We start from the raw sequence: 144,179 nt of genomic DNA on the forward strand, positions 1-144,179 counted from the left end.
AGGATCTCTATCTCATTAACACTGGGCGTTGGGTAAATAGTGTTGAACATGGTTATGTTCAAGAAAACTTATGATTTTAGTTTATTAGGTGATGAAATTATGTTGAGTAGAATAGCTTTTTACACAATGCATGATGATGATTTAATCTAGTTCATTATGTATTGATTTATAATGATATATGATGATGTTTTAAGTTGATAAAGTTGAAAGTTGATTAAAAGTTGAAGTTGTATGAAGTAGAGTTGTATGATGATAAGTTGTATATTATTGAATGAAGTTGTGTTGTGAATTCTTGATCCATGTAGTTGTGTTGTGTGTTGTTGACTTAGGATTAAAGGACATATGTTATTTTAAAAGATGAAATATCTCATTATGTGAATATGTGTTATGGTGCTCTAAGAGCATAGTAGTTGAAAAATCCTTATAAAGTATAGTTATCTCTTGAAGTGAAATTTTAATTCTCCTCTAGGTTCTTAGTGGATATTGAATGGGAGTCAGGTTGAGTCATACTAGTTTTGAAGCAAACAATCGAGTAAGGTACAAGGTTGGGGGCCAAAGTCTCTAATTAAGTACTAGAAAGATGTGTAATATTTGGAAGGTAGTCAACAAACTATTTCCATATAGGCTTGGTAATGCGTGTTAAGATTATGATAGACTCACACCCAAGTTGTTCTATTCTTGATAAGGATATTGGATTTCCTAGTCTAAGTGGCGAAATCCAGGAAATCATGGTGTATTGTGGGTTGATATATATTCAAATTCGTTGTTAATCTAGTAAGCCCAAAAAAATAGTGTTGTTAAGTTGGTTCGGTAAGGTCAAACCACTTAGATTGCTTACCTTGTTGTAAAAGATCTCTTAGTTTGAAATGTGTGATGACGCATTGAGTTGATGTGTTGTTTAAGTTAATATGTTGTTAAGTTGTATTATGTTGTAAGCTAGTATGTTCAATTACTATGTGGCTGAGTTGTTGACAAGATGTGTTGTTTATATATTGAGTTGATATGCATGTTGAAAGTTGTGAAGTTAAAGAGTTGTGATGAATGTTGATTTATGTTGTTATTGTATATTGTTGATGGAGTTGTTTTATATAGTTCACTTAGTTGCTTCTATATTATGTCATTTCTTGATTTCAAGCTTACCCTTATTTTTTCCTTGTTGTTAGACTATGATAATCATATTATTATGGGAGCAAGGCAAAATTAAGCTAAAGGACTAGTTGATTGAGTATCATGTAGGAGATTGCATTCTTTTGTTGGAGGTTATTCTGATGTAGCTTACATAGAGTATATGTTTGATTGACATTAGGGTTTATGTTTTCAGTATCTTATACTAGATGTATATTTGTATTATGTACACGATTTTATTGTAACAACATAAAAAGCCTTATGTTTTTAGGTTAAATTCCCAATAATTATTTTATGATTTTTCACCATATACATATGTTTATGGCATGAATCGATGTCTATATATTATTGCATGATAATCTTAGTGTAGTTGATTTAATTATTTATTTTCATTGCTTGGATGTTGAGTTGTAAAATATAGTAATATGTCAATTACATTAATTATCTAGTCATATTCAATTATAATTATTTTTTTTAATAAAATATAATTATCTCTTTTATCCTAATTAATATAATTGTTTTAAAGTATGAAATTTGAGGTGTTCATTTGTCTTAACTTACTAACCTAGCACATATTTAAATGGACTTTTATTAGATTCAAGTTTAACAAATTAGATGTGGTGTATTTTAAGGATGAGTTCAAATTATATTATTGTACCAATCTAGTCTAATGTCATGTATTTAATATTTTTTTAAAAATAATTATGTATAAATAATAAATTTTTGACACAATAAATAATATTTTGTTTAATATAATATTATATTTATATTAATATTATTTATCTTAAAATATATTTTTTAAAAATATTTTTGTATTTTTAATGTTAAAATTAATAATACATTATTGATTATATCGGCAAATTGAGTTGATTAGTATTTAGATCTTATTCAATATTTTATCAGTTGGTCGGATTTGAATTCATGAAAATAAATTTATCAAACTTTCAGACTGGGAGTATTAATTGGACTTGACTCTATCAATATGATTAAAATGTATCAATAAATAATAATTTGTTCAATTGATAAAATCAAGAAACATTAAAACATAGATCTTTTATGGATAGAAGAAGAAAAAAATACTTACTATGAGAAGTTGAAGATATTTTTAGGAAAGGCAAACGATCCAAAGAGTTGACATTTATGTGGCCAAGAATTCAAACGTTACTCCCTCCGTTTTTTTTTCCTAGTCGTTTTGTCAGAATTTGTCGTTTTTTTTTTTCATTGTCATATTACTAAAATCAATGAGTTATTAATTTTTTTCTTCCATTCTTACCCTTGATAATTAATACATGTTTATTGAACAATGTGTGTATTTATTTTTAATGTCTACCTATTTTTTCACTAACTACCCATATAACCATTAATTCATGACAGATATAACTAAATATAGTAGGTAACAGTTTAAGTGTAATCAATGCATTAATAATTAATAGGGTAGATTGCAGTTCAACAGTCTCAAAAATGTAAAAGAAAATAAAGGGTAAAATAGGAAAGTAAGTAATAAATATTTTTGAAAACTAAAATATCAATGATTTCCTTAATTCCCGTGCAAAACCTTAAACGACTAGGAAAAAAAACGGAGGGAGTAACATTTATTTATCAAAGTTTAATAACCTTACCATAACTCATCGGGATTTCCAACGCTAGATTCAATCTCGGAGTACTACAAAAGGTTGACTTTTGTTTAACATAAAGTGTAGGTGTGAGTAAGACGTTTCGAACCGACCGTTCCGTGGTTAATTTTTTAGTTCGGTTGGTTATTTTTGGATTTTTTGGTTTTGCGGGTTGTTTGACTCGGTTTGAATGGGTTTTGTTGGTCAGGTTCGGGTTAAAATATTTGAATCCGTCGGTATCCATACCCAACCGACAGATAACGATTAAAAGGTATGTTATTTCTTATGCGAGAAACTGAAACCTTAAGCGCCGCGCAACCTTCTGCATATAGTTGAAAATGGAAGGTAGCATTTTGCGGGTTGTTGGATTCTGTAATGGCAAATCTGATTCCTCGACCCACCCGTGTTAATATTCTATACTTTTATTTAAATTGGGTTATTTAAATTGGGTGCATGAGATAAAATGCGGGTAATGGATATTTGAGAGGGGCAGAAGAAACGAAAAGAATGGGAAGGGAAACTGAAAAAGGAAAGCTGAAAAGATATGAATTCAAATAAGAACAGGAACACTAGAAAGGTAAGGTGGCCTAACGCTCCTTTTCTGCTCTTGCATTTACTTCCTCTTTCTTATTTCCTTTCTCTCTATGTTGTGTTGAAGTGAAAATGGAGTAGTATGAGATTCTAGAACAGATTGGAAGAGGCTCCTTCGCTTCTGCTTTGCTCGTCAGACATAGACACGAAAACAAGGCCCCATAATCCCCTAATCCGACTAATCCGATCCAATTAACCCGATACCCGACAAACCCGAACCTGACAAATCCGAAACACTTATACGATCGAAAATGGGTTAATTTTTTGGTCGGTTTGGATTGGACTAAATATTGTTTACCCAAACCCGCACCGTGCTCAGGCCTAATAAAGTGAATATTTAATCAAGATTTCTTTTTAAGCATATTGTTCATTCAAGAATATTTAGAAAAGTAAACAAAAATTATGGTTATCTGTTAAGATTAGTATAATGGTGGCGTAAAATAACATGCATAATATTTTTAATTTAAATTTATTATTATTATAATTTTTTATAAAAAAAATAAAAATAGTCATTTTTAATGTAAAAATGATAAATAATGTAAATTAACGGAGATATACTTTTTCATCCTAAATATGACAAATGAATTGTAGCATAATATTGTCAATTGTAGTTTTTCTTTTAATCTCAATATTTAAATATTTTATGTTGAAGTGATGTTTTAATGTTTTAGAATTATAAGGATCAATGAATTATTAAGAATTTAGTTGTTTGAGATTGTTTTGCATTAAGGTTTGAATTGATCAAATTTCCTGACAGCCTTAGCCTGATTGGTAATTGTTAATTAACAATATCATGAGGGACAGGGTTCAAATGTTGGTATGGAAAAAGAGTTGATCAAATTTGAGAAAAGCTATATAAGATTTTTTTTAAGACTTGAATTTCATAATTTCATTTTTTAAGAGTTTTAGAAAGATAAACTATAGAGTCGAAGGAGATCTTTCTTTCTTTTAACTTTATTGAAGTGCATCAATCCCTCCCTAGAGCAAAGATTGTAGCAGCTAAGTAGATATTCAAAGATAAAGAGTTGAGAATCAGATGGAGAAGTCATCGCATGAGAGTTCAAGGTTCTCAAAATTTTCTTCTTCCTTCCTTATTTTTGAAGGATTTGAGGAAAAGGTAGCTTGTAGGTTAATGTTTGTATGTTGTATTCAATGATTTACATGTTGATTTGCCCACTTGATAATGCATTGAGAAATATAAAACCTTGGTTGTTTTAAGTTTTTGGTTATTATGGTATGTACTTTGAATGAGAAATGATGATCCAAGATCTTATTGATGCATGTGGTTTATTTTTGATGAATATGAGTTGTTTATGATGTATAAATGTTAATCAAAAGTTGCATGTTGTGTTGATATGGATCAATGGGTGAAATTATTGAGGGGAGTTGGACTTTGTGGGTGAAAATCTTATTCTCCCTCAGTGCGAGTTTATGGTGCCATTCAAGAATAGATGAACATCTGTCCAGAATCATATTCTCGCTCAACAACATATATGTTGATGCAAGACCCTTAACCAAAGGACCTATTACTCGAGCTATGACAAGGAGGATTCATAAAGGATGGGCCAACATGGAGGATGGTGGCCCAAGCTTTTATTTACTTGGGTGACTTCTTAGGATTTTACTTTTGAATAATGTTTGGATACATATTTTGGTCTTGTATTTTGAACTCTTAGGATTTGTGGCTGTTGGGCCTATCTTGTGGGCTTGGTGGGCTTAGGGTATTATATAGTCAATATTAGGCTTGTTAGCTTTGTCTTTTTATTTTAGGAATTATTGTATAGGTATTTTTGGCTTTGTATATAGAAGCCATGTAGTATAGGACCTAGAAGGGTTTAAGAGAGATTCATGTACTTAAAATTTAATTTAAGGCACATTTAGGGTGAGCTAGGAGACCATGTGTGCATGGAACACATGGGACGCCTAATGCAACCTAAATGCACCTTAAATCAAATTTAAGTGCATGCATGTGGAAGGCTTGGACGTATACTTGTTAAGGAACCAACCAAAGTAATTTGAATTTGAAATTCAAATTAAAATTGTGGCGCCAACATCCCTAGTAAGTTATAGGTCACTTAGTTTTTTATATAAACCCTTAATTGTAAGTTCTATGATTTTCTAATACATCAATTATAGAAAATTAAAGGATCTTTGAAATTCATGATACTCACATAATAATAAGAAAGTGTGTACCTTTCTCCATAATAAAATCTCTTTTGATCCTTAGAATGTTTTGATCTTCTTGAGAAGAGAATCAAGATTTCACTCCCTTTGACTTTTATTTCTACTTTCTCTATCTTTCGTGATGACTAGGGTTTGAGAGAATACTTTCTGTTAGGAGTGTGGACCTTGTCTCACATTAGTGGATATTTATAACCCCTAAAGATTGTTATTCCCATCAAATAACAATTATTCTCATAACTGCTCCATTAAACCCATTTATGATTTAGTCTTTAATTAATTATTTATTTATTAGTCCCTTTATATATCACATATTTCTCACATGAGACATAATTATCTTACATTAATCCCCCATTTTGTAGTTACTTTTGAGATTTATGAGAGCATAACTTCAGTTTAAATTCTTTCTTCCAAAAGTCCTTTGGTTATTTGGAGAACTTTCTCCATGAAAGCTTCAACAAGGAAACCTTCCCTATGGAGTTTGATCACCTTAGCTTGATTCAATTCAATCTGAGAAGTTCTTAGGTCATGCCAATCACCTTCTAATTCTTCTTGTTTGGTTCGAATTGTCCATCAAAGTGAAGCAAGGAACGTATCAACTTGGGCATGTGATTCTTGAGGAGGATCATCAATCATTCTCTCCAAGGATTGCATCATATATCACCCAAGGGGAGAACAATTATGTGGCTAAGCTCGCCAACAAGATATGCTCGCCCAACGAGAATATCCATACACGAGGCAGAGTGCTCAAGAAGCTCTTGATCGTCCAGTGATAAACTCCAAAGGAGTTTGGTCACCTGACTAGCCAAAAGCTAGCTCAACAAGGAAAGTGGTAGAGTGTTTCCCTTACTAAGTGAGAGTAGTGTCACCCGATGAGGAGCTCCAAAGAGCTCAACTCACCTAGCGAGAGCCTTGTTTTGGCAACTTTTATCTTTAATGCTATTATATGATGTGTTGAGATGATATGTTGAACCATTGTGGAGTTGTATGGTAATTATTATTATGATTGATGAATCATATAGTAGAAAGTTGAAAATAAAAGTATGTCAAGTTGTTTAAGTTGAAATCAATATTTTAAAAATTGGATTGTTTATAAAATCGATTAGAGTATTGATCGATTAGAGTATTGATCGATTAGAGTATTGAGTCAATGTGTTAGGGGTCGAATCAGTGGGTCACTAATTGAAACATATGACCCGGTCTTTATTAAGCTTTTTTTTATTTATAAATATTGTATGTCATATATATATATATATATATATATATATATATATATATATATATATTCAAAAAAAATTATATAATGTATTAAATAAGTTTCAAAAAAAATTGTAATAAATGTAATACATATATTTTGTATATATTTTGTATATACCAGATTATAGTACATATACGGTTATATACTTGTATGATTAGTTTAGTTTACACGTATATATACATACTATAGCTAGTATACATATCCAAGTACTGTGAGTATATAATCCTAGATTTTTTTTAGTTGTTTCGTTGTTGAGTTAATGATCACACTAAGTATAATGGACATGATAAATCATTACAAAAATTATTAAATTTTTTAAAAAAATTTGATTATATATAACACTTGCGGTTATCAAATTATTAAATTTTAGTGAATATATTTACTGTAAATATATGTATCATGAATATAATGTTTATAGTGATAATGGAATTTTATGATACTTTATATATGCTAATATAATCATTGATAATTGAATTTATGGACATGCATTATATTTATTAGAGGATGGATCTTTTTACTCTAGGAGTAAGTCTACCTAGACTTACTCCGTTTAATAATTCATGTTCTACATCAAATTTTAACGATCTAATTGTTCAATTTATAGTTCTTAATGCATAGATCAAATCTGTAAATTTTTAGAAAATTTAAAAATTATTTGATACTTTATTTTATTAATAATTAAAATTTGTCATATATATATATATATATATGAAAGTCTAGTAACTTTTATAATAGTTATTTAAAAGTCATTTATCTTTTAATTAAGATACTTCTAATAATAATATATTCACACTTTAACATTTTAATATATTAATGCATTTCTTAAAAATTTTGTAATTTTGTAATTATTTAAAAAAATATATAATTAATTGTTTTATCTTTTATAATTTTTTTTATTAAACCCCTAAATTAATGATGTTTTTCATATCATTGTAATAAGAAGTATGCATAGATTGTGGAGAGAGTGTCTACTAAACTAATTGATGGAATCATACTTGGGAATGCAAGAGGTGACACACTCAAAGATCCAAGAGGAGTGGGCTAGAATGGAAGATTAGGCCAGTCAAGGCCCAATGGGCCCTATGGGCTTGGAAGGCCTAAAACAAGTTTCAACATGGGCCTATCTTGTTATTAACATTCTTATTATAATTTTGTTAGCATAGTTTGAATATACTTTGGTCTTGTATTTTGGACCACATAGAGTAGCATTTTAGGTTTTAGGCTAGTTGGGCCTAGTTTTGGGCTCCATGGGCCTTTGGGCTTTTAGTACTCAATATTGGGCTCATTTTCATTCTTGTAATTTTTCCTTTCCATTGTATTTGTTTGACCAATGTATTTAGGTCATTAGATTAGGAAAATACAAGGAATACTAAAGTAGGCTAATTAGGTTAAATTAGGTTTAATTTGGAAGCCATTTAAGTTAATTTGAGTCACATGTTTTGCACCATTGGTGGCTGAACATGTGACACTCAAATTAACCCTAAATGACCTCCAAATCAGACCTAAATGCACCTTATAACCAACACTCGCGGCCATGTACTTGTGAGCCAAAATTTGAATTCAAATTTCATGTTTGAATTCAAATTTTAGGCGCCACAAGTAGCTTTGTGTTTAGGCGCCAAAAGTGCATTTCCGTAGAGCTTACTTAAGTGTTCCTTCTAGTCATTTGTAGACACTTTTGAATCATATCTGAAATTTGAGAGCCAAGTGCCGAGTTTCCCCTTTAAAAGTCTTGAGAGAATTCACTCAAAACCCTAGGAAGAACACCTTCTTCCTCCTCTTTGAAGTGAGTACTCCATTGGTCCTTGAGCTTGGATGCTTCCATCCAAGGCTTGAGCCTTCATCTTGTTTCGAGAATCCTCCTTATAGTGTCAATCAATTTCGGATTGCATTTCCTTGAAGAAGATCCGTGCATAAGGAGAGCTAAGGAGAAGTTATCTTCCACTCCTCCTAATCTCTTCTCCATCAATTTTGGTATCAAGAGCAAGGTTCTTCAAGGAGATAAGTGCTTCATCTTTTGTGTCCGAAATTTGTGTTCAATGTGTTCTTCTTGTCTTGTTTGAGTTTTTCAATTCGGATCTATATGCTTTGAATCATATATTGTTCCATAGATCCATTGTTTGATTGTTTTGAATTTCTTCCACAATCAACATGTTTAGGAACTATTTGCTTGTGCTCTTTTGATTTTATTTTGAGTCTCTCCATTCCTTGTATGTGTCCGTGATTGGACCTCATGCATATGCATTAGATTTTGTTTTTGAATCTTTGTTTTGTCTTAGAAGTTTATGTTTAGTCCTTATATGTTGCAAATTCCTTGAATAGCATGTTTAACCTAGTTTTATTTTGAATTGTGTGTCTACATTTTGCTCTCGGTTTGCTCTCATTCTTGCCTACCTATATGTGCTTTTCCTTTTACATTTTTGAGTTCATAATTTGCTATTAGTTCTAGCAAATTTCTTTAGAGTTAGGTTTCCATTGTGTACTTAAGTTTTCAATTTACTTTCCATTGAAAAATCTTATAAAAATTTGTGTTACCTAAAAATTTCAAGTGCTTAACCCTATTTCTAGTGCACTAATTTTGTGGATTCAAATTTAAAAAAAAAAAAAAAAGAGTTAAGAGACTGAAAAACAGAGGCAAAAAACAGAGCCTAAGGTTCAAAAAGTTCAAAAAGAAAGAATACAATAGGAATCCAAATACAAAACCTAAAACTAGTGCACTAGCTTCATCATTTTCACTTGAATTTTTGGTTAACTTGTAGTCTCGGTTTCTATAGCTTGGAATCATAGAAAAATTTGAAACAAAAGGCAATTACCTTCTCTGGAATCTTAATTTGAATCTAGAAAAAGAAAGAATAAAAAAAATTATATAAAACAAATTAAAAGGAAAAAGCCGAGAGGTGTACAATCTGAAAAAGCTACTTGATTCCTTGTTATTGTTTTGACTACTATTTGTTCTATACTTATCCAATTGCTTTCAAATTTTTTTTGTTTTGTTCATCTACTCTAGTACCTATCTAGGAACCTTCCTAATTGTGTGCTAGCTTTATTTGGAGTCTTAATTTTTAGTTTTACTTGTTGAACCTCTTTGAGTCTTGTCATATACACCTATTACTCTTCATTTTTGGTATAAGCTTTTCAAATTGTGCTTTGTTGCTTGTCTAGTTTTCTTTCATTAAATTCCCTGTGCTGGAAGTGGCCTAAAATCCATGCTTAAGGATCAAGCATTTCTCAACAAAGAGTAGGAAAAGTTTGGACACTAATATCACAAAATTTGACCTAATTTAGTGACCTAGCTTCTCCTAAATTTCCTTCACTTGAGTGATCATTCCTTTCACCTTGTGAGGCAGCCATCATTAATCTCTTTTGTTGTGTTTATTGTGCAGGTCCAGGCATCTCATTTGAAGGATTAGTGGCGGATTAAACACTTAAATAAGTGTTAGAAAAGTTCAACAACAAATCCGTCACTAATTGGTCTCCAAAACCGCCATTTATTGCTTTCTAGGCTAGTTTAAATTTTGCAATCTCTCTTGTATTTTTAAACCAATTTGTAAAGCTTGGAGGGAGTATTAAGAAGCTGGTCAGGTATATCTAACTCCTTTGGTAGCTACTCACGTGTAGTACTAGTGGAAGTGGCTTGGAAATTTCATATGTTTCAAGCTTCCACTTAGGATATCCGACTAGTTGCTTATCTTGTTTCCTTTAAGTTTCTTGTCCTTAATTGTTTTATTTTGCTGCCTTGAAACGTCTAGAATTGTGTAGTTTTATTTGCTCACGTTTAGCTAGTTTCAAAAACAAACAAATTGTGAAAAGCATACAAAATTTTTGTGAAAATTTTTGGGGAATTGGAAGTACCACAAAGGAGTTTGGTTATTTCCACTTGAAAAGGCTTGGTTATTAAGTGACTCTTTGTAGCTCACCTCCCTTGATAGTGCAACTTGTACACTTAGACTCCCAAGTGCTATTTTCATTCCTAGAAAATTACCAAAAACATTTTATATCTTTTGTATAGCATATAAATTCTTATTGCTTAATCATGAGTCATCATTCTCAAAGTAGTAGTGACTTTGAATCTCCTAAAAGTTTTAAAAGAATTGTTAAGGAGGTTGAAGCATTAAAACTTTGGAAGCATGAAGAGGTACTTCAAAAACAAAAGGAAAAGATTGAAAGAGAAGTACAACTTCTTGCTTTAGAAGAGGAGATACAAAAGATTAAGCAACAAGAAGCAAAACTTTTAAAAAAAATACATAAAAACAAAAGTCCAAAAAGTTCTTCAAAAAGTTCCACTAAGAGTTCCAATGACTCTCAAAGCTAAGAGTATGATGGTAGTTTGAATATGGATGCATACTACCAACCTAGACCTAGGAAAGTCATTAAGGAACCCAAAGTGAGGGAATCAAGGGTTGATCTCCCTTACTTTCATGGAAAAGAAAATGTGGATGCCTACTTGGATTGGGAGATGAAAGTGGAGCAAATCTTCACTTGTCATCAAGTAGGTGAGGAAAGAAAAGTTCCTTTGGCCACCCTAGCTTTCCAAGGACAAGCCATGTATTGGTGGACATCCTTGGAAAGAGAGAGAAGACTTCACAATGATCCTCCCATCACTTATTGGAATGAATTGAGGAATGCTATGAGAAGAAGGCACATTCCTTCTTATTATAGTAGGGAGCTTATGGATAAGCTCCAAAGACTCCAACAAAAGAACATGAGTGTAGAGGAATATAGACAAAAAATGGAGTTGTATCTCATGAGGGCTGGGATAAGGGAAGAAGAAAGATTGACCATTGCTAGATTTCTAAGTGGTCTCAATTTTGACATAAGAGATAGGGTTGAGTTACTCCCTTATAGGGACCTTGATGATTTGGTCCAACTTTGTATAAGGGTGGAACAACAAAATTTGAGGAAAAATTCTTTTAAAGGAAAAACTCAAGCTAACTCTTATATCAAGAAAGACTACAAAAGGGAGGGTCAATATGACTCTTCTAAAAACTCTAGTAAGGATCAAGAAAAAGAAATAGAAAAAGAAAAAGATAAAAATAAAAATGTTGTCACTTCAAGTAGTAAAACTAGTGACATCAAATGCTTTAAATGTCTTGGGAGAGGCCATATAGCTTCTCAATGTCCAACTAAAAAGGTCATGATTTTGAGAGGACAAGACATTTATAGTAGTCTTGATGAATCTAGCTCTACCACTTCAAGTGATAGTGAGACTAGTAAGGAAGATCATCAAATTGAAAAGCTATATCCTATTGATGGTGATCTTCTCATGATCAAAAGGCTTCTTGGAAGCCAACCTTGTCCCACATCACTATCACAAAGAGAGAACATCTTTCACACAAGATGTCTAGTTTCTAAAAGATCTTGTTCTCTCATTGTTGATAGTGGTTCTTGTTCTAATTGTTGTAGCACAAGGTTGGTTAAAAAGTTAGCCCTTACCACCATTCCTCATCCTCAACCTTATAAACTTCATTGGCTCAATGAAGGTGAGGAATTGGAGGTAAATCAACAAGTGAAGGTCAAGTTTTCTATAGGGGATTATAAAGACAAAGTTTTATGTGATGTGATCCCTATGGAAGCTTGTCATATTTTGCTTGGTAGGCCATGGCAATTTGATAAACACACTACACATGATGGCCTCACTAACAAAATAACCTTCACTCATAAAAATAAAGAAATTGTTTTTAATCCTTTAACACCACCCCCAAGTGTTTGAGGATCAAAAACAAATGAAAAGAAAAATAAATAAAGAAAGAAAGAAAAAAAGGAAAGAGTGTGGATGAAGGGGACTCTACTAAAACCTTTGTGACCAAGGAGAGTTATTTTATTACCAAACAAGCCTTGAAAAGAACTCTCTTTATTCATAAAAGTTTTGACTCTTATCCTAATGCTGCCACTAATCTTAAAGTTGAGAATGAGGAACAAAATAAATTTCAAGCAAAGAATTCTCCTCAACTTCGAGATATAGTGAAGAAGGAGTGGACTATTTCTAGTGTTACTCCTTATACTACATCCTTGAAGGTGCACAAGGAAGGAAGTATTTCTTTAGATTTAATAAAGCACCCAATTTTCGGTTTACATTGTTTAGTAGATACAACTTGTAATAATCTATATTCTATGTTTGATCTTATGGGAAGTTCTTACTCTTTTGAACTTAATATGTTTTCTTCCCTACAAGATAAATATAGCTTATATGATTATGAGTATCTAGTAAACAATCAAATCCAAAATTGTTTAGAGCGTTTTCTAGTAGTTTTTTCTTTATATTTTAGGAAAAGCCTAGGTTACCATTTAGGGTACTTTAGGCAAGATATTGTAGTGTTTAAAAATCAATCTTTTCGTTGTCTTAGTCATAGTGTTATCACATTTTTAGGTTTTACTTCTAGGTTATGCTTAGGAGAGGAGCCTATTTCTATTTCTAGAGAGTCTAATATTTTATCTTTCTTTGTTAGGTTAGATAGTAGGACTCCTCTTAGGATCCATGATCTTTTCTCTTACCATGTCACTTCTTATTCCTTGCATGTTTTACATGTAGGTGCTAATTTTTCTTCCATGCATCCTCTAGATTTGAGGACAAATCCTTTTCAAGAGGGAGGGGATGATGGAATCATACTTGGGAATGCAAGAGGTGACACACTCAAGGATCCAAGAAGAGTGGGCTAGACATGGAAGATTGGGCCAGTCAAGGCCCAATGGGCCCTATGGGCTTGGAAGGCCTAAAAAAGTTTCAACATGGGCCTATCTTGTTATTAACATTCTTATTATAATTTTGTTAGCATAGTTTGAATATATTTTGGTCTTGTATTTTGGACCACATAGAGTAGCATTTTAGGTTTTAGGCTAGTTGGGCCTAGTTTTGGGCTCCATGGGCCTTTGGGCTTTTGGTACTCAATATTGGGCTCATTTTCATTCTTGTAATTTTTCCTTTCCATTGTATTTGTTTGACCAATGTATTTAGGTCATTAGATTAGGAAAATACAAGGAATACTAAAGTAGGCTAATTAGGTTTAATTAGGTTTAATTTGGAAGCCATTTAAGTTACATTTGAGTCACATGTTTTGCACCATTGGTGGCTGAACATGTGACACTCAAATTAACCCTAAATGACCTCCAAATCAGACCTAAATGCACCTTATAACCAAGACTCACGGCCATGTACTTGTGAGCCAAAATTTGAATTCAAATTTCAAGTTTGAATTCAAATTTTAGGCGCCACAAGTAGCTTTGTGTTTAGGCGCCAAAAGTGCATTTCCGTAGAGCTTACTTAAGTGTTCCTTCTAGTCATTTGTAGACACTTTTGAATCATATCTGAAATTTGAGAGCCAAGTGCCGAGTTTCCCCTTCAAAAGTCTTGAGAGAATTCACTCAAAACCCTAGGAAGAACACCTTCTTCCTCCTCTTTGAAGTGAGTACTCCATTGGTCCTTGAGCTTGGATGCTTCCATCCAAGGCTTGAGCTTTCATCTTGTTCCGAGAATCCTCCTTATAGTGTCAATCAATTTCGGATTGCATTTCCTTGAAGAAGATCCGTGCATAAGGAGAGCTAAGGAGAAGTTATCTTCCACTCCTCCTAACCTCTTCTCCATCACTAACATCATGAAAGGGGAAGATTTTGAACAAGCCAAGGAGGGTAACTATGGTAAATAGGATGTTGACTTCAATACCATCGTACCAAATGCAAATTAACTGGTTACCAAAATACTTATATGATTATTTGGATAGACTTGGTAGAAGCTTTGTTTGGAAGGGTTGCAGTGATCGAGGGCTACATTTAGTTAGGTGGAAGCATGTTACAAAATCGCGTAAATTGTGGGGTTTGGGTAGGGGTGGGCAACGAGCGGGTTCGGGTGAAAAATGTTCAACTCATTGTAAACCGATTTTGGAAAAATGTGACCCATATCCGACCGACTGAGCTTCCGGTTTGAGGCAGTTCGGGTTGCAACGGATTCGGATTTGTGCGGGTGGGTACAATCGGGTTTGAGATTTTTTGTGGACCAAGTTATTTTAACGAAGGTGAAGCTTAAAACGGTAAAAATTTATTTTTAAAACAGTGTACAAAAATAGAATGAAGGTAACAATAGATGATGTAAGTAGATTCGTAGATGAAACATTTACAAACTAAAGAAGCAAAAACAAAAGATAACAAAATCCATAGTTGTTACATGCAAAAGAAATCTAAAGTTAGATTACAAAATCTATAAGAAACTACTGTCGCACAAGTTATACTCAAAATAGAGATAGGAAGATGGAAAAGAAAGATAAAGAAAGAAAGAAAAAGAAAAATCTAAAAATAGACTAGTGTGTTGAGAAATTGAATGAGGAAGGAGAAGAAAAAAGAAATATCTAGGTTATGAAAAAAAGAAAAAAAAAAGTTACAAATTGATGGCTATATTATACTTGAAATAAAGACTTTTGAATTTGGACCATTGTTGTTTAGTTATACAAAAGTAATAAAAATCTAAATTTATCTCATTTTCGGTTGGGTTCGATTTTTAGCGGGTTTAAAAATTTAAAACCGAACCCGCCCAATATAACTCGTATAAAATCAAAATTTTAACCCGATTTACCCGTAAAACCCGCCCGAACCCACCCAAAAGTAATATTTTTTATCGGGTTTTTCGGGTTCGGTTCGGGTCTCGGTTTTATGCTCACCCCTAGGTTTGGGTATAAGAATTGCTCGATATCAGAATGTGGCAATGTTGGGGAAGCTGGTACAGGAAATCTTGCAAGGTAGTGATAAGTTATCGCTCAAGGTGCTCTCCATAAATATATTAAATCTAGTAACTTGTTTCATGCCTGTGAAAAACCAGGATTACTAGTGTGGAATTCACTTCAAATGGCAATGCCTTGGCTTGAGGATAGTCTGTGCTTGAGATTGGGGAATAGGGAATGTAGTTTGTGGTTATCTAAAGAACCATTTGGTTTAAGAGTTCCATGGATTCATATTAGTGATACTAATCTGATAGTGGTTGAGGTGTGTGTAAATGGAGTTTGGAAGTTGGATGATATTGCCACATGGATACTCGATATCCACATGGAGATTTTAGCTTGTTCACCAATCTTGGTTGGAAATGTACCGAATATTTGGACTTGGTCATAGGAACTGTCATGTGTATTTTCAATTAAGAATGCATATTCTTAGCTTTGTCAGCCTAATGATGACATGCTTGAGATAAGAGAATGGAAGTGGATTTGTAATTCTTCTCTACCTGCAAATATTTAATTTTTTCTTTGGCAGATCTATTATGATTCTTTACTAACACGAGACCTTTTGTTTCTTTTGTGTAAACGCCACATCACGCAGATAAACTCCTATTTAGTATGTGTTTATCCAACATAAACAATATTTCATTGTTTCGTGCATTGTCCACAAGTGAGTGCCTTATGGAGGGCTTTCGGATTTCTCTATCCTCCACTGCAATTAGATCAAAAACTACAAAGGAATGGTTGAAGAAAGTGGTAGGGTTAGCACCACCCAATTCTCTTGTGGATGGCATGGCGAGCAAGAAATAAGGTAGTATTCAAAGGAAAGTTGGAATGCATTTGAATCTTGAAGACATTAGTTATGGCCTGAAACATGCATATTACTAAAACATATGGGCATGCAACTAGTATAGGAGGGCAGCATGATTGTACTATTCATATGGTAAGCTACGGGCCTTCGCCAATCCTTTGGGTAACCTTGAATATTGATGGAAGTGCTTTAACTAATCTAGGAGATGTAGGGTACGGTGGTTCGGTACGGGATCATTAAGGGAGGTTCATTTTGGGATTTTATAGAAGTATTGGGGTGAGTAATAACATTCATGTTGAGATAATGGCTTTGTTGAAGGGTTTGGAAATTTGTTGGGCTTAAGGTTTCAACCTATGTTAAGTGTCAATCCAACTGCCTATACGTGGTTTAACTTATTAAAGGAACTACATCGTATCATCATATTTATGCAGTATTATTGACGCGTATTTAGGAAATGATGGAGAGACAATGGACTTGTAGTCTGTTCTGGTCAAAGGATAACGGTCGGAGAAACCCTAGTAATACGAACTCTAAGAAAACCTAGCCGTCGTCCTAACCTAGAACATTTGATGAGTGTAACCTACCATAAGTCCACTGTCATCGTTAGGGTCACCGCATCTGAGGTATTGTCCGCTTTGCACTTGTTGGGCCGTTACAGTTTTGTCCTTTAAAAGGCGCCTCAGTGGGTTAAGGAGGGAGGGTGTTTATAAACTACCCTTAGCCTCGACTCCTAAGCAATGTGGGACTTTTAGGCATACCAGAACAAGCCCCCCAGTCTATGCTAAGGGGCAAGAGTGGCCTAGGTCCTCCCTCTAGCGCCAAATGTTCCTACCGTAAGTTCGCTATCATCGTTAGGGTCACCGCATTGTCCGCTTTGGCACTCATTGGGCCGTTACAGTTTTGTCATTTAAAAGGCGCATCGGTGGGTTAAGGAAGGAGGGTATTTATAAACTACCCTTAACCTCAACTCCTAAGCGATGTGGGACTTTTAGGCATATCGGAACATAGTCTAATCAATGTCTTGTGCGAGGGTAATTCTTATGCAAATTTTCTCGTAAGAAAATAAGTTGTAGTGTTAGCTAGATGCTTTAGATGACATAAGTTTTTTTTTTTTTTGTTTTTAACAGATGTTGTAGGCATGTTGGTGCCGCGTTTTTAGTTTAGTTGGCACTTGGTCATTGGTTCTTTTTTCTTTATTTTTTCCTTTTCCTACTTTTTCCTCTCATGTAACCAAAAAAAATAAAGTCCCTAAATTTATAAAATCCATATTACTTTTGTAACAATTTCAAACTGTCATAAAATTAACTCAACTATGAAATTTGTAGATAGTCAACATCTCAATTATAATTTTCTTGTCAAATTTAAATAACTAATTAAAAATTTAGAAAAAATTCAAGCAACTTACTAATATATTAAGAGTTTGTTTAAATAAATTTTTTTGTAAATATTTTGGAAGAATAATGTAACGATCCACCTTGACCGTCACACTGTGAAATAACACAACACCCTAATGAAATATATACTAAAATAGTATCATAAGAATATTTACAACACAAGTTGCTAAGCAAGCAACAAAAAAAAATCAATTATACATAACCAATTATGCTACCATAAGGTAGCCTACAAAAGAAACATCCACTCCAAACATCTCCTATTGCCTCTAGCAGTTATCTCCTAGCATATCCCTGCCCTGCTCCCATACATCGTATGATCATCGCAGTCCAAATCGCATAGAAACATGCAAGGGTAAGCTAGAGTAAATAAACAACTCATAACAATAGTCACCATATTCAACACAACAATAAGCAACACATGTATTACATACCTCTCAACAACACATATATTTATAAACAACTTACAACACTGGTAATCTAACAATGTTATCATCATTATCATACTTGTTCAACATACAACACACAACACATAAACAACACATATATAGTAAAACAACTTACAACACTAGCAACTTAACATCATTATCATCATCAAATAGTTCAACACACAACATATGCAACTTAGCATCACTGTCATCATTTTCATCAACTTGTTCAACATACAATATATAATAATAAAACATCATATGAATGTAAAAGCAACTTGCAACACAACGCCACTACCAATAATAACAGCTTATTCATCGTGCAACACACAACACATAGACAACATACATCTCAACAACACCTTCACAACATGTCAACACATACAACTCATATCATCACAATATCAACTCATCAACAAATATGCGACGTCACACATTTCAACTCGAAGATCTCCTACAACATAGGGTGAGTAGCTTAAGTGGCTAGGTCCTACCAAACCGACAACACAAAACCTTTTTAGGTTTGCTAGGTAAACAACAAATTTGGATAAAAATCCACAACATGATAACAGTTTCTCAGACTTTGCCACTTAAACAAGGTAATATAATACTATGTCAGGATAGGACAACTAGGCTTAGGCCTACCACGACATTAGCTAGCTCAACTAAGCCACATATGAGATTAACCTACTGACTATCCTCCAAATACTACAACCCTCTAATACTCGATTAAGAATTAAGTTTTCAACTTCGTATTTTACTCAAATTGGTCACTTGTAATCGGTATAACTCGAACTGGCCCCTATACCGGGGTCACTTCATACACGTGTACCTCGACCTTGCCCACACATGGGATCAACCAAGTCCTAGAGAAGAATAACACATCATCCACTCCAAGGAACAACTTCCTAAGGAGGGTTTTTTAACAAATTGGGCTTTTAGAGCACCACAACACTCTCAATCCACACAATGAGATGAGAAACTTTGAAAACATCTCCCCTAGTCCTAATGATCAACAACTCATCATCACAACACAAAAATACAATTATCATCTCATCATCTCAACTATCAACTCATTTCAACTTTAAATAACACAGTCAACTCAATAGCTTAAAAGCTCAACTCACAATTTACAACTCAACCATCATAAAGTAATATCTTTTCAACACATAGTACAACATACAACTTTATAACAACATACAACTCTCATCTAACGACTTAGCAACACAGTCTACTAATAACTTTTGTATAAATCTCAACACATCTACACACTTCACATCATGCTTCTAACAACTCATAACATTTTCATCATGCACTTCACAACTCTCAACTATATCATCTCATCATATTTCACAACATATAAATAGTTCACACATAACATAAAACAACTTTAACAACATACCACATATTCAACACATTTCTATTTAGAACAACAACTCACTCAACGTATAACTCTTCAACTCATTTAGCACCTATACACAACTACACAACTTCACAACTCAATTACAACATGCATCTCACATCTCACTACTAAGTATCCTCATCATGCTACACAACATCATCTTTCAACACAACACACGTCAACCCATGCTATGCAATCATCTCTAACTACTTACAACATTCGCAACACAACATCGCTACTCATACATCTCGTTTACATCCCATCATCACCACAAAAGCATCACCCACCATATCATTATTCAATATTTTATCAACAATTATCAACACACAACATTTTCACCACATAATACAACTCACACTACATGTTCACAACTCATCTATCATGCCAACTTACACACACAAACAACATAAAACAACCTAAGCACTTAAAACAACTTTTAACTTAACCAAATTACTTATTGTGAAATGACAACCTTCACATAAAACAACATGTATGAAGTTATAATACTCCTATAATTCTCATCCTTACCTCATATGAAAGATAAGAAGATTTCCTAAAACTCTCATGAAGACACCAAGTCCTAATTCCATCATCTACCTTGTTAAAAATTTTAAAAACCGCAACAGCTACAACCAATGCTGAAAACTTAATCCCTGTTCACTAAAACAGCCATATCTGGAGTTATACTACTCCTATCATGCTCATCCTTATCTCATATGAAATATAAGAATATTTCATACAACTCTTATGAAGATATAAAGTCCTAATTATATCATCTACTTTGTTAAAAAGTTTAAAAACCGCAACAGCTACAACCAATGCTGACAGCTTAACCCCTGTTCACTAAAACAACCATATTTGGAGTTATACTACTCCTATCATGCTCATACTTATCTCATATGAAAGATAAGAAGATTTACTACAACTATTATGAAGATATAGAGTCTTAATTCTATCATATACTTTATTAAAAATTTTAAAAACTGCAACAGCTACAATCAATGTTGACAGCTTAACTCCTGTTCACTAAAACAACCATATCTGGAGTTCCAAACCTCCTTTTTGGGTGATTCCGGTGCCATTGGAAATCTAACATCCAAGGCTACAACTTTCATGAAGACTCTAAGACCAAATTCTGTCATCTATCTCCATTACTGCAACACTCAATTCAGCACTCCAGATTAAACTTTCTGCCCTTCCATGGCTTTCCACATGTTTTTCACCCAAAATCCATCAAAACTTATAACCTGAAGGGACCCAACACTTGCACTTGCAAGGAAACAGTCCTGTCATCAACATGCAACTCAGCAAACATCACAAACCCCACGTGCAACAAGAAATTCGACCCAATCTATCACATTCTTCAAACATCTCAAAATCACTCTTTCTAATTCTACACACTCCAATTTAATCAGCATAAAACCAACAAGTTGTTGCAACAATACAACATTTTGTCTCAAAATCAACAAATTATAGCTTCCCTTACCTTGGAGGGAGAAGAATTTCGATTCCGAGCTCTCGAGGAAGAGAAGAAGAAGAAGAGAAATGAAATTGCTTCGGGGAGGAAGACTAGCTTTGCTACTCTTCTTGATTCTCAATAGCTCCACCTTTCAAATCAAACACTGACACCTAAGTTTTAGCCAAGAAAAGGAATGAGAATATAGTAATGGAAGGAAGAAAGGGAAAAAATGAGAAAGAAAGGGTTTGTGGGTGCGGAGGGTGCGAGTCTTACAGATAAAATAAAAATAAAAAATGAAATAATTTTTTCATAAATTAAAACTAACGTATAAATTTATAACTTTTCAATTGATTATTTATAATTTATAAATTTTAAATTAATTCATAAATTAATTTTATCACACACACCTTAAAAGTGTAAATTAAATAATTTGTACTTTCTTGTCCCAGTCTAACAACTTATCAAATAATAACCATCAAACTCTTAGAATATTAAAAATAAATAAATTCCTATCTATTAAATATAGACCTCTTATACAAAAATATTTTTAGGATTTTTTTTCAATGAGAAAATTTATAAAAATTTATAATTTAATCTTTATTTATTATAATTATTTATAAATTAAATATTAATATTTTAAAATAAATTATTAATAAATAAAATAATTTTTTTATCATAATCCACATTATTTATCATAAATTTAAAATATAATTTATATATTTAAAAATATTTATATATACTAATTTTAAATATACTTTATATATTTAAACATAATATATAATTTATTATAAATTTTAATTATATAATAATATTTATGTTTATTATACAAATGAAAACATAAACAAAATTGACGTGTATTTTCTCCACTCTATTTTATGAAAAAATTAATCATTAAAAATAAAGTAGAATAATATGGTAGCGCCTGCAACGTTTACCAAGAATAAGAACACGTGGGTTTAGTGGCCCATGTCGGAAACAAAGACATTACTGTCTGCACGCCCCTTTCCCTTGCACACGCTTTCGTCTTCCTTTTCTCACATACTTCCATTTTCTTTTTCCCCAAACATTTTGACCATTACTATTTCTTTCTTTCCATTCAACCCCATCTTCTAGTTCTTAATAATTTTATGTTTGACTCTTTTAAAATAGTAAGAATGCATTTCAATTTTTTTTCTTCTCAATCTCTTATATCTTCAAATACATTTTTCATATTCATTTCTAAATTGAATTTCAACCTCTTTTAAAGAAATTATCGGTTGTGAAAAATAATAATCATGTGTCTCAATATAAATTCTTTGTTATACCGTAATTTTTCTCAATCTCCATTCAAAATGTCTCAAATGTCATATATTGAATATGCAAAGGAATTGACTATAATATCATCGAAATGGATGAGCTATAATGAGCTCATAGTGTAGCAAATGACTCTCTTGTAGCCATGGTTTCAAGTATGAGATCATGTCAAATAGCAAACATTTTTTTTATTATTAAATTATAATGATAGTATTTTGAATTTAAAATTCTGCTTAAAACTAGAAAAGTGAGGCAACTAACTCGTCCTAATATGCATTAAGTCTCTATATTCAAGTCATCCTATATTTTTGATAGGAAAAAGCTATTTAGTACAAAATCTATTTTTTACAATAAAACGAAAATTTTAGTTATAAAAAAACACTTTATATGTTTTTAAATTTGAATATAGCTCCCATACAAGTCGAGGAGGAACGGTTGCATCCTTACTCTAAACAACTGTCCTTGAAGATGTTTACTATTAATAACGTAATTTTTTTTTTTTTTAGTAAAGATAGGAAAGATTACAAAAATGATTATAATGAGAATTGAACCTAAATTTTCATGTTGATTAATAGTTGCAAGAAATATTCTAGTATGATAAATTTGAAATTATAAGATGTTAAGAAAACTTTTCTTTTATATAAAATAATTATTAAAGAAATCTTAAAAACACTCATATTGAATAATAGTTGCAAGAAATATTCTAGTTTAATAATGTTATTAGAATATATATATATATATATATATATATATATATATATATATAAATATAAAAAGAGAGAAATAGAAAAAGAATAAAGAAAAATGGATAATATTGAAAAAATTATATTGTATATTTTTATTTTATTGAATAATTTATTTCAAAAAATTTTAAATTAAATATAAAAATGAAAAATTAAAAATATTAGTAAAAAAATCTTTAGAATATTCTTATCAGAAAACTCTCGATAAAAAAAATAAAAATAAGTATTATAAATATTTTAATTTAAAATAATTATTATCATTCGTAAAGAAAAGATAAATAAAAATATAATTTTATATATTTAAAATAATTAAACACATAATTATTTTAAAAATTTACTTAATAATTTATAAGTCATGTTAGAATATACATCAAATTTTAATGAAATAATAGTTAGATCAAATTTTTTATTAAATATATCAAATCTATTTTTTTCATAAAATTTTAAAATTATTTAATATTTTATTGATAAACACAAATTAACATAAAACATATTTTTACGAATATATGTTAATTTTAGTTTATATAATAAAATGTCAAATAATTTTTGAACTTTCTAAAAACTTGTAAAGCAAATGCATTCGATAAGGATTTTTTATCTTACCAATCAAATCATCAAAATTTAAATACATATCACGGGTTATTAATTAAAGTAATTATAAGAAAATTATTCTTAAAATGAAATTGATGCTCTTCCATTCAAAATGTGTATTTAGTTTTAGTATAAATTTTAAATATATAAAAAAAAAATTCTTTACCAATCTAAAAACGCTAGTTAAATAGTATTATTTAAGGAAAAGATACTAGTTATTAATTATCAATTAATTATAATAACAAAAAGAAAAGGAAATCTGTTCAAGATTTTCCTGTGTTTCCCTCTCCCACTTGGCGAGAATGTAGGAAAAAAGAAAAAAGGTGTCATTAATTTTTTTTTTATCTTTTTACAATCTTAAATACACTTGATCAAGATCATCTCTCCACAGGATCGTCCACGTGTCTGAATCTGCACCGTTGGATGAAATCCGAATAGGACCCACAGTGTTTGGCACTTGCACCGAACCCATGATGATGATGATGATGAAAATGAACGAGGCTTCACCAGCTCGACTCAACGACGATGCTTTGCTGGTGAGGTGACCTATCCCATCCCATACCCATTCATTCTCCCAACACCCTCTTCCCAAAAGCACCGATTTTTGCGCAGAGCAACGCGAATCACGAAGAGGGTCGCACCCAAAAATAGACACAAAAAAATGGGTGTTTGTGGGTCGAGGCCCAGAGTCTCCGAGGAGAAGAAGAAGAATAATCACCGAAGCAGCAGGAGAAGAAGGAGAATCCTCCGAAGACGCGTCTCTTCTAGAAAGATCGAAGCTAACAACGTTGCTCACTCCAACTCCGCTCTGCAAGCTTCTAATCGCGCTTCAGGTTTTTCTTTTCACTCCTTTTTGGTCTTGTTTTGTTTAATTTAATTGTTGCAGTTTCTTTTTTTGGGGTTTTAATGAACGCTGTTGTTTAATTATTGGGATGTACTTGGTGTAAGTTGATTCTAAAATATAAAAAAAAAAAAAAAAAAAAAAAAAAAAAAAAAAAAAAAATTAATGGGTATTTGATGATTAACATTGAAGTGAAGATCCTTATTTTGTTTTCTGGTTTTAGATGCTGCATGGTTTGATTCTACATCGGCGTTGGATTCTGAATGTGATGACGAGTTCTACAGTGTCTTTGATGGTATGTTAGCTTTTTTTTTTTTTTTTTCTTTTCATCTATAAATTTTGAGTATCAAATTCAAGGTTTTAAATTGGGTTCATGGTTGCTGTTTGGATGTAATCCTTGATATTGTGGGAAATTGTGGGCAACTATGGCTGCAATTCTAGTCATGTGTGGGAAATTGCTGAAAATGTGGCTGAATTGGATGCAATTGCAGTCATGTGGTGGTCCAAGAGACTCAAATTCAAGGTTTTAATTGGGGACACAGGGCACAGAGACTGAAATGCAAGGTTTTAAATTGGGGACGTGGTCACGGTTTTGTCATAATCCCTGGTAAAGCAGGAAATTGCATAAATGGTGTTGTGGTTGTGGAGATTCAAAAACCTTGAGGGTGAGACTGAAATCGTGGTGGCGAACTGTATTTTAAAACCTTGATCAAATTGCTAGTTTACTTTTATTTAGTATGTTATAGTCAGCATGGTTATATTTTTTTTTACATTCAATGTTTGGTAGATGGGGTGTCTATGAATGAGGGTGAAATCAGGTCAAGGCCAATTGATTCATCTCCTAGAGGAGTTGATTATGTGTCTGTTGATCACCAACAACAGTAAAAAAGAGTGCACCCGTATAATTATTCTTGTAGCAATTCTTCTTTGAAGATTGCTAAGAATCAAACCAAACCAAAAGATTGTACATTGAAATCAGATGGCCCTCAAGCTGAGTTAGACTCTGTTTCGACAGGAGAAGTGTCCACAGGTCATGCAGATGAGATTGGAGAGGACAGAAAGCTGGCCCCCGATCATTGGGGGATTCTGCCAAATACCTGTTTGCCTTGCCTTTCTTCCAATGCACTTGCTGTTGAAAAGAGAAGGCCATTGAGTCCTGATACACCAACTTCGCGGAGAAAATCACTTTCTAAACTCTCCTTTAAATGGAGAGAAGGGTCTTCAGATATGACATTACGTGAGTGTTCTACATATTTTTTCACTTGGAATAATTGCTTTGTGTTTTGGTTCTGCTGTATTTTCCAGTTTTGTGCAATTGGAATAAGTAGTATGTTTTTCTTGAGAAAATGTTTTCTGTTTTTGTTTCCTATGTTCATAAATCATTACGACTATACCTCCCTGTTGTCACTTTATTTTGTGTACAATTCTTTGAAAATAGGAAACAAAGTGAAAATAAGTTGACAATTTTGTAATTATAAATGAAAACAATATATTTTTCTCAAATCAAATAGACTCTTAGGACAAGTGTGAAAGTTATGATAGCATGTTACCATATGAGATTGAACTTCTTTTATTTCTATTGCCATGCTTATGGAAAAGTAAAAATGAAGGAATAATGCATTAGTTATTTCTTTTATTTGCTCTTCATGTATCATGCACTTTCCCATTTTTAGATATTTGCTGCTAGTTTTTGTTATGTCTTTTCTTGTTACTAATTCATGGCTTATCTTTTATTGCAGTTTCCCCTAAGGCATTTAAACAAAAACCATTGGCAGGTTCTTTGATTCCATTCTCTCCAATAGAGAAGCAAACCCCTTGTTCTTGGTCACCAATTGAGCCAAGTTCCTTCAGAGTCAGAGGAAAAAACTACCTGAGGTAGCAATCAAATGCATATTTTGGACTAGACATTCTTCTGGTGATTGAACCTGTTCTTAGGATTGTCCTCTGTCCCTCATATAGAAGTCATTCCTCATGTTAACAATCAAGATCTGTTTCATTCTTGATAATTCTATTTTCATTTGTTCCATGGTTGGCAGGGATAAGAAGAAAGAATTTGCTCCAGGCAGTGCTGCTTTCTATCCTCTGGGTGCTGACCTCTTTTTGTCTTCACGAAAAATTGATCATATTGCTCGCTTTGTACAAATTCCTGCAATAAACATACCTGGGGATGTTCCTTCTATTCTTATTGTAAATATTCAGGTAACAGCATGTTTCCTTTTTTTAGATTGAACTTAAATTGATATTTCTCGTGATCTAATCCTTATTACTGAGGTGTGAAATTTATGTTAGGCTCCTAAAGTACAGAGTTTCTTCTCATTGTGTATTTGGATGGGAATTTTATTAATAATTTCATTTCATGTGTACTTAAAAATGTCGTTGGAATACATGTTCTTCACAATGTGGACTTTTACCCTCAAAGATTGTAACATACTTATGCTCTTTGAAATGCAGATACCATTGTATCCTGCCACTATCTTCCAAAGTGAAAATGATGGTGAAGGAATGAATGTGGTTTTGTACTTTAAATTATCTGAAAAATACTCTAAAGAACTTCCAGACCAATTCCGCGAAAATATCAGTGTAAGGGGGATATGCTCTGTCCTTTCTTACTGCCATTGTGCCTCATGTTACAGAAGATGTTACCTCTGTAACAGTGTCTATAGTTTTTAGACACTTATTAATAAGTGTGAGTGTTCTTTTGTTCCTTGACAGAAATTGATCAACGACGAAGTGGAGAGAGTTAAAGGCTTCCCTCTAGATGCAATTGTACCCTTTAGGGAAAGATTAAAAATTTTAGGCAGGGTGGCAAATGTGGAGAATCTTTCTTTAAGCACAACTGAAAAGAAGCTTATGAATGCTTACAATGAAAAACCAGTCCTCTCGCGTCCACAACATGAATTTTACTTGGTAATATACGCATATTCTAGTCACAAATTTAACATGCTTCGATAAATTCTTCGTGGAACATTTAATCTTGCATTGGACTGATAATTGTTTAGTTTTCAGTAGATCATTATTGGGAATCATATTATATTTATATCTCTTTATTTATGTTGTAGCATTTTAGAAGCTCACATGGACATTGGTTTCATTTTCATTTGTCTCGCTATTTGGCATCATTTTCACATGCAAATTTGATGGCATATTAATGCGCATATGTTATTCCATTCCATCTCTAAGAAGCTTGAGTTATATTGAAAATTCTTTTGAGCTGTCAAACTGTCGAAGGTTTCCTAATTTGGTGCTATTTCTTTCACAGGGAGAAAACTATCTTGAGATAGATTTGGATGTACACAGATTTAGCTATATTGCAAGAAAAGGATTTGAAGGCTTCATTGAAAGACTGAAGCTATGTAATCTGGATTTCGCTCTGACAATTCAGGTAATTTTCATACCATTTTATTGGCGACAAAAACTTTCTTCTATATTAACTAAGTGTTAAGCTTACTCCATGTGTATTCCAAGTTTGAATTATATGTAAAAATAAATAAATTATATTGTCAACTAATTAGAAATTATTATTGATATAACTTTAAAATAATTATTGTAAAAAGTTAATACATTTATCATACATGACGATTTTTGATTGACTGTAAGTATATATATAAAAAAAAAATTACACTAGGGTCCATACACTATTTGTTCATTCTCCTTTTCTCATACCATTTGGCTTACTATAGGACGATTCACAAGTATTGGTATGTGATATGCTTTCTGTTGTCTTCATGATGTAGGGAAACAAGACTGAAGACTTGCCGGAGCATTTATTATGCGCAATACGGTTGAATAAAATTGACTACAACAACTTCAACCACATTGGCATTTAAGTTTAAAGCTTCAACATAAAGAATTTTAACCTCAAATATATTGCATAACGATTAAATCTGTGATCTGTCATTCAAGTTGTTTTTAAGAGAGATTCTGTAGCTAACCGCGATGGATCTTTAAATTTCATGATTCATTGATATAAAAGTTGTAGAATGTACAGTAGAATAATCAGATTGGAAATCATCAGAGTAATTTATCTTTCTCAAAGATACAAGCAGTCCCTGTAGCCTTGTTAATCGTTATCACTTTTGAATTCAGATCACTGCTCATATTTCCCAAGTTGCAAGATTACATGAACATCATGGCAAAATACTGATTAAATCATTAATTTTATCCTTGATGTTTTGCTTTCATGTATTATCTTCTCTCCCAAGTGGCTTTCCAAGTAATAAAAAATGTTTTAGTAGTTCAAGAAGTATTAAAAGTATACTAAGTAGTCTCTTAAATATTAAATAAAATTTCAAATAATTCCATGAGTTTTATTGAAATATATCAATTTGGAGACTGAAGTGATAAATATTTAATACTCAAGGAATTATTCAAATAGTTTTAATACTTTAGGGATTATTTAGGAGAGTAATAATTTGATGATGAAATTAGTAGTTTATTCAAAAACAAGGTATATACATCATTATTTCTCTCAAATGTTTAAAAAAGATAAATTATCATATTTTCTCTGAATAATCATCCACAATTATCTAATATTTTATTTGTATAACTATTAAATGCCTTAAATGTCTCGACTCTTGTAGTATTTATAAAACACAATACAATGCCACATCATTAACAAATAACATTAAAAAAAAATGGGATAAGTACTACTAAGCAGTTATAACTTATAACTGTTTTCCTATACGTCAAAAGTTGTAAATTTATATTTATATGTCATTAAACAAAGTCCTAATAATAATTGGGTTTCATTGTAATCCTCTTGGTCCGTGGGACTGGGCTGTGTTGCTATCTTCAATCAATTCAACCCGTTTGGTTTTTTGTACATCTTAGATTGTGTTATATAATTACATAACTCATAAATTGTGATAGGGATGAGATGAGAAAATTTATAAGAAAAAAAATCCCCTAATTTCAAGGTCCCAAAGTCACATTTCAAATTCTCATTATTCTACAATCCTTATTCTCATTCACATTTTAACCCCTCTTATCCTTTCGCATTCTGTGTTTTTAATTTTTTTATTTAATTTATATTTTTAATTTCTCATTCACATTTATATTTTTATTTAACTTTTAATTATAAACTAACTGAATGAATTGACTTTAGAAATCAACAATGGCTAACCTATCTAACCCATTTTACATCGGTGAATACATTCATTTTTTAAGTCTAAACTACAGGCATTTTCTATAAAAGATAATTTTGTTTGAGCTAGAATTTTACACACTGGAAGAGTTAATTATCTATGTGAAATTTATTTTATGCATAAGACTTATACCTTACTTTAGAAAAAAAATATTTGAGTTCAAGTCTTATAAATAAATAAAAAATGTGATTAAGAGAATAAACTTTAATACAATAGTCAGTTATATTTTTTTAAGAAAAGCAGTCATTAGCAAAACTTTTTTTTTTAACCAATAACATGATTAAAAAACATATCACTTTAATTGATCACTTCTTAGTTAGATATTATTACTCTAATCTCAACCTCAATTGTTAATCTTTACCTAAATTCAATAAAAAAAATTCTGATAAATAAATTTGTACATTATTCATAATAGAATTCATGAATAATTGGTTGACTTTTAATCTTTCTTCATTCTCTTGCATTTATCTTTTTATTTACTACTCAAACTCCATTTTCTTTTCACTTTTCCATTATCCTTATTTTATGATGAATAATGTTAATAACATTTTTTTTTATTAATCAACAAGATCTAACACAATTTTCATATAATTATGTATACGAAAATTATGTCTCTCTTAAAGAGGGTGTTTTGCAAAACTAAAAAAGGTGTACCTTTTTTATGTTCTAAAGGAGATCCTTGCTACATTTATTAAAAAAAAAAAAAAAAAAAAAAAGAAACCGGTCCACTCTCTTTTTAATAGGACCACCAAAATTTACCAATTAATAAATAGCAGAAAAAGTATGTTGTTGGTTGTTAGCACCTATCTTTTATTCCCACATGCATGACAATATTTCTTTAATTTAATTTATTCCCTCTTACATTGAATTTCCGGGACGACTTAAAAATATTTGTAGTTTTCACATTAACTATTGATATTGTGACTATTGATAGTTTCCATTGGCTTGATGAGTTTTCATACACAGTGAGAATCAAACACATGTTTCTACTAGATAGATTCTCTTAACATATGAATGAAAAGTATCTAACCACAATAAGATCATTTGTTTACTTATTTTCTTTGTTATTGATAAAATATTGATTTTTTTATATTGCTAAAACATAAGCATAACAACAACGAGATCATTGAAGACAAAAAAACTTCTCAACATTAACTAAAAAATGTTCATTGAGAATAAGATGAAGACATATTTGCATAACATGAAAAGCCAAAAAAATGGCACAAAAAAAACCTCAAATAGTTGTAGGAAATAATCCTGATCAATCACGACTTGTTGGAGAACTCATACATCGTCCAAAAATGGAAAAGAAAAAACCTCTATGTACCTTATTTTGACGAGATTTAGATGAAGAATGTGAACGTTTGGAACCTTGGCTACCATGCAACCTTCTTTCCATAATGTTTTCTTCCATTTGTGACACATTATTTTCTTCCTTGTACTTTTTGTTCTTCCCCGATGCCGATGTTGTAGCATTGCCTTTTGAATCCACAAATTGCATGTGATCTTGCCATATTCGACCTGAAGATCCTTGTCTTCGAAATGAAAATGATGATCTCTGCAACGTGTTCATGATGAAATCAGGGTTTCCACTATTGTTGTGTTCTTTTCTTTGTTTTTCTGATGATCTATATAATTATGAAATACCCCTTCTCTCAAATTTTAAGTGCTTTTTAACTGATCACATAATTGTATTTTAGTCGGAGAGAGAAGATTAGGCAAGTGGTGGATAAAGCACTTTTTGTTTGGTTAAAAGGATATTGTTGTGATTCATTTAGCATGTAAAATGTAAATATAGTAAATGGCCTTCCATATGTTTTTCTCTTATCCACACAATTCTGACTAATTCACTCAGTCAGTTGCTATATTTGGAGGCTAACAAGTGTTTTTATCTACTTTTGGAGATGCTACATTTTAGGGATTACACAATAATAAAACGACTGGTGTATATTGCTCCTTTTCTGGTCTTGTTTTTCATTTTTGGACTAATATATAAATGCTACATTAATATTTACTAATGTAATTTGAGTTTGTTAAAATAATTATGGGTAACAAAGGTTTGAATTCCTTCAAGATTTTAAATTGTATTTCAAAATTTTAAGGTTTAAACTCAAGATATCTTATTTAGTATAATCTCTTATTGGTTAATTTGTGCTTTCCCTTCATGATTTTAATACAATTGTATTTTAAATTTTTAAGGATTTAAACTCAAGGTATCTATTTAGCATAATCTCTTATAGGTAAGACAATTTATGCACTACATGATAACTCTTGCTTTTATTATTTATATTTTCTTCTTTGTTTATTTAAATAAATTTTTTTGCAATGATATCCTCAATATTAGTACTTTGGATATTATATATATTATTTAAAATGTCTACTTATAGATCGACTATAGTGATTTAACTAAACATATGTTTTAACACTAAAGTAAATGAAAAGAAAAATCAACATTTCTTTATAGAAAAATGTATTTTTTTTATTGATCCTTAATATAAAAAAATATTTCATACAAATATTCATTCACATTAAGAATTTCCTAATACATAGGAGGTCCTTATGTTAATAAGAAGGTAAAAGGATATAAGCCAAGTTGATCCAAATATTAAAATTCATTAGAGCTATATGAATTGAAAGCATTATAGAAGTAAGGAATTATTCTTAACTAGATTTAGATCCGTTTGTTACAACAATTAAGTATATTTTAATTTTAATTTATTACATATTAATTTAAAAAATTAAAATAAATAATATAACAAGTCTTTGAAAAAGAGTGTTTTTTTTTTTGTAAAATTTCAAATATTTCTATAATATTATTAAAGAAATCAACATTTGTGAAAATATTTATCGAGGCAAATTTTACTTTGTAATAATTGCAAGAATAATTATGTAAAAGCAACTTATTATTTTGATAACTAATATTTATTTTGTATAACTTAATTGATGAAATCATTTGAGGATTAAAAAGAATTGAATCGATGTGGGTTACAACATAATAATAAAAAATGTTGACATTGCAAGAAATAATTTTCTTACCGCTAGTTATTATCACAATTTGTGCTTCAAGATTATATATTATAAATAAATTATATAACTACACATTAATAATAATACTCAAGATTTAGTATATGTTTAGAAACATTTTTTTTAAAATAAACCATTTATTTTCAAAAACAAAAAAATGATATGTATTTAGAATTAGAAGTTAAACTTAGAACAATCAATCTATCAGAATAAAAATTCTACTATTCAAAGGCATTTTTCTAAAGAGGATAAATCACAGTAAAATCTGCAACTAGAAAAACATGAGTGGTTTAACTTTGAGTCTAATGTGAAAGTCTTGTACTTAATTATCCTAATAATCATCAATAGCCAGAAGAAGAAAAAATGCAATACAAGAACTTAGTAGTCAAAAGAAGCATCCAAAAGTTCAGGGAATGCTGCTCTTATCTCACTATCCCTGTCCAAAATACCATCCACAAATGAATGGCCTTCACACTGTTTGTTAATTTGGTGTTGCATGCTTGTACCACAAGCAACAACCCCAGAACCCTGATTACTAGTTCCTTGTTTGTCATGGCCATTATTGCTTTTGGTATTGTTGGAAAGTTCAGCTTCACTTTGCAATATTAGACCTGAGGGGTTCAAAGACCACACAAATGAGTCACTTTGGAGAAACTCACTCCAATCAAAGGAGGAACAATTAAGAGGGGCAACATGAGCCTGAGTGGTTTGGCAAGAGTAGGACTTTGGTGAGCCTAAGTGTGTGAGGTTAGAGGAAGATGAGGATGAGGTTGAGGATGCAACTTCACTCAAGACATTTTCTGAGTTGATGATTTGGTAAGGAACCTGGTGTTCCCCCCATGAGGGAACTTGATCCTCTTGTGTGTGCTCCAACATGGACTTGTTGGAACCTGATGGTTCAGTTTTTGTTGGTAACATGTTACTCATCAAGTCCTTGTTCACAAAAGCCATTTGGTTGGAGGTGTTTGGGAGGCCACTAATACTTCCCAAGTCAGAGAGGACTTGTGATACTGGCTTATGAGTCACTGGATCAATTCCCATCTTCATAAGCTTCTTCCTTAGCTTTGTGTTCCAGTAGTTCTTGACATCATTGTCTGTTCTTCCAGGTAGTCTTTTTGCAATTAAAGACCATCTATTTAAAAAAAAAAAAACAATGTTTGTGATTAGCTGTCACAGATAAGGTGATGAGATTTTTGTGTTTGAAAAAAAAGGTTTAAAGGAAGGGAAAAAAAAATGGGTTCATACAGTTGGCACATTTGTGATGCATGTCAACGTTTATGGTTAGTTCATTCCCTCAATAAACCAAGACAATACAGTTAATGTTTTCCTCATGTAACATGAACCAACAAGTGCATAAAGTTTTGTCATGCTATTTTTGCTTACTTTGAGAAAACAAACAGAATTTAATTAACTGCACCAGTACACTGTGATCAAATGGCTTGAAATTAATTATAAGCACTTTAGAAATTAAATTCCCTTTCCAAATTAAGGCTTATAGGTGAATGAAATTTGTAGTTAAAATACAAATATGATGTAAGATAAGCCTTTTCTTATAGAGGTGGTAAATTTTACGAAAAGATTTTGATCTTACTTTGAACTTTAAATTCAATCTGATTATGTACTTTGATGCGTGCCACCTTTCATATTGGTTTCATACATTGACTAAGACTATACAAGATTATTTTCCAAATATAAATAGTAGAACATACCTGCTTCCTATGGCTCCATGAAGGTTAATAATGAGCTCTTCTTCTTGGGCAGTAAAACTATCATGCTTGAGATCAGGTCTTAGGTAGTTGGTCCATCTTAGCCTGCAGCTTTTACCACACCTGTTCAACCCTGCAAACAAATTCAAGAAAAGAGAGTGAAGTTGCACCATTTGAAATTATGAGTCTGCTTGAATACAGGTTAGAAACACTTTTGAAAATTTTTCTACCAAGAGTTTTTTTGGTAGAGAAATTCTTAAAATGTGCTTCTAAACTTATATCCAAACAGGCTCTATGTCTCTTAATTCCTATTTTACTTTTTTATGAAGGAAAGTGTTGAAGAAACCTGCTTTCTTTGGAACCAATGTCCAGTTTCCAGTTCCATGATTGGATACATAGGCAAGTATTTTAGCATCTTCCTCAGGTGTCCAAAGACCCCTCTTCACATTGGATTTGTCACAGCAAGGAGGCCTTCCCATTTTTGAATGAGAGAAGTAAGGGAAGGACAGAGTGAGTTATGTAATGGTGATGCAATATGCATTGAAGGGTAACTTTAAAGTGGTGAAAAGGCCTAATGTTTAAGATATGAAGAGGCAAGAAAAGCATGCAAATATTGGCTCCTAATAACAACAATTGCATGATTATATTCATCTTTCTGTAAACAAAATAAAAAACCAAAACCATTTGTATGACATCAGAAACATAATGCAAGTGCCTTCCCATTCCTTCTCTCTCTCATATGCCTCCCCATCAAAAGCAATATCTATTTCAGGTACAATTCGAATGACCTATTTGGTTAAAACTGATTTTCATTATGCAATCAAAATTCTTTCATCTTTTGTGTAGCTTGGTCTCTTTAGCAGCACAATGCCAACTGCCAAGTCCCAATTGAACACATATATGCCTACAAAATATTAAAGAAAACGTTCACATAGACCCTTGTCACAAGATAGATTCAAACTGATTGAGCCTATGTAAGCATTTTATCAGTAATTTATTAATAATGAATTATAGTATCTGTCATCATTTTCTTACTTTATTTCTCCTTTTGGCAGAGGAAAGCTTAAGGAGTGGAAATTGTACTGTGCAATTTACAGTGGTGCTTGCATCAAACCAACTATTAATTGTCTGTTACTATATTGTATAAAGACCAGAGCATAGGTCATAGTACTTCCATATTAATTGAGTTTAATTTATACATATTATCGATTTGAAATATTTTGCACAGTTTATAACGATTTACCTGGTTATCACTTCATATTAATCTATAATCCATAACATATATAAAAGCTATAACTTAATTTGGTGTAGATATTTTTTTTTAGACGATTTTACCCTTAAATTTTTAAATAATAAAAAATAATATTAAAAATTAATCATTCTTATAAATAAATTCATATTCAGTATCTTGAAGTTTAATGACCAAATGCAACATCAGATAATCTAATAAATATTGATAAGTTTTAAAAACTTTTATTAAATAAAATATAGAGGTACTTAGGGAGGTGTATTAGATTAGGATTTTAAAGGACTTTTTTAGTTAAAAAAAATCTTGCGAATTTTAAAAGACTTTGCAGGATTTTCATGACTTTTAAGATTTTGCAGGATTCTACAAGGCTTAAAATTAGGATTTTAATGGATTCTGCAAGACTTTTAAATTAGGATTTTAATGGATTCTATGGGATTTTGTAGAATTTTCGTGGATTTTTAACATTTGATAAGATTTCAAAAAAAAAATCATACATTCAAATTTAAAAAGATTCAAAGACAAAAATAATAAAAAATAACAATGTCTAGATAAATAATAATAATAATAATAATAATAATAATAATAATTCTCCATAATATCCTATCTTCTTAAATAACATTCACCCACATATTCATATTTATACTAGTCCTCCAAGCATTAGCGTTTTCTCGCTCTTACTCCTGGATTTGAATAATAGGCTCAAAAGTATGATTTTCATTAACCGGTAACGTTGAAGATGAAGGTTCATTCACTAGTTCAATTGGAAATTCATCAGAACGACATTCTTTATGTAGAAAGTTATGTAGTGTTGCACATACTAACACAAGTTCTACTTGTGTCTTAAATAAAAATGGAGGTACTGACTTAAAAGTTGTGAACCTTGACTTAAAAATACCAAATATTCTCTTGATCACATTCCTTAAAGACGCATGACGAAAATTGAATAATTCTTTTTCATTTTCAGGTTCATTACCCTGACCTGTAAAATCTTGTAGATGATATCTTATACCTCGAAATGGAGCTAAAAATTGGCGTTGATTAGGAAATTCACAATCCACCAAAAAATATTTACCTAATTACATATGCAATATATATAATATTAGATATTGCAATGTCTTGTGTTAATTTTTTTTAAAATATAAAAAAATCATAATTTCACAATATAAAAATAAAAAGAAAAATTCATAGTAAAAAAAATATTATAGATTATGATATCAATTTCATCTTTCACCTTATCCTTTTCTTGACGTGTGTTATAAAAAAAATTATCACTTAAAAGTTGAAATTTCAAGCACTTTTTTGTGTTATATAAAGGAAAAAATTCAACTACATAGAATAAAATAAAGCAAGTCAATTAAAGAGAACAAACAGAAAAATAGAGCAAGTCAATGACACTATCATTTACATATCGGAGTTTCATAAAATAGGGGAATGGAATGAAAACAGTACTATAATATTATATATGAGCAATGAACAATAGTGCAGTATTATTAACAGAGAAAAAATGGAGAAGACAGGAGCATAGAAGAAGAAAAAAAGATGAAAAACTCACTTGAAAATTCTTGAAACACTTGAAAAGTCACTTCAAACAATCCTTCAAAATCCGATGGGTTTGGATGAGATTATTTTATGAATTTGATATTTATAGATAACACTAGAAAGTCCTTCAAAATCTCTCTCACACAACAATCCTTTAAAATTCTTATATTTTTTAATACCAATAGATTGTTTTTAAGTTGTAAAAAATCTCAAATGAATACTAATGGATTTTAATGGACTTTTTAAAAAATCTTGAAAATCCAGATTGAATATCACTGAATTGTTTTTAAGTGACATAAAATCCTTATTAAATACCAATGGACTTTTTTATTAAAAAAAAGGTTTTTTTTAGATAATTTTATCTTTTAATATTTAAATAATAAAAAATAATATTAAAAATTAATTATTCTTATAAACACAAGAATCGAACCTAGGACTGTGAGGTTTGAGAACCAAATGTAATACCAGTTAATTTATCAAAAATTAATTTTGAAACATTTTTAATATATAAAATATAAAAACACGAAATGTTTTAACTCTACTAATAGATAGAATGACAATGATAAAATGATTAAATCTAATTTGATATAAGTGTAAAGATATTTTATATTTGGTATATACAAATTCTCCTCAAACATGTATTTTCATTATTAAATTATATTTAAAAGCACAGAAGGATCTTCATAATTTTTTCTAATATTTTACCATTTTTCTTTAAATCTTTATTTGAAAGAGGTTTATTATTCATTTAATGTGTATATATTTATTATAGTGTCTATTTTTTATGATTGGCCATTTCCCCCTCCCATCTAAGGCTAACTCCGTCCCTGTCAAATAATGTCAAATACCATTTATCATTGACCACATATTTATTTATTGAGTTAATCATTCATACACTGTTAACTAAAAGTTTTTTTACGTTGACAACCAATTATATTTTTTAAATTATTTTATTTTATTTTTATTTGATTAAATAAGAAAATGACATGACACTATTAAAAAATATAATTGATTGTCAGTGCAAAATAATTTTATACTAAGAATGTATGGGTATTTAACTCTTATTTATTTACCTACCTAAATGCTTTCGCTTATAATGGTAAGTTTCTTGATTCATACGGCTCAACGGTCAATTCTTTTAGTGTTAAATTATGGCAGAGTTAAAGGGATAAGAAAAGTTAATTACATGAGTTTCAAACTTGTTAATTACACGAGTTTCAAACTTGATTTTGATTGAAAAATCAATTTTATCCTCTTTATGTTAGATCTTTTTTCCTAGTCTTTGTTTAGCATGTATGCATTGGCAAGAGTTAATACCATCACCATTTAATCATACAAACAATTTTTTCTTACATCACATCACTTTCTGGAATAAGAGATTGGTCCCGCACAGGATCATCAGCGCATTTGGAGGGCAACAGATTTTAAACATAACAATTAACAACAATCCCTTTAGATGGAATACAACGATGTAAGCTTTCAACGACTGTATATCATATGCAGTTAAGACTTAATTTAACGATCCCATTTTCATTAAAATTTAATATTAAAAAATTGTAACCTCATTCAACTTGACACAAGAATTAGTATATTTCTTATACTGTTCATTCATAATTCATTTGTATTTAATGATGCATCCTTACCAAGCTGAAAATCCGTTCAAAATCACAATAAGAATAACCCAAGAATAAGAGAAGTACAAAAGGGTTTTAAATCAGTTATAGTTTTATCTCGCTTCTTGATGTTGCAAAAAAATCGGACAGTGATCCTAAAATCCTTGACCTTGCAGCCAGAATCACGGTCACGAACCGTTTTCTAAAATCTTGGCACAAAGTGTAAAAAACAAAAATGAGAGCAACAGTAACTATGTGCGTGTTCGGGTAACATTCTTCAAAAACACTGATAAAAATACAAAATAAAAAGAATAAAACTAACATAAGTATAAACTATTTTGTAAATGTTCTTTTCTATCGACTTCTCCAAAATCTTATTAAAAACTCAATAACGGAAAAAATTATTTTAATTTTCCTAAGAGTGCTCTTAGATAAGTTTATCCAACCTTATGAAAAATGATAGCAACCAATACAATCTTTAAGAGCGAGGCAACACCACTTCACTTACCTGATGTACATCCAGTTCATGATGGTCATTGGAATATGGTTAAAATCCTTGTGCTTTTAGAAAACAGTATCAAAAACAGCTAAGAAATGTATTGGCATAGTTCCATGTTGAAGTTCAACAAAAATGAATGTTATATACAATATATTTGTCAATGTATTATAACTCTACATGCATTTGAGAGCAAAGAAAGGTATAGACTTCCTAAGAAGAGCAGACATTGCAACTTTTCATACAGTTTCCTCTGACTCCATCACCACCAACCATATAAAGTGGATTCTTCTCACATTCACCTATTTTAGCCCACCTAGGGCAATTATCATTCTCATCAACACAGCCTCCACTACCCACTTGCCTGACTGGTTTTTCAAAGTCACTCACGTGAATCCACTTAGTCGCAGACCACTTCTCACCCTCAATGACTGGGCAGCTTCCATGCAAGCTCTTAGTATCCGTAGTTGCATCCAGATGAAGACTGAAGAACAACAATGCATCACCCTTCTGAGGTTTTACTGAAATCACAGAAACAGATAAGGTTAGAACTTAAATCCTCTGCCATAAAATAAGAAAGGAAAATGGGTGGTTAGATTACACAAGTATGCAAGAGATTAAAACAATGGTAACTGTGAAACATCAAGGAAAAGATTGATTTGCTTCATTTAGTACCAGAAAAATCAATGAATGCTTAGTGCATTGTAACTTATAAGATCAATATTAACAATCACATTACAAAAATTTTGGCAGGAGAAAGATGTCTCAACAAAAAAAACCTATATAACCAATATGGTTTCAACCAATTTAGTAAATACCAAATTAAGCAGCTAAGGAAAAAGAAGAAAATTACAATAATTGGTAAAATATTCATTTGGCCCACCTAACTCAATTTTAACTGAGAAAGGGGACACAAATAAGATTTTATATATGTTGAAATTATAGGGTTCAGGTAGAGAAAAAGGAAAGAAGTATGAATAAATAAGATATATTAATGTGATGTACTAGAACAACTGATCCAATGTTCCTATTTAAACTAATAACCAAGTCATGTACTAATGTACTACTGTCACAAGTAAAAGCCCAAGGCCCACAGAAGGTGTTTGGGTAAAACAACTTGATTAAAACGGTTATTCAATAAATTTTTATCATGAAACTCGAGAGAGCAAGTGTTGATAAAGCTTATATTCAAATAAGCTAAAAATATATCATAAGCCCGTATAGATTCTAAATTCTAAATAAGTTACTTCAATGTTCAAATACCCCCTATTAAATGAAGAAGTGAATCAGGAAACATGGTAGAATTAAGAAGCAAGAAAAGGAGAAAATCCTAAAAATGTTCTAGGAATCTGTTCTCCAGTTCTTTCATTTTTGCAGGCTTATAATTATCTAACGTAATGGAAACTCTATAAATAAATGGAACCACTTTATTATTACATCCCAATCTCTCTTCACAACTTCATGCACTTGAGTGGGTTAGTGATGGGGACCAAAGTGACCAAATGGGCACATTGTTAAATCAAATGAGTCATGGGCCTAGGATACGGGGAAAGTATATAATAGGAAGAAAAAGGGGACATGTAGGAAGAGGAGCAGGGGAGTTAGTTGATGACTTGGAACTTGGAAGAGTGACAAAGGGTAGAGCTAGAGAGAAGTCAATTATAGAGAGGGAGTGATGATACTTTTGGGACAAATTTTGGCCCTGTGGCTTGGACTCTCAATTCTGGGAATCGAGAGACACATTTCTACCATTTTTGCCCACTCTACTTCTTGTATTTATCCTCCAAGCATCAAGAGAAGCTCACTGATAGTGAGCCTTCCTCCATATTCATAAACAAAGAAACATTGTAGAAGTCATGGGGTGTTCAACAAATGGGCTTGTATTTGAAATCCAGAGAATTTGAAATTTTTGGAATTTAAATTATCTTTATTTCAATTTCTACCATTCATTAAATTCTTTGTTTGGATAAATTAATTCAAATTTATTAAATTTTAAATACTTAGCTTGGATAGGGCAATTTAATTTCCACTATAAGCAAAATTGATTCTACAAATGGATATTGGATATATATATAAATATGTATATATATATTCATATTGAAATTTTAAGATTAAACTTCATAAAAATAAATATTAACCAATTTTAAAATATTTAATAAATTAAAAAATTAATATTAGACATTATTTAAAAATAAATTTAAATATTCAATAGTTAAAAAAAATTGATATTTTTATATCAACATTAAAAGAGAGGAGAGAGAGGTATGAGAAAAAAGAGAGAGAAGAAAGAGAAGAAAGAGGAGAGAAGAGAAAAGAAAGAGGGATAGATGGAGAGAGAAAAAGAAAGAGGAGAGAAAGATATGAGAGAGACGGAGAGAAAGGGAGAAAGGAGAGAGAGAGAGAGAAGAAAGAGGGATAGATGGAGAGAGAAAAAGAAAGAGGAGAGAAAGATATGAGAGAGACGGAGAGAAAGGAGAGAGAGAGAGAGAAGAGATAAAAATTATAGAGAGAAGAAAGAAGAGAGAGGAAAAAAGGGAAAGAGAATAAATAAGAGAGAGAGAGAGAGGAGAAAGGCAAGAGAGAGACAAGATGGAAAATAAAAGATAGGGGAGAGAGAGACAGGATAGAGAGATAAAAGCTACTATAAGTGAGACACGAAAGAAAATTGTGATTGTGACTAAGACTATCTATGCGTAATGTCAGAATTTATACAATCTGTCAAAATCTAAGAAGACAGGGCTTGGCTTAGTACAAATATTGATGTCATGAGCATCTGCAGATGTTTTGTAACATCCTCTTACCTAGAAGGCAAAATTATGCGCACTGTAAAATATTATGCACTAGAAACTAGAAGGTATGTTTCTTTGATATATGTCGTGTTTGGTTTCACGTCCGCCACACTTAATTCACGTTAAAAACGTGAAAATAAGAAGTAAAAATTTCTTATTTCTGCGTTAACGTGGTTTTTAAACGTGGAGACACACTAATAGTTCAAAATAAACAATAACCTCAATTCAATATATCAAAAACTACTAATAGTCTGTAAAAGCATTCAGAAATAGTTATACCTGCATATCCGTTGTGAGCACATTCAGACCAACTCTCATCTTTTGGCTGCAACAACTTTGCCTGAAAAGGCAAACAAATTAATAATGATTTCATTTTTTCTTTTTTATTGAGGAGAGGGAGTTAGGTGTCTTTATTAGAAGGAAACATCAGAGAATCAAAGCCATGAGAAAATCTTTACCTCAGAGTTGGGAAAAATTGTTTCCCCGCCCTTCTCAACATTAGATAAATACATCAATACAGTGGCAACACGATGGCCACCCAAAACTTGATTAGCTTTGTCATGGAAGTAATCAAAATGTGGTTCATACTTCTCACCATTCTCATAGTGCAACACTTGCATCGACTCACCATTCTCTGATGCAATTCAGACACATTTAAATTGAAGCGAAGAAAAGCAAAAAACTGAAATGGATCAAAGAATTATTTTGTCTACTAACCTACAGGAAGGAATGTCCATGCAGAAATTCGGGCTTCAATATCAGTAACTATTTCATCCTTAAAGATTAAAAATAGAAGAAAGAGGATATCAATAATTAAAAGCACATTTCTAATAATAAAATTTCAGCTCATGAAAGCATGGTTACAGTGTCAAAAACATTTCTAAGAAATTTTGCCTAATTTTCCCAACAGCCAGAGGAGTAGATGATTATGAGAGGAGAGGTATTACTGATGACCATTAGATTCATTATTCATATAGGCATCATGGATATAAATGCTAAGTTTAAAAATATATGAGCCATCTCAAGCCTTGACCTATTTTTTTTTTCCTTTAAAACAACTCATGGGCTCTGTGCCTCTCTACAATTTTCTTGGTAGTCTTTTTTAAAATCACTGTTCCCTCTGAATCTGAATCTCATGATTTGTGCTCAGTAACTTCAAAATGAATATTTGGACATGAGAAAGAATTATTTATTCTTTTCTATTTTGTGCCCGGACAAAGTAAACCATTAACCTTTAGCTAGCAGTGCACTGTAGTACTGACAGTGTCTTCCCTCCATACATGCACACATTTGAATGCAAGATTCACTCCTTGGCACAACAGCAATGATTCTCACTAACTGTTGGATAGAAGCGGGTTTTAATTGCTTAAAGCCACCCTTATAATTTTTTAATAAAATTTTGTATAGTGAAGGTTGGGTAGAATAGCAGTTCCCCAATGCATAAAAGAAACTTTTTACTAAACAGGTGATGAGATAATGATACAGAAAAATAATTATGAAGAAATAAATATTTATTTGTCCAAGAGTCATCATTCTACACATTTATGAGTCTTAAACTACTTAGTCCAGTGTATTTGATAAGTTAAATATAGCAAAGTCCAATCTAGTAATTGGAATATTGATAGTAGTGCATAATAAATCAATCATGAACTTTCAAGGTATCAAAAGATAATTGGAATATTGAAGATCATTATATAAGGAGCATAGGAAATACATGGAATATCTTATCAATTAGAATAAAATGAAAAATAGCTAAAATAATAATTAGATTACAGGTAAAAAAAACTATGTTTCAAATCAAAGTACCAAATTGAAAAAATAAAAATAAAAAATCCTAGGCCTTATCAAATAAACTTACAGGTAAAATATTTCAAGCACAAAAGGTGTGCAGACTATATGTACTTTATTGATTTTTGAATATGTCACCAGAAATCAAAAGATTGTGCTACAGATGAAAGTAAAGAATAGTTTACTTCCGACTGATTGAAACAACTATGAAATGAATCATAATAATCTATAACAAGCCAAAACATACATGGAGAGCATTCACCACCTCATTTTCATAAAGAAGTAACTTCACATAAGTCAGGTGGATGTGCAAGTACATGAAACAGATTATTAAACACATGATTAACTTTACAAGTTCTTTTCAATATTTGGAGAGAGGAAAAAAAAAAAAAAAACAAGACAGAGGTTCAATGCTGTCATTTGGGATGGGCTCTCATCATGGGTCCAGACATTATATTATACTTATACCATTGAGTCCAATACTTTCATCTGAGATTGATTATTCAAAGCGTCAAGAATCAAGACCTACAAGCACCACCAGCTAAGGCAGTGAACACCTCACAGCCAATGGTGTCAGATAAATAATTGTGTATTTTGTTTCATTCTTGGATGAACATAACATTTTGTAGTAAATGAAAGAATTAATAAGTTGAGGAATACATGTATTCAATAACTATAACAATTGAAGCAAGGATAAAGGAAAAGTCAACAAAGTGACCAATTCTAATTCTAGCATACAAATGGAATTCACTCATCATTCTATAGCAAGAGCAAGAGAGAGAGAGTGAAACAGGCCCCTGGATCAAAGGACGAGCTGCTTCAGCTTCAATTGGCTGAAGGGAGGTCCTTGAGACTAATGTTGTATCTTCTTGGATTCTAAGTCTCTGTAAAGAAAATTAAACAAGGTTGATGGTACCCTGTTCCTGTACATCCTACCCAGTTACCCTTCTTCTCTCCAAAAAGTACAAAGCAAATAAGAGAAGAACTATCCTGAATTCAAGGATTCTTTGACCGCTTCAGTTCAGAATATGTGGCACAAGAAGGAAAAACATATGATCATCTCCTTATTTACCTACTAATATTTTATTTGGCACATCTTCACTTTATTGCTAATTATAAATCAATCCACATTTTGCATACAGTTTCATTCAACTTACTCAAATCACTCATCTATCTCTACTTATTTTCCCAGGATTAATAAAACTCACAAAATCATTGAAACTCCAGACTAATTTGTTATACATTTCTCATCACCAAGAATAATCGACAAACATACCTATATGGGGAAGATAACAAGAACCAGGTGTTCCAATAAAAGAACAAGCCAAAAATTGAAAATAAAAACATTGCCAACTATACTTCTCTATATGCTACATAATTAATCAGAATCACGTGAAGAACTTAAAGGTTTTCACATAAACATAAAATAAATCATCTTTGATTCATCATACCTGTGCCTTGTTGAGGAACATCCCAGAACTTGTTCTGACTTCACTCATTATACTTTTACCAGACTCATTGTCTGCCACCATAGACTTCTCCAGCTTATCCTTTGCCTAACATCACAAACATTCAGGCATGGAATGGAACACAATACAACTCACACCTCCATAAAAGATCTAACTTAAACTCATAAAATTACTGTACGGTCTGAGACCACCACATGGTTTCTGTAATCTACACAACTAGGGTTTTATTAACTCTTTTTTGTAAATTGAAACCTCAGCAACTTGTCGCATTAAAATTAAGAACATAGACCCTTGGTGGTCCTTAAACCCGATGCTAATATCAATCATAAACATCAAACATCAAAAAGAAAAAGAAAAAAAAAACGCATTCAATTTACATATGACGCGTACCCAAGTTTTATTAACTCTTGGTGGTCCTAAATTCATTCAGCTACTTGTTACATGGAAATTGAGACCATAGACCCTTGATGGTCCTCAACTATACAATAATTTCTCCCTAAATCCAATGCTAATATCAATCATAAACATCAAACATTAAAAAGAAAAGAAAAGAAAAACTCATTCAATTTCAATCTAGACATGACACGTAACCAAGTTTTATTACCTCTTTCTTTTAAAATGAAAGCTCAGCTATGTGTCCTGTAGGATTACAGAGACCATAGAGGCGTGGTAATCTTGGACCATCCCATAATTTCTCCTTAAACCCAATGCTAATACCAATCATAAACAACAAACATTATAAAAAAAATTTTAAAAAAAACCTAACCAGATTTATCAAATGATCGCATTCTTTCTCAGATAAAAACCCCTTGTATAGAAAAGCCCTGCAACCATAATTCACAAAATTTAAAAAAATTTAAAAAAGCATTTGTCTAACCGAGGAAAAGGGCAAACCTGGGACTCCACGAGAGCTGAGTGACCCGCGTGGGATCAAACTTCACTGAAGACACTCCTCTCTTCAACCTAAGCACCGATCCATGCCTGAAAAAAACCAATTGAAAATGAAGAAGAGGTCAATTTTCAACGGCATTGACCATTCACCGACAGAGAGAGGGAAAAAAAAAGTGTGCATTATTATTACGTGGCTTTGGATTCCTGGTCCAAACCGGGCAATCGAATCGAAGAAACGAAGATCTGAAAAGAGAGGAGACAGAGGAAGAGCGAAAGGAAACGAAGGGAAACCATAGCGAAAGGTCTTCTCATCTCTGGTACAATGAGGAGAGTGTTGCAACGTTTATGTAATCGGAGAGCTGAAAGCGAAAGAGCGTGAAAGAAAATGGGAGCTCAGCGTTTTTTAATTTTGATTGTCGTTTTCGGACCGATTATTCAACGAACCAAACGAAACGCCCACTGGTTTTCATTTGCATTTTCTACTGCCTCTGTCTGTTTCTGATGTGCGCTTAAACCCGCCTTCTCGAACCTTCATTTACATCAAACATGGAAACAAAAAACAATAAGTGATTCCTCTGTTTTTCTACCAATCTCTCACTCCAACAACCACCAATTAATACTTTTTTAACATTAATTAAGATTAATGAATGTTAAGAGTTAATGAAAATTATAAATTTTGTTTATATTATTTAATGAATTTTTTATCCATCAAAATTACCATTATAGTATCATGTTCGAATTAAGAAATTATGACTATTGTGATTTATTTAACGAGTCTCTTAATTTAATAGCAAAATTCACCAAATATATAATTTTTAAGCCAATAACAAATATTTTCTCCATCTCATACTAATCGTAATTTAAAGTTTATTGAAGTTTAAAGTTTTTACAAATATGTAATGATAATAATAAATATATCATATTTTGATAGAATTTTACTAAAATAGTTTATTCTCTCAATAAATCTATTAGTTTTAATTGTGATGATTGAATAATTTATGAAGGAATAAATTAGAGGAAAAAAGTTAATTAATATTAGTACATTGAAAAGTAAGAATATTATTTATTTTGAGACATTTTTCAAATGTTAAAATTACAGTAATTGTGGGATGGAGAGTAAAATAAGTATGACTTGTATTTATGATATTTTTTACTCCCTCAATCACATAATAAATGGTTTTTTAGATTATTTTACATAAACCAATAAAACTAGTATAATAGTAGGGTTAGGTTGAGGACTTATTGAATCCCCATCAAAGACGGTTTAAATATATACACCAAAAGCATGATAAGATTACTTATCTTAAAAGAGCAGAGGTAATGTTAAATCAAAAGATAAATTTGGATCATTGAACTTAGAGTTTTAATGCTAACAAATAAAATATTTTTATAAAGAAAAAATGTCTTAAAAAATGTCTTTGAAAAATATCTTTAAAAATATTTATCATAAGATGTAAATTGTTTGCAAGACATTATAAATTAGACAAAACATACAGTCTATCTTATATATATATATATATATATATATATATATATATATATATATATATATATATATATATTAAATGTTTATTATTTATTGAGATTAACAATAAAAGCTTTTTGAATGTTTTATTCCTTGACAAATCAAATTAAAAGATTATCTTGAAGCTCACAAATTTATTAAAGAGAACAAGATTATATTTTTCATCAAGACCAAGGACAAAGATCCCTAAAATCACATAAAGAAGCAGATAAAGTCATTGTTGTTACTGGAATGCACTACCATTGCTTATGCAAGCTCCATTTGGTATGAAAAGATGATAAGTAGCCTCTTTGATCAGATAAGAGATATCATTTGGTGAAATATATTTAATGCTTGCATTAAATAAGCCAACGGTTATTTATTATTACAAGGAAAGACAATGAAGATAAACAAAACAAGCTTATGAGCTGGACTCAAAGTGTTACAACAATCATCTTCTTTGAAGTATTGTATAAGAAGATTGAAAGCTCAATAAAGATAGAATATACATAATAAAGAGAACAGACATATAGATACATCTTTGTATAGAAAACATACTCTTTGTAAATCTATTCTTTCTTGTAAACATTCATTGATTTGTATTGATTGTATAACGTCTAAGTGAAACGAACACAACACTTGTGTAACCTTCATGATCATTATTATAAGGTTAAAACTGAAGAGACTTGTAAAAGAATATTTGGTTATTAAGCTTGGAGAGACTTGTTGTTAAAAGAATTCTTGGGTAGTTGCATGAAGAGGCAAGTCAAAAAATATTTAGGGTTGAGTCAAAAGTGGCTTGTTGAAAGAATATTTGTATCTTTGTTTAAAGATAGTGAAATTCAATCTGGTTAGATTGAGAACTGATATAGTCTTAGTGGTTGAAATGAACCAATATAAAAATATTCAATGTTCCATCTAACTACTCTTTGTATTTCATCTTACTAGAATTACTACTTCACTATGACAAAAAGTGCAAGTTTTGATACACATTATTCAACCCTTCTTCTAGTGTTTATCTTTTCTCCATGAGTAACTAGAATATACTTTGGGTCTCACATTTAGACTCAGACCCAATAACAATATAGTATAAATAATTATGTTTTATATAAAACCCTCTACCTCGCATATGTAGATAAATTTAATACTTCGTTATAAGGATATAAAAATCTTCAAATGGCTTGCATAAATAATCAAAGTGAAATCTCTAACATGAGATAGAGTCTCACATTACAAGCACTTAAACAAAACTCCATACTAATACGAAAATATAACACTAAACATACATCTTGTACTAGAAATTAAGCAAAAACATCCCTAATCTAAACCCTAATGTCATGTATCTTATCAGAGCACTTTCAAGACAAGAATTAAGCCTCATCATCAAGATCCTGATGATCATTACTTGCAATAACATACATATAGTCAAGACATGAAAACAAAGGGGAGTGAGAAAACTTCTCACTCTAGCTCATTGCATGAAATAAAAGATAAATAATCAAACACAATGTATACATTATTAATACAATAACATGACATTAAAAAATATTTGTCATTATCAAATAATTCATACATCACCATCACACACTCACTCATTCATGACACATTAATCATAAATAATTCATTTGCATGCAAATATGGAATATAATAAACACGGACTCTTGATTTGCATGCATGTGGTACTAATCTCAATATATACGCAGTGCATATGAAACAATTTGTCGATTTGTGTGTATATGATATATGTCACGTTGACTCTTTCATATTATGAATTCAATATATATATATATATATATATATGCTCAACGATTTGTCACTCAACAATTTGTCACACATATGATTTGTCATGCTCATAATTGTTATTATTCATACATACACTTTACCACATGCACAATTTGCCATACAGGGAGTCAAGTATCCCATTCAAATAATTTATCAAACATACATAGTCATTTCACATTCATTAACATTCAAATTACTCATCACATCATCTACACCCGGTGCAACTCATCTAGAGAGCACTCATAGCTAGGGATGGCAAAAATACCTGCACCTGTGGGTATCTGCGGGTAAAATCCGTTACGGATAATAAATGGATAAACTAATTGGGTACCCGCGGATAATGGGGACGGATAAATTTTTACCCGTTTATAAACGGGGCGGGGGCGGGTATGATGATATCCATACCCGCGAGTACCCGTTTAATAATATTTCTTAAATATCATAATTATACTTGTACCACATAACCCTAAAACTACACTCTCTCATCTTATTTTCCTACAAAAGTGAGGTTGATGAAGTTACCAACATGTGTTAAGCATGTTATAGAATTATGTTGGATGTAATTTGATTAATTTTCTAGCTTTGATTAGACCAATAAAATTTATATATTTTAAGTTGTTTACTTTCATTTGGAATTATGAGATTGAATTATTGTAGCTTTGTGATGAGACTTTAACTTACTTGTGAAATTGATGTATTTTACGTTATTGATTATCTTGCATTTTTATTATTATTTCAACAAAATTAACGTTAAATACAAATTCAAAATTAACATAGAATTTTTATTTTTAATATTTCAATGACATTAAAAATAAATTTAAAATTATTTGTAATATATTTTTTTTTTAATTTCTTAAAAATTTATAGATGTGACACCCTCTACCCCAACATAAATATGAAATCATGATAAAAAGAACGTCTTATTGAGTTAAAAATGTTTAAAATTAAAACAACCATTCTAATAACGTGAGAGTAGAGAATTCACATTCATCAACTTAAAACATTATCAAATGCGGAAAAGATAAAACATAAGTTTTTCCAAACAAAATACATTAATGAAATCCTAACTATGCCTAGCTATACCCCGATGTCACATATCCTATCAGAGCATGCCCAACTGAAGTGTAGAAATAATAGTTAGGCAACACACATAGTTCATACAATCACAGTCATAGTCACACATTATTTAGGTACAAATTTAAATTATACATATAACAATAACACATGCATAATCATTCATCATGCAATGATCTCATGGACTCGACTCATAAATGCATGTGGCGCCAGTCACGTGTCTCATAATCACATTTCTCATCAGTTCATCACTGGTGACCCAAGGTACACCTTGTTAGCTTGTTACATCACTTGGTGACACAATGTACACCTATTAGTTGGTTACGTCACTTGGTGACCAAAAGGTACACATGATTAGCTGGTTACATCACTTGGTGACCAAAGGGTACACCTAGTTAGCTTGTTACATCACTTGGTGACCAAAAGGTACACCTGATTAGCTGGTTACATCACTTGGTGACCAAAAGGTACACCTGATTAGCTGGTTACATCACTTGGTGACCAAAAGGTACACCTGATTAGCTCATAAATGCAAATGATGCATGTCACACATTCACAATTTCATGGACTCTCACATTTCACATTCATCACATCTGACATTCTCATAGTTATAACTTATCTCATTTCATCACATTTCACAATATCATGTCTAATGTCATTTGTCCCTATTTCACATAATCATACTTATAATTATTCCTCATAGGGTTTCTCACGGAATCTACAGAGCACTCTAATTCATATTAGAACTAATCTAATTTCAAAATCAAATACATATTTACACTATACATCACACAAGGAACGTAACAGAACATTCAAAAAGAAAAACAGAAAACACTCATAGAGTTTCCCGTAGGAACCCACAAAGTACTATAATTCATATCAAAACTTATCTATTTTCAAAATTAATCACATATTCATACATCTCATTCAATAAGGAGTACAACAGAAGAATCAGAAATCAAAACAGAAAACATTTATATTTTGCCTGTTCCTAGGAGCATGCATCAGGCAAGGGATTGGGGGTCAATCCGATTACCCAACAATTATTCCCACATCCCGAGCGAGGTTTCTCACTCGCCCCTTACCCGGATAAGTAGAAGAAGATGCTAAAACTAGATCTTGCTGGTCTCTTCCTCTAGGCTCCCCTTGCTCTTCAGAGAGTGTAAAAGAAAAGAAGTCAGAAAATGAAAAGTGTGCTTTTTGGGAGTGGCAGAGAGCTCAATTTATAGGCAGAAAATGAAAAGGGATATCGTTTCTTGAATACGGGTCTGTCCATAGAAGAGGATGAAGTTTGGAAGAAGCTCTGGAAGTTAAGGCTCCCTGAGAAGGTAAAGTTCTTCCTGTGGCAATGTTTTCACTCAGCCCTTCCAACGAATTAGGTTCGGGCTAATAGGAGGTTGGCAGAGTCTGGTGCGTGTCCGCGTTGCTCTTGCCCTCAAGAGACTATTTTACATGCACTTCGGGATTGCCCGTACTCGAGGGAGGTGCTGATGTCTGGTGGGGTCAGTGTGGGCTGGTCTTTCTCTGTAATGGACTGTTCCTAGTGGCTGAAAGGGATTATTCTGCATTCGGATGCTATTAAGCTCTCCATTACCTTGTGGTGGGTCTGGCGGTTCAGGAATAACATGGTGTTTAACGACGAGCTTTGGTCGGTCTCGGCAGTCCGTCGGAAGGTGATAATGTCTACGGTGGAGAATAGTGTGTACAACGCTCAGAGGCGTTTATGGGTGGAGCAATCTCTTTGGAGGCCTCCGGAGCATCCATGGGTCAAACTAAACACGGACGGGAGTTGGTTGAGTGAGAACTCTGCTATGGGGATGGGTGGAGTAATTCGAGATTCGGCCGGTATGTGGAGGGGAGGATTCTCGCGGGGAGTTCGTCATGGGGATGCGTTACGAGCGGAGCTGTTGGCCTTGGAGGAGGGTTTATCATTTTGTTGGGAAGGTGGGTTTCGGAAGGTGAGTTGCGAATGTGATTGCCTGGGAGTAGTTACGCTATTTCAAGACCGATCAATGGAGAGGGATCATCTGCATAAGCACTATGATGTTATTCGTCGTATTAAGTGCATGTTAGCTAGGGACTAGGGAGTTTATGTAAGTCATATCCCTAGAGACGTGAATTCAGTAGCTCATACGCTGGCTAGTTGGGGTGTAAGGAACGTAGGTTCCAATGTATTTTGGAGGAGTCCTCCTGATTTTATTTTGTTACCGTTAGGTCGAGACTTTATGTCTTGAGTTGTTTGCTGTTTAATTTCATTCTTTACCAAAAAAAAAAGATAAGAGATCAAGATTCAAGAAGGGTTCATGATATATACACTTCCTTTTTTCTATAAGTACACCTCTTTTTTTAAAAAATATTAAATTTTAAAAATATTCTTATTTATTTTTTTATTTTTTAGTTTTATATTTATAACATTTTATTTAGTACTTTATTTCACACATCTTTCCTCTTTTTCTTTTCTTCAATTTTTACATGTACTCTCTTACTTTTCCTTCACCTCACATATTTTAGTAGCATGTAAAAATTGAAAGAGAAAAAAAAAGTGTGAAAAAAAAAGAAAGTAACAAATTAAAAGTTGAAGGTGTAAAATTAAAAAAATAAAATAAAAATTACAATATTTTATAATTTTTAAAAAAATAAAGGAGGTGCACTTATAAAAAGGCTAATGATATATATACCTCCTTTATTTTTTAAGTACACCTCCTTTATTTTTTTATAAAAATTATAAAAATATTGTAGTTTTTTTTAGTTTTCTAATTTTACACCTTCAATTTTCAATTTACTATTTTCTTCTTCTTTTTTACACACTTTTTTTTTTCTCTTTTAGTTGTCATATGCTACCAAAATAGGTGGGGTGAAGGAAAGGTAAGGGGGATGCATGTAAAAATTGAAGAAAAAAAGGAAGATGTGTGAAAAAAAATACTAAATTAAATATTATAGATATAAAATTAAAAAATTAAAATTTTAATTATTTTTTTATAGAAAGAGATATACTTATAGAAAAAAAGAAGTGTATATATCATGAACCTTCAAGAAGCGTTATTGAAAACTAGACAAAGAGGCCCAAATAGACAAGGACCCGGCCCATTTCCCACCTCCATTTCAAATTTAGGGTTTCCACATTCTAGATGGTTCACCGTTCAATTGTGCTTCCCTATAAATAACAGCGGCAAGTGTTTCTCTCACTGTATCCCTCTCTCGCTAACCTCCTTCGGTATCTCAGGTTTTCAATTTCCATGAGGATGTGGATCTACTGGCTTGAGTTTTTCATTCATTAGGTTCTTTCTCTGTTATCTTGTTCGGAATTTTACGTTTTCTTGTGTGTCTGTTTTCTTCTGGTATCGATCATCTGATGAGAAAAAAACTGCAACAATATGATTGGATTCATTCCATGATTCCTAGTATTTAAGTCTCTGATGATTAGTTTCTCTTTTTCTTTCTTCTTTATGGTTCTTCAATTTGAATTTCCCTTTCTTTCTCTGTTGCTTTTGTTCTTGAGAATGTCTGTTGCTTTCGTTCTCTGTTTTTATTTTTAAATTAGATTCGGTTGAATTCAAAGGCGAAGAGGTGTGATGAGTTTTACATTGGTCCGTGTTTCTGAATCACCGTGACCGACAACTTTTACCAATTTCTGATCTCCAATCGCAGATAAATTTGTTCCTTCTATGATTTATTTAATCGATTTTTCTTCCGAGTTTTACATTTTAATTCTGTTTCTTTGATTTCTTGATCTTTTAGGTTATTCTTGTGTTGGCGTGGCTCAGTGATTTTCTGCCTTAGTTGCAGTATACGCTATTCCGATTCATAATGTGAGCTGATATATTTTCTTATGAGAGCCTGTGCTATGTATGCTTTTCGAAATTTGTTTTCATAATTTTAGATGTAGATATATAGAACCATTTTCTAGTTATTTCTATAGGTATTTGCAGTTCTGCAGTGATGATTTAAGAATCAAATTCACATGTCAGACTTCAGAGATTTTTCAAATCCATGAGAATGACAATTCTGTTACTGAGCAGAATGTGTAATTTATTTAATTATTTATATTTTAATTTATAACTGTGTTATTTAAAAGTATTTTATTCCCACTTGATTATTATGTTTTTAATTAAGTTATATTGACGGGGGATTTCTCCGAAGGAGTCTCGTACTATTTAGAGAGCAAACAAATTGTGTTTGTATATTTCTCCAGTGACCGTCATAGATTAATGCTCACCGGCGTCGACGGCGCCGCCCTCACGGGTGGCATCTCCGCCGGAGCAGTCTCATATTCCATCGCCTTGTGGAGCGGCGTCGCTGCTTTTACCATTTGGGACTGGCCATGAGACGAACATTTCATGGTTGTATTTTGTTAAGTTTTGTTATCGAGTTTTTATCTTTAATACCTCGTTCCGGATTATTCTTTTTTTTTTTTGGGTCTACGTCATTGTTTTTCTCTATTATTGGTCAATTGATGAGATACTAACTGCAACGATATGATTGGATCTTATTCCATGATTCATTGTATTTAAGTCTCTGATGATCAGTTTTTCTCTATTCTTTATATTTTTTGAGATTCTTGTTTTTCTGTAGTTATTGAGATTAATGTTAGCCATTCCTTTTGAACTTTTTTATTTATTGAAATTACCTTTCCTTTAAATTCAAAGGTGAAGAGATATGATGAGTTCTACATTGGTCCGTGTTTCTGAATCACCGTGACCGACAACTTCTTCCAATTTCTGATCTCTAATCGCGCCTAATCGCGTATTACTTTATTTATTATGTAGTCTTATTTGATTTTTTTAATCTCTTAAATTGATTTTTACATTTATAGCCATGATTCAAGAATTTATTATCTGATCAGAGTTTGTTTATATTTTTTTGCTTAAATAGTAGATACCATCTTTTAAAACCAACCATCTAGCAGATCTAATTTATGATTTATCCGACTTATTTAAGTTAAATTGACGGGGGATTTCTCCGAAGGAGTCTCGTACTATCCAGAGAGCAAACTAACAGTGTTTGTATATTTCTCATGTAACCGTCATAAATCAACGCTTACTGGTGTTGACGGCGCTGCCCTCAGGGGTGGCATCTCCGCTGGAGCGTCTCATATTCCATTGCCTTGTGGAGCGGCGTTGCTGCCTTTATCATTTGGGACTGGCCATGAGACGAACATTTCATGCTTTACAGATGAATATATACATTGTGTTTATGCTTTTATTGTATTGAATTGCACACGACGTTGTATGACTAGGTGGAGCTGGTGACTATCATGTGGTGGGTGTGGAGGTTGAGAAGTAACATGATGTTCAATAAATGGAATTGGAATATTGAACAATCTGTTGCAGTATAGTTAGTTCAGTAGCTGGGAATAGTTTTACACTTTAAGGAGCTTCTTTTGATGGAAAGGCCTCTCTTTTGGTGCACCCCATTGTTCGGTTGATTTAAACTAAACGTAGATGGAAGCTGGATGAGAGGCACATTGGTTGCTATTTAGACATTTTAGATATATAAATATCGAAAATTATGTATAAGTATGGAGTTAGAAGTTATTTTTTTTTTTTAATTTTATTTCTATAGTTTTTCCAATTTAGTTTGTGATATATTAAATATCGAGTTTAAATGTTTTTAATTTTTCAAATTTAAAGTAAATTTATTTTGGTTCTTTAAATTTAAAATTATTATTTTTAATTCCTGTTATTTTTAAAAATTTTATTTTAATCTTTTAGGTCAATAATAATATCTTTAAAAATGATTAATTATGATAATTATCTAATATTAATTAAATTTAATGTAATATTTTTATTAATAATAAATAAATTTTATATAATTATGTATGATAAATGTTTTAATAAAATTTAAATATAAAGATTAATATATTTTCTTTAAAATTATAAAGACTAAAAATAATATTTTTAAATTTAAAAGATTAAAAATTGATTATTGTTTATAATATAAAAGTTATTTTAAATCTTTGGATGACATATTATCGAGGTTTGGATGAAATAGTTGAACAACATAAGATATATTAGTTGAACAACATAAGATATATTTCGATGAGACTAAGACTTTTAAAACAAATTATTCTCATCGACAGATTTTTAAGTTTTTATATAAAGGGATCTCTTCTTAGGCATTGTATTTTATGTATATTGTCCATGTCAAATTAATTTTATACATGACAATTTACATGAACTCATTAATTTATATATCATACATATTAATATATTAAGCCTTTCATTAATATCCTGAAATCATATTTATATATATATAGAGATTTATCTATGTCTTAACTTCATAACACAAGAATAACATCATGAAATCTAAGGAATCTCAAACAAAAATCCTAAATGGAATGGAATCTCGCAATAGACATTGGGTTTTTGTTTAAATTGCACCCAAATAAAAACACAACATGGAATCCTTGGAGTGTCAATGAGTGAGAGGTCCTGCGAATAAACTTCACTCTTCTTGATGATGCCCAATGTTATATCGGAAACTACACAAATTACACATATTGTAGAATCGTGAAATTGTTAACATATCAAAACCAAATTTTCACATTCCAATTGGTAAAAGTATTTTAAACACGCAATTCATACAATTACATATTTTTAATTTTCTAATACAATCACTAATACGTTCCATTAGGATTTCCCACAGAAACGAGTAGTGGCAACAAAACATACATTTTTTAGCCAAGCTAAAAAATTACCAATATATATGTATATTATTTATATCAATTAAAACATACAATGAGACATAAAGAAGATAAAGTCACATTTAGGAAAAACATAAAATATTATGTTGGAGTTTATGTTTGAATAATTATGGCTGAATTTTATTATTTTTGTATCCGTTGTTTTCCAAAATATAAGTTATACATGTATGTAACGTGTGATAGAAGGTGTCACAACTAGAAGATGGATGGGGAGTGGAGTGAGTCAAATGAAAATACCAATTGATAAGAAGCTAAAAACTATCCTACTATAAAGTACTTTATAGACACCATGAGAACTATGAAAAAGATAAAGATTACAATAAGAATAATGTAACGACTCGCCATGGTCTCTACACTTAGTGGAATCGCACTACTACTAGTGAACTAAGGAAAATATTAAATTGGATAACTCATACATACAGGTATAGATAAGAATAAAAATAACCAAATTCTTTAAATACAAAATAAAATGCCATGTATGTACAGTCATCCCAAAAATAATATTCCCTAGTGCCGGTCAAACAGACAAGAATCGCTACCCAAAATGGTAACCCTAACACGAGGATCAAACTCCCCGTCTCGCAGCGGTCACCTCGACTCCAAGCTAGCCCTGATCTGCTCCCATACCAAGTATGATCATCGCAGTTCCACCACATGGAAACATAAGGGTAAGCTAGAATTCACAAATGAATCATAATAATCTATACTACACAATCGTATTCATAGAGTCACACCATACACTCTATCCAATACTACTAATGCATAAAATATAATCCACCAGTCATGAAGTCAAACACCACACTTCATCATATTAATAATCATGCAATAAATGCATCTCATGACAGATATCAATTCATATCAATCATCTAATGCGTCGTCACGCATACACCTAGGAGATCTCCATAACAATAGAGCTGTATAAGTGACATTCCATCCTACCGAAACCATCCCAACCGTTTTCACGCCCAAAGCGCCCGCTCGGTCACAGCTAAACAGGATATAATCCTCCCTCGGGTTTACTCGGATGATGTCACTTACACACTTGGAAGTCCAGATCCACCGTCAGGTATAGCACAGCTGGGTACGGGCTTACCACGACCTTGGCATGCATTAACCAAGTCAATTGTGGAGTTCGCCCACCGACTATCCGCAAGGATCCACGCACCTTCCCGAGTACTTGGTTAAGAGAATAACCCTCAACCTCATACCCCGCTCCAACACTAGCTAAGGACTTAGAGGAGACTCACCCAACCCAGTGGCCTATCTGAGCACCACTCTTCCAAATCCAGTGGCCTCCCAGAGCACCACTCTCATATATCAGTGGTCTATCCAAACACCACTCTCAAGAGACTCTATGTGAGCTCTTCCAGTTCGAAAATATTTTTCCTCACCTCAAGTCCTAGGCTAGACTCATGCCATAGGCATCACATGCAATCATGCATCATACATCATAATGGTCTGCCCACCATCATGATCAACAATCATACACATGTCATAAGACATCACATGCAATAATGCATCATACATCATAATGGTCTGCCCACCATTATGATCAACAATCATACTCATATGAACATATACGCATGTCATATCATATTCAAACATTCATACGTATCATCACAAAGCATACATATGAATCACACCTCACCATACATCATATATCATACATACATGATCTAAAACTTTAACTTTAAACATGCATAAGCATCAATTCATTCATAAACTTATTCACCTCGGCGTAGCCTGAGCTCGCCCAGCCTAATCCCAGCCTGAGAGTCCCAAGACTCATCCACGCCTAGCGCATTCAACCTGCGCCCATCTGATGCATCAAATTCACCAGAACCCCCATTTTTTTTCCAAGACTTTGAACAATTAGCGAATTCTCCGATCCAGCCATGGATCCTCAACTTTCATGCATCAATTGAGTTTCTAAACTCACATGCAACTTAAATAACAAACATTCTAGCTTCCCTTACCTGAAGATTGGCTCAGATAGCCAAAGACTGAACAAAAGTAGAATTTCCCCTCGAGGCTCAACTCGGAACTTCAGTCTTCCCAAAACAAGCTTTCTGATCTGAATTTCAAGAAAAGTCAGAAGGAGTTAGTGATCTAGAGGAGAAAAGGAGTCAAACAGAGAAATTTGGGAGAGAAAGGAGCTCACTGACCTAGAGACCTTCTCTCTAAAACTTCTCTCTAAGAACTCCGAAACTCCTGAAGGCCCCCAACCCCCTATTTATAGACTTTCGGATTGGCCCAGAACGGCCCGTTCCGAACTCCCAAATCACGCACAAAATTAACGCCCAGAACGGCCGGTTCTGAAATCAGAACGGCCCGTTCCGGGACTCAACCGGAACGGCCCGTTCTCCCGGTCCGTTCTCCCTCCAGAACGGTCCGTTCTCCTTCCCAGAACGGCCCGTTCTCAACTACAATATGTAGTTCAATTCAGTAGCTTGGAACGACCCGTTTCAATTTGGGAACGGCCCGTTCTGGGCTACTGAATCAGCTTTTTTTTTTTTTTATTTTTTTATTTTTTTTATTTTAACAATGTTACAAATAATATTCAGATTTTTCCTTCATGCCTCTAAAGGCTAAGGAATACATCTTTATAACTTAATATCTTTATAACTTAATAGTTATAAAGGATGATTATACAAATGTCATCATCGTAAATATAAAATAACTTAAAATTAAATATAACAATACACCAATATTCTAAGTTAATCTAATGTAATCTTTCAACCATATGATTTTCTTTCTTTTGGGCTTAAAGTCCATCCTAACAACATTAAAAACTAATTCGATCATTTAAGTCTCCTTGCAAGACTTACAAGGTACAAAGGCTATATTTTACGTATAAAACATGAGACTCATCTTTTAACTCACATGCTTAGTTAATCATATATAGAAAAATCACGTAAATACTAAAGTACATTCATATAAATAATTTTAGATAACAAAACACAACTTATACCCAAACTCGATTCTCTTAATGTAATCAATTAAAAACATAATTAATGCCTAAACTACATTTTTATACAATCAAATAATTAAATGCATAAATTAATTTCACAAAAATCTCTCAATTTCATCAATCAACATCCTATGGGAACAACGAGATCTCATAGATTCACAATTAACTTAAATAATTCACAATTCACAATGCATATAACTCAAAGATTAACCACATATCGCATATCCCAACATACATATACAATAATTATGAAAACATATTCTTGGAGTAAATAAAATCTTTCATAGTTGATAACATCTTTCATGGATAAAACAAGTGTCTCAAATATCATAAGGTAGAAGATTCACATTCACAACTCAAACATAACTCCAATGTAGAAATTACAAAAGAAAAGAAACTAAGGTTTTCAAAACAGTTTAATGGAAACAACATCCTCGGCTAGTCCTAACTACACCCCGATGTCACATGTCCTATTAGAGCACGCCTAACTGAAGTCTAAACTTTATCACCAACATCCTCATGCTGATGGTCACCTACAACACAATAAAATACATACATAGAGCAAACGGGGGAGTGATAAACATCTCACTCAAGTTAAGGTGTAAAAATAACGGCAGGCAACACACACAAATCATAACAAAGCACAACACAAAGCACACATTAATTAAACATAACTCAAGTCATACATGTATTAGTAGCACATACACAAGTCACTCATTATGCAATGATGCCATGGACTCAACTCACAAATGCATGCATGTGGCACCCGTCACATATCACATATCACTAGTGTGCTACCTAAGCAACACACCTAAGGTAGTCTAGGATTACTTGTTGGGAGCTACCCATACTCTCAACTAGAAGGATGTATTGCTAGGGGCTGGTCGGGATAGCGAAGCTGCGCAAGTTACGTCTCGTGCTCACAAACGGGCAAAATCGAGACATCCAAACCGCACTATCCCCTAGGACTCTTCCAAGTTGTTACACAAGGAGGGTCTTCCCTAATGATGTACTCCACATTGTACCCATCACATTGATGCACATGATGCATGTCATGCACTCACACTTCATTGACTTATCATTTCGCTTGTCATAGTTACTCATATATCATGCCTCATTGTCACATATCATCATGTCTCATTTACTTTTCACATTGTCTCATCATATTCACATAATCTACACAGAGCGCTCTAATTCATATCAAAACATATCTATTTTCGAAATTAAACACATATTTACACTCAGCAAACGTCAAGGAACACAACAAAAAATTCAGAAGGCAAAACAAAAAATATTCAAAATTTACATGTTTCTCATAGGTTGTCAATGGAACCCATAGAACACTTTAATTCACATCAAAACTTGTCTATTTTTAAAATTAAACACATATTTACATTCAGTAAACATCAAGGAACACAACAGAAAACTTAAAAGGCAAAATAGAAAACATTCAAAATTTGTCAGTTTTTCATAGGGTTTCGTGTAAGAACCCATAGAGCAATCTAGTCCATATTAAAACATATCTATTCTTGAAATTAAACACATATTTACACTCAGAATCACACAAGGAACGCAACAAAACAATCAAAAAGAAAAATAAAAACTTTCATAATGTATCTGTTTCTCGTAGGGATTCCCATAGGAACCCATATAACACTCTAATCCATATCAAAACATATCTATTCTTGAAATTGAATGCATATTCACACTCAGAATCACATAAGGAACGTAACAAAACAATCAAAAAGTAAAACAGAAAACTTTCATAAAGTGCTTGTTTCTCATAGGCAAGGGATTGGGGACAAATCTTGCTACCCAATAGTTATTCTCACACCCTTAAGTGAGGTTTCTCTTCCCCTTACCTTGATGAGAAAAATTCGAAGCACAGGCAGAATCCGGTTGTTCCTCTTCTCTGAGTTCTCCTTGGTCTTCAGAGCGTAAAAGAATTTGAAGCACAGACAGAATACGTGAAATGACTCTTGATAACTTCCTTTTTCTCAAATTAATAATAATAATAATAATAATTAGCAAATGACCGCAACATCCCTCCTTCCCTCTCAAATTAATAATTAATATCATTAAACATATTCCCTCATTTTTAATAAATAAAATATACTTAACTCTAAATAAAATATATTTTCGTAAAAATATGTCTTATATCAAATAATCGAAATACTAGTTAAAAATCATGCTTTATATTAAGATAGAACTCATATCAAATAGCTAAATAATAAAAATCCTTCTCATAAACACATAAAAATATTAAAATAAATACTACGTATTATTAATATAATTTTTTTATGAAAATTGGGGTGTTACATTGAAACAATTAGATTAGTCTCTAAAGAAGAAACTAACAATTGAAGGTGTTGAACACAATTATTGGATATAAAAGAATGAGTTGCGTCTGAATCATACAGTACATTCAAAGTTTTAGCTTTAATGAAACATTTACCTTGTATTAAATCATTGTTTTGAGCAGCTTCAGTTTCAGTCATGGTATAAACTCTCCCAGTTGTAGGAGATCTTAGTTTGGATTCAGAAGTATTTGCGTGTGCCTTTGGTTGTCCACACTCAAAAAACACATGACCAGGCTTTCCACACTTGAAACAAACAAGTCCTTTGAGATGACAATCCTTTGCTTAATGTCCCTGTCCACACTTGAGACACTTAACTTGATTATTCATAGGTCTACTGGAATTTCTTGCAAATTGAGAAGATTGGAGTTTCCATTGAGGTCGATCATAAGGTTTTCCTTCATTATACTTTTTCTTGTTAAACTAAGGACCAAAATATTTTGGTTTGTTATCCATATTGTGATCAAAACCTTCCAGAAAATGACACTTGTGTATTAATGTAGGAAAATCAGAAATTTATAATATTTTTACTTCCTTTCTTAATTAAGGTCCAAGACCATCTTCAAATTTTATACACTTCATTTTCTCATCAGGATGATAAAAAAGCAAAATATTTCCCCAACTCCTCAAACTTAGAAGCATATTCTTCTACTGTCATGTTTCCTTGTTTTAATTGTATAAATTATATTTCTTTAGCCCTCCTAACATCATTAGGAAAATAATTTTTTAAAAAACTTAGCTCTAAATACTTCTCATGTAATAATTATTTCTTCTCCTTATAATAACCTTCTAGTACTATCCCACCAATATTCTGCTTCTCCTACTAATATAAACACTACATAGTTCACTTTTTGGTTATTAGGATAGTTCATGGCTTGAAATATTTTTTCTATTTCCTTAATTCATAATTCAACTTTTTCAGGATTATATCCTCCGTCAAAATGGGAAGGCTTGTTTCTCCTAAACTCAACCAATCCCTGTGACTCTCCCATTCCTTCTGTTCTTTGATTTCTTAACAAGGCTCCAGCCATGTCCCTAATAGCTTGTATAACCTCGGTCAGTTATGTATTTCTTCTTTCTGCCATCTGAAATTTTTATAGGTTAGTTTATCATACCAAAAACATGGTTAGCACATTTCCTCAAGTTACACATGAAACATTGCTCTGATACTATTAAAATGTAAAGCCTAATTATATAATATTAAATGAGTTAATCACCTATACACTATCGGTGTAAAGTTATTTTGCACTGGAAACTAATCATATCTTTTAATAGTATCATGTCAGTTGCTTATTTAATGAAATAAAAATAAAATAAAATAATTTAAAAAATATGATTGGTTGCCAGTGTAAAAAACTTTACACTGACAGTGTATGAATGATTAACTCATATTAAATATATATTTTCTTATATGTTATTATCACAATTATAACATTAATAATATTTTACATAAAAACAAAGAAGATTTTGTGAACTTATTTTCATATAGTTAGCTTATAATTACATTACATACTATTAAAATATTTACAATAACGTACATAATGATAAACTACTTATTTCTTACATTATTATTACGATATTTACATATAGTTAGTTCATATTTACATTACATGTTATTCTAAAAATATTTACAATACATGTCTATTTACATACCATTTTTTTTCTCTACTTCTACGATAATATTTACATTGGTGGTGGAAATAAATTTACAATAGAATTAGCGTGATTAGCGAGTGGTAAAAAGAAAGTCACTATAATAGGTTCATCTATAATAGTGGGATTTTCTTGGTCGGGAAAGAAGACAAGTGAAGACAATCCTATGCCTTGAAATGTGACTGAGTTGGAAACAATATCCACACTCCAATTTCCCCCAGGAAAAACACAGAGATAGCAACTGTAAATGGATCTGGAATTGTGGGTAGATCCATCTATTTTGTAATATATTTAATTTTAAACTGAGAAAAATAAGGAGTGAGAACAATTATCAAATAAATACAAATAATTAAATATAAAGTATAGAAATATTTATAGTCAATAGTAAGTATATAATTATACACACACACACACACACACACACACATATATATATATATATATATATATATATATATATATATATATATTAGATATTCATTGTTATGATAAAATTTGAATTATTTTAGTAGTGACTAGTCGGGATAAATGAACATAATAATATAAACTAACAAAAGGAATGTAATTAAAGAATATTAATTTATTAAATGACAGTGATAAGCATCATTAAATAATTAAACAACATAAATTAGGACCACCTTATTAATTATTAGGAGTAAAAAATATCTCAGATTAAGCAAGTAAATGAGGTTAGAGACACTTCACTAAATAAACATACATAGATATAACATAAATAAACAAATATAATAGTATATAAAATTTTAAAAGGTTAAAGATCTCCTCCCCCTTACCTTAGTAGAAAAGTGAAATGACTTGGAGGTACTCAAAAATTGTATATTTCTTTTCTCCTTTCTCTCTTTTCTGTTTCTCTATTCCTTTTTAATATTCTTTCTCTCCGTAAGTTCTCTCTTTCTCTCTTCTCAAAATTTCTTAGTTCCATATTCCCCCACCACATAGCCTATTTATAGCAAATTTGGTAATGATTACTTAGTTTGCATGTAATGATATATTTTTCCTTTTTGGTTGATTTCCAATCATTGTTTACTTGTAGATAAAATCTTTTTACTAATGGATATGTTTCATAACATAAGCTTATCCATACATTTAATGTAGATAAGGTATCTTTTTTTTTTTTTTTTTTTTTTTTTTTTTTTTTTTTTTAACTTTTTTTAACTTTTTTTCTAAAATATATATACATAAATTTAAAACAATTATTTATATTAAAGACTTGAAATTTTAAATATTTATTTTTCATAATAATAATTAAAATATTATTCTAAAAAATATTATAAATAAGGTTTTAAAATTTTATAATGCCATTATATTTTATATATTTCCATTTTAGTTTCCTAGAAATATTGTGATAAAAATTCTAATGCATTAAAATTATATAAAAATATTATATTTAATCTCTATTTATTTTAGAATATGACAACCAAAAATTTAAATTATTATTTTAAAAATAAGATAATAATAATAAAATGGAGAATATTATATAAAAAATTTAAGATATTACAATATACGTATTCTCTAATATATATTGGGTTCATTTTAAAATCCAACATATGTTAAATACAACGAGAATTAATTTCCATTTTTGGTCAAATAAATTGATATGGAATAATAAATCAAAATTTCACTATTGTGATAACAAGATAAATATCAAGCAAAAGCAAAAATAGATGTAGAGAAAATAAATATAATAACAGAGATTTTACATGAAAAATCTTTTAATTATGAGTAAGGAAAAAATCACAAAATCTAGTCGGTAAAAGATATTCACAATAAAAATATAATTACAATATTTTATTCCTCTTTCTCAAACAAATCTCTAAAGAACCTCACTCCACTTAAATATATATATTGAACTAATTATAATAAAATATAAAACAATATACTCTAATGAATTATATATATATATATATATATACCGAGAGAGAAGAAAAAAAATTATTAGGATTACCTAATGATTGGAGAGATAAGATTAAGATAGTTAGAAGTGAAAGGATATAAATTTGAATATCAACCTTTATAATTTTCAACACTCACTGTAACCAAAATTTTCAACACTCATTGTAACAAAAAAATAGAGAAACTCTACCTATGATTAAGAAACTAATTGCAAAAGAAAGAAACTTGTAAATATAAATATAAATTACAATAAAAATGATAAATAATAAAAAAAATCTGCAATAAATAGAGAAATCGAAATAAAAATTTAACTAAAAATATATAAATTATTCTTAATAAGAGAACTCTCAATAAATAATCAATTCTGCAAATAAAACAAAATAATTAAGTAAATTATAAATTATTTTCAAGAATGGAAACTTCATAAATTAAAAATTCTGCAAGAAACAAGTTTAATTAAATAAATTATAAATTATTCTCTGGAAGATAATTGTAAATAAATTATAAAAATTGCTGGAAAAATAATTTAATTTCACAAATTATAAATTTTTCTCATTTTTTTTATAAATTATAAATTCTGCAAAACAAAAAAAATTAATTAAATAAATTATAAGTTATTCTCGAAAAGATAATTTTAATTAAACTATATAAATTTTGCAAGACACAGAATTTAATTTCCAGAAGAAGAGAATTCTAAATAAATTATGAATTCTGTAAGAATAAAAAAATATAATTAAAAAAATTGAAAATTACTCTCAAGAAGAGAATTCTTTATAAATTATGAATTTTACAAAAAATAAGAGTTTAATTAAATAAATTATAAGTTATTATCAATAAGAGAATTCTAAATAATTTAGAAATTTAACTAATTATATTATAAATTAATCTTAAGAAGTGAATTCTAAATAAATTATAAATTTTGTAAAAAAGCAGAAATTTAATTAAATAAATTATAAATTACTCTCCAGATAATAATTCTTTATAAGTTATAAATTCAGCAAGAAGCAAAAATTTAATTAAATAAATTAGTAATTCTTCTCAAGAGGAGAACTGTAAATAAATTATAAATTGTAAAAGAAACAGAAATTTAATTAAATAAATTATGAACTATCCTCAAGAGAATAATTTTAATTAAGAATAACAAATTTAATCAAATAAATTATAAATTATTTTCTGGAGTAAAATTCTAAACAAATGATTGATTATGTAAGAAACAAAAATAATTAAATAAATTATAAATTATTCTCAAGAAGAAAATTTTAAATAAATTATAAATTATAAATAAAATATATGAATTCTGTAAGAAACAGAATTTTAATTAAATAAATTATTCTCAAAAATAAAATTTTAAATAAAATATAAATTCCTCAAAAAAATATAATTAAATAAATTATAAATTATTCTCTAGTAGAGAATTATAAATAAATTATATAAATTCTGTATGAAAGAAGAATTTGATTAAATAAATTATATATTGTATAGAAAAGATAAATATTAGAAAAAGGTTAAATAATATATATAAAAAAATTCACACGTTTTCAAGTTTGTGAAATAGTATCTACAACAGGTAAAGTGTTAGTAAGAGTAATCAATAAAACACAATATTTTTATACTGGTTCACCTTAATCAACGAGGTTACGTCCAGTTCTCAATCCAACCAGATTGAGTTTCACTAGCTTTTAACAAAGTTACAAGTATTCTTTTACCAAGCCACTTCTGGCTCAAATAAATGTTTTTTGCAAACAAGAATCTCCAAGCTCAAATCTTTATAAACAAGTCTTTCTAGACTAAAACTCAAGTATTCTTTTAAAGTCAAATCTGCCCAAACTTTACCTTATAACAATAATTATGAAGGTATTACAAAGTTGTAGTTATCCTCACTTTTAGAAGTGATTACAACAATAAATAATAATAGTTATAAACAGTTTGCATGTTTCGTCTAATTAGCTTCATCTTGTAGACGTTACTTCACCTTACTCAGTCTGAAATAAGCTTCATCTTGCGAACGTTAGTTAACCTTACTCAGTCTGAAATAGCAATTTTTACATATTTTCTTTTTAAAAGATATAGAGTTTGTTACCATTAAAACCTATAAAATAAGAGGGATATAAAATCATCTTTTAACTAATCAAATATTATTCTTAAAAAAAAAAAATCGAAATAAAGTATAACTTATCGTGATGTCTCTTGTTTGAAATTGTCTTAAACCTGAAAAAGAAAATCAAAAGATTTCAAAGTCCAATTATAATTGAAAAATATCTAAAGAAATAAGAAAATTGAGATTTCGTAAAGACTACCTCACGGCTCTAGTTAATCATTATGGAAAAATAAAATATGAATCGGAATAGAAAGATATGGAAAAATCCAACTAAAAGTTTCAGAAAAGAAATCGGAGTAAAAACATTTTGCTACATCCAACAAAAAGATTGAAAAATCAAAGATATAGAAATAAAGAAATTGGAAAAAGTTGTTGAGAGCTGAACTCAAATAAAATAAAGAGCAAGAGACAATTTCAAGAACTGAAAAAGAGAGAAAAGGAAAAAAACCTAATGGAAGTCAAAACCAGAGTTGATGAACGAGACAATGAATGAATGACCTGCCTCATGTATTTATAAGGATATAGTGTTAAATTGAAAAAATCTTCTACCTGGATATAAGAATATTGAGATGAAAATAAGAATATTGAGATAAGAATAAGATCTTAACAAAAATATTTTATATCTTCTTTTTCTTCAACAACTTAACTCGAAGATGGATAAGACCATTATATCCTAATTTTATCTTCTTTTTTTTTTTTTTTTTTATAAAAAAAATAATTTACAATGGAGGGCCTATAAAATTAGCACCTTATGGTACAATGTAAAGTTACACCTCTCGAATCAAATAGAGCTGTAGTCTGTCTTTGTAAAACTATATAGGTTATTATATAATTATATGATATATGATAAATTTTATGGTATATCGTTATTGTTGTTTTTAGAATTATGAGGGTTGGAGGATCTTTTGAAAGTAGACTTACTTTGAGTTTTTTTTAAGTTAATGTCAAAGTTAAGTTGTTTTTGAATATATTCTTCCTTTAAAAATTTAATATAATAATTAACTAGAACATACTCTTTTTTATCACATAACACTCATAATTATAAAATAACTCAATTATTTATTTAAAATTCTTATACATAAATACATAATATAATATTTTTTTAAATAAAATAATTTTAAATTTTTATTTTTTATTATTTAAAAACATTCTTATCTATAAAATGTTTTAATTAATCAAACCATAATATATAATCAAAACACGTTAACATAATAAAATATATTTATATCTTTAATAATTTATAATAAATAATTTTAACAAATCTTTCTTTAATTAATAAAAATATTCATAATTATTTGAAAATTATTTAATACATTTATAAAACCTATTTAATTAAGTAAAATATTCTTTTAAGAATTTTAGAAGATTTAGGATGTTACAAGTGTGAGTTGCATTTTCTTATCTAAAACTTTTTATATGAACATACATTAGTATTTACATGATTTCTCTATGTAATTATCTATAAAGAGAGAGAAAATAAGAAAAAAGAAACATTGAATGAAAGTGAAACAAAATATATGACACCTTCTATCTTACATACCATAATACATGAATAATAAAAATAAAATATAATAATTCTTTATAAATAAAACCAAATGTATTTGAATACAAAACATCACATTTTTAACTTAAACAAAATAACATAATAAAAAATTTACAAGAAACAAAATTAATGTCTCCAAAATAATTTAACAGGAGCAACATCCTAACTTTCCCCATTCTTTTCTACTTCATGTCCCGTCTCCTAGGCCTGATCACGGGGCGGGTTCGGACGGGTTCGGGTAAAAAATATTTAGCCCAATCCAAACCGACCCAAAAAAAAATTAACCCATTTTCGACCGTAACAATGTTTCGGATTTGTCGGGTTCGGGTTTGTCGGGTATCGGGTTAATTAGATCGGATTAGTCGGATTAGGGGATTATGGGGTCTTGTTTTCCTGTCTGTGTCTGACGAGCAAAGCAGAAGCGAAGGAGCCTCTTCCAATCTGTTCTAGAATCTCATACTGCTCAATTTTCACTTCAACACGACATAGAAAGAATGGAAATAAGAAAGAGGAAGTAAATGCAAGAGCAGAAAATGAGCGTTAGGCCACCTTACCTTTCTAGTGTTCCTGTTCTTATTTGAATTCATATCTTTTCAGTTTTCCTTTTTCAGTTTCCCTTCCCATTCTTTTGGTTTCTTCTGCTCCTCTCAAATATTCATTACCTGCATTTTATCTCATGCACCTAATTTAAATAAAAGTATAGAATATTAACGCGGGTGGGTCAGGAAATCAGATTTGCCATTACAGAATCTAACAACTCGCAAAACGCTATCTTCCATTTTCAACTATATGCAAAAGGTTTCGCGGCGCTAGGGTTTTAGTTTCTCGCATAAGAAATAACATACTTTTAATTGTCATCTGTCGGTCGGGTATGAATACCGACGGATTCAAATATTTTAACCCGAACCCGACCGACAAAATCCATTGCAAACCGAGTCAAATAACCCGCAAAATCAAAAAATTTAAAACTAACCGACCAAACTAAAAGACTGACCACGGAAAATTTCAGTTTCGGTCGGTACGAAATGTTCTGCTCAGGTCTACCGTCTCCCATCCTTCAACCCTAGAATCTCGCATCCGCCTCAACTTCCACTGTCATTGCCACCTCTTCCCATTCTCATTTCAACATTGAACAACCACACCTTCTCATCTTTAAATCAAATAAAAAATATGTTATCTAAATTGAAATACCAAAAATGTCCCTTAGTCGTTTCTGTAAAAACTAATCATAATTCATCTTGTTCAAAACAGGTGTCAATATATAATTTGTTGAGGATTAAGGGGGTACCAAAATACTTTGAAACTAATGGCATGACACGTAATGGTACCGATACATGGCAGCGGATATTGTAAAGTTGAAACCGTGAAAAGTGGCATTAGTATTTCAAACATATTGTGGGCTAGCCAACGATCAAAAACCAAAGAAATATGAGTGATGGTCAACAAAGAGATGTTGTGAACAAAATGGAGTTTATAGTATGACAAAAATGCAGAGATTGCATAGTACAATATTCTCCAAAGAGGGTGTGCAATGTGATAAACAAAAAAATATTTTAAATAAATAATTTCAAAATCTATATTTTTTCATCTTAAAATTTTTATTTATAAAACGTCTCAATCAATCAAAACTATAATATATAATATCAAAATATGTAAAAATAAATAAATTCTATTTATATCTCTAATAATTAATATAATAAATAATTTTACAAATTTTTCTTCAACTACTAAAATACTCAATTATGGTTTGACCACGGTTAAACCATTAAATTTTAAACTAATATATTGACTGATTCTGTAACACTCTACACTTTCACAATTAAATTAATAATTTGTGTTTCATTGTAAAATTTAAAGGACTAGTATTACAGTCTTTTAATATTGAAATTATATTATTAATTATATGAGGATTATTTTATTATATAATGTTTTATTAATTATTATTATTATTATTATTATTATTATTATTATTATTAATAAGTGAGGGGAAGTAATACATAACTAGAGTTAAAATTATGTTACCAAGAACGGATTGGAGGAAGGTTAAGTTAGGTTTTCAAATTTGAAAAGGACAGACACAGTTCTACCACTACAGAAAATATGGCATTTAGCGACCACAAAAATCGATCGCTAAATTTATAAAATCGCTCGCTATTTACTTAGCGATGGAATTAGTGACCGAATTTAAGTAGTCACAAAAATCCTGGTCGTAAAGCTATATAGCGACGAAAAAAATTTCGGTCGCAAAATGGTTGCAATAATTTTGGTCTATGGGGACCAAATTAGTGACTGAATAAATCAGTTGCTAAATTGGTCGCTAAATATTTATTATTTATGTTATTAAATTTTATAGACGTCATAGATTCGGTCGCTACGAACCACTCATATTTGGCCTCTCAAGGATTCTATTTTACAATACTTCACTTTTTAGCATGTTTTATCCTTAATTACACAATTTTTGGGAAACTTCCCAGAAAGTCATCCATCCCTATATTACTCCAAGTTAAACACGCTTAACTATGGAGCTCTGATGAGATAAGCTACCGAAAAGAAGATGGATGTTGTTAGTATATGTAGCACAAATTAATTCATTTAAGTCATCCTCAACTATACAATCTCATACTTATACTATCTTTGGATCCTTCTCATTTCGGTGTGTCCGGACCGTTATAAATATATAATAATATATATAATAATTATATTACTAATAATAATCATTATATTATATTTAATTGATCTTTATTTATATATATACACTTATTTTTATAATTAACAATCTACTTATTTGTATTTAAAATTAATATTATGATACAATTTAAATTATTTATTATAAATTTAAAAGTTTAAATAACAATTTATATATTTTAAAATGAGAAGAGTTATAATAACATTGGTATAACTTTTACTAAGTATTACACCGTTCAATAACTTTATATTAAATGTGAATTTTGTAAATCCAACTGTTAGATTGAAAGTTCATATCACTTTATATGTTTATATCAAGTTTTGTTAAAATTGAACAACAACTTGAAGATAATTAAAGTGCTCATATTTTAGTATATTTCGAAATGTATATATTACGTCAATTTTGTTTTACAAGAATGAAGTATCAAATTATCTTGAATTCATATAAAATTTTGTATATATGATCTTAGACTAAAAAACTTTCAATCTAACAGTTGAATTTATAAAATTCACATTTAATATAAAGTTGTTGAGCAATGTAATACTTAGTAAAAGTTACACTAGTGTTATTATAACCTTCTCTTTTAAAATATTATTTTTATAAATTAAATTTTAACATTTTAAATAAATTATTAATTAACAATATATTTATTCATCTTAAATTTAAGATATAAAATTCAAAAAATGTATTTATCCTTGTTTTATTTTCTAATTATCAACCATTAATAAAATACTAATTTAAAATCTTATAAAGTTATATCATAATATTTTCATATCAAGTTTAAAATTATATATTAGTTATATAAAAATATCAAAATCATATAGTAAATTATTAATAAGATTCTAGTTAAATAATTTAAAATAATTAAATTTTCAACTATATTGTTTGCAAGTAATTTATTCCAAAGCTAATCAATACTTTCTATATTAATTATTAGTAAAATTTAATAAATTTTAATTTAATAATTAGATCGATGAAATTCAACATATATCATGAGTTATTGAGCGAAGTAATTTTACTAAGAGTTATTTTATGAATTATTTGATTCTTCTTCCTCCTCCTCTCTATCTCTGTGTGTGTATATATATATATTTAAAGTTTTATTAATGATCTTTTTTAATATGTGATTGCCAATTTTTGTAAAAAATTCTTACATTTTCGACAAACATAATTTTTTCAGAAATATTCTATCAGTAATATAACTTAGTAATATTGGTGTGTATATTTATATATATAATTTATTTTATAATTTTTATTCACTAAAAAAATTGAACATTAATTATATTTTTATCACTTTTTAATCAGTTGAGAGGATGACAATGAAATAATAAAATTAAAAAAATATTTTAATTAAAAGTATCGTTTTTGGTAAATGGGTAATTTAAGAGTATTTTTTATGAATAATCAAATGAAAAATATATTTTAAAATTTTATGATGGTTATTGTTAAGTTAACACAATAATTGTTTAAAAAAAAATCTAATATTTTGATCGATTTTAAATTTGTTTGATAAGTTCTTATTAATCCTTATATAAACCAATATTATTTTAAGTTGATGGAACACGTTTATAATAACTGAACTAGATGTTTAAGTCTAATTTTGAAAATAATAATTGAAATAAAATAAGATTTATAAATTAAAAAGAAGTTTTTTTACCTTAACAAAATTGGAAAGCACAATAAATTGTGTATTTTCATATTATCTAGCAAAATAAAATATTAAGTATGATAAAATAGAAATAAATTTCTCAAGAGAAAAATAAATAATTTTGATAGATAAATTATTATTCAAATTAGTCCAAAATTTTTAAAATATTCAATTAAAAAATTAATATTTAAATTTCTGTTTATAGCATTATGTTTCTTATTTTTTAATACATTATGATATATTATCTATTTTAAATTATATAATATGTATTATTTTTAAAACTAAAATAATTTTATTGGAAGGGTCATGATTTTTATTTCTTATCATTAATTTTTTTATCATTATAAAAATAATATTATATATTTTTATATTTGCTTTCTTTTTTAAAAAGATATATTCTTAAATTTTTTAAAAAAATTTACATTTAGCAACCGATTTTTATTTGGTCGCTACCATTATTATAAATAATATTTTTGTATTGTTTTTAGCGATCAAAATTTTTTTGTCCCTATTTTAGCCACCGAAACCAATTCGGTTGCAAATTTACATACAATTTGGTCGCTAAAGAATATGTAATCTACAAACTAAATATCGATTTGGTCGCTAAATAAAAACTGCAACTAATTATGTTGCTATTAGCGACAGAAAAAAAAATCCATCCTAAATTGACTTTTTTTTTGTAGTGTACTCACCTTCTTATTTTCTTTTGACACTCTACAGAATAAGGGGAGAAGAGCCTAGAGGAGATCATCTTGCAAGCACGCATTCTTCGCTTTCTATTGATCATGGTATAGGGAAAGAGAACCCCAAACGTGTGGTTCAGCGGTAGGGGTTGATCCACGCTTAAGCAAGGTTAGGGGTTCGAATCCTGCCTTGTGTATGCAGTTGCGTTAAATCTTGGGACCAGCTATCCCACCCTTTGAGGTGCCTCCAACGTAGCGAGGAGATTAGTCACTGCTATCGGCGGTGGATACTCTAGGAATGAACAAAAAAAAAAAAAAGTATAAGGAAAGAGAGAATTCTTGCTCTAAAACCTGGGATAGTTGATGAATAATGAGATTGACTACCCCTAACCTCTGTATTGTATGTGGTATGTGTTGTATGAAGGAGGAAAATCTAAAAGGTTTTCTATTATTGATTTTGATTCTTCTTTATGATTCCTTAGTGCCTATAGTTACTGAATGTATATTTATTTTTGATAAATTTCATGTTTAAACTTTGAAGCCTGTTGGATATTTTTGAGTTGCGTGTGAAAGAGGGGTTTTTATAAAATTTGTCTATTCTTGATATTGATTCTTCCTTATGATTTCTTAGTATTTATAGTTACTAAATATATATTTAATTTTGATAAATTTCATGTTTTGATGTATGTTAAATAAATTATAAATTTCACGTTTTAATTTATAATTTATTTAATTAAAGTTTTGTTTCTTGCACAATTTATAATTTATTTAGAATTCTTTTCTTGAAAATAAATTATATTTTATTTAATAAAAAATTCCTGTTCATTGCAGTATTTATATAATTTATTTAGAGTTCTCTTCTTGAAAATAATTTATCATTTATTTAATTAGATTTCTGTTTCTTGCATAATTTATAATTTATTTAGAGTTCTTTTGTTAACAATAATTTATAATTTATTTAATTGAATTTCTTTTTTGTGCAGAATTATATAATTTATTTCATTTTCTCTTCTTTAGAATAATTTATAATTTATATAATTAATTTTATGTTTGTATTTCTTTATTTATTACAGAATTTTTATAATTTATAATTTTTGTAGTGCAAAATTTATATTTATAATTTTTTGTTGACATCATATTCTTTCTATTAAAATAATATTTTGAATAAAATGAGGAATTGACTGTGAATAATTATTTTTGCTTTTGTGTGATATGTATTTTATTATTACAATAGTGAAATTTTGATTTATTATTCAATAACAATATATTAGGCGAAAATGACTTTATTAAATGTTGTCGTACTTAAAATATGTTAGACACTGTAAAATTACAATTAAATTATATAATTGTTGTATAATATTATATTTCAATTACGTAGAAATAGAATATTTGATTTACTATAGATTTTAGAAGATGACCAGAGGATATTATTTGCTAGCCGTTAAGATATAGTCTAAAAACTTGCATCATATGAAATTTTGAAATATATGAAAAATTTGATGTATATAACAATAAAACATAATTTAATAATTAGATTGATTAAATTTATATTACACAAAAAATTATTAAAAATATAAGATTTAGTATAAATTTCAAGACTTACATGTGGTATTGATGGATCATAACCGATATATTAATTACTAATATATATATATATATATATATATATATATATATATTTATTTATTGTAAATTAAAAAAATAAAAATATTGAAAATTTAGAAGAAAAAGAATGAATGTGCATGGTGTTGTCACGTGGCATTTGTTTATGTAACATAACCTTCTATTATAATATGCTTTCTCCATTCCATAATAAGTATCATTAGAAGGAAAAATTTATTTTAAAATAAATATCATATTAATTTTTTAATATAATATTAATTAACTCTTTAAAAATTGATTTTGTATTGTAATTATATTAGTAAAATTATATTCTCTTTCACTTTTTTTTTTTTTTTTGGTTTGGATAAGGGCTTGTCATATCCTGAACCTGAGACCCAATAGTGATATTGCAACAAGCAAACCATTGCACCAAGTTATATTAGTAAAATTATTATTCTCTTTCACTTATTTATTAGTTTTTCTTTATATGTATAAAATTACATAGGACGATATGTATTATGCGACAGATAAAGTATAATAGATAGATTTATAATTAGTGTTTTAATTTGTTTATTTTTATTATATATAATTAAAATTTATGATTTAAATATATAAATAAATATTATATTTGAATATATGAATTATATTATATTTATATTTATATGGAAAAAAAAATCTCCAAAACTGACTTGGCCGATTGTAATATGCTAACTTCTTAATAAACATTAAGCAATAAGCAACATTTTCATCAATCTTACTCATGTGTGCACGTGTTAACTTATTTGTTACCTATTGTTTTGCTCTCTTAAAGCAAAGACAATGAACGCTCAAGGGTCAAAATCACCATTCTTCTTCCTTTTATGTAAAGATTATCCGGATCAAATCTTAGATTACAATTGAAGAAGCAACTCTTAGTTTCTCCTAATCTTCATCAACTGCAAGTCTGCAACAATATATATATATACAATATAATTTCACTTCCCAGCATTCATTTACCAAGTGAGGTCAGATTCAGAATGCAGCTGCCAGAATATATTGCCGCTTTATCTTTCTTCCTAATCTGCTCTTCCATTTACTGTGGTAATTAAATATTTATATCACTAGCTAGTGTCTTCCTTCACAACTTCATAAGGACTTTGTTATTTTTATTGTTCGTTTAATATTTGATGAATTTTTCATCAAATGTATATCTATGATTATCAATGCTCATGTAAGGATTATTTTTCTAGTTAATATAATTTAGATATTAATAGTTCAATTGGGTTTGTTTCTACTTAGGATACTAGTCAATTAATTCAGCAGGGTACGTGAATTGTCCTAATATGTTTTGTATCAAGTTCAATTTCGATAGCTAAAAAAGAAAATTGGTTGTTTCTATCGATTTAACTGCTATGAAATATCCGTATAATTAAATTTTTACACATTTAACAAATCAGAAATCATTGTAAATATGATTTTTAAAATAATTATACCAAAAATCAGCAAATTTATTATACATGTTAACTTACAATCAGACACTAATGCATAAACTATTTAATTTATTTCTAATGTTCTCACATGTACATAAATCGTATAAGATGAAAACCATACACATATTTATATATGCAGGATATGCAGAGGCTCATCAAGTCACATTCTGTGTGCACAATAAATGCCCCTTTCCAATATGGCCAGCAACTGCACCAAACAGTGGCCAACCAGTGATAGCAGATGGTGGATTCTACCTTGCTCCAGATCAAACCAAACGTGTCATAGCACCATGGACATGGAATGGTAGAATTTGGGCAAGAACAGGTTGCAACTTTGGTTCAAATTGGAAACCAGCTTGTGAAACTGGTGACTGTGATGGAAGACTAGCATGCAATGGACTCATAGGCACTCCTCCAGCCACACTTGTTGAAGTTTCACTCCAAGGTGGAAAGCCAAATTTCTATGATGTTAGCCTTGTTGATGGCTACAACATCCCTGTGTCTATCACCCCTAGGGTTACAAACCCTAAGTGCAACATTCAAGGGTGCTTGAAGGATCTCAAAGGCTTGTGCCCCCAAGAGCTTGAGGTGTTCAATTCCAAGGGAGAAATTGTGGCATGCAAAAGTTCTTGTTTGGCTTTTGATAATGACAAGTTTTGTTGTAGGAATGAATATGGGAGTCCAGGGAAGTGCAAACCTAGTGTGTACTCAAAGATATTTAAGGATGCTTGTCCCAATTATTTTAGCTATGCTTTTGACACACCTACTCCATTGGTGAGTTGTACATCCTTGGAGTATGTAATAACGTTTTGTCCTTATGGATGGGGTGATGGTGAGCACAAATCTGAGTAGAAAATTTATACCTTTGTTGTTTGTGTATGGATTTGGTGGGGATGGATTGGTGCTAGAATCAATTTAGTATTTGATTCTTAATAAGCACTTTTGATGTATGTTGCCATAAAAGTTGTGTATTGGTTATTGCATTTTATTTATAACTTAAAGATACAATGTGTGATCGATAACTAAACTTCTAATTTATTAGCACCAGTTAATTGTAGCTGCTTCAAAAAGAACACAAAGTTCGCCTCTTTTTTTTTTTTTTTTTTTTTTTTTTTTTTTTTTTTCTGATTAATACTAATAGAAACTTGTTTCTTGAAATTTTGACTATAGTTCTTATACACTAAAATATGTTCACTTTTCAATTGGTTTAGCTTAAATGAAATGACTCCAATGTCATGAATATTGGTTAAAAATTCGGACGTTCTGTATTCATTTTGTATATCCTTTTGTATTCGCATATTTATTAATTAGGTTTAACTATTTTTCATTAGCTTCAATTAAATATACAATGTTCAACTTCCACCGGTTGTGTATAGACCTCTGTCAGTAAATATGTAACAACTTTCTAGTAAATCTAAACATCAAAAGAAGTTTTTTTTTTTATTTATCCAAAACAGCAAAAGAAGATGAAAAATAATATCATAAAATGGTTTGTTTTTATCTCTCATAAATCATAATATCTGTCAATTCAATTTATTACATTTTTCTTATATTACAATTCAATTTGGAACTTCAGAAACCAAGGAAAGGCCATTAAAACTATATTTGAACAGATGATAATACAATTATAACCTCACCATCAAGAAAGATATATATATTATTGAGCTTAATCTAAACTAATAGACAGTGTCAAATTTTCTGTTTGCATTAATTTCTTTCTCTTAAGTCACCTGTTTCCTTTCACCCTTTACCTTTAATCGAGCTTCCTCATCCTTCTCAGCCTTTTTCTTGGCCTCCTCATGAGACTCAACTAGATTCTTCAAGCAATTCTCAGCAGCATCAGCTAGTATCATATACTCATATCGGTCTCCCCCAACTACTTCTCCATAATGAGAAACAAACTGTGAGACTCAACATCCAATTAGCTCTTAGCCAACACCTTGAAAGCCTCATAAAAGCAATATGACATCTCAATGTGCTTGTCCATCCCTCCCTCTCCTAATCAAAGCAGGATCAAGCTTCTCCACATAATTTGTTGTGAAAATTATGATCCTCTCACCTCCACAAGCTGACCATATCTCATCAATGAAATTCAACGACCCTGATAGAGTCACCTTACTACTCTTATTGATTACCCTCCTCTTCATAATTTCTCCTCATAGGATTTTTTGCTTCCTCATCCTCACCCCTCTTCCTTTCCCTTCTTCATTTGAGCAGTTAGATCAAGTGAACAATCAATACCTTCAATCACTATAATACCCTTACTTCATGTCTCAGTCAACAGCTTCCTCAGCTCAGTATTTTCCTTCACTGCAGTGAGTTCAAGATCATACACATCATAGTTCATGAAATCAGCCATAGTAGCAACATATCATGCTAGAATTCCCAGTTCTTGGGGGGCATATAGTATGCATCCTCTCTACCAAGCGTTACCCACTTTCGCATAGTACTCTTTTCCTGTTTTAAACTTAGCAACACCATTTATGATCTCTTGCTTCTTCTTTGGGTCCATTGCAGGTTTCTCAAACTTGGAAGGGTGCTCAAAGAGTCAAAGTTTACGTGGCTCCACTTTCTTTGTTACTTGTTAATTACTTTGTTAGTGATAATACTTTAGGGTCAAGAACCTCTTCTCATCTGAAGTGGGGTACCTTGAAAATGAACGAGTTTTCGGAAGTGTGCAGTTTGCACTCCACCACAGTTTGACACCTTGGAACTTATCGATGATCTCTTCGTGACTAGTGGAGTGTGGCAATCTTTCATTTCTTCGACTTTCAGCCTTTTGGCTCTTTGGGATAATTTTGCACTGTGGTAATATAAGTTTGAATTGCAGCGTATGGTTCACTTCTCTTGACACTACAACTGTATGTGCAACATTTGAAAAATTATCGAAAAATATTATTAATATACTTTTACAATATTATCAAATGTAAGATATAGTTTATATTATTAAAAAAATTTAGTAATATTTTATATATTTATGACAATATTTTAGAAAATGTTATTAAAGTAGTATGTTGCAACCAGTAACGGATCTAGAAATTTTAGATAGTGAGGGCAATACTTATTCATATATTTATAGTATTAAAAATTTACATATAAACTTTAAAAGTATAAATATATATCATAATTATTATTTACAAGATTTTATATCTACGATTATAATTAAAGATGAAAATAAATTAGACTAGACTAGATTTCATAATAATTTAGGTTTGAACCTAACTTTCTTTAAAATTATATCCTAAGTATGACTTATTTATCTATCATAGATATTTTTTAAGTGTTTGGTTATAGCTACAATCCTAAAGACCTACTTTATAATAATTTAACACTATTAAAAATATAAAAATAAATATGTTAAATCTTATAAAAATCAAGTTTAATTTATTTACGATATAAACATGTTTTTAATATCTAATATATATTTTTAGATGATAATTTATTTTAAAATATATTTTATAATAACAATTCTAAATGGAACATAAATCTTCTGATCTTTCTTATTTTAATTTTTTTAATTAACGTACACAATTTTACTATTTTAATTTTTTTAATCAACGTATACAATAAATAAAAAACACAAAAGATAAACATACATACTGTAATTTTTATTTTTTATCAAAAATTGATTTATTATTAAGGAGTATTTTTTATCACATAAGAAAATTAATCTCTTTCAAAAATTTGACAAACATCAAACAAATAAATATCTTCTCCAAATCTATATTATATATATATATATATATGATGATTTAAACATATATTTATTTATTTTATTATAATATAATTTTTATTTTTTAAAATATATTATTTTTAAATAGAAAATATATATGTGTCAAATAGTAGTGGGGGCAAGTGCCCCCACTCTTAACAATGGGGATCCGTCCCTGGTTGCAACATTTTAATAATGTAGCTAAGTTTTTGTAAATTTGAAAAATGATAATTAGTATTAATATTGATTGTATAACACTTATATTTTACAATTCTTGTCTACATGTATTTCAAAATTGAAGATATTTTAAGTTAGTCATCACTAAATCTACATTGCATATTAAAATTTATTTATCTTGAGTATCACTCTATGAATACATATATTTTATAGAAAAGTTAGAGAGAAGTTATTTGGAGTCAACAGAGACTGATATTCGATCCGATGGATTCCATTGAAAGATCTCTTTTATTCCCTTGATTTGTAGTTGATGTGGTAAAAGTCGAGGTTGAAATCTTAGAAGCTGAGAATCATAGGTTTAAGTTGTTGTATGAAGAGAGCTTGAGTCTCTTTCTTTCTTTTTCTCCCTTTTTCTAGAAGATTAGAGATAAAGGAAGTTTGTAATTTAATCTTCCATGTTATATGAGTTGAATTTGTTGAGTTGATTCTTGTTTGGGATGGTTTTGATGTTGAATTTGAGATGTAAAAATGAGATGTTCTTGGTTTTTGTTATTTTTGAAAAGGATAAGAAGGAAATTGATGGATTGTGATATTTTGTAGTTGCATGGAATCTTGGTGAATTTGAATAGTTAATAATGTATACTTGTATTTTTGTGAGTTGCATGTTGGTTATTGGTTAAGTTTTAGGTAATTGGAGTCAAATCACTACAAGAAAATGATGATTTTGCGACGGTTATATGGCCTACATTGTGACGGTTAGAACTGCCGCAAAGATAACATTGCGACGGTTTGGGAACCGTCGCAGAATTGTCCGTCACCAGGCAATTTTGCGACGGTTATCAGAACCGTTGCACAAACCGTTGCAAACTTGGAATTGCGACCCTTTCATCAACTGTGGCACCAACTGCCTCTATATTAATATTGCGACCCTTTCATCAACTGTCGTACCAACTGTCTCTAAATTAATATTACGACCTTTTTTTTACCCGTCGAAAATTATAATTTTTTTTAATTTTAATAAATTTATTAATGTAACAATCCTCATATTTGGCCTCAAGGGTTCTATTTCACGATATTTTACTATTTAGCGTGTTTTATCCTTACTTGTGCAATTTCTGGGAAGCTTCCCAGAAGGGCACCCATCCTTGTACTACTCCAGGTCAAGCACGCTTAACTGTGAAGTTCTGATGAGTAGGCTACCGAAATGTATATGTATGTTGTCAGTATAACTTGTACAAATTAATTCATTTAAGTCATCCTCAAATATACAATCTCATATTTGTACTATAATAATAATATATAATAATTTTATATTACGAATAATAATAATAATAATAATAATAATAATAATAATAATATATTTAGTTATTCTTTATTTATATGTACTTACTTTTATAATTAACATCTACTTATTTCTATTTAAAATTATAATTTAAATTATTTAATTTTATAATTTATAGATAATATAATTTATAAAATTATAAATATTTATTTATTACATACTTATAAATTAAATTTTAATATTTTAAATAATTATTAATTAATATAATATAATTTTATATTAATTATTAGTTAAATTTAATAACTTTTAAATTAACAATTAATTGGATAGATGAAATTCAACACACACCATGAGTTATTGAGCGGAATAACTTTACCAAGAGTTATTTTGTAAGTTATCTTAAATCAAACATATAATATTCAAAAAATGTATTTATCCTTGTTTTATTTTTTAATTATCAACCATTAATAAAATACTAACTTAAAATCTTATCTAATTATATCATAATATTTTCATATCAAATTTAAAACCAGTTCTTACATTTTCGACAAATATAAATTTTTCTGAAATATTTCATCAATAATATAGCTTTTCTTACAAAAATTTTCTCATCGAAAATATAAATTTTTCGACAGATTGAATTTAATTTTATAAGAAATCATCTTCGATTAATATAACATTTTGTATATATGATTTAAGAGTAAAAGATTTTCAATTTAACAGTTGAATTTACAAAATTCACATTTAATATAAAGTTATTGAGCAGTGTAACACTTAGTAAAATTTACACCGATGTAATTATAACCCCCTCATGTATATATATATATATATATATATATATATATATATATATATATATATATTAAATGTGACTTTTACTAAGTATTACACCGCTCAATAACTTTATATTAAATATGTGAATTTGGTAAATCCAACTGTTAGATTGAAAGTTCATATCTCTCATAGATTATATATACAAAACTTTATATTAATCCAAGATGATTTGATACTTCATTTTTATAAAACAAAATTGATGTAATATATTCATTTCAAAATTCACTAAAATATAAACACTTTGATTACCTTCCAGTTGTTCAATTTTAACAAAATTTGATATACACTTATAAAGTGATATGAACTTTCAATTTAACGGTTGGATTTACAAAATTCATTTAATATAAAGTTATTGAACGACATAATACTTAGTAAAAATTACACCGGTATAATTATAACCTCCTATATTATATATATATACAGGGACGAATGTATGTTTGGAATAGTGGGGCACTTGCCCCCACTACTATTTGACATATACATAATTTTTTATCTAAAAAGTAATATATTTTAAAAAATAAAAATTATATTCTAATAAAATAAAATATAGATTCAGAAAAAATGTTTATTTATTTGATATATGTCAAATTTTTGAAAGAAATTAATTCTCATGTGATAAAAAAAAATTTCTTAATAATGAATTAATTTTTTAAAAAAGTTTAATTATAATATATATATTGATATATATATATATGTCGTAATATTCACATATATAATGTAATATATTAAAATAAATAATTTTTTGATAAAATAAAATTTGTACCATGCATGTTTATCTTTTGTGTTTTTTATTTATTATATACGTTGATTGAAAAAATCAAAATAGTAAAATTGTATATATTGATTAAAAAAATCAAAATAAGAAAAATCAGAAGATTTATGTTCCATTTAGAATTGTTATTATAAGATATATTTTAAAATAAATTATCATCTAAAAATATATATTAGATATTAAAAACATATTTATATCATAAATAAATTAAACTGGATTTTTATAAAATTTAACATATTTATTTTTATATTTTTAATAGTGTTAAAAAGATGGAATTTAAAATAAAATTTATAAAATTTAACATTGTTAATTATTCAATAATATGTGATCTGATAAATCAAAAATTAAGTTATAAAATGATAATTATATTTATTTATATACTCTAACACATCTTACATACAAGATAAATTCATAAGTTTGTTGAAAGATAAATTTATATTCTAGTCACGATTTTGAAATTATATAAAGAAAAAAAACATCGTGTACCTCATGTTAAAGGAAGTATATATAAAATTGTTAATAAAATATAAGTTTATTAAGATAATATACATAATACTTCAAAAAAGAAATTTAATTTTAATAAACAAAATTGTCTTGTAGATTGCGACGGTTTATAGTAAACCGTCGCAATGCTGAAAATTTTACGACGGTTTATGACTAACTGTTGCAATGTTAAAAAAAATTTGCGACGGTTTATGATTAACTGTCGCAATGTTCAACAAAGTTTGCGATGGTTTATCATAAACCGTCGCAATGTTCAACAAATTTTGCGACAGTTTACGATAAACCGTCGCAATGTTGAACAATTTTGCGACGGTTTATGATAAACCGTCGCAATGTTCTACAAATTTTGCAACGGTTTACGATAAACCGTCACAATGTTGAACAATTTTGCGAAACGGTTTTGAAATACTGTCGTATGAAGGGTCGCAATATCAAAGCGGCGACAGTTTCTAGATAACCGTCGCAATTTTTCCGTCGCAATTTATCATTTTCCTTGTAGTGAAATCGTGATACCACCTTTTGTGAAAATTGTCATCGCGTAGGATGCAGCTTCATGGCATCGAGCATCATCCAGGTTAGGAGTTTTCTACCTCACTCGCATTGAGTACGAGATATGTAACACTCAACGTGAGTCTGAGAGCTCTTTGACTTAATCACGTCAACCGTGGGTTGAGGGGCGCTGAATGTGATTACCTTGGGAGTTCTTTGACTTGGAGATGTAGAACGTAGATTATATAATGTCGGACATGATCAAGACAATGGATCTCTGCCTTAACAACGTCGAGCGTGAGTTGTGTAGCGTAAGACATTAGTAAGGAAGAGGCTCTATGCTTGGATGACACCGGGGGTGGAAGGATCCAGGCTAGACATAAGTGATCCAGAGGCTCTCTATTTCACTTACGTTGGGCGTGGGAGAGTGGCATTTGTCATGGATGCTGAGCACGAGTTGATCACACTGGGCGTGGATGTGTTGAATGAATATGAGAATTGTATTATTGCATGTTGGTTGCTTACATGAAGGTTGATGATGATTGAATCTAGTTCATAATATGTCAGTTTATGATGATGTATGAAGAAAATCTTAAGTTGTTTCTAAATTTGATAGTAGTTTGTTGGTAAAAGTTGTAATATGTTAAGTGCGATGAACTTGTGAGGCATGAGGTATGTTGTGATGAGTTGTGTATATATGTACGAGGCATGTTGTGTCGAGCTATATTATGAACTTGGGACTAAAGGAGAGGTGTTATTTTAAATGTTGAAAAAACCCCTTGAGTACTATATCTCTTGAGGTGGAGTGTTGACTCTCTTTTAAGTCCTTAGTTGATATAGTATAAGGTTGGGTCAAGCCATACGATTAATGTTGTGACCTACTAAGTATGGTACGAAATCCAAGGATAAAATTCTTAACTAATTACTAGAAGGGTGTCTGGTATCATGAGGATTACTAGCAAATTGTACTTATATGTGACTTGATTAATGCATGTTAGTGTTATGATGGGTCTATACTCAAGCTATACTATACTTCATAATTGATACTAGACTTTTTTAATTGGCTTAAATATGTTTAAACTACCTCGAATTAGGTTGATTTTTAGACTGCTACTTACTAATTCTTTTTTGTTTAAATTACTTGACTAATATTTTTTTTTTAAATTTTGTACCTAACATTAGTCTCCGTCTGTTAAATGATGATGTGGCTAACGGTCTACCACGTCATCACCCAATAGTGTATGCCATGTCAGCATGTGATAGGAAGCAGATGCAGAACGCATGGACACGTTTGCACTTAAGCCTCTCAACTCAAAGCTCTCCCTCCGCCCATCTCTGATGATTCTCGCCAGCAATCGTTGGCCGAGGAGGAATTAGTTCCTGACTTCCACATGGCGGAGAGCGGTGTCCGCAAGTGCCGCTGGGGCAAATGGGTCTCCGAAATTCGAGTGCCGCAGAAGAAGTCGCGGATATGGTTGGGGTCGTTTCTAGTGCTGGAGATGGCGACGCGAGCTTACGACGTGGCGGCCTTTTACCTCAAGGGCCAGAAGGTGCAACTCAACTTTCTCGATGAGGTTGAGTCCCTGTTGCTTCTACCGATGTGCACACCCACGGACATCCAGGCGGAGACGGCCAAGGCGGCGTGCACTAGCAAAGCCTCACGCGAAGAGAAGGGAGACATTGCCTCCAACGACGATTTTTGGGGCCCGATTGAGTTGCTGAAGGGGGGCCGCCGTCGAACGTGGCGGTGGCGCACGTGCCACTTTTGTTCCCAATTCGGAACCACTCCCACCAAACCCTAAATTCCTCCACGCCGCCTTTTGTCACGAAGTGGAAATTGCCCTCCACATTCATGATGTCGTGGTTCCCATTCATCGTGATGATTGCGGTCGACCATGTCGCTGACCTGGACCACGATGGCGGAGTTGCTTGCGTAGCAGTCGACGACGTCGATGAGGCCATCGAGGCACAAGGTCTTCTTGGACTTGTCGAGGTCGCTGTGGAGGTCTCTGATGGCCATCAGGCAAGGCGGCGAGGGGAGTCTGGTTCGTAAATTTCCAATGCAAAACAATTTTTTTTTTAAATTTCAAGTTTGACGTGGCAAATCACGTGGAGAATGAGGTGGACATGTGTGCTGATATGGCATACACTGTTGGGTGATGACGTGGCAGACTATTAGCCACGTCATCATTTAATAGACGAAGACTAACGTCAGGTACCGAATTGAAAAAAAAAATATTAGTCAGGTAATTTAAACAAAAAAAAATTAATAAGTAGTAATCCAAAAATTGACTTAATTCGAGGTAGTTTAAATATATTTAAGCCTTTTTAATTTAAGTGGTGAAATCTGATAAATCATGTTGTGTTGTGAATTGATATCTAAATTTGTGTTGACCTAACAAGCCAAAAATATTGGTTGTTAAAGTTTTATTTGATGGTGTCAAGGCACTTAATTAGACTACTAGCTTATGGTATAAGATATTTAGCGTGGTATTTAAATATGAATATGTATAGGATTTGGTCATAATTCTACCAAAAGATATTTATGTTTTCAATTGTTTATTCTTTACATGTACATTATTACATGAATATTCAGGAACTGCTTACATGATAATTCTATGTTATATTATATTTTATTTTTCGTTGCTTAGTTGTAGAGTTATAGTAAATGCAGTGATCGTCCGAGTCATTACATTTTGCTTTGCATAGAAGTTGTTAATATGACAAGTCACACTTGATATGTAAAGTTGTCAATTTAGACTTAACTCATTGGATCAATCCAAACAACCTACAAATAGAGCTAGGCTAGGCTTGAAAAATGATGACCTAAATAGAAGTGGGACTTTTTGGTTCAATTCTTTTGTCCTAACAAGTTAAATAAATTTAGACTGAGTTGACTTGATAAACCTTAGGCTAACTCGATGACTAATATAATAAAAATATAATATATAATAATTATAATTATAAACAATTATAAAAACAAAATAAAATGTAAAAACTAAAATGTAAATGGCTAACCCTTTTTGTTGCATTTATATATTTGGTACCATGTGTGGTTGTTATGGCCATGTTGTCCGTGTGTGCGCGAGTTCTCCTACAACGATAAAGAACTGTGTCTAGGATAACGAGTCAATGGCAAAAGCTGGAAGTCTATCAACGTTGAGTGGAGATGGTAGAGCTGATGAGAAGATGGAAGAGAAGAGTGATCATGAGATCTTAGATGTCTCAAATGAATTCGTTGCAACCACATGGAGATTGGTTGATTGTGAAATGAAAATCATAGAAACAGAATAAAAGCAAATTATCTACAACAAAATTCATACCTAGATTGGGGAGGGATAAAGATTTTGGAAAGATAGGTGTAAGAGGAAATATCTTAGTTGTTATGGGTGGGTCCATAGAATTATCCAAAAATATGAATAATCATGTGGGGCCCAATGTTTAGATTGTGTTGGCAAATAGGGTTGGGCCTAATAAAGAGGGGCATGAGTCCATGAGGAAAGAGAAGAAATGAGATCGTGCTAACATAGGTGATCCATGCATGCATGTGGACATGATTAACGTCAAGGAGGTTAAATTGAATTCAAGGCCTACTCAAAGTATTGCTTCTTGAATTGCAGAGTTTAAGTCTACTCTCCCTCATCAAGCATGTTCAGGGTACCTAGTATACGTATTATGGTGAGGATCCCATGGAGGAGGTCCAAAGTGTGGTGTAGGATCAAAGTGTGGTGTAGGATATGGTAACTAAGATGATCGTGAAGGGCATCCCGAGGTTGAGGTTATAACTCGTTATGACATGCTCTCTTGAGGAGAGCTTCTGATTATCACTCTAACAGGTTTCTCATGTTAGATAACCAAAATATTATTTGTTTGAATATTAGAGGCATAATGAATGCAAAAGGAAAATGAAGGGTTCGTGAACGAGTTAAGTTGCACAAATCTTCTATTTTCATAATGTTGGAAATCCACTTTTCACTCTTGTTAGTTGCTTTATTTTGGAGTAATCTAAACTATAAGTTGCATCATACTGTAGAGGCCAATGGCCAGAGGCCATGTTGGATGCATATGGATCCTGTTTGAGAAAAATAGTTAAATATCGACCCTTGAGTTGTTTTCTTTCCCTTAAGCAGCTACGATTTTAATTAAGCAAGGTTACAAGAGTGGGCATGCATAATTGTGCATACAAGTCCTAGCTTTAGTCAGAGAACAAAGGTGTGAGATCATATCAGGAGTCTTAGAGAAGCCAGTTGGTGGTGCCTTTTGAATGAGGTAATCTCTAGATCGGAGATTCGAGGGTGTTGCTTCTCTCCTTCTCGTGCTTCCTAGTTGGTTTAGCTCATGAATGACTGTTCCTTAATGGACCTTAGCTATAAAGGTCTTAGATACACCTGGTATCGAAAGCATTGGGCACAATGATGACTAAAAGGCTTGATAGAGTGATTTGTGACACATTATTGCAGTCTCTCTTTTCGGAAGCTTTTGCAAAGGTTTTCTATCATGCTTTCTGATCATTGCCCCATCCTTGTGCGATGTGGTGGTTTGAAAGATAAGCAAAGGGACCATTCATTCCGTTTCCAGGCTACTTGGTCTACACATAAGGGGTTTGAGAAGGTGGTCCGCAAAGCTTGGATTAGGAGCACCCCTACCCTTACTAACAAATAAAAAGCTATGAAGACTGATGCATTAGAGTTTAACACTCATGTGTTTGGCAATATTACAATTCAAAAAAACTATAGAGGCGTGGTTAAGAAGGGTTCAGTTGGAGCTTGACAAGGGAGAGTTTGAGAACCTTTCTCAACTGGAAGGTACTCTCCAAGTTAAGTTGGATGAGGTTTTATTGCAAGAAGAATTTTATGGTTTCAAAAGTCTAGAGAGAAGAAGGTGAGATTTGGTGATAGGAATACTAGCTTCTTGAAATGCACAATTAACATTTTAAGGTTAGAAGGGTTATCTATCTTCTTGAAATGTTAATTGTGCTCATCCCAAAGATAGACAACCTATCTAACCTTAAAGATTTATGCCTGATCAGTTTGTGTAATATGGCATATAAGGTTATATCAAAAGTGATAATGGCACGACTGTGTACTTACCTCCATGATATTATTGGACCTTTCCAAGGAAGTTTCATACCAGGGAGAGGACCACTTGATAATAGTATCCTTGCATAAGAGACTCTCCATTTTATATCCAAGGATAAAACTGCTATGGGAACTATGACATTGAAAATCGACCTTGAGAAGGCATATGATAAAGTGAGTTGGGATTTTCTTAGACTACCCTACATAGATTTGGTTTTCCTACTCATATCATCCAACTAATCATGTGGGTAGTTGAGAATTCTATGTTGTTAGTGTTACGAAATAGAGGAAAGTTCCAACTATTTCAACCTTCTTGGGGTCTTATGCATGGAGATCCTCTCCCCATATCTTTTCGTGCTTTGTATCAGGAGACTTGTTATTCACATGCATGAGCTAAATAAAGAAAGGTCTTGGAAAGCTATTCAAATATCATGGGGAGTCCCACCTTTGTCTCATTTGTTGTTTGTGGACGATATTTCTTATTTTGTCATGCCATGGAACAATAGGTGCAAATAGTAGCTTCAACCTTGGAGGACTTTTGTGTTGCATCAGATTTGAAGGTAAATTGTGACAAGTCTAAATTCATGGTGTCTAAGAAGGTGGAAAATCTAAGAATAAAAAGGTTTCAGCAAATTCTAAATATACACTATAATCATTGCATGGGGAAGTATTTAGGCATGCCAATGATTTAGGAAAGGGCTAAGTTGCAGGATTTTCAACATGTCATTGATCATGTGAATGGGATATTAGCCGCTTGGAAAGAAAGGTTACTAAATAAAGCTGGAAAGTTATGTCTCATCAAGTCCACATTAACCTCAATTCCTGTTTGTGGTATGCATTGCATGTGGTTCTCACAAGGTATATGCAACATTATTAACAAAGTATGTTGATCGATGCTGCGGGAAAAAGATTGCAGCTCCTAGTTTTGGTCTTTGGTGGGATGGTCCACAGTCACTCAACTGCTTGCACATGGTGGGTTAAACATACGAGAATCACGACCAGTGAACATAACCCTTCTTAATAAGTTGATTTGCGAGTTATTAAGTTCACCACATAAGCCTTGGGTGCAAGTCTTGGGATAAATATTTGAGAGGTCACTTAGTGCTAGCTGGGGTAGAACAACGCAGACAATCCTATATCTAGGCAATCATTCTTAAAGCATTATCATTTCTTAAGGGATGGCTTTGCTCCTTGTCTTGGTTCGGGAAATTCCTCTTTTTGGTATGCAGATTGGTTAAGAGTGGGACCGCTATGTCAGCTGGTTCCTTACATACATATTAACAATTTTGAGATCAAAGTTGTTTAATGTTGGCATGAGGGTTCTTCAAACTTGAAAAAGTTGTACACATTACTTCCTTAGGAGGTGGTTGATCATATTTTACAGGTGTGTATAACTATGAATCCAATAGGGATCGACACATTTAACTGGATAGGTGACCCATCGCCAAGTTATATTGTAGCAAAGGGATTCCAATCATTATGCACAAAGGGATAAGCTGCAGAAACTTTAGATTGGAAACGTCTTTGGAAGTTGTCTATACAGGAGAAGATGAAGTTTCTTCTTTGGCAAGGTTTGCATAATGCCCTTTCGATTAATAAGGTTCGATTGTAGAGTAATTTAGCTTCGAGCGGAGCTTGCATGAGATGTTCACATGGAATGGAATCTATACTACATGTTGAGCATGACTATCCTTATTTGAGAGAAATTTGGATGCAATTAAGGAATATTCCATCCTTTTTTTTCTCTGTTACAAGTTGTCTATTGTGGCTCAAGAACTTGGTTAATCATCTAGATGTAGCGAGGTTGGCAGTTGGGGCATGGTAGATTTGGAATTTTCGAAAAACCATATGGTCTTTGAGATAGATCGGTCTTGGGTTATGAACTATGTTGTGAGAGAAATAACATTAGATATATCACATGATGCATTCTACTTGAGGTCTAAACCTCTTTGGCGGTAGCATGACAACTGGAGTCTACCAGATTATCCCTTTATCAAGTTGAATGTTGATGAAAGTTGGCTAGAAAATTCTCGAGTGATGAGAATTGGTGGAGAGGTGAGGGATTTTGTTGGTAGATGGAAAGGGGTATTTGCGAACTCCTTCAAAGGAGGAGACCCCTTACGTGCAAAACTTCTTACTTTGGAGGCAAAGTTTTGTTTATGTTGGGAAGAGGGGTTTAAATTTCTTCTTTATAAGTCAAATTGTGTAACTGTTATCTCCATCTTTCGTAAGTACCTGCAATATGATTTTTCTCGACATAAACATGCAAATATTATTGTCAATATGAGACAACTTTTGCCTCATGATAAATAGGTGTATTGTGATAGTATTCTTAGAGAGAGCAATGTTGTTGCTTATAGGTTGGCTGGATGGGAAGCCAAATTTAGTTCAGTATTTGTTAAATGAAGGAGTCTTCCAAAATTTATTTTGCATAAAGTTGATTTAGATTTCATATAGTTCTCTTTATTTGTTTCTATTCATTAATATTTAAAAAAAAAAAAAAAAGGCTAACCCTTCTCCGTAGTTCATCAAAGATTTTGCTTTGCATAGAAGATCTTTCACTTTACCAAGTAATTTTTTTTATATATATATTTTGAATATAAGTTGTATGTACGAGTCATTTTTATAAGGGTTGTTTCACGTTGTCACACTCAAACAAGCAGAACAAAAACAGAGCCAACTGAATCCACACAATTTGGAATAATTTGAAAACCAAAGAATAATCAATCCATGTGCATACCAAATTACCATGTTTAGGGTACTACTTGACTATTCTTCTCTGACAAATTACAATCCATTATTCTACACCCATCGCAATTGACTTCACTCAAATTAGAATTTCTAAAATCGATTTCAGATCATGCAATTGTTTCGTATTCGAACCATTGGATCGAATGTGCAATTCTTCCACGTTAAAAGCCCCAAATGGTGACCGAGAACCACTTGTGTTGTTTTCATGTTTGGCTTGTGAATGCCGGCACTAAAACAAAATGAAATCCATGTTTTGCGATTCTAACAATAATAGGGTCCTTTTGGATTCGATTTCAAAGCATTGGTTTTTACTTTTCAATACATAAAATTTTAAAATAATAAGATTATTACTTTGAAGTAAAATCAACTTTAATGCTTGTAATTTAAATTTGAGTGACCAATGTTCAACAAGAAAAAGGCGTCACAAATAGAGAGAGTATGATTTATTTTTACCCTTAATTTTTATATATATTTTAACAATTAAGCACGTTCGCATATTTTTCTTGTAAAAGAATCTTATAAATATTATAAAATAAATTTACATAAAATTACAGAAATATTACATTCAAAACTTTCTGCAAATTAGTATAAAATAATAATTAAAACTTTCATGCAAATATACATTTACGTGAAATTTTGCAGGAAATCTAAAAATTTCGTGCGAAAATCTTTCTAGATTTTTGACCTGCAGGAAAAAAACTATATATTCAACAAACCCGTAGTATATTTCGCATCAATTTATTCGAAAAAAAAAAAAACAATTGTAGGAAAATCTGTATGAAATCGATAAACTTTCATATTAAATGGGGTCTACTATTAAAGCAATGGACTCCATTTTTCCTTATAGTCTTCTTTTGTTTTGTTTTTTTTTGGACCACCTTATAGTCTTCTTAGTCAAGTTTAAATGAGGAATCTTTCTTGGTTCTTGCCCATTATTATTTTACACCCGTTGTTCTGTTCCTTGTTTAAAATTAAAAAAAAAAAAATAGTTTGTATTGAAAAGTATATAATATTTCCTTCATTACGACTTTACTGTCTGCACACTAATATTGCTATATTATACTAGCTAGTAGATTCTTTATTGAAAAATTACAATAAAGAGATAAAAATATATTGAATTGCAGATTTTTATTTTATTATAAAATAGTGTGCAGTGAAAACACATTACTTTGTAGAAATTGTATTGTTACATAAAACTTATAAAATAAAGAGAGAGGCAGAGACAAGAAACGAAAAGAGAAAATGTGATAATGAATTTGATGGTGAAAAAATAATATATATATATATATATATATATATATATAGAGGAAGATTCAAATGACACCGGTGTAATTTTTACTAAGTGTTACACCGCTTAATAACTTTATATTAAATATGAATTTTGAAAACTCAATCGTTAGATTGAAAATTCATATCTCTTAGATCATATATGTCAAATTTTGTTAAAATTGAACAACTTGAAGATAATCAAAACGTTCATATTTTTGTATATTTTGAAATATGTATATTACGTCAATTTCGTTTTATGAGAATGAAGTATCAAATCATCTTAGATTAATATAAAATTTGATATATATGATTTAAGAGATATGAACTTTCAATCTAACGGTTGAATTTTCAAAATTCACATTTAATATAAAATTATTGAGCAGTATAAAAGTTACACCGATGTTGTTTGAATTCTCCTCATATATATATATATATATATATATATATATATATATATTTCATGTTAGAAAAGCAATTTATAAATTAGTAATATCTCTATACTTCGAAAGCTACAGTAACGAAAATAATGCTCATGTAGCGTTGTCTACTTTATAAATCAGAAGAAAATTCCAACACGCGAGCATGAGAAAAAATAAAATAAAGGATAGAAGTTAGGTAAACTTTTTTTTAAGTCTGATTGGTACTGTTGTGATAGTATTTTATCTCGATATTAATGAGACCTGTATCAAATGCAAGTGTATAATATTAAGATAAAACTTTTAATTTTTATTGAAAAATAAGACCAACTACACTTAAAGAACTATACTTAAATTTTGTCTAAATTAAAATTTTTTTTGTATCAAAATGAACACTTAAAAAATCTTGTTTAATTTTGTGATGTGTGTAAAACATATTTGAGAAATTAAAATTTATGAATTTAATTTTTATGCATATATAGTAAATAAAAGGTTAAATTGTACTTTTAGTTTCTCAAATTTTTTTTAATATGCAATTTTGATCCTTCTGTTTTAAAATAAAAGCATTTACTTTCCTTATTTTTAAAAATGCAAAATTTTGGTTCGGTCGTGCATTTTATGTTTATTAATTGTTGAATTTTAACAATATTTAGTAGTTTATTATCACTTAAATGATATGATATTTAGTGACATCATTTAAGTGATGTGATATTTAGTGACGAAATATGTAAAAAAAATTCTAAAAAAATAATACAAAAATATTTATTTGTGTATATTTCAATGAATGACCAATATTTATTTTATTAATTAATCTTATTAAGATGTTTTTTTAGTTTTTTCTCTCAACTTTAATTATATTAATAAATGTCACATCATTTAATATGAATAAAATTAAAACAATAATTAATAAATGATAATTTGACAAGAGAATCAAAAATTTATATTTTAAAAATTAAAAGAACTAAATGTCTTTATTTTAAAATAAATTGACCAAAATTGTGAATTAACAAAAGTGCAATTTAACCTAAATAAAATTATAAAATCAAATAAAAAATACCATTGAAATAAAGGGATGGAAACCGACAAGGTAGGTGTGACTGTCAATAACTTTGTCTCTGTCCCGTTTACAATACTTTATGGATATGGGATTTATGTTTCATCTTTATCCTTGTACAAAAATTTAGATAAAAGACAAATTCTAATATAAAGTAACAATTAAAAAGTTATATTATTTAAGTTTCGTTTGATGTAAATTAAAATAGAATAAAATTACATAAATTTAAATAAATTTTAATAAATAAATAAATAAATGACCATAAATAATTGAAATTTACATGAATGGGAACAAGAACCAATAAGTATATGTGCATTTTTTCCTCATACCCGATTTAATAAATCGGGTATTATCCGTACCCATATCTGATCAAGTTAAATTATTCTCTGTCAAAGTTAGGATAGGTTCAAACATTATCTACTTGTGTGAGTTTATTTTTCATTCTTGTATAATTTTAAAAATAATCAATATGAAGGTTAACAAGCTTAGAATATAAAATATTTTATATAAAAAAAAAGCTTAAAACACGCTCGTTTGAACACAACTATCTACTAGAATTGACATCGAGATTGGAGGCTTGAGATAAATTCATGTAGACTTAAATTTAATTCTTGTTAGTGTCTTTTTTACTGATTCAAAAAAATTCACTATTTTGAATTGAATTTATTTTACACATAAATTAAAATTTATTAGAAATTATAAAATTTGGTGGATCTATTGAGAATATATTTAAATATCCTTAATTTTTAAAGAATAATTTAATATATTTAAATATCTTTAATTTGTAAAGAATAATTTAATTTTTTTAGAAATATATTATTTATGTTGCAAATATTTAAATTTAAATTATTTTAAGTTTAGGATATCAATATTTGGATTTTTATATTTCAGAATTTTTCTACATATCTTAAACCTATAGATAAAAATATATTAAGTAGGGACGTAACTAGGTTAAGTTAGGTCGAATTTAGATAAATTTGCTATCTAACCTAAAATTTTAATGTGTTGATTAGAGTTGAATTTGTACTTTTTTTTTTTAAAATTTAACAATCCAATTCGATCACAAGTAGATTGGATTGAATTTGGTAAATTCGGTAAACATAGTTAATTTATTTTTTTATTATACAAAATATAATATTTTATAATAGATGTAAATTATTTGATATCTTGTTTTAAATATAATGTTATTAACTGATAAAACAAATAATGATACAAATTAAATTTCAAAATAATTTTTTTGATTTGCTACAACCATTAAGGCAAAATAAAATTTAAAATAAATATATTATATTATTATAATACTATTAATCCAAAAATAGAATACTCGTTAATGAATAAGAGTGATAAAGAATATTGTTATGAACAAGTGATCACACTAATTTATTATTATTATTCTTTTATTTTTACTATTTTTATTTTATGACCGAATCGGACTAAATCATGGATAAAAAAAACCTTTTACCCAACACAAATAGTGTTGGATTTTGATTAGGATGGATCGGGTCCAACTTGAATACTCAAAAAATTTGATCCAAACTCTTTAGATCAGTCTCAATCAATTTAAATTTGAAGTTACATGTAACTACTTACACTCCTAATCTCAAGTTTCTTTCTTTTAGGACATATCAAGCTACTCTTTATAAAATCACTTCACAATTAAACTACAAATAAATAAAAATCAAATCTCACGCTCTATTCAATGAATCTATAATTATTTGTACTTTTCAATCAACTTTTATCATTGAGAAAGCGTGTGATTGGATATAATTTAACAAATAGATTTTAATGAATTTTTTTTATGTGAATTTGCACATAATTTACTTAATAATTATATATTACCTTATGTTTTTAAGTTAAAATAAGGAATTTAAATTTTTTAAAAAAATAGGAAATATCAAGCTACTCTTAGTAAAATCCACTTCGCAATTAAACTGCAAATAAAGAAAAATCGAATCTCAGGGTCTATTAACTGAATATATAATTACTTGTAGTTTTTAATCAAATTTTATCATTTAGAGAAAGCACGTGATTGGATATAATTTAAAAAATATATTTTAATGAAGATCCTATGTGAATTTGCACATATTTACTTAATAATTATATATTACCTTATATTTTTAAGTTAAAATAAGGAATTTAAATTAAAAATGGTATGAACTTGCAATTACAAAGTAGGTATGTACGGCTTATTTTCGTGGGAGTTTCTCTTGGTGGACGACAATCTTTAATAGTTGATTTCGTGTGTCATGTTGGCTGTCATTTACGACTTTCCAATTTTTTAGTACGAAAGTTACTTTACAATTTTTTAAATGTGATCGGTATTGTTGTCAAATCAAAATTATAATTTTATTTCAATATTATAAATTATAACTCAAAAGTTGACTAGTCCTCTTCACTCGTAAATAGAGTCGTCAAAGTGAGTTCGGGACCTGTTAGGCAAAAAAAAATTAAAGTTTTATAATAGGTGAGTATATCTTAACTCGGTTTACTTTGACCTGGCCCACCCGGGCTAAACCCGTGGTGGGCCGGGTAGCCCACCAACCCACCATTTTTTTTGCAATAAAAATTTAAGTATGATTTATAGTTAATTTTGTATGATGGAATATTAAAAATTTTTATTTTAGACTTTTATCATTATTTGTATTTAATTTTGTATGATGAGTTATGACTTATGACTATTAATGATGCTAATTTTATGGCTATTAGTTAATTTATAATTAATTTTAAATTTTAAATTTTGTTGATAATTTTTTTTATAATTTTTGGTGGGCTGGTGGGCTGGCCCATATAACTCACCAATCCGTGATGGGCTGGACTGGGCCAAATTTATTTTAAGAAAATTAAAAGTGAATCAGGCTAGGTTGGCTTATTTTTAAAGTGGATCAAGGTGGGGTGTGCCACATGCGCCAGACTGGACCGTTTACACAGCTGTACTTGTAAACACCACACCCCTGAATTCATTGAACACAAGAAAAGAACAGTAAATTTTGAAGGCGTGGATTGGGGAGCAAGAAAATAACTCAAAAGTTGACTCCCTTAGTCCATTTCACTCCTTATAAATACCACACCACTGAAATTCATTGAACACCAGAAATCAAGAAAAGAAAATGGGAACCAGTGGAATATGGTCACAACTAGGTTCACTTATGGCAAGCGTCATGTTTGTGTATGCCATGTATGAGCAATTCTTCCCTCACCACCTTCGCATCTATCTGAAGAAATACACAAAAAAATTCTCAAGCCTCATGTACCCTTACATCCAAATAACCTTCCCCGAGTTCTCAGGTGAAAGACTCAAGAGAAGTGAAGCATACACAGCCATCAAAACCTACCTCAGTGCAAACTCATCTCAAAGAGCCAAAAGGCTCAAAGCTGAAGTCGTGAAAGATAGCCAAAACCCAATAGTTCTCAGCATGGACGACAATGAAGAGATCATAGATGAGTTCCAAGGTGTCAAAGTGTGGTGGAGTGCAAACTACAAAATGCCCAGCTCTCAGACAATTTCATGGTACCCTTCTTCAGATGAGAAGAGGTTCTTAACCCTAACGGTCCACAAGCGTCACCGTGACCTCATCACAAGCTCCTACATCCAACATGTGTTGGATGAAGGGAAGGCCATTACGGTTCAGAATAGGACGCTGAAGCTGTACACCAACAACCCTGGCAGTGATTGGTATGGTTACAAACGCACCAAGTGGAGCCATGTGAACTTCGAGCACCCTTCAAGGTTTGAGACTCTCGCTATGGATCCAAAGAAGAAGGAAGAGATCATAAATGATCTTGTTAAGTTCCAAACGGGAAAAGAGTATTATGCTAAAGTTGGGAAGGCTTGGAAGAGAGGGTACTTGCTATATGGCCCCCCAGGAACTGGGAAGTCTAGTATGATAGCTGCTATGGCTAATTTCATGAACTATGATGTGTATGATCTTGAACTCACTGCAGTGAAGGAGAACACTGAGTTGAAGAAGTTGTTGATTGAGACTTCGAGTAAGTCTATTATAGTGATTGAGGACATTGATTGCTCTCTTGATCTTACAGGCCAAAGGAAGAAAGAAAAGAAGAAAGATGAAGATGAAGATGAGGAGAAACCTAAGAATCCTAGCAAGAAAAGTGAAGAGGAAGAGAAGAAGGCAAGTAAGGTGACTCTATCAGGGTTGTTGAATTTCATTGATGGGATTTGGTCAGCTTGTGGAGGTGAGAGGATCATAATTTTCACAACAAATTACGTGGAGAAGCTTGATCCTGCTTTGATTAGGAGAGGGAGGATGGACAAGCACATTGAGATGTCATACTGTGGCTATGAGGCTTTCAAGGTGTTGGCTAAGAACTACTTGGATGTTGAGTCTCATAGTTTGTTTCCCACTATTGAGAAGTTGTTGGGGGAGACCAATATGGCCCCTGCTGATGTTGCTGAGAGTCTTATGCCTAAGTCAATTGTTGAAGATTCTGAGTCTTGCTTGAAGAATCTGATCGAGTCTATTGAGGAGGCAAAGAAGAAGGCAGAGGAGGAAGCAAAGAAAAAGGCCAAGGAGGATGAGGAAGTGGCAGTAACAAAAGAAGAAGAGGTTAAAGCCAATGGAAAATCTGCTGAAGGGGTGAAAGAGAATGGCACCATCCATTAGTGTAGATTAAGTTCAATAGTATTAGTGTGACATAATATAGCTGTGATAATTGTGATGTATGTATGATGTTCAAATATGATTTTTCTTTTTTCCTTCTGATGTGATGTAATGTAATAAATGGAATTGGAATTAATGACAGTTATTAGACTTTGTTTTTAATATATTATTTTTTTTAATTATTTAAATAACCTAAACGCACATATATTTACATAAATGATCCATTTAGAAATTTAGGTGAGAAATTGGTTACTGGGTGTTGGGAAAGAAGCCTTCAAACAGCGACAGCAGAAGCATACACACAAAAATAGAGAAACAAAAACAAACTCATTTTATTTCTCTCCACTTACAATTTTTACAAGGACAAAATTGCAAACTCTCTCATCACAAATTTTCTGGAAAAACTTGGAAACCTTCATACAGAAGTTTTCTGGCAAAACTTGGAAACACTCTCATGACACACAACTACCCAAGTCCCCAATACACCCATTGGGACCTATGTTGTTGTGGTGAGTAGACACTAACTATCACCTCTTATTTATAGTAGTAGTCTACCACTCCCTTCTTCAAACTTCATGATGTGGGACTTTGGAGGATACCCACACACTTTGGGCACAACATTCCTCCCTTCATCCAAAGTCTCACATTAACCCATCATCATTCACAAGTTTTCTGACAAAGCTTGGAAACCCTCCTTCACAAGTTTTCCTGGCGAAACTTGAAAACATCTTCTCTTCACAAGTTTTCTGGGTGAAACTTGAAAACCCCTTCCCACAAGTTTTCTGGCGAAACTTGGAAACCCTCCCTTCACAAGTTTTATGGGTGAAACTTGAAAACCCCTTCCCACAAGTTTTCTGGCGAAACTTGGAAACTCATCTCTTCACAAGTTTTATGGGTGAAACTTGAAAACCCCTTCCCACAAGTTTTCTGGCGAAACTTGGAAACCCTCTCACTGCTCCACCATCGAGCCAGTCACCCGATCAAACCATCAGCTCTGATACCACTGTTGGGAAAGAAGCCTTCAAACAGCGACAGCGGAAGCATACACACAAAAATAGAGAAACAAAAACAAACTCATTTTATTTCTCTCCACTTACAATTTTTACAAGGACAAAATTGCAAACCCTCTCATCACAAATTTTCTGGAAAAACTTGGAAACCTTCATACACAAGTTTTCTGGCAAAACTTGGAAACCCTCTCATGACACACAACTACCCAAGTCCCCAATACACCCATTGGAACCTATGTTGTTGTGGTGAGTAGACATTAACTATCACCTCTTATTTATAGTAGTAGTCTACCACTCCCTTCTTCAAACTTCATGATGTGGGACTTTGGAGGATACCCACACACTTTGGGCACAACATTCCTCCCTTCAAAACTACCCAATGTGGGACTTTGAAGGATACCTACACACTTTGGGTACAACACTGGGTAACTGATTTCTCAAAGGGATTTTTGAAAAATTTTGAAAAATCCCTTTGAGAAATCGGTTAACTAGTAACCTGATTTCTCACTTGGTTTTTTTTTTTCTTTTTTTTCTTTTCATTTTTTCTTTTTTTTTTTGAGTTTTTTTTCCAATTTTTTTTTGTTTTTCAGTTTTTAATATTCAGATTTTATTAAAAAATTATAATGAATTTTTAAAAAATTTATTTAGTTTTTGTTTTTATTTTAGATTATAAAAATGTATTTAAAATAAATTTTAAAGATTAAAATTTAATAAAATTAATTTTAAATATAATTTTTAAAAATGAAAATATTATGATAAATAATAATTTTAGATAAATTTAAATTTTTTTTAGAATTTTAAACAATTGCTTGGTCCTAAAGCGTCAGAAAAATTAATGACTTTGTGCAGAGTGTCATCAATTGTTTTGTCCCAGAACGTCAGGAATCCAATGACTTTGTGCAGTGTCATCATTTGTTTTGTCCCAGAGCGTCAGAAAAATTAATGACTTTGTGCAACGTGTCATTGCCTTGGTCCTAGAGGGTCAGAAAAATTAATGACTTTGTGCAGAGTGTCATCAATTGCTTTGTCCTATAGCGTCAGGAATCCAATAACTTTGTGCAGTGTCATCAATTACTTTGTCCTAGAGTGTCAGAAAAATCAATGCTTTTTGCAGAGCGTCAGGAATCTAATGACTTTGCGTTTGTCCACATTAGGTTGCTTTAGTTTTATATAAACCCTAAACACAGGCTAAAAAAATGCAACAAATTGAAACATTCGATCAATGGAGTCGTTAACTGCTCCAGCCACTGTTTACTATGATGGACAAATTGTCTCCACTAAGCATGGAGATACAATTGTTAGCAACGAGGTTAAAACCTTACTAGTAAGCAACATGATGACTTATCAGCAACTTAAGCAGGTTATTAATAATAACCTTAATCTTTCTCATTACAAAGTTGTCATAGATATTCACTATCGATACCCAAATTCATGTATCGGTGGTGTATATAAATATACAACGTGTCGTCTTAGGGATGATGAAGATGTGGAGTGTATGTTTTCATTGTTCACAGAACTGCACGACCTAACAAGTCTTGAATTGTATGCTACAACGACGTATATTGGATTATTATATGGGATGGAAGCGATTGAAAAATACCTTGACCAAGCAATGAAGTTAGACAACTAATGTTATATGATTTAAGTTTTATGTTATTTATCTATTATGTTTGAAGTTTGTTTAATTAAATTGTGTCTTTTTTTAACTTATTTTCATTTTAATGATGTAACCGTTAAAATTAGTGTACTTAATATATATTTGTTATTATATTACAGTTTTTAATTTTTTATATTTAATAAATTTAATTTAAATAATAAAATTCATTTTATAATTCTAAAATTTAGTATAATAAATAAGTTTTAACATTTTATTTATTTTTAACATAATTTTAAAATATTATACAAAATTTTATAATTTTATATATAATTCTGAAAATTATAATTAACTATATTTATTTTTAAAAAAATATAAAATAAAAAAATTATAATTTATAAATAAATATAATATTAATTTTATTATTAATTATTATCTTTTATAAATTATTTAATTTAAACATTAAATATATTTTATTAAAATTAATTATACTTTTTTAAAAAATCTGAAAATCAAAAAGTGAATAATTTTTTTTTATTTTACAAAATCTGAAAACAAAAAAACGAAGAAAAAAAAAGGCCAAAGTGAGAAATCGGTTACTACCTAAATTTCTAAATGGGTTATTTAGGAAAATATAAATGCATTTAGATTTTTTAAATAATTATAAAAAAAATGGTATATTAAAAAAAAAAGTCACAGTTATTATGCTTCTTGTTATTAAGAATGTTGAAGATGAATTGAAAGAAGGATTAAATATGATAAGTGTATATTATTTAGTAGAGAAGAATTGCATTGATCACATGTATATATATAGTGTTTAAGCACTAATTGGAGTAGTTGAGATCTGCGCTACCAGTCACACCACTAAACAAATTTATAAACTAGGCGTGCATACAACGTTGTTCATTTGCATAAACTGTGATTGAATTGACTCATTATGCCTACAAACATGCGTGGTGTACGTGGAAAACGCCTTCCTCATATGTTTCGATAGATAGTTGTTTACATCAGATGACAATGCTAAGTAAATTTTAACATATGGAACAAGTCCTCATGACTTTTAATTCAAATTGATGTAATATTATATATATATATATATATATATATATATATATATATATGAATTAATATTTTAATGTATAAAAGGCATATTTGATTTGTATAATTGTATCCAAGAACATATTTAAATATATGACACTGTGGATAATATTCATTTAGAATGTCATTCCATTTTATAGGTTTTATATTAAATATCGTGATTTTTATAAAAAGAAAAAATAAATTTTCCTTGATGTTAAAGAAATAAAATATGCACTTATTATTCCATATATATTATAATATAGTTTTTCAAACAATTTCATGTCAAAGTCACCGAGTTGAATATTACGGTGGTTCTTTATTTCCTTTTTAATTGAGAATATTAACACATATATATAGTGAGGGAGGAGAAGAAATCCACTTATTGCTTATATTTACTCCATTTAATAATTTAAGTTTGTAAAATTTAAAACAAAAATAAAAATTACTTAATACTCTATTTTATTAATTCAAATCAATATATAAAATATTTTTGTAATTGTTTATCAATTTGAATTAACAAAATAAAATATCATCAAATGATTTTTAATTTTTTTAAAAATTTGCTAACTTGATTTATATATTAAGAATCTTTAATTCAAATAATTAAAAATTAATGTCAAATTTGAGTTATTGAGTAGAATAAGTCTACTTATATTTACTCTACCCAATAACACATTTTACATTAAATTTTAATGATCCAATCGTTGAATTAAAAGTTCTTCATACATAGATCAAATTTGTAAATTTTTTAAAAATTTAAAAACTATTTATTACTCTATTTCATTAATTTATATTGACGGATGATCATAATAATATTTTATACATGATTTGAATTAATGAAATAGAATATCAAATAATTTTAATTTTTTTTTAAACTTGCAAACTTGATCTATACTTTACAAAATTTTAATTCAACAATTGGATTATTAAAATTTGATGTAGAACATAAATTATTTATATAGAAGAGAAGATTAAATTACTTGTGAGTTGTCTCCATGCACATCTGCATTTGCATGTGTGTATACCCTTAAATTTGTGTTTATCTGTATGTTTATTTTTTTGTGTGTGTCTGTTGTTTGTATCTACCTAGGAATGGAGGTAGAATTATAAATCAAGGCAAACCAAACTTTTTTTTAATAATTTTATCCATAAATAAAATTTATCTAATTAGTATATATATATATATATATATATATATATATATATATAATTCTATTAAATAATTATAAATACATGTTTCAAAACTTTAATTGAATTATAGTCAAAAATAATATTTTTTTAATCAATAAGGGGATTCACTTCGGTTACGAAAATGAAACGACACCTGAACTTGACTCAAAATTTATATAAATTGTTTGAAAATTTTACTAATAACATTTTAAAAGATGAATCAAAATAAGTGTTTCATTTAAATTTGTAGTAACCTAATTTCGTCCGGGAAATGTCAATTTTTGTTTAAAAAAATAGAAAAAAAGGTATATTCAAAAAAGAATAAAAAAGGACAAAAATATAGAAGCCAAATGTAACACCTCATTTTTATATTTTTATGGAGGGTAATTTAGTAATTTTAATATGATTTTAGAAGCCCAGAACGGGCCGTTCCAAAACTAGAACGGGTCGTTCCAACCATCTGAAAAAGTCCTAAAACTTCTAGCCCGGAACGGACCGTTCTAGATTCAGAACGGGCCGTTCCAACCTTTCAAAAAGAGCTAAATTTCTAGCTCGAAACGGGCCGTTCTAAATTCAGAACGGGCCGTTCCAACCTTCCAAAAAGATCTCAATTTTCAAGCCCAGAACGGGACGTTCCAACATTCCAAAAAGCCCTAAAATTTCTAGACCAGAACGAGCCGTTCCAAAACTGGAACGGGCCGTTCCAACCTTTCAAAAAGACATAAAATTTCAAGCCCAGAACGGGCTATTCCCAGAAACTGGAACGGCCCGTTCCCAAACTGGAACGGACCGTTCCAACCTTAAAAAAGGACCTGTAATTTTTAGCCCAGAATGGGCCGTTCTCGAACTACCAAAATACCTAAAAATTTTAGTCTAGAATGGGCCATTCCGAAATTGGAACAGCTCATTCCGCAAATGGCCGTTGTGAGTAAAATTGCAACCCCGGAACGGGCCGTTCTGGATTCAGAACGGGTCGTTCCGGTCCCTCCTGAAAGTCTATAAATAGCGGGCCTTCCCCTTCCCAAAGACACCTACACACACCCACACACACATATCTCCACCTTGGACCAGGGGGAACCCAAAGGAAGAGACCAGCAAGTTACCGCTACTGTAGCGAAGAATTGTGAGTATATTAAACTCATTCCTTTTATTTATTTTTATATCTGTCAGTAGTTCTTATTTAAATTCAAAATGTGATTAAATACCAAAATATAGTGTTACAATATTTAATGTAAATATATGAAATTATTGTATCAAAAATTTTATTGGAGGAATGGTTAACTAGATGTGACATCTTTTTAACCTTTGAATTTAAAGTACAAGTTGTGACAGCTTATCTTAAAATTTTTTCTCCAAAAACAAAAATGTTTAACCAAGAAATTTTTTAAGATCATAACATCTATAACAGTAATTATAATTATAATTTTATTGAATTGACTTTGGTGTATACCTTAGTCAATTTTATATTTTTAGGGTGAATGAGCTGAGACAGTTCAAGAATCCTATATTTAACAAAAATAAATTTAAATAAAAAATATTAACACACAAATATTTTCTACAAAGAACTACGTGACTCTGATTCTTCATTACACATGAAGATACGTAGGAGCAAGAAATAAATCTTGTCGAGCTAAAAAAATAAAAAATATTATTTTCCTTTTTATATAACAATAATAATTTTAACTCTTTTATATATATATATATATATATACAATGATAGTTTAGTTAAATAAAATATATTTGATCATTTTAGTGAGATAAATATTTTACAAATTATTAATAATTAGTTTAATTAATTAAAGGTAATCGTCTTAGGACGAACGTTGTGAGGTGTAATACCTTCCTCACACGTAATCGACTCCCGAACCCAAAAATTTGGTTTTCGTAGACTATTTTCTACTTTATGGTTTTTCCAATGTTTTTCCGTAAAAAATAACATTGGTGGCGACTCCTCTTTTTCAATTTATTTTTCGCCGTCCCGTCGCGACCGAGGTTGCTACAGATGGCGACTCCGCTGGGGATATTTTTGAGAGTCAAGCCTATAATAATTAGTTAAACTAATTAATAACTTTTAAAAAATGTTTGTCTCACTTTTATTTTATTTTATTATTATTATTATTGTTTATGTCTCTTATTTGTTGTTTGTCTTATTTGCATGAATTATATAAATATGTGTTTTTAGAATTTTGTTTTTTTTATCATATGTGCTATGTTTTGTAGATTTGATAGTATAAGGTTGCTCCCTTCACACACTTCACTTACACAATTTCACACACGTTTATGAGTGGGGTCCTATGCCCGGACTTGAGTGCAACTTAGGGTAGTAAGAGGTTGAGTAGTAGTAACCTTCTTGATGAACATCTTGTTTGGTTATTACGAAGGCCTCACTTAGAGTTTGATCCTCTCAAGGGTATTATCACCTCTAATAGTTTACCTATTATTGTGACTAATATCCTAAGAAGGGTTATTGGCTCTAGGAACCTATTTTAGAACTATAGTCCCACCCTTTTGAGAAGAACACGTGTTAGTAGTCCATAGAGTTTTCAACTTAAGGATGTCCTTATTAAGTATCACAGGAGCAATATTCTACCTTTACGTTCGAATGACGCAAAAAAAAAAAGAAGAGAATTTTATTCCATTTCATAATACACATCATACATTTTTTTGACTTTTATCATATCTCACGCATCTTCAATATAACATTCATCACCACAAAACTATTCATGCATGCATGCATTCATCTACATTTCATAATTTATTCATGATATACATTTTACATCTTTGCATAAATTTTTTTTATTTATGACATCATGCATACAACTTTAAAAGATTGCAATTGTGATCATCATTGACACTTGTTTCTTAAAGAAAATAAATAAAGTTCTCTCTTGCATAATTCAAAGTAAGATCATTATTCCATTCGAGCATTTAGTCTAAAATGCACCCCATAACATTCAATATTTTCATAATCTCTCATGATATTCACGCATAAGCGTTATTTAGATTAAGTAATCATGTTAGGTATATTCATCAACATATCCATCGTCTTTTCTTATCATTTTCCATAATTGCATTAATTCTCACTTCATCATCGCGAATCAAATGCATTTGTTTCTCTAAAAACCAAAAAAACAAAAAAACAAAAAGAAAAAAAAATATTTTTTTTATTTCAAATTCTTCACTCCAACATTATTCTTTTATACATGCATTTCATAGTAAAATAAAGGTCTAATTATTTACAAAAAAAAAAAAGAAAAAAATATACTCTTCTAATTTGATTATTTTCTTTTAAAGAAGATGCCAAGCAACAAATTTATGCAATGTCTCAAAAGAAAAAAAAGAAAAACAGGAAACAAAGAAAAATGGAGAATAACATGAAATTATTGGTCTCACTTACATTTAATTCTCAACCGAGAAGATGAGCTCTTTGACAATTTAACTTGTCAATTGACATGATTTTAAAACCATTGTTAACCTTTTGAAGTATTTATTTCATTAACTTGCATAACAAGTTGTGTTGTTATCTTCATTGTCATAAATTGTCTTTGTCCCATTACATCTCATAGTTTCCTCATTATTCTTTCAAAAATAAAGAATTTGTCCTCATAAAAAGTCAAGTCTATTAGATGATTCTCAATTAGCAAGTTTGGCAAAAATTTGAAGATTTCTTATCGGGACAAATTTATCATTTTTATGAGTATCTGGCCCACCAACTACCACATTTAATGGAGACAAGTCTTATGAGCAAAAAAAAAAGAGTGAAAAATGTAAAGTCCGTTAGACTGAAAACCCAAAAGGGCGGTCTAAACAAAAGTTAGGACAAACAAAAAAGAAAAGGAGTAACATGGAGTTCATTAAGTTTTGTCTTAAGATTAACCTTTAAAAAATAAGTAGTCAAGATTTGAAATGATGTATGACCATCACTTGTCACCCAAATTTTTGCCTAAAAGTGAAAATTTTCTTCAATTACCTCAAACAAGGCTCACCCTCAAAACAGGGGCAACGCAATGTTCCCATTTAATTCAGCTTGTTTATGATACCATCTAAACAATGAAAAAGGAAAAGAAGAGAAATGAACACTACTAGATTAATTAATATTTGTGACGAATTTTGTGACGGAAAAAATAGCATCGCTAATAGTGACGCATTTTGTGAGGGAATTTTAAGTTTTGTGACGGACTAGAATTTATTGACTTTTGTGACGGAATATATTCCCTCTCTAAAAATCCGTCACAAATTTCGTCACTGAATCAAAAAAAAAAATTTGTGACGGATTTTGTGACGGAAAAATTTTCGTCTCTAAAAATCCGTCACAAATTTCATCGCTAAATAAAAAAAAATGTTTGTGACGGATTTTGTGAAGGAATGAACTTCGTCTCTAAAAAATCCGTCACAAATTTCGTCACTAAAATGAAAAAATTTAGTGACGGATTGTTCCCTCTCAAAATTCCGTCACAAATAGGTTAAAATATTTTGTGAAAAAATTGTGAAAAATTGTTCCCTCTCAAAATATTAAATTTTATTTATGAAAATTTTATATTTAAGAATTATGCATAATTAAAGAAAATATGTTAAATTTTTTTAAAAAAAATAATAAAATTAAAAATATTTTATTTCATTAAAGGACTCAAAAAATTATGAAATTCATTTAATTAAATAAAAAATTGTCAATTTTGAACATAAGAAACTAAGACATTTATTAAAAATATTTATAAAAAAAAACTTGTGAAATTAAAAAAAAAAGAATATTAATTTAATTTTGGCTTAATTACATTTTTGATCCCTCAAGTATTGTAATTGTGCAATTTTGATCCCTAAGATTTTAATTGGATAATTTTAGTCTCTAAAGGATTGTAATTGTGCAATTTTAGTCGTTTAATTTTTAATTGAACAATTATAGTCCCTCAAAAATCATAATTGTACAATTTGAATCTCTCCCATTAAAAGTTTAATAATTTTAAAATTTTAATATATATATATAATAATAATAATTTAAAATTATACAATTATTTGCTTATTTAAGTTAACATATATTATAATTTTTATTAATGTAACAAATGATATATATTTATTATTACTAAATAAATAAAATTTATATATTATTAATAATTTAATATTTCTAATAAATTAATATCAATAATATTTTTAGTATATTTATAGATAAATTGATAATTTGATAAATATAACTTAGTATATATTAATATACTTTTACAAAAATATAAATATAGTAGATAAGATATGTATATTTATATTTTTGTAAAAGTATATTAATATATAATAAGTTATATTTATCAAATTATTAGTTTATGTATAAATATACTAATAATATTGTTGATATTAATTTATGAATAATATTATAAAAATATAATATATATATATATATATATATATTTTATGTATTTATTAATAATAAATATATATCATTTGTGTGACACCCTCTACCTCACATACCATAACACAAATAACAAAAATTGAATAACATAATATTTTTCATAATTGAAATACCAAACATGTTTAATTCAAATCAAAACTCATGTATTTGTGGAATTAAATAGATATTCATACATGTCATGCAACAAAGAATACAACAGAACAATCAAAAAGCAAAATATAAACTTGCATAGTTTGTTTGTTTCTCTCAGGGTTCTCTTAAGAACCTACCTAGTACTCTAATCCATACAATAAACATCTTACTCATATAATTGTCTCTTACAATTGCATTCCCTTATGGTGTGTTTGGATGAGGAGTTTTACAAATTCAAGGAATTTTAAATTCTTGGTATTTGAATTACTTTGATTTCAATTTCTATCATTCTTAAAATATTTTGTTTGGATAATTAAGTCAATTCAAATATCTCAAATTTTAAATTATTAGGTTAGATATGATAATTTGATTCCATCATGATAAAATTAATTTTAAAAATATATTTATATGTTGAGATTTTTAAAATAAATTTTATAAAAATAAATATTAGCTAATTTTTAAATATTTAATAATTTTAAAAATTAATATAAGATAATATTTAATAATTTGAAAAATATTTTTGAATATCTAATAATTAAAATAATGAAAAGAAAAGATAAAATATATAGGTGAAATAAGAAAAACAAATATGAGAAATTTCAAATTCTCCTATTTTTGCGAGAATTTGAAATTATACTATTTTAAGGAATTTCACAAATGTTCCAGTGTGAGAACGGCCCGTTCTGGGCTACTTAAAAATCAAAATATTATAAAAATTAATTTTCATAAATATTCATTATTAAAATACTAATAATTATTAAAAACCTTTAAAACACTCTATAAAAGTCATTAACTATAAGAAGATAATGTCCACAAATTTAAAATAAATAATAATTAACTAATTTAGTTATTTATTGAAAAATATCTTTCTAATTTCATAATTTTAAATTTTAAAATTTAAATTTTTAGTTAAAAATTAAAAATTTCTTATTTTTTTTAATAAAATAATATCCTTTAGTTTCTTATTTTTTATGCTTAAAAGCAAACTTATAAATTAATCTAATTTAGATTTATGAAAGAAATAAGCACAACCTAAAAAATGGAGATATTTTATTTTGCATGAAAGTTGTTAATATGACAGGTATTACTCGATCTTGTGTTTTCAAGTATCCTAATATTGTGAAAAATATGAGTTAGAATTGATTCAAATGAATAAATATTAGAACTATATATTCATATGTATCTCAAAGAAAAAGGAAGGGAAATAACATATGAATTAATTGACATTGTAATAACTATCCACAGTCAACGGTAGAATGAAACACCATCAAATTAGCCTCAAACAACTCTAACCTCTCGTTTGTACTCTCAAGTGATAATTTACAAAGCATGCACACTCATTATAAAGTATACAAATTTTTAGACTTATAAATTTCACTTTATTATATAAATCAACAAGTTTAATATTTAAAAAGATAAATAAAAGTATATATAATTTCAATATATTATTGTAAATTTAATATAATAATAATAATAATTATTATTATTATTATTATTCATTTTTATTGAAATAGATCAATCTTTTAATATATTATAGTATATATAATTTTAATATATTATATATAGTCATTAAATTTAATATAATAATAATAATAACTAATATTATTATTCATTTTTATTCAGGTAGATCAATCTTTTAAGTGTAATATAAGTTTTTTTTTTTAAATAACTTGTAGCCTATGCTTTTAAACTAAATACATATTATAGTAAAAACTTTAGTTTGACATATTTAATTTTAAATATATTTGATTACTTTGTACGTTTATTAATTTTTGTATGTGAGTAGAGTAAATTACATTATTTTTAAAAAATATTGTGTTTTTTGTTATATATTTATGTTAAGATAATTCTATAAGATATAGTTTAGATATACTAGTTTATCCTCTCCTAATTTCTAGTTTAGTTTCCTTAGTACTTGAATCTGAATGATTTTCATGTTATTGAATTGATGGATACAATAAAATAAATAGGCATAAAACATAATCAATCCCTAAAGTTTAAGAATTTAGATAAAACTGACTAAGGAAACTAAACAATAAATTAAGAGAGTATAAATTAGTATATCTAAACTATATCTTATAGAATTATCTTAATAATTTATATTGTTTATAATATAAACATATTTAAACAAAGAATTTAATTGTTTCGGTAATAAAAAATTCATACGTAAAAATTAAATTCAATATATAATTTAAATAAAATTAGGTATATACATACTAAATCAATTATTCATCTTTCGATATAATACTTGATTTCTTTTGGTTATGATATTTTAATATATTTTATTTAAAATATCAACTAACATATTTTATTATTATTATTATTTAATTTATTGTAAAATAATTAAAATATTTAATTTAACATCATTAAAAAAATAACCATTATAAAATTTATTTTTTTTAGTTTAATTATTTATTATAATACTTTTTAGTTACCGTATTAACCAAAAAATTATTTTTAATTAAAATATATTTTTGAATTTTAGTTAATTCATTATCATTCACTCACTTTATTAAAAAGTGATAAAATTTAATTAATTTAATAAAATAAAAACTTTAAAATAAATATCTAAAATCTTTAACAATTTCTTAAATACAAATATTTAATTAATTAATTTTAATATATACTAAATTTAATATTAGAAAATTTATAAATATTTTAGTTATAATTTTTATTATCTTTTGAATTAATATTGGATTTCTTTTGATTATGAAAGATAGTAAATAAAATTTAAAATCTGAATGAGTTTGTTTGATAAAAATATTTAATTAATTTTAATATAATAAATTTAATATCAAAATATTTAGCTAGATTTGAGTTATGATTTTTATAATCTTTTGATTTAATATTGGATTTTATTTATTATAAAACATAATAAATAAAATCTAAAATCTGTTAAACGAATCCACACTCCCTCTTGTCCTAGCAGACCTCTTTCTCTTCTCTGTTAAACGAATCCACACTCCCTCGCCGGCCACCACATCTCCTTCTCCGTTTAACCATTCTAACAGTCCCTCACCCGGCCACCACACCTCTTTTTGTGTTAAACCGTTCCAACAGTCTCTCGCCGGCCACCACACCTCCAGCTGTGTTAAATCATTTAGAGAGAATATTAATATGACAGGTATTACTCGATCTTGTGTTTTTGTTAGAAGATTTTATGTAGTTATTTAGAGAGAATATAATTTTTTTATATCCAAAGAAAAAGTGTTGTACATAAAACTTTAAAATTTTGTTAAAATTTCAAAATTGAACTATTATTATTGTTATTATAAATATATTATTATTTTAAATTTGAAATACTACTATTTTGCATTTAAATTAAATTATATTAATCATTATTTTCAAGTTTAAATTCAAAATATTATTTATATATTAATTTAATTAATAAAAATATAAGGTAGTAATTTTAAAAATAATTGTATTTTAAAGATATTTATTTCATATTATTTATAGGAGTTAAAATGGTAGTTTTTTTTTTCAAAATAAAAAATATATTTTTAAAACGTACAGAGAGGAGAGGAACGGGTTTAAAAATAAAAAATATATCGTGTAGGGTGCACACTACCCCCAACCTCCGAAATTCATCTTCTCTCTTCCGCCCCCAAACCCCCTTCTTCCTCTAAACAAACACCGTCCCCCAAAACCCCCCAAACAAAACTAACCCACTCCCCCTCCCCCTCTCATATTGGCCACGCGCCGTCTTCGTCGATCTTGAACCCACCGTCATCGACGAGGTCCACGCCGGCACCTATCACCAACTCTTTCACCCGGAGCAACCCATCTCCAACAAGGAAAACGCCATGAACAACTTCGCCCGAGGCCACTACACAGGTAACCTCCCCCCTCTCTCTACATTTGCTTTTCTTTTTCCAATAACGTAACCCTAACCCTAATTTCCATTTCCATTAGGCAAGGAGATCATAGATCTGTGCCTCGATCGCGTCCGCAAGCTCGCCGACAACTGCACCGGCCTCCAGGGCTTCCTCGTCTTCAAGGCCGTGGGCACCGGCTCCGGCCTCGGCTCCCTCCTGCTTGAGTGGTTTAGTTGATTGCATTATTTTTTCCAATAGTCTCCCATTCCAACTTCTATATTTTTCTCTATCTTTTGTTCTAGGGATTGGCTTTATTAACAATGGTGAAATCCTATTAAATTTCTGATTATTCTTTGTGGTTTGTGTTTTTCAGGAACATATGTGATAGGACTTGCCCAAACAGGTTCTGATAACATCAATTAAGATTTGAGGTTTTTGGAATGGTTTTGATACGAATTTGATGATTGATAGATAGGAAAAGAATTGGCTTCCTTTTCCTAGATTTCTTTATCTCTCTAATTTGCAGGATGCTCCAATTATTTAAATTTATTCTTCATCTGAATCTTTTGTGGAATGTTCACTCTTTTAGAAGTTTGCATGTAGGGAATTCTCTCAACTACAGACTCTTTTTGTCTTACTGAATTCAAGCCATATCTCTTTAAATCCAGACCAGAGAATTTGATCTCTTGATACCTCAGGTTTATTTTCAAGCAAATCTTACCTTTAGATTCTCACTTCATCTTATAGCAATGATTTTTTCCTTCTAGATAAGTCAACTTGGAAATCAATCGCTCTCTCAAAGGTCAAATCTTTTGTTTGGCCTGCTTTTCTAAAACAGATTAATATGAAAGATTTATTTCAGTTTTGAAGACCTCTAACTGCTTTGTTTCCTCATCATTGTGACATGTGCAAATCAAGTTATGAAAATGCGTCTCATTTGTTTTTGCATTGCTCAGTGGTTTCCCTTCTCTAGAAATTCTCATGTTTTAATTTTATAAGTTTTGAACCAATAGATAGAGATGGTAAAAGGCTTTGACATTATTCTTAATTTGGGGTTGTTTGGTGTACATGGTTGAAAAGAAATATTAGCATTTTTATTAGTCAAACTTTGCCTCTCGAGTTCATTTGGGATTCAGCAGTTCACTTAGCTTAGTTGTGGTTTTCTGATAAAGTCTTTTCCTTGGTACAGCTAAAGAAAGATCACAATTTCGTGCTACATGTATCATGTTCTTAGTTTTTTATTCCTTTCAATTGTTTGTGTAGTTTTATGAGGTTTTTGTATCCTCTTGCATTTTTCCCTTGTTAATAAGTTCTCTGTTAGTCTATTTATATTATAAAAAAAAAGAGTTAGGAATAAAGAACTATCATGGGATTATGCCACTAGTAAAAATAAATGGTTTGCCCTACAAACACTTGTTTCGTATCTTTTTTTTTTCCTTCTTTTGTTTATGATTTTTAAATCAGATGGCCATTAGTGGGATGACTGGATGAGATTGATGGACATGCTTCACGAGTTCAATAATCTTTAATCCAAAACATGGAAACACTGTTTTCTTGACTCTTTTATATTTGGGGCTCTGTAGCAATATACAACATTTAAAAAATATTTGTGAGTTAATCTTCTATTTAAAATCATATAATTAACATTGTTTTCTTGACTCTTTTATCTTATATTTGTGTTAATCTTCTATTTGAGACAATCACGTTAATATGAGGATAACTTAATTCCCTGTTTTGGTTTTGGAGATGGTAATATGAGAAACATTGATATGAATTACTTTCATCAATCTAGTCTAATGTGCTGATGAGTTATATTATGTATGGGTTTCGTATTGGCATCATCAACACATGACCAGGAAGTTTTTAGTTTCTGTCCTGATGAGTTATATTAAGATCTCCTTTGTCTATGCATTCAATCAGTAGAATGCATTCAAGAGCTGCAACTGCATTTCCTTTTGATTCTTGCAGGCACATGGATTTTTCTGCCACATTGGAAAAAATGCCTCCCCATTGAGAATAATTTTCCAAAATGAGAAGGTTTAATTCCTTAATCTTGTTAATGTATTTGTATGATCTGATTAGCATCTTTGAGTTGATAGCTAGCTGCACAGGATAATCTAAACTACCAGAGTTTGCCAGTTGAGGAAAAGTAGTTTGGAATGAATGGTCTTGATATGGTCTTTCTAAATTTCCGCTCTAACAATAAATTATCCATATTGTAAGATTTGTTTGAAAAGGAAACGAATGTATGATTGAAGTTCTTTTAAGCTTTAAACTCCATAAACAAATGGCTTGATTGTTTTTTCTTCTCATGTAAGATTTTTTTAGCTAATTTACTTCACATGCTTGAGTTAAAACATCGTAAAACTCCAACATATTGTTATACATCATTAGAAAAAAAAATGCCATTCTACTTGATGACAAAAAGAACACACACATATATTGCATGAGCAGTCAATTTTTATTAGTTTATCAATTTAGACTTTGATAAACTATCCCAGTATTCTCAACAGTATTTGGATAATTTTATTTTTCTTTCTACTACCTTCATTGGATGCAGCAGAAATTGTGGATTTACTTGTCAAGCAACTGGTTGACCGTATGTTTGATGCCAAAGAAATTATTGAAGACAAGATACTGTACAAATTCAAATCCGTTCTTTTACTGCTTAAAGTTTTAAAGAAAATATTTTTTTAAAGGAAAGACATATTAAGATTGGTTTGAAATCTTATTAGGCTAGCCAAAAGGATATTAATCCTATAACTCATATTCAATCTATTTTTTTTTTATTTCTAGCCTTTTTTTTTAATCCTATTGTCATTTCAAATGATTATTTATGCAAGAATTTAGAATGTTATAGCACTGCTAGCAGCTGTTTAACAAGATGGTGGCAGGATCAAGCAAATTCCTCGTCTCTTGGGATCTGGTCTCAACAAGGCAGGCACGTTTTATTGTTTTGGGTTTAGGATTTTGATCCTCTTGGATGTTCTAGAGTGTACTTGGTGATTTGCTTGTTCTGATCAGTTCACATAATACATTGCTGTGTTCTTGTTAATTTCTGGTCACATTGCGCTATATTGTATTTACTTGGATGTTTTTAAACACTAACTACATAATTTTTTTAAGTGGCTTTGGTTATCCTTTTGAATTGGCTCTACTATCCCTTGCTTTTAATTTGATTCCCTGCTTTTTAGAATTGTTATATTTTGGGTTTCTGATTTCAATATTGCTTTAGCTGAACCTTATTTTGATATTTTGCACCATTTTGCAGGGAAGTTCCCAACACTTGTATTAAGACTTATGCCCACATGATTTTTTCTTATATATATTTTTTAATTTGTCAGTTCATATATTTGCTTTGATGATGCTGGTTTTCCTTTAGTTTCCATTTGGTATCTGCTTGTACTATATTTGTTTTGCCATGGAATGTTGTTAAAAATTAAAGTTGCAATCTAGTGATCTTACGATCCTGCTGCCGTGTGATAGAGAATAGTGCTTTGGATTTAATTTATTAGTCTCCCATTCTTTGGAGAGGAACCACTTTATTAGTCTCCCATTCTTTGGGTTTAATTTGCAACAGTTTGTTTCAACATTTCATTTATTCAACAGTATGACGATTGTCATCTTTTTTCCAGTTGTTCTGGAACTGTGATTCAATTTTAACGTTGCAATATGATATATTGTGAAATCGTGAAGTGAATGTAAACTTATGGTTGTAAGTCACCATGAAGTGAAAATGGACTTGTGTAACTGGTTGTGATTGTCTGTTGTCTCTGTTCTGGAGTGAAGCATAAAAAGTACTCATACACTGTTTGTTTGAGTGAATGTAAATTTAGTATGTTTTGGGTAAGTCCATGTTTTACGTAGCTAGAATTAATGGTAACATGAATTATTTCTCTCATGCATGCGTGAACACCCACACCCACACAAGCATGCACAAAAATGGATACACATGATTCATCTGCTGCACGCACATCTACGTCCATGCACATATGTACTTGCTGAAATCTTTACCATTGCAGTACACTCATGGTATTGTATATATTATTTCTCTTGTGTGCGCATGCACCTGTACACGCTCAAACACGGGCAAACATACAGATGCATTCACATGTGTGGGCCTGTATGTTCCTACACTTGTTTTCCTTCCTGACAAATCTTTGTCATTGCAGTAAGAAGGATTTCGGTGTAATAGTAGGCATGGATAAAGATGATATTTACAAGGTACAGGATTCAGCTTATACAATGTCATTCGTTCCAAGCTTTTTGATTGAGGACCTGTTGTTTAATGGAAGTTCTGTTCTAATTTCCCTGTCTAATAGATTCTTAAAGATAGTTCAGATGGACCTGTTGCTGTAACTATTGAACGCCAAGAAATAAAGAGTGGGCTATTTGATTTGAAAATTACTGCCCTAGATCAACACTGTAAGACTATATTGGTTAATGATACTGTCAAGGTTCTGGAGGGTCCATCTAAGGTCTGTTATCTCTGAATGAGCAGGTTTTTCTTTGTGGTATATTTGGAATCTTCATGCTTCACATGATATCTTATCTATTATGTCATTTTTCATGGTAAATAAGGAATTGTCAAGCACATTTATAGAGGGATTGTCTTTTTATATGATGGAAATGAGGAAGAACATGGAGGTTATTTCACTTGTAAATCTAATGTGTGTGAGAAGGTCAAGCTTGCTGTTGGTGATTGTAGTGGAAAGGTTTGAAATCCTTTATAATATCCTGCTCTGTTATAAACTGTTTGACGACTTCAGTTGATTTTTTGATGTTTTTCATTCTGCTCCATGGCCAGGATAGTGAACCGGGTCCTTTAATCTTCGAAGACCAACCATCATCACCAAGATCTCCCCTGTCACCCAAAAAACCATGGCAAGCAAGAGAAAATAATCGTGAATGTCTGTAAACATACACGATTCCTATATTAGAGAGTAAGGTTTTATTATTTATATATGAAGGAGCATTATTTGTGAATTGTGATACTTTTTTAACATACATGTTCATATATGCATACGGAATTGCTATTTTGTTTATTTATTTATTTTTAATATTTTTGGATTATAGCTTATAGAGTTTGTTTTATGTGTGTGTACAGACAAACTGGAAATGTGTACAAGAACGTGAAGAGGAAGATTGAGAGAGGTGTTACTTTCCCAACTTGCTTATCTGTAAACAATGTGGTCTGCCATTTCTCTCCACTAGCCAGTGACGAGACAGTGTTGGAAGAAGGTGATATATTGAAAATGTAAGATTTTTGAGCATGTTTTTTTTTTCTCAGTAGGAATTTTGTTATGAGTGATGGGGGAATGAAATTTGTGTTTTTCGCTATTACTGGGAAGTTGATGGTAGTTTCTTTGGTTGTTTGTAGTGATTTGGCTTGTCATATAAATGGTTTCATCGCGGCTGTGGCTCACACTCATGTTCTTCAGGAAGGTCCTGTCACAGGAAGGGAAACTGATGTTATTGCTACTGCAAATACTGCTGCTGAGGTGGCCTTGAGGCTTGTTAGGCCGAGAAAAAAAGTAATCAATTTTAAGAATTTTTTCCCCTGTATTTGAATTTTTGTATGATTTGATTTGGAACATGTTGCCTCTATTAATTGTATGTTTGGTAGATAGGTATAAGGTCATCACTATATAAGCAATCTAGCTTAGTAAAATTAGGTTGCTTCATGTGTATTGTTTGAAGGGGTTTCTTTGCCTAAATGTGTGCCTTGTGGATTTTGATCTCTAAATGATGAAAAGTATCATGGCTATGGATATACTCCAATGAAGCTTTATTGTCATAGTTACACTGATAGAGGTCATTCATTATTTTTCATGTGTTGTCTTGCCGATTAAGCACATCATTAAACTTGGGAACTCCTCTTGATGTCTGTATTGTTCTTTTATCTTCATTTTAAATGATATCATGCATTTTCATAAAAAAGACTTGATATTTTTGTTTTGATTGAAATTGTTTCAATAATAGGCTCTGGTAATCGATTACAATAAATGGGTAATCGATTACCAGAGAACCTTTTAATAAGTAAATTTTGAACATATGATTTTCATTGTCTGGTAATCGATTACATGTATAGGTAATCGATTACCAGACTCTTAAACAATAGTTTCCTCAAATTTAGTCATCAAACAGTTAGCGAGGGATTCATCTCAGTTAGTGACGGATAAAATCCGTCGCTAATTGTGACGGATTCTAGTCAATTATAGGCATCACAGTTTGTGACGGATTTTGTGTCATCACAATTTGTGACGGACTCACATACCTCTCAGTCCCTCTCAAATAGCGAGGGATTTAATCCCTCTCAAATAGCGAGGGATTCTTTCATCACAATTTGTGAGGGATTTTGTGTCATCACAATTTGTGACGGACTCACATACCTCTCAATCCCTCTCAAATAGCGAGGGATTTAATCCCTCACAAATTGCGAGGGATTTAATCCCTCACAAATTGCGAGGGATTTAATCCCTCACAAATTGCGACGGATTTTTATTAATTTCTAAACATTTATTGTTACAAATTAGTGACGGAAATTATATTGTTTGTGACGCCTTAATTCCGTCACTAATTGTGACGGAGAAAATAATCCGTCACTAAATATTTTGTGACGCCAAATTTTGTGACGGAATCATTTCCGTCACAAATTCCGTCACTAACTTATTTGTGACGGATTTTATGAAGTTTAGTGATGGATTTTTTCCCTCTCTAATTTTAATTTTTCTAGTAGTGGAACCAAAGGCATCAAAAAAGAATTGTTTTATCCTTGATGTTATTGGTTAAGGTAACTTCTTACGCTAGTGTGACAAGGAATGTGGTGGTCAAATTCATTAAAAGAGATTTAATTTGCAAATATGGGTTGTCCAAGAGTTGTGTGAATATTTCAAGATTCAAAGTCATAATTCTTCACCATGTCGTCCTAAGATGAATGGGCAATAGAAGCAGCAAACAATAATATTAAAAAGATTATTCAAAAGATGATGGTCACCTATAAGGATTGACACAAAATGCTTTTTTCCGCTCTACAAGGATATCACATTTTTGTTTGCACCTCTACTGGGGCAACTCCGTATTCTCTGGTTTATGGTATGGAAGCAGTCATTTCCATTGAGGTTGAGATACCTTCTCTAAGAGTATTGGCCGAAACCAAACTTGAGGAAGCATAATGGGTTCAGGTTCGCTATGATCAGTTGAACCTAATTGAAGAAAAGAGATTGAATGCCTTGTGTCATGGTCAATTATATCAAAAAAGGATCAAGAGAGCTTTTTCCAAAAAGGTCCGCCCACAAGAGTTTCAAGAAAGAGATTTGGTATTGAAGAAGATCTTACCACCTCAAAAAAAGATCATAGAGGAAAGTGGACGGGAAGATCTATTGAACCCAATAAACTCTGATGCAGTCAAGAAATCCTATGCAAAATAATAACAAAAATAAAAAGCTCGCTATGCTGAAAACCTGAAAAGGCAGCTTAGGCAAAATTTAGAGCGACCTGCTAGGCTGAAAACTCGAAAAGAGCAGTCTAGGCAAAAGTTAAGGTCTAAAAGGAAAAAAATAAAAACAAATAAAAGAAACAAGAGCTCGCTAGGCTAAAAACCTCAAAAAGGCGGCCTAGGCAAAAGTTAGAGCAACCTGATAGGCTGCAAACTCCAAAAGAAAAACCTAGGCAAAAGCTGAGGTGAAAAAAAAGGGGGCAAGGAAAAGAAATCGAATAAAGTATTGAAGCCAACACTATAGAAAAAATCCTTGTTTCAAATAAACTTCAAACACACATTTGAGCCCTTTATATCCTTTCTTTCATACCCATCTCACCGACCAATGTTACGACCCGATAAAGTCCATACAGATCAAAAATTGGTTGCTTTTTTTAAAAGTTTAGCCTTAAGACAAAACATTTGAACTCATCTATCCTTGTTAACATGATTGCTCCAAAAAAAAAAAAAAATAAATACAAATGCTCGTAAGACTTGCACATCCATTACATCATGGAGAAAAACAAACATCCAGGGCAAAATCTTCTATTCATCAATGTTCATTGATTACTATGCTCAATAATGAGAATCATTCAAAAGGATACATTGGGAACAAATCACAAGTCATGCCTTCCTTTGATTCCCCCTTACCCAATTAAATGAGACATTTGTTTTATGTCTTACTCTTCCATCAATTCATACATCAATGTTATTTCCTTGAGTCAGAAAACAAGCCAATCACATTCATCATTGTCTCCTATTCTACCCCTGCTTTTCAAGACTAAATTAGGACAACCACTTCACACTGGGGCAAATGATCTCATTGCCATTTCATCACCTTAACTTTCAATTGGAATAATTGTCTAATCCAACTTTGTTCCCTATTTCATCATAAACTGGGGCAACTCAAAATACTCCTTTTATACCGGGACCAGTTCTCAACTATCATCACATTTTCATTCCAACCATATAATCCATGTCTCTCAAGTTTAATCAAGTCAATGCCTGTATCATCCATATTCCACCATTCTAAATACGGGTTACCCTTCCCATATGTGTCATTATTTGATTCTATCCACTCGAGTCTAAAGTGATGTAAATCATTTGCCTCACTTGTTCAAAGTCCAAATTAGTCTACATTCTTCCACCTTTCACTCCATTAATTTGACATCAAACTGGGGCAATTGCTCAATCTCTTATTTCCAGGTTCTCAATTTTTGTCATATCTTGGTGTAGTTTGCTCTATTTTCTCTACATCAAAATAAAGTCACGTTCAAATATCCTTTTTGAATAGTCTTCCCAAAAAAATCATTTGTCATTGTTATACATGTTGGTTAAATAATGTTTCAAAGGGAATGACAAGATGGTAATAATCATTCAATTGATAAGTTAGGCCAAATGAGTCTCACTTGATTCTAGGTGGGATAAGTTTGAAAGGATGAATTGTGAGATCATTTCTCAATGATTGATAGAGAAGAAAAGAACAAGATTTCATGGGTTTGAAAAAAGATAAAAAGGGAAATAATTGAGGCACCAAAAGGGCTTTGCATGGATTTGTTTTCTCTAAAGAAAATAATCATTTTTATGATTTTCTTTGAAAAATAAAAACAAAAAAAACAAAAAAATGAAATGTGTTAATAATACCTCATAAGCATTCCAACACCGAATCAAGCATTACATCATTTGTATTAAAACGTGAGAAGTGTTCGTCCATGTCCAATGCTCACTTGGCATCCACTTCGTTTGCATCAAAGTTTGGTACTTTCCTAATACATGCATTCAAATTCATCACTTGCATATAAAGTCTTGCACTTGTCTGACATCTATATCACCTACATTTGAATGATACATGTTTGACATTCATTACATCATAGTTTGGTACATCCATTCAAATCCAATACTTGCCCAACACCCACATTATTCACATTAATGTCTAATACTTTGTTCCCACATTCATTCAAGCCCAATGCATATTTATCATTTGCATCATCAAAAGTTTGGTCCATCTCTAACTCATGCATTCAAGTACAATACATGCTTAGCATCCACAACATTTGTACCAAAGTTCGGTACTTATCATGCACATGTAATTAAGTAACGTACTTGCATAAAACATTCATTGAAGTTCATTATCTACTTGGCATCAACATTGTTTCCATCAAAAATCTCACTTTTACGTTCGGGTCCCCGCGCCCATATTTTGAGCCCCCGTGCTCACTCTTTTATGATTCGAGCTCCCGTGCTCACTCTTTAATGTTTCGGGTCCCCGCGCCCATTTTTTTAATCTTTCGAGCCCCCGCGCTCACTTTTACGTTTCGGGTCTCTGCGCCCATATTTTGAGCCCCCGCGCTCACTCTTTTATGATTCGAGCCCTCGTGCTCACTCTTTAATGTTTCGGGTCCCCGCGCTCATGTTTTTAATCTTTCGAGCCTCGTGCTCACTTTTACGTTCGGGTCCCCGCGCCCATGTTTTGAGCCCCCGCGCTCACTCTTTTATTATTCGAGCCCTCGCGCTCACTCTTTAATGTTTCGGGTCCCCGCGCCCATGTTTTTAATCTTTCGAGCCCCCGCGCTCACTTTTACATTTCGGGTCCCTGCACCCATGTATTGAGCCCCCGCGCTCACTATTTTATGATTCGAGCCCCTGTGCTCACTCTTTAATGTTTCGGGTCCCCGCGCCCATGTTTTGAGCCCCCGCGCTCACTCTTTTATGATTCGAGCCCCCGCGCTCACTTTTATGTTTCGGGTCCCCGCACCCATGTTTTGAGCCTCGCGCTCACTCTTTTATGATTCGAGCCCCCGTGCTCACTCTTTCATGTTTCAGGTCCCCGCGCCCATGTTTTTAATCATTCGAGTCTCTGCGCTCACTTTTACATTTCGGGTTACGACACCCATTGCATTTTACATTTCGGGTTACGGCACCCATCACATTTTACATTTTGGGTTACGACACCCATTGCATTTTACATTTCGGGTTACGACACCCATTGCATTTTACATTTCGGGTTACGACACCTATCACATTTTACATTTTGGGTTACGACACCCATTGCATTTTACATTTCGGGTTACGACACCCATCATATTTTACATTTCGGGTTACGACACCCATTGCATTTTACATTTCGGGTTACGACACCCATTGCATTTTACATTTCGGGTTACGACACCCATTGCATTTTACATTTCGGGTTACGACACCCATCACATTTTACATTTTGGGTTACGACACCCATCACATTTTACATTTCGGGTTACGACACCCATCACATTTTACATTTCGGGTTACGACACCCATTGCATTTTACATTTCGGGTTACGACACCCATTGCATTTTACATTTCGGGTTACGACACCCATTGCATTTTACATTTCGGGTTACGACACCCATTGCATTTTACATTTCAGGTTACGACACCCATTGCATTTTACATTTCAGGTTACGACACCCATTGCATGTTACATTTTGGGTTACAACACCCATTGCATTTTACATTTCGGGTTACGACACCCATCACATTTTACATTTTGGGTTACGACACCCATCACATTTTACATTTTGGGTTACGACACCCATTGCATTTTACATTTCGGGTTACGACACCCATCACATTTTACATTTCGGGTTACGACACCCATTGCATTTTACATTTTGGGTTACGACACCCATTGCATTTTACATTTCGGGTTACGACACCCATTGCATTTTACATTTCGGGTTACGACACCCATCACATTTTACATTTCGAGTTACGACACCCATCACATTTTACATTTCGGGTTACTACACCCATCACATTTTACAATGAGTTCCAACACTCATCACATTTCACATTTTTGGGTTATGAATACTTATTCACGATTAGTGTCTTCATGCACACGATATTTATGTCAAGGATCTTCTGCATTTGGATTTTGCATCCAATGTTTCCATTAGGTTCACGTCAATTGTTTTTTATCTCTGTGTTTCATATAAACTCCTTTCTTGACTTTTGTGGTAATTATCTTCCTCTTCATGCTAAAGTTTAAAGTACACGCTCTAAAAAAATTTCTCTTATAAATAAATAAAGGATTAAGTGGATGCGACATCGTCTTAATCATAGTAAGGGAGACACAAGTTGTGACAATTTGATGTCTTAAAAGTCTTTTCTAAATCAAACCTACTCTTGGGACAAAATTGGAGTTTATATCTTTACTTACACTTTAATACGATAATATGAAAATTGTGTTTTCATATTTTCTATTAAATTTAAGTAAAGAGGTACTCACTTTTAATTTTCAAGCCTCTATCATTCCTTCGAGCCCCCGTGCTCACTCTTTTAATTTTTAAGCCTCTATCAATGTTTTGAGCTCCCGTGCTCACTTTTTTAATGTTTCAAGCCTCTATCAATATTTTGAGTCCCGTGCTCATTCTTTTAATTTTCAAGCCTCTATGCTTACTCTATCAATCTTTCGAGCCCTCGCGCTCACTTTTTTAATGTTTTTGAGCCCCCGCGCTCACCTTTTTAATGTTTTGAGCCCCCGCACCCATGTTGTTTAATGTTTCGAGCCTTCATGCTCACTCTTTTAATGTTTTGAGCCCCCGCACCCATGTTGTTTAATGTTTCGAGCCTTCATGCTCACTCTTTTAATGTTTTGAGTCCCCGCGCTCATGTCTTTTAATGTTTCGAGCTCTCGCGCTCATGTTTTTTAATGTTTCGTGTCCCTCGCGCTCATGTTTCTTAATGTTTCAAGCTCAGGGACGAAATTGGTGTTTTCTTTACTTATATTTTACTACGATAATATGGAAACAAGAGTTGTTTATATTATCTAGTAAAATTAAGTAAAGAGGGGCAACTGTAGTAATCCAATTTCGTCCGGGAAATGTCAATTTTCGTTTAAAAAAATAGAAAAAAAGGTATATTCAAAAAAGAATAAAAAAAGACAAAAATATAGAAGCCAAATGTAACACCTCATTTTTATATTTTTATAGAGGGTAATTTAGTAATTTTAATATGATTTTAGAAGCCCAGAACGGGCCGTTCCAAAACTAGAACGGGTCATTCCAACCATCTGAAAAAGTCCTAAAATTTCTAGCCCAGAACGAGCCGTTCTAGATTCAGAACGGGTCGTTCCAACCTTTCAAAAAGAGCTAAATTTCTAGCTCGGAACGGGCCGTTCTGGATTCAGAACGGGTCGTTCCAACCTTCCAAAAAGATCTCAATTTTCAAGCCCAGAACGGGTCGTTCCAACATTCCAAAAAGCCCTAAAATTTCTAGACCAGAACGAGCCGTTCCAAAACTGGAACGGGCCGTTCCAACCTTTCAAAAAGACATAAAATTTCAAGCCCAGAACGGGCTGTTCCCAGAAACTGGAACGGCCCGTTCCCAAACTGGAACGGACCGTTCCAACCTTAAAAAAGGACCTGTAATTTTTAGCCCAGAATGGGCCGTTCTCGAACTACCAAAATACCTAAAAATTTTAGTCTAGAACGGGCCGTTCCGAAATTGGAACAGCCCGTTCCGAAAATGGCCGTTGTGAGTAAAATTGCAACCCCGGAACGGGCCGTTCCGGATTCAGAACGGGCCATTCCGGTCCCTCCTGAAAGTCTATAAATAGCGGGCCTTCCCCTTCCCAAAGACACCTACACACACCCACACACACATATCTCTACCTTGGACCAGGGGGAACCCAAAGGAAGAGACCAGCAAGTTACCGCTACTGTAGCGAAGAATTGTGAGTATATTAAACTCATTCCTTTTATTTATTTTTATATCTGTCAGTAGTTCTTATTTAAATTCAAAATGTGATTAAATACCAAAATATAGTGTTACAATATTTAATGTAAATATATGAAATTATTGTATCAAAAATTTTATTGGAGGAATGGTTAACTAGATGTGACATCTTTTTAACCTTTGAATTTAAAGTACAAGTTGTGACAGCTTATCTTTAAATTTTTTCTCCAAAAACAAAAATGTTTAACCAAGAAATTTTTTAAGATCATAACATCTATAACAATAATTATAATTATAATTTTATTGAATTGACTTTGGTGTACACCTTAGTCAATTTTATATTTTTAGGGTGAATGAGCTGAGACAGTTCAAGAATCCTATATTTAACAAAAATAAATTTAAATAAAAAATATCAACACACAAACATTTTCTACAAAGAACTACGTGACTCTGATTCTTCATTACACATGAAGATACGTAGGAGCAAGAAATAAATTTTGTCGAGCTAAAAAAATAAAAAATATTATTTTCCTTTTTATATAACAATAATAATTTTAACTCTTATATATATATATATATATATATATATATATATATATATATATATACAATGATAGTTTAGTTAAATAAAATATATTTGATCATTTTAGTGAGATAAATATTTTACAAATTATTAATAATTAGTTTAATTAATTAAAGGTAATCGTCTTAGGACGAACGTTGTGAGGTGCTAATACCTTCCTTACACGTAATCAACTCCCGAACCCAAAAATTTGGTTTTCGTAGACTATTTTCTACTTTATGGTTTTTCCAATGTTTTTCCAATGTTTTTCCGTAAAAAATAACATTGGTGGCGACTCCTCTTTTTCAATTTATTTTTCGCCGTCCCGTCGCGACCGAGGTTGCTACATAATTATAAGAGTAAAATATTAATTTTAAATTCTAAAAATAAAAAATGTACTGAGCTGATCTTCTTATGTTCGTCTACATTAAGCCTTCAACTTATCATCATAATGTGAAATCTTAGAAAATTAACTTCTAATAATATCTTGACATGAATATCTCAAAGCACATAATATTTACTTAACAAAATATCTTCATTTAGTATAATAATATTTTCGCTTAATAAGAATAAAATCTCTAAGATATCATAAAATATTATCTTTAAACTTAGAGATAAAATCAAACAATTATATATGGACACCATGTATAATTCTAAACTAATCTTATTGTTAAAATGTTTTTGTAAGTGCTATCATCACCACGGATATTAGAGCAATGAGGACGTTATCTTACTATCAGAACACTTACAAATTCTGCTAGGAAAAAAAATAAATTTATTATTAATAATTGACAAAAGTATTTCACTATAATTTATTTTCTTCTTTAATAATTTCTTAATTTATTATTGTCATTTTCAAGGATTGAAATTGTAATAAATTATTTTATTAATTTTATATTAATTTGATTATAATTATATAGAAATAAATTAAAGACTTATTTATTGTTAATCATTTCAAATGGGATAAACTTTATAAATTATAAAAATTATATAAGGATTGATAAACTGACAAATATTATATAAGGATTTTTTTTTTTGGAACCAAATTATACAAGGATCAATAATTTAAAGTTTGAGACACACATTAAACATTTTCTTTTTCTATTATTACTTTTTGTATATTAAATATTTTTTCATCTCATTTTCTTGTTTTCGTCATTTTTTGTTAAGCTTTAACCTATTTGTTATATCCTTAATATCAGTGTTGCATTATTTTTAATAATAAGATTATAATTTAATAAAATTATTATTGTCTTTTATTTATTATTTTTTTTCCGTGTAAAAAAAACTTGAAATAATATTTATTATAAGATAAAAAAAATATATTATTTTCCCTACTTTCTGAAAAATTGTCATTATTTAAGCACAATCTTCTTTTTTTTTAAATGTTTCCCGATCAAGTTTAATTTTTAATTGACTCCCTCTCAACTATTCCTACCTCCAACCTGCTTTCAATACAAATAATTAAAACATAAGAGTGATGCTATGAGCCTTAGTCCTAACAAATGCAATTCAATATACTATTTTCATACCTTCTTCATCATCACAATAAATAAAAAAAAAACATTAATTATTCTATATAGTAGCATTAAAAATGATTCCTTTAGTCTCGAATATAATTCATGTAACCAAACAAAAATGTGATTAGAAAGAACATCATTAAAGATTCTCAATAAGATTTATCAACAGAAGTTATTTTAAAACTAATATGTTAGAATGTGTTATAATTTTAAGTTTATGAAAATACTTCTAAAATTTTAAAAACAAAATTTAAAAAAAAAAAAACATTTTTTTTCTTTCTCTGAATAGACATACTATATATATGTAGCCAACTTGTATTTTAAAAGAACGAGAGAAAAGCTGTTGACCAACGACTTCTGTTTCTTAAGGTCTTCCCTTCTCCACCAAGTAACTGGATCACACGGAAATTTCATCGTTACGAAGCTTCCAAAGAAATTAGCGCATTCATATGTCTCTGTCACTCAATTTCTATCAAGTATATCTCAAAATTATAGTAGGTCTTTATTCATCAACACAACTTTATTTGACATGTAAAAAAAAAAAAAAAAAAACAATAACAACAACAACAACTTTATTTGAGAGAGGAAAGAGAATCCAAATTCATAACAATCTCACCCCCTAAAACATAAAAAGAAAAAACAAAAAAGCCCCTATCATGTTTCTCTTTAAAAATTAATTAAACATGTTCGTGAACCGGTTAGTAATTGTCATATCTTTAGTTTTAAATCTAAATTCTGAAATTCAAATTCTTAATATACAATGGGATGATGAAGAATTTTGTTACTACAATTTTATTCAACTTCAACAAATTGTTTTTTTTTATAATACAAGTTTTCTTTACACAGTTGTTTAAGTAGAATAAAATCATCGTAAATGGAAAAAACTTCTCTTTCCAAACAAATATTTAATTAAGACAGTTATTAATTTAATATTGGAATTCAAAATTATTTAATAACTTGAAACAATTTTATATCAATAGATTTATCATGTTTAATAGTTATTTAATTATTTTTCTTGTTTAAGAATTATTTTTCTTGAAACATGATCTGATGCTTTAAAATTGATAATTAAGAATTAATTTATAATAAATAGAGCATCTTTGTTGGGTAAATTATAATTATTTTGTTCTTTACATTAAAAACTACCCCATCGAGTTATAATTATAAACATGATAGCACTATAAATATACAACAGAAACGCTTCATAACATCAAAAACTGAGTCCAATCACTGACTTGCAGACACAGATGAATGAGAAGCTTGTGAAGTGAGTCTGATATCAAGCAACATGCCTCAAACGTGGACACAGCTAGGGTCGTTCATGGCCTCAGTGATGTTCATATCCGCCATGTTCACGCGCTTATTCCCCCCTGCTCTTCAAGCCCATCTCAAAATGTACACCAAGAAGTTCTTCTCCTTGGTGTACCCTTACATCAGAATCACCTTTCACGAATTCACAGGTGAAAGACTCATGAAGAGTGAGGCCTACACTTCCATCAAAATCTACCTCAGTGAACACTCTTCACAAAGAGCCACAAAGCTCAAAGGTGAAGTGGTTAAAGTGAAAGACACAAGCACCCCTTTAATCCTTAGCATGGATGACAACGAAGAAATCATAGAAGAGTTCCAAGGAGTGAAAGTTTGGTGGGGTTCTTATAAAATCACCCCAAGAACAAACACCTTCTCTTGGTACCCTTCTTCAGATGAGAAAAGGTACTACAAACTCACCTTCCACAAGCGCTATAGAACCCTCATCACTGAGTCTTACCTCAAACACTTGTTCGAAGAAGCAAAGGCTATTGAGATCAAGAATAGGCAACTCAAGCTTTACACTAACAACAAGACAAGGTGGAGTCATGTGGTTTTTGAGCATCCTGCAACTTTTGACACACTTGCAATGAAGCCAAAGATGAAAGAGGATATCATCAATGACCTTGTGAGGTTCAAAAGTGGGAAAGATTACTATGCCAAAGTTGGTAAGGCTTGGAAGAGAGGGTACTTGCTGTATGGTCCTCCAGGTACCGGGAAATCAACCATGATTGCTGCTATGGCTAATTTCATGAACTATGATGTGTATGATCTTGAGTTGACAGCAGTGAAGGACAATTCAGATTTGAGGAAATTGTTGATCAACACTTCAAGTAAGGCAATTATAGTGATTGAGGACATTGATTGCTCGCTTGATCTAACAGGTCAAAGGAAGAAGAAAACGGAAAAAGTTAAGGGAAAAGAAAAGAGTTCTACTAAAAGGGGTGATGAGGATGATGATGATGATGTCGGGAGTAAGGTAACACTTTCTGGACTGTTGAATGTTGTAGATGGGATTTGGTCAGCTTGTGGAGGAGAGAGGATCATGATTTTCACAACAAACTTTGTGGAGAAGCTTGATCCTGCTTTGATTAGGAGAGGGAGGATGGATAAGCACATAGAGTTGACCTATTGTTGCTATGAAACATTCAAGGTGCTTGCAAAGAACTACTTGAATGTTGAGTCTCATCACTTGTTTTCTAGAATAGAGAAGTTGTTGGAGGAGACTAAGATGACACCTGCTGATGTTGCTGAGAATCTCATGCCAAAATCACTGGATGAAGAAGTGGAATCTAACTTGCATAGTTTGATTCAAGCTCTTGAGATATCCAAGGAGGATGCAGAGAAAAAGAAGGCTGAGACAGAAAGGAAGGAATCTAATGTACAAGAGAGTAAAGCTAGTGACAAACTTGGTGAAGGAATGGAAGAAAATGGTGTCATCAATTAGTAAATTGTTTCTCTATTATTGAGTGCTCTTACTTGGAAATTTGGAATAATAAGTGATATCTATGTATTCCATCTTTAATTGACTTGTACATTCTATGCAGAATTTGAACATCTATAATTGTCCCTATGTTTGAATATTCTCTTGGGCATACAAATAATATTCAGGATCATGTTGTTCAAACATTCTATTTGATTTTGGTTCTTCATCGCCATGGATCAACTTCACATCATGGTTTCCTTTTCACGTGTTACGCAATATAGCAGTAGGTCAAATGAAAATGAAACGCTGATTTTAAGCATATATATTTGAGGTTCATCTATATAAGGGCCATAAATATAATGATGTGAGATTTGATTTCTTTGATGGCTATTAGATAGCGTAGTTGAAAAGCTGTGTTTTCTTATAAGTTGTTTGCCTCTGTGATCTTCCGTGATGTGATTTGTTTTGTTCCAATCTTTTCATTTGAACAGTTATCAAATCACGAGGGATAGGCAAAGAGAAAATTCGATTTATTAAAGTGTTGTATTAAAGACTTGCTAGTTGCTATATGGGACAAGGTGAAGAGCTATATGAATTTAAAAATACATCGGATCTTTGTAACAATACGTCTATATGTAGGTTTTTTTTTTTTCAAATATCTTTTACACCTTTTTCTTGAGTAGGTAATGCTGCCGTTATCACAGAGCGACCAAGTGTTTATAGTATAGTTGAAAGGAAAATGTTTAATTATACACATTTTTGATCCTATCTTCGTTTATTTCTTTATGGCTAGATGAATATAATTATTACTATCATTTTATTTTTAACTTATTTTTAATAAATACATTTATATTTTTCAATAACCAACATTAATTACATAAATGGTAACAACTTGTAAAATTGTAAGTTTTATTGATAATTATCATTTTTATTAATTATTTGTTGTTGTGATTAGTTGTTTAATTGTTGAGAAATTCTAAAAATTTAGAAATTATCATAAATTTTAGTTATTTAAGAATTTTTCTAAGCAGAGGTTAAGTTTGTCCTATTGGGGAAGCTATATAAGATTTTCCTCTAGGTTTCAGCTTCATAAGTTAAATTTTAAGAAAATTTTGAGAGATGATCTAGAGAGAGGAACTCTAGAACCATATATAAATGACCCTACTTCATTCTGATTTCACATGTGACCTCTAATCCTTCCTAAAAGCATAATAATGTCATAAATGTCATAGATCAAACTGTTGTGCAGAGCTTCTTCGAGATAGCACAAGGCTCATTTTCTTCTTCCTTCTTCCCTTTTCTCTCAGATTTTGAGGTAAGAGAAGTTAAAACCTAATTTTTTGTTGATTGATAAAGTTGAATGTTGTTTGTTCTAGCATAAATTGTGGTTGTGTTGATGATTAAGTGATGAAATTCTTGTGTTGTAAGGTTTTACGGGAGTTTAAATATGTTTGGGGAGATTTTGGTGAATGATGATTGATTCTTGGTTGCATGTAGTTGTTTTGGTGAGTAATGAACTACATATGTCGTGTAGATGTGTTTTCTGCCATTGCATGCTTGGTTTTTCTAATTTTCAGGCAAAGAGAGTCAAATTTGTTATTCTGCCAACACTACAAGAAAAAGTCAAAATAGTGATCGAAAATAGTGACCGAAAATTCTGTCACTAACAACAAAAATTTAAACTAATTAAAAATCAACATCACATCATATGCAACTTAAAGGCGCTAGGCGTGATGTAGGTTAGAGACTCTTTGCATAACTAACGTCGGACATAGGATTAGTAGCGTTAGACATAAGTTAGAGGAAAGCTCTTTGACTTGGTCACATTGAACGTGGGTTGAATGGTAATTGGAATGGATGCCCTTGGAAATCTCTGATTTGGTGATGTCAAGCCCTAGTTGAGTGTCATCAAGTGTGATCAAGATAGAAGTTCTCTGTCCAAACAATAGCAGATGCCAATGTAGTGATGTCATGCATGGGTTTTGTCGCCACGTGATTGACCTAGGGGCTCTTTGCCTCATTTATACCAGGTGTGAGTAGATTGGCATTAGACATCAGTTACCTAATGATAATAAGTTGATTTTCTTGACTAAGTGTTGAATGTGTATGATAATTGAATCTCTTATATGTTGTATGTTGATATATGTTGTTAGTTCTTTATACATTTATCTAAGATGATGTATATTGATGATTTCACTATTAATTGCTAGTTGTAAGTTAAGTTGCATGTTAAAATTTTGAGGTGGTTATATTGAGAATGCTTAAGGCATTATATTGAGTTGTGTTGATTGACTTAGAACTAGAAGAGAGATAGTTTTTAAAGTTGAATATCCTATTGTGAGAATATTATGTTGTGATGCTCTATGAGTCCAATTCTTAAAAACTCTTCTTAAGAAATTGACTCTTAAAGTAGATTGTTGAGTCTCCTTTAAAATCTTAGTTGATGTGATTTGAGGGTAAGGTCGAACAATATTATTTATAAGTGACCATAATATAGGGGTCACGTTAAACTATATTGATTATAAAGTGACCAAAATATTTATTCGTATGGGAGCCAAGTCGAGCTATACGTATACAAAGTGACCAAATCGAGTAAGGTACAAGATTGAAGGTCATAATCCCTAACTAAGTACCAGAATGGAATAGTATTTGGAGGGTAATTGATGGGCTAATCCTATAGGAGGCTTAGTTATGCAAGTTAAAATTGTTATAGACTCACACCTAAGTTATTCTACTTTAACAAAAATACTAGACTTTTCTAGTTTAAATGACAAAATTTGAGAAACCATGGTGTTGTGGATTTTTATCCAACTTAGTTATTGATCTAGTTAGCCCAAAAGATCATAATGTTGTTATAGTTAGTTTGGTAGGATCCAGTCACTTACGCTGCTCACCTGTGTTGTAAGAGATCTTTTAGTTGAATGTATGACGATGCATATAATTGTTGTGTTAAGCATATAATGTTTTGATTGAGTTGTGTTGTTCATATGTTATGTTATATTATTGATGAGATGCAATACTATGATGTAAATTAAAGTTGTTATTGTGTGGTTAAGTTATTTACCTTAAAATGGTTGTTGAATATTACATTGAAGTGTTGTTGTTGTTAAAGTGAGAACCATGATGAATGGTATGATGTGGTTATATGTTGATGTTGGTAATATAGTTAGATAATTCTTATATACTTGTTGATTATTTTGATAACTAATTTACTCTTACATATTTTCTTGTGATTGGATTGTGACTCTATGATGGCCATATTTTTATATGGAAGCAGAGCAGGGATGGGTTGGAGGAAGAGGTTAAGTTGAGAGTTATGTTGAATGGCAGTGTGACTTGGTGCTACTTTTGGTTGGTAGTTATTTTGTAATGTTGCTTGACCGACAACTTAGGTTTATACTTTTAATATCAAATTACTATGTGTGTATAGAGAGAGGAGATCAAATGACTCTAAGAGTAACTCTTGGTAGATTTACTTCACTCAATAACTCATATTATATATAAAATTTTAACGATTCAACTATTAAATTAAAAATTATTAATATATAGATCAAGTCTACAAATTAAAAAAAATGAAAATCATATAATACTTTGTTATATAGATTCAAATCAATGTATAAATTTTTTTATAATCATCTATCAATTTGAATTAATGAAACGAAGTATCAAATAATTTTTTAAAATTTTTAAAATTTGTAAACTTGATCTATGCATATTTTAATTTAACAATTGGATTGTTCAAATTCAACATATACTATGAGTTATTGAGTAGAATAATTTTACCAAAAGTCATTCTTGTAGTCATTTGATTCATCTTCATATATATTTAGTGCACAAATATTTAGATACTATTTATATGTTCATCCTAGATAGTTAAATGTATGTTTTCGCTATTAGTTGTTGAGCAGGAAATACATGTAGAGACCTGATAAGTCGTTACACAACTTATGTCTCTTAATTAAGTTGTCCAATATTCGAATATTGACCTTGAACATGAAATAATCTATGTTGCAAAAGAAATACACATATTGTGTACACTTATAGTTAGTCACTATTTTTAACATATTGACCTTGAACATGAAATAATCTATGTTGCAAAAGAAATACACATATTGTGTACACTTATAGTTAGCCACTATTTTTAACCGTGAATATCTCGTATTAATATTATAGTTAAAAAAAAAAGTTTTTATCGGTTGATTATTTTTTTCACTCTTGACTATACACATTATAGAGTCTAATATAAAACAATTAAATTAAAATAACCGCAAGTGGGTGATTTTGACATGAAATGTCCATGTGCATCCAATTACGGGTGAGTTTATATTTAAAAAAGCGAAGAAGTTCTAGATGGTACAAATGGCTTCATACTAATATTTTAACAAAAACATGTGTCAAGTTGTGAGGGGATAAAAATAAATTTTCGTCACTTTTAGTCGGTTTGAAATCCATTTAACAACTAATTTCTTTAAAAAGAATGTCATTGTGTGATCTTATTCGTATATATATAGAACTGAATAATTTATCATTATCATACATACCTAGTTAACTATTTGCCGCCATTTTGTCATTTGCTTTCTTTTATAAAACTAGAAGCATTGTGGAGAAAATGACATTTTTGAAGTTCATATAAAACTTTACTATATAATAGTAATTGTTGCAATTATGCATGATGTGCATTCCTCGTATATATTATTACAAGTTAGAGCAAAATAAAGAAAGAAAAGAATAGGTTTCTTAGATACATGTATTGGAATAGACTCGATTCATCACGCTGCATATGAACTTGACTTCATCTTATTTATTAAGCTAACGAATCCATACACGTCGTAGATGAAATTGATGGATTTGGATTCTCAAGGAAACATAGGGCATTAAGTCACCTAACCCTATCACACTATATAATTTTTTATTTTATTTTTCAAATCGAGCAGCTTGTAATTAAGCTAATCAAGATGACTTATAAAGTCTTCCACTTTGATTAGATGATGAAAGATTTTATAAAAAAATATAAAAGAAAAAAAAAAAAACAAAAACAAAACAAAAGTGAAGTAGGAAAACGTATTAGAGAAAAAAGAATGAGGAAGAAATGAACAAATTTTTACGTTGTTCAGATTAAGAAAAATAATTAAGAAGGAAGTTGTGGAAAAAGAAAAATAAGTATATTTTTATTATGAAAATATATTATCTTGGGTACATATATATTATCCAAAGGAGGAAGAATAAATATGTCATTTAATTTTTAATACAATCTTTCCTTCTTTTTTTCTTTTTTCCTCAAAATCTCCTCAAAAGTGGGGAGGATATGTTTTTTTTTTGTCCAACTAAACTCTTCTCTTTTTTTCCCACTACTTTTCTTTCTCAAACCATTAAAAATTTCAATCTCTCTTCTACTTCTTTGGATTCTCATATACTCTCCATTCACAAAATCGTTAGCCAAACATATGATTAGAGTGACTTTTCAATCATACTCTACATGTATACTATTGACTCAAATTCAATATCATTTATTAAGATAAAATAATTGTGCTTGTTGGTCTAGTATTTGCAAATAGTAAATATTTTTTAATTAAAAATCACATCAAAGATGTTTTAGAACTCACAGTAAGATTACGTAAATAAAATTTTAAAGTTTCTATTTTTTCATTCCTTAATTAATAAAATCACTGATTAGCATTTTTTTTTCTACTGAAACTAAAGGTTCTTCCCTTAAATGAAATTTCGATACTATTGTTTATTCATACTGCTAAGACCCTCTTTTAAATATATTTTTTATTCTTATATTAAAAATTATAAAATTGTATGAGTTTTATTTCTTATTTAGTGAACTCTCAATTATGATTTTGTAGTTTTAGTAAGTATTAACCACAATAGAATTTGTGGTCTAATTTGGATTGGTGAGAGTGGTGAGAAACTCACTTCACTGGTTAAGTGATCAGAGATCATATCCTCACTCTTATAAATGTAAAAAATTCAAGTTAAGCTAGAGAGGATAATGGACTACTTGATACCCCTAGAGAGATTAGTCCGTGAAAAGAACTCCTTAGTAATAAAAAAAAAAATTAATATTGTATATGATTTGTCTTTTCTAAAAATAAACAAGACTATGTAATATCAATTGTTGGCAAAATCAACCTTCGATATTATAACACATCTTTAACTACTTTTTTTTTTTTTTTACTGAAATCGTAAACTTATTACTTAAGTATACATAATATTATTCATTTTCTCATTAATTATGCTTGGTGCATCTAAGTAAGTGCTCCACTGAAATTCAGTGGGAGCACAGCTCAATCCCCAAAAATACATTTGGATGTGAAGAACTAAAGAAAAATAAGGTAGAAAAATATATTAGACTAGGCTTAAGGCCCAATGTATGTAGTAGATCTCGTTGACCCAAACTACTAGATCAACTAGGCGAAGATAAATTGGACTAAACCCAATACCAAAAAAAAAAAAAAAGATTAATGCTCTCAAAAGGAGAAAGATTATCATGTGGTCTTAGATCACATAGTGTTTATCTAATCTCTAATCAAATGTTATTATTTTTTAATATTAAAAAATTTAAATATATATCATATGACGATTGATTTAAATCATGAATATTTGATAATTTTAAATTATCTAATGATTTTTTCAATAGCATAAAAAGTATTTGCATTATTTGAGGTAAATAATCATCCAAATGGATTATAAAAAAATGTAGCTCGATTTGAGAATAATATTAAATTTGAATCAATACAATTTAATCCTTTGCACTTAAAATTGTATTAGTTATTGAATTAAAATTAAGGTTATTTATTTTAATTTTTGTTTATTATTTATTTAGAACTAATACTTTCTTTATTTATCAATAGTCAAATAAAATTTGATTAATTATGTAATGTTGTATAAGTTATTGATTTAGGGTTTAGTTAATTCTAGAGAGAAGGGTATATAAGGTTTCCTTTGAAAATAGAGCCTTATAAATTCATTCTCAGGAAATTTTATAGAGAAAAGTTCTAGGTCTGTGAGCTCCTTTCTTTCTCAAATTTCTTTGTTTGATTCCTCTTCTTCTTTAGATCACTAATCTCTTTTGTCTTTTTTCTAAATTCAGGATAGGAAGCTTGGAAATTAGCAATCGAAGTCTGCGGGTTGAGCTTCAAGATTTCTTTCTTCTTCCCTTTCTCTTGACTATTTTGGGCTCGGATTTAGGTAAGGGAAGTTGGAGACTTTGGGTTTTGTTGAATTTGTTAGGTGTTGAACGAATTTAAGACTTAAAATCAATAGGATTGTCAAAAATTACAGTTTTGGAGAATGGATTGGAGTTGCTTGCATGTGTGTACTAAGTTTTGGAAGTTCTTGATGCATGTGAGGTGAATTCATGGTTGCATGTTGTTTCTAGGACTTGAATTAAGTTGTTGTTGGTTCAAGGGTGCTATTTCTTACATTGCATGTTGAATTTTTCTAAGTTTCAAGTGCAGAGGTCCAAAAATGGTGAAGAACAAGGATTCTCTCTATCACCAAAAGGTTGAGCCGTTTGAAAGGTGTAACGCCCCGTTTTTCACAAATTATATGAAGGTATTTTAGATTTTTTTTGTATATTTAGTAGCCTAGAACGGGTCATTCCCAAATTGGAACGGGCTGTTTCAAACTACTAAAAAGGCCTATAACCCTAGTTGGGAACAGACTGTTCTGGTTTAAGAACGGGTCGTTCCAAACATGGCCGTTATGAATTAAACTCAACTCCAGAATGGGTCGTTCTGGTTTAAGAACGACCCATTCCAAATGTGAATTTAACACGTGATGAAAGGATCCAGAACGGACCGTTTTAGATCTGAAACGAGCTGTTCTGGACACTTCTGACATCTATAAATAGCAAGACTCTAGCACTGCTTCTAGACACACTCTTTGAAGACCAAGGAGAACCAAGAGAAGGAGATTAACTAGATTCCGCTCTAGCTTCGTCTTTTGCTTATCCAGGTAAAGGGGAGTGAAAAACCTCACTCGAGGGTGTGAGAATAATTATTGAGTAGCAGGATTGGCCCCCAATCCCTTGCCTGATGCATGTTCTAGGAATAGACAAATTATGAAAGTTTTCTATTTTAATATCTGAGTTTTCTGTTGGGTTTCTAGTTGGATGTGATGCATGAATATGTGTTTAATTATGAAAACAAGTTTTGATATGAATTAGAGTACTCTGTGGGTTTCTGTGGGAACCCTATGAGAATCAAGCAAATTTATAATGTTTTCTGTTTTACTTTCTGAATGTTCTGTTGCGTTCCTTGTGTAATGTTGAGTGTAATATGTGTTTGATTTCAAAATTAGATAAGTTTTGATATGAATTAGAGTGTTATGTGAATTCCTGTGCAAAACCCTATGAGGAACAATTATGAGTATGATTATGAGAAATGTGAAAAGGGTGAATATGAGCATGATGAGGATAAGAATCTCCACATGATGATCTTATGAGTATGACTACGTGAAATGTGAATAAATGACATGAGACGTGATGTGAATGACGTGCTATTGTGAACACTATGACGTGAGAATGTGAAAGGTGAACATATGATCTGCGATATGATATTATGAAATAATATGACATGAGATATGATGAGACGTGATAAGTGAAATGTTGAGTCAATAGAATAGTGAATGTGTGACATGCATCATGTGCATATATGACTCTAGGTGTGCCGCTTAGGCCGCATACTAGTGATGTAACAAGTTAACAAGGTGTACCTTGGGTCACTAGAGATGAAATGATCTATTCCAGGTGTGCCGCTTAGGCCGCATACTAGTGATGTAACAAGCTAACAAGGTGTACCTTGGGTCACCAGTGATGAAATGATTTATTTCAGGTGTGCCGCTTAGGCCGCATACTAGTGATGTAACAAGCTAACAAGGTGTACCTTGGGTCACCAGTAATGAAATGATCTATTCCAGGTGTGCCGCTTAGGCCACATACCAGTGATGTAACAAGCTATTCTAGGTTTACCTTTGGTCAACAGTGATGTATTCATGAATGAACGTGCCCCCAAGTATGTTGCTGTAATAGGATACCAGTGATGAGAAATGTGAAACTTCCGTATGGCGCCACATGCATGCATTTATGAGTCGAGTCCATGACATCATTGCATGATAAATGAGTGTGCATGTGATACTGATTATGTATGTGTATTGTTTATATGTGATTGGTGCTTGTAACTTGTAATATTTTTGTTGTGTGTGTGTGTGCTATCTAACCACTATTTTCTGCACCTGAACCTCAGTTAGATGTTTCTCACTCCCTTGTTGTTCTTGTATATGTTTAAATTGTGTTGCAGGTGATCATCAGCATGAGGATATTGGTGATGAGGATTAGGCTTCAGTTGGGCATGCTCCAATAGGATATGTGACATCGGGGCATAGCTAGGCTTAGTTTAGGATGCTATTTCCATTAAACTATTTAAAAAATCAGTTTTATTTCTTTGTAATTTCACTAACATGTTACTTGGATTAAGTTTATGAATGTGAACTCTTTACTCTTATGTGGTTGGAGATTTGGTTTTTAATGATAAAGAATTTTATTTTATAATTATTATATATGTATGTTGGGGTAGAGGGTGTCACAAAAGGTTTTAGCCCTTTGAGGGTCGCGTGACAAGGGGAATTCCTAGAGGCAAAGCATTAAGCACTTTCAAAAGTGCTGAGTAGTTTCGTGTTTTCCTAATTAGACTTTGTTGTCTTCATAAAAGTTATAGTCTTGGATGTTAGCTTTCGAATGACACCAAAATCATTTAAAAAGGAGGTCTAGAACTCTACTTATGGCTGTTTTAGTGAACAAAGATCAAGATGTCAGCGCTGATTTTATCTATTGCTATTTTTGGAATTTTTTAGTTAAGTAGATGATCTTTTTAGAATTTTATGTCTTTATAAAAGTTGTAGCTTATCCTCTTAGCTTTCTTTTTAGATAGGGTTGAGCTTATTTGGATAAGTATAATTCTCTATATGTTGTTTGCTTGGACAATTATCTAAGAAAGATGTATGTTATTATGATGTTTTAAGATGTTATCATGTGGATCAAAAAGTTATTTAAAGTTGTATGATGTTGTGTTGTAAATTTGGTTCATATATATACATGTTATATGATGTAAAATAGTGATTAATTCTTATATATGCTTGGGAATGTTATATATGAATGTTTGAACATACATTCTAACATGATTTGGTATGCATGTATATTGATATGAGGATGATGTTGATCATAATGGTGGATTGATCATGTATGATGTATGATATATTGTTGCATGTGAAGCCTTATGGCATGTGACTAGCCTAGGACTTGAGGAGAGAAAAAATATTTTGAACTGGAAGAGCTTGCATAGAGTCTCTTGAGAGTGGTGCTTGGATAAGCCACTAGTTTTAGGTGAGAGTGGTGTTTGGCATAGGCCATTGGTTTAGGTGAGTCTCCTCTAAGTCCTTAGCTAGTGTTGGAGTTGGGTATGAGGTTGAGGGTTATTCTCTTAACCAAGTATTGCGGAAGGTTGTGTTGTTCCTAGTAGATAGGTGGTGGGCAAAATGCATAAGTGACTCGATAATGCATGTCAAAGTCTTGGTAAGCCTGTACCCAATTATACTATTCCAGACGATGGAACTAGACTTCCAAGTGTGTAAGTGACACTATCCGAGTAAACACCTAGAGGGATTTGTTATCCCAATTTGTTGTTGATCCAACAGGGCGCTTCAAGCATAAAAGTGGTCGAGGTGCTTTCAGTATGATGAAATTTCACTTACACTACTCTATTGTTAGGGAGATCTCCTAGGTGAATGCATGATGACGGATTAAATGATTGATATGCATTGGTATCTTTCATGTGTTGCTTAATTACATGATCGTTATTATGATGAAGTGTATGGTGCTTGACTTCATGATTGGTGATTTGATTATTGAGTAACATGACTATTGATTCTTATGTTTGTATAGTTGTTTATTGAACTCTAGCTTACCTTTTTGTTTTCATGTGGATGGACTGCTATGATCATACTATGTATGGGAGCAGGTTAGGGTTAGGTTGGAGCTGTTGTGGCTGCTGCGAAGGTGTTGGAGTTTTGTCCTAGTGTTAGAATTATTATTGGAGTAACTGATTATGTGTGCTTGACTGGCTTAAATACATGACTTTATCATTACATACATACATATATATATATATATATATATATATATATATATATATATATATATGT

At 30.7% G+C, this 144,179-nt stretch overlaps 7 protein-coding genes, 2 long non-coding RNA genes, 6 other non-coding genes and 2 pseudogenes across 15 annotated transcripts; 14 read left to right on the plus strand and 3 right to left on the minus strand.

Moving 5' to 3' along the window:
• The first annotated feature begins 24,069 nt into the window (after positions 1–24,069).
• On the plus strand, positions 24,070–28,508 carry LOC109815762 (uncharacterized). The gene is made up of 9 exons (XM_020380556.3): positions 24,070–24,415; positions 24,647–24,718; positions 25,439–25,660; positions 26,163–26,298; positions 26,460–26,622; positions 26,875–27,003; positions 27,136–27,330; positions 27,683–27,805; positions 28,158–28,508. Exons 1-9 carry the CDS (start codon positions 24,244–24,246, stop codon positions 28,248–28,250), a joined length of 1,305 nt encoding a protein of 434 aa, XP_020236145.2. The 5' UTR covers positions 24,070–24,243; the 3' UTR covers positions 28,251–28,508.
• A 4,285-nt stretch (positions 28,509–32,793) lies between these two features.
• Positions 32,794–34,808, minus strand: TDF1 (Duplicated homeodomain-like superfamily protein). Its single transcript, XM_020380557.2, has 3 exons — positions 34,644–34,808; positions 34,301–34,430; positions 32,794–33,723 (listed from the first exon to the last, which is right to left on the minus strand). The coding sequence occupies exons 1-3, from the start codon at positions 34,774–34,776 to the stop codon at positions 32,970–32,972; spliced, it is 1,017 nt and encodes a 338-aa protein (XP_020236146.1). The 5' UTR covers positions 34,777–34,808; the 3' UTR covers positions 32,794–32,969.
• Positions 34,809–39,273: 4,465 nt separating this feature from the next.
• On the minus strand, positions 39,274–46,672 carry LOC109815764 (putative prolyl 4-hydroxylase 7). The gene is made up of 8 exons (XM_020380559.3): positions 46,322–46,672; positions 46,135–46,221; positions 46,007–46,064; positions 45,223–45,327; positions 42,701–42,758; positions 42,442–42,617; positions 42,263–42,323; positions 39,274–39,715 (listed from the first exon to the last, which is right to left on the minus strand). The coding sequence occupies exons 1-8, from the start codon at positions 46,441–46,443 to the stop codon at positions 39,408–39,410; spliced, it is 975 nt and encodes a 324-aa protein (XP_020236148.1). The 5' UTR covers positions 46,444–46,672; the 3' UTR covers positions 39,274–39,407.
• Positions 46,673–53,534: 6,862 nt separating this feature from the next.
• Positions 53,535–55,344, plus strand: LOC109815767 (uncharacterized). Its single transcript, XR_002241207.3, has 2 exons — positions 53,535–54,300; positions 55,138–55,344. It is a non-coding gene; the product is annotated as an uncharacterized LOC109815767 (long non-coding RNA).
• On the plus strand, positions 53,835–53,913 carry LOC114917021 (small nucleolar RNA Z199). Its single transcript, XR_003805743.1, has one exon. It is a non-coding gene; the product is annotated as a small nucleolar RNA Z199 (small nucleolar RNA).
• LOC114917020 (small nucleolar RNA SNORD18) lies at positions 54,056–54,130 on the plus strand. The gene has a single exon (XR_003805742.2). It is a non-coding gene; the product is annotated as a small nucleolar RNA SNORD18 (small nucleolar RNA).
• Positions 54,249–54,329, plus strand: LOC114917017 (small nucleolar RNA U54). Its single transcript, XR_003805739.2, has one exon. It is a non-coding gene; the product is annotated as a small nucleolar RNA U54 (small nucleolar RNA).
• LOC114917018 (small nucleolar RNA R64/Z200 family) lies at positions 54,420–54,513 on the plus strand. Its single transcript, XR_003805740.1, has one exon. It is a non-coding gene; the product is annotated as a small nucleolar RNA R64/Z200 family (small nucleolar RNA).
• Positions 54,936–55,015, plus strand: LOC114917022 (small nucleolar RNA Z199). Its single transcript, XR_003805744.2, has one exon. It is a non-coding gene; the product is annotated as a small nucleolar RNA Z199 (small nucleolar RNA).
• LOC114917019 (small nucleolar RNA SNORD18) lies at positions 55,143–55,217 on the plus strand. The gene has a single exon (XR_003805741.1). It is a non-coding gene; the product is annotated as a small nucleolar RNA SNORD18 (small nucleolar RNA).
• A 21,928-nt stretch (positions 55,345–77,272) lies between the features above and the next one.
• On the plus strand, positions 77,273–78,936 carry LOC109815772 (Pathogenesis-related thaumatin superfamily protein). The gene is made up of 2 exons (XM_020380566.3): positions 77,273–77,426; positions 77,955–78,936. The coding sequence occupies exons 1-2, from the start codon at positions 77,363–77,365 to the stop codon at positions 78,665–78,667; spliced, it is 777 nt and encodes a 258-aa protein (XP_020236155.2). The 5' UTR covers positions 77,273–77,362; the 3' UTR covers positions 78,668–78,936.
• A 460-nt stretch (positions 78,937–79,396) lies between these two features.
• Positions 79,397–85,905, minus strand: LOC145954641 (AAA-ATPase ASD, mitochondrial pseudogene; annotated as a pseudogene).
• Positions 85,906–99,224: 13,319 nt separating this feature from the next.
• On the plus strand, positions 99,225–100,934 carry LOC109815768 (AAA-ATPase ASD, mitochondrial). Its single transcript, XM_020380564.3, has one exon. It carries the CDS (start codon positions 99,261–99,263, stop codon positions 100,773–100,775), a length of 1,515 nt encoding a protein of 504 aa, XP_020236153.2. The 5' UTR covers positions 99,225–99,260; the 3' UTR covers positions 100,776–100,934.
• A 13,902-nt stretch (positions 100,935–114,836) lies between these two features.
• On the plus strand, positions 114,837–115,202 carry LOC145954642 (tubulin alpha-5 chain pseudogene; annotated as a pseudogene).
• Positions 115,203–118,801: 3,599 nt separating this feature from the next.
• Positions 118,802–120,848, plus strand: LOC145954109 (protein RNA-directed DNA methylation 3-like). The gene is made up of 7 exons (XM_083067831.1): positions 118,802–118,811; positions 119,138–119,189; positions 119,288–119,443; positions 119,547–119,680; positions 119,773–119,908; positions 120,073–120,222; positions 120,346–120,848. Exons 2-5 carry the CDS (start codon positions 119,166–119,168, stop codon positions 119,792–119,794), a joined length of 336 nt encoding a protein of 111 aa, XP_082923957.1. The 5' UTR covers positions 118,802–118,811; positions 119,138–119,165; the 3' UTR covers positions 119,795–119,908; positions 120,073–120,222; positions 120,346–120,848.
• A 10,583-nt stretch (positions 120,849–131,431) lies between these two features.
• LOC109817560 (AAA-ATPase ASD, mitochondrial) lies at positions 131,432–133,184 on the plus strand. Its single transcript, XM_020382840.3, has one exon. It carries the CDS (start codon positions 131,529–131,531, stop codon positions 132,993–132,995), a length of 1,467 nt encoding a protein of 488 aa, XP_020238429.2. The 5' UTR covers positions 131,432–131,528; the 3' UTR covers positions 132,996–133,184.
• Positions 133,185–133,733: 549 nt separating this feature from the next.
• On the plus strand, positions 133,734–136,955 carry LOC145954110 (uncharacterized). Its single transcript, XR_014431274.1, has 2 exons — positions 133,734–134,289; positions 136,252–136,955. It is a non-coding gene; the product is annotated as an uncharacterized LOC145954110 (long non-coding RNA).
• The last annotated feature ends 7,224 nt before the right edge of the window (positions 136,956–144,179 follow it).

Source organism: Cajanus cajan, chromosome 2, assembly GCF_000230855.2.
Source record: "Cajanus cajan strain Asha chromosome 2, NIPB_CcT2T_4, whole genome shotgun sequence".
NCBI classification, from domain to species: Eukaryota; Viridiplantae; Streptophyta; class Magnoliopsida; order Fabales; family Fabaceae; genus Cajanus; species Cajanus cajan.

Coding starts and splice junctions, on each gene's coding strand:
- LOC109815772 (XM_020380566.3), top strand. CDS start 77,363: ATGCAGCTGCCAGAATATATTGCCGCTTTATCTTTCTTCCTAATCTGC. Junction 77,427..77,954: donor CTGCTCTTCCATTTACTGTG/GTAATTAAATAT, acceptor TTATATATGCAG/GATATGCAGAGGCTCATCAA.
- LOC109815764 (XM_020380559.3), bottom strand. CDS start 46,443: ATGAGAAGACCTTTCGCTATGGTTTCCCTTCGTTTCCTTTCGCTCTTC. Junction 46,065..46,134: donor CAGCTCTCGTGGAGTCCCAG/GTTTGCCCTTTT, acceptor TTATGGTTGCAG/GGCTTTTCTATACAAGGGGT. Junction 42,618..42,700: donor ATGGACATTCCTTCCTGTAG/GTTAGTAGACAA, acceptor GAATTGCATCAG/AGAATGGTGAGTCGATGCAA.
- TDF1 (XM_020380557.2), bottom strand. CDS start 34,776: ATGGGAAGGCCTCCTTGCTGTGACAAATCCAATGTGAAGAGGGGTCTT. Junction 34,431..34,643: donor ATTGGTTCCAAAGAAAGCAG/GTTTCTTCAACA, acceptor ATTTGTTTGCAG/GGTTGAACAGGTGTGGTAAA. Junction 33,724..34,300: donor CATGGAGCCATAGGAAGCAG/GTATGTTCTACT, acceptor TTTTTTAAATAG/ATGGTCTTTAATTGCAAAAA.
- LOC109815768 (XM_020380564.3), top strand. CDS start 99,261: ATGGGAACCAGTGGAATATGGTCACAACTAGGTTCACTTATGGCAAGC.
- LOC145954109 (XM_083067831.1), top strand. CDS start 119,166: ATGGATAAAGATGATATTTACAAG. Junction 119,190..119,287: donor ATAAAGATGATATTTACAAG/GTACAGGATTCA, acceptor CCTGTCTAATAG/ATTCTTAAAGATAGTTCAGA. Junction 119,681..119,772: donor TTGGTGATTGTAGTGGAAAG/GTTTGAAATCCT, acceptor CTCCATGGCCAG/GATAGTGAACCGGGTCCTTT.
- LOC109817560 (XM_020382840.3), top strand. CDS start 131,529: ATGCCTCAAACGTGGACACAGCTAGGGTCGTTCATGGCCTCAGTGATG.
- LOC109815762 (XM_020380556.3), top strand. CDS start 24,244: ATGGGTGTTTGTGGGTCGAGGCCCAGAGTCTCCGAGGAGAAGAAGAAG. Junction 24,719..25,438: donor GTTCTACAGTGTCTTTGATG/GTATGTTAGCTT, acceptor CTGTTTCGACAG/GAGAAGTGTCCACAGGTCAT. Junction 26,623..26,874: donor TTCTTATTGTAAATATTCAG/GTAACAGCATGT, acceptor TTTGAAATGCAG/ATACCATTGTATCCTGCCAC.